Here is a 121,896-nt window from a genome sequence, read left to right on the forward strand (position 1 = left end):
AAGAGGACACTGACATGCCGGTGGTAGGCTTTAGTGAGAGTACCTTGGACATACCCTCTAGGCCCAGATGTTCCAAAACCTCCCGTAACCTGAAACGACGCTCACAGAGCGGAAGGGCACTCCTTCCGCTCGTATCGCTATCTCGGGTGTTCTGGCATTTGAGTGGAGCATATAGGACCAGAGCGTTCAACTCGCATCCTTCCACACCACCTCCACTTTCTCCCCACAAAACTGCAGCCTAAATCTTTTTTGGAAGGTTTTTGCTTCATTTTGGTGTTGAATAGGTAGCAGCCATTTATAAGTATCAGGCAGCAAACAACTGGCAACTCCCACACACAGCTATAAGGATGTCTCAATTAACAAGGTCCCGTTTCCATCACCCCATCTCACGCCTGCCTCTGCAGCAGTGCAGCATGGGAATCATAACATCCAATTCTTGTTGCTCAGACCGAGCCCTACTCCCTTTTTGTTTAGGGAGATCCTATCCTCCACAGGAAAGCACACTCAGAAAAGATTGTTTTCTTCTTCCAGCTGCATTTATTTTCTTGCAGTTTGATTTGATGAATTTCACATCACATTGTGTTTCACTTTTATCCCCATTCTCTGCTAGATGAAGACTCCATTTTAGCAATTGCTCAGTAACCTATAACCACCATGTCCAGTTCACCTCTAGTCCTGGTGGGGTAGATATGCACATCACAGAAAAAGACAGACTCACAAGATAAAAATCATATTCGTATATGGGAATCGTTACACTGCTATCAACCATGCTTTCAATGCTCTGCCAAAATTCAGAAGCCTTCAAACCAGAAGGCTACGTTACTAAGAATTAAAATTTGTTTTAAAAAAAATAGGCCACAGGGATAATGAAGGATCCATCAGAGAGCAGTTCAGACATTTATCTCTCTTTTGGTTGTGGAATTACAGCACTCAATCTACTGAATCTGAAGTGGAAGCGTGGATAATTCATGAAATTACATGCTCTGTTCATCTTAATCACTGTTCAGCTCTGAATCTCTTGAAAGGATATTTACCTGTAGAACCAGATTACCTCTTGCTGTGGTATCTGAGGGCAGCATGTATTTTGAATTAGATTTTTCAAATATTATCTCCCCTACCTGTCCCCTTTGTTACGCTTTCCAATTCAGAATTTTTCTCACAAAGTAGATTTTCAAGAGGTTGCAAACCAAAATTAATTCAATGTTAGGCCTTTTTTCACAACTCATTCAATATAAGGCCCTTCTCCTGTCATCCGTTGTGATGATAGGTACCTACTTATGACCCCCCTTCTTAATGAAAAATAAGTTTTTTTATTGAAATTGTACTGTAAAAGGAGATCATCTGTAGAGAAAAATAAAGCAGCCACCATAATTTGGAATATGTACACTACAGATACAAAATTATTCACAACCAGGCCAGCTAAAATGCCAAATATTTCTGCTGAACTGATTAGTGATCCCCTCTAAAAACACTATTTGGGGAAACCTACTCAGAAAGACTGGATTCTTTTTGATGCATAATATCTCATGTCATGCCATTTCACTGCTGTGAGGTGCTACAACATGATGAAAAAAAAACCCCAGCTCTGGAGTGGCATGTCCACCCAGCACATTCCCAAACCAAAGGCTGGATTCTCTTCCTATACTACTTGTGCACTGGCAAAACCTCCATCAGCTTCTTCTACTTGGGCCTTAAGAGAGCAAACAGACAATGAAATTTTGGGAACAAACGCATCAGGATAGTGTTTGCACGCTTCATGCGAGTAAAGCGGAGAGCTGTTGACTGGCTCAGCTTTAATTCAAGTGTGCAAGAGAATAAATGTGATTTTGTGAGATTATATTGTGTATTAAATGGCTGCCACAAGGTGTCACTCATATACCACTTAGTATCCCAGGATGCGACTGCAGAACGGGTCATACCTTCAGAGCGTGTTGATCACAAAGTTTCAAGGACGAGCAGTTTTTTAAGGAAGGGTAGTCGAGGACAGAACACGTAGGATCTTTCTTTTAGTTAATGGTGGCAACAGATACCCCCAGGGCTCCAAACTGCTCTGGCGTTAAATCCTTTAGAAGCATCAGAAGCATTTTGAAATTGGTCAAATTCCTACCAACAAAACTGAAAACAAACACTGGAAGTTTTCAATGTGGCTTACCAGTATAGCTATTGGCTGAGCAGGGGGGGAAAAAAATAATTGACCTTTTAGGAACGCGGAAACCTGAGCTTTCAGAAAAAGGCTTCTACAAAAGCTTGACACATCCACCCACCATTATTTGCATTTGTTTGCATCATAAGTATACAAGGTACGTGCCTTGTTGCATTGCTTTCTTCCAAGCAGCCTCTGCTAAAAGCCCGATTTGTTCCTCCCAAGCATGCTAGCAGGATATATCAAGAATGTGCAGCTTGCAGTAAAACTGCTGAAGTTGCCTAGCTGTTCCCCAAGAGGAAAAGCTCCCCTGATAGCTGATCTGTGCCAGTCACAAGACATCCCAAAGACCCAGAAGCTTACCAAGAAGGTATTTTTAAGTAAGGTAATTTGGGCAATCTCACAGGCAGGAAGATCTACGAAAAGAACATCTCAATTTGCTGCATGGAGAGACCTAAGACCCTTTGCTTAGGTCCAGAGCCTCCACCAGTTGGGAGCAGAGGCAGCATACGTTTGCTGCCTTTGTTGCTTCTGTACAACCACTTCCTATCACATCCTCCTCTCTACCTTAGCGCTCTCAAGACACTCTTCAGCAAAGCTAGATACGAATGCCATCAGGTAGCAGATTTTATTGAACTCTATTAAAGAACGCCTACTCCTTCCCTTGGAGACAAAGGATCCTCATGCAAGTGACACTGACTCCATTCAGCCTCCCGGGAGGTTTTGAGCAAGCGCTGCCCTGGGGATGTTTGGAGCATGAAGCCTTTGACGAGCCTCTGTCTGGGCATGTACCACAATGCCAGCTTTGTCTCACTGAACAGGCTTGCTTTCTTCCTGCATATAAATACTGCTGCAGGACTCTGCACCTCCCAGGAAAAGCAGAGGCCTCAAGGCAGAGGCCACAGGAGCAGCCTGGGGTTGCGTGGAGATCCAGAAAGGGCCCCTGTTATGCGCTGGCAGAACAACAGGGAAGGGGTGGAGCCCAAGCCACATGAACATCAAATAAAGAGCAACATCTCCTCTGCCCGCTGCATCCTGCTATGGAGATGCGGCATGCCCAGCCCTGGAAGAAGACACTGCCGAGCTAGCAAGACCGACACTCATGAGCCCACCTGGTTCCCACAACCCTAAAGGAGTAAGACTGAACTCCAAAGGAGTCAAAGTCTCTCCACACCTTGTGGGATTGAGCCCCGATATCTCCGCACTCAGCCGCATGCTTTAGTGCGTAATCCACGTTCTGCTGAATGCAAACCGGGAATCGGAGCATCTGGGGTCTAACCCAGAAGCCTTGCCCAGACAAAAAGTCTCCTGTCCTGCAAAAATGGGAAGTAGCCCACCTCCATAGCCTGATGGAGGGCACCTGGATCCTAACAAAAAGCCACACTGCATAAAATCCTCAATACCTGGCACCCTGCTTGCATGGCCCACCAGCTCCCTTCTGCAGAAAGGCAGGTTCCCACAGCAAAACATATTAAAGACAGAACTGGCTATTGGTGTCAACCTACAGCTTTCACTTTAAAACCCTGGGAACACTGGCAAGAAAGAGCACCAAAGATCTATACGTGTATAAAAATCCTAAGCGGTGAAGACTGCAATCACTAGATTCAACTTCTTGCGCACACTCCAGCCTTTGAGCACTCAGCACCGCAGCCTTCTTGCGGTTTTCATGTAACACAAAGCTAACGAGAAGATCCTTTCCTTTTCCTTACGGTAAAGGCCATTAGCACTAGAAGCTTATCAGAACCCATGCCCCTTAGACGGGCATGAACAAATGAACACGTACACTCCCTATCTCTCCCCACCCTCCCTTTTCGGCAAGTTGTGCTTAGAGCCCAGAGTCCTAGATCCGGATGGAACGTGATTTTGCTGCAACAGGACAGGTCCTGTTTCCACACTGGTCACGACCAGATCTTTGTTTACCTGTATAAACCTTGGGTTATAAAGCAAGCACTTATCTCTTCAAGTCATTATTGTTAAAGAAAATTCATTCAAGAACTGACGCAGTTACAAAGTGTTTAAAACATAAACAAGTATCTCCTGCCATCTCTTCCCTGGGATTTGGCTGTAAAACTTGTTAGAAGAGCTAAATCAGCCTGCAAACAAGAAGAGCATTCTTAGAAACAGGTCATGAGCGACAGCACTTGAGGAGGATAAGCATGAGCTTTGAGCTGTAGAGTTAGATATTATGACAGCAGAGCAGTCTTACCTCTTGAGGGGATTTAAAAAAAAAAACAAAAAAACCCCCACAAACCCAGCTTCCAGAGCTTCCAGCAAGCATTCCATTCAATTTTTCAATTTCCTCTTCCATAATAACCCTTGAAACTAAGTTTTACTTTGGAGAGGCAAAACTCTCATTCACCTTTTTGTCTTCAGAAGGTGCATTTTTAGAAAAGCATAAATATCATACAGAAGGTAAGTAAGGCATAAAGGGGACCTTGTAGCTAGCGTGAATCATGATTTGCATAAATCAGACCTGAAACAGTTTAAGAATCGCTCCAAGTCAGTTTTTGAAGGGAACGGATATCAAGATTTAAAATAAAATCTAACTTTTGGGCCACACAGACCATTTGACAGCTACCACTTTGGGAGCTTTTCTTTTTTTAAACCCGCTTCTTCCAGTACTCTGCTAAAAGGATGAGACAAGGGACTTGCTCCCCACTACTTAACTGCAGTTATCACCAAGAAAAGAATCGGTGATTTACTTCTGAAATTCCTAGGGGAGAGTGAGAGCTTTCCAAAGATCATGGTCCTGGACTTTGTGTCATCCAGCAATAAAGAGCTGTATGGTATGCTGTAAAATGGCACACCAGGATATACACCCTCTCTTCAAACAATATTTATTCGGATGCTGGTAAAAGCAAGAATAATCTGACAGGTCTCACAGATAGCGTCTGAGTCAGTGGGAACCGCATCATACGAGGAAGGGCTGGGGTGGCAATGCACAGCAGATTAAAAAGATCTTTATTAGTAGCAAAGCTGGAAAGTCAGCATCAATCTCAGTGCGCCTGCCCTTTTGGGTGTGTATACAGCAGCTAACCACGTACTACTAAGTAGCACGTTTTGCCCACAACGAATAAGTAAGGCAAAGACAACTGACAGGTTTCTAGTATAGGAAGATCAGGAGGGAGAGGAAAAGGACTTCGGAGTCTCAGGTGGAAAGCCTACCTAAGATTTTACATTTTCAGAAAGACCCTGCAATCAGTATTATTATGGCTGCAAGGCCACAGATTTATCACTCAACCAATCCTTCCTCACGTGCATTTCTTTCAGGAGGATGCATACAAGACTCCCCTGGACAATTGTAGCTGGACAATGAACATAAATACCCTGTCTCACCATGGAAAATGATGAACTTGGATTACGTGCATGTATTGTACCAATAACAAACACAGAGCTTCTTCAATCCTTGCTGAACACTCAGAAGATTAGCAGAGGAACCAGGTTATCACCGGATGCCAATAGTTAAAATCTTTCCCCAGAAGGGAAAATATAAAGGACAAGTTGTCTTCTCCCCTAGAGCTTGTCTGGTCTCCATAAAACAGACATACTCACAAGAACATTTCTCCTGTTAAAGACCAAATCCCATTTCAGTTACATAAATCCAATGGATAACTATAGAAATCCTTTCTCTGTAGGCTATACTCTAAAATACACCAAATGACACCTGTCCCAATACTACTGAGCCTGCATCTAATCCCTATACCCTTGCATCAGAGGTTAGGTCACATCTGATGAGTCTGGAGACGCTACTTAGCAGCCTGATTGCTTTATAGTATGGCTTACAAACTAATTAAAACGCGTTTCTTGTGATATAAGAGAGACGACTCTAAGTGTTACTGATAAACCTAGTTCACGTAGTTGCTGCTCTTGGCCTTTAAAATGTTCATTGCTATAAGTTAAGCGCTAAACAGTTTTGCTCTAACTTTGAACAAGGCAGGGGAAAACAGTGGTACTTTACACGCACCAAAGCGATCTACAGACCACAACACTGTAAAAAGGCTTCAGCAATTCTTCTCGCTTCCTTAGAAGCTCATGGAAACCGTTGAATACACGTTCATTTTTTATTCTTGTATATCAAATCTCCTCGGCTAAGCAGATATACAGCTACCCAGTCCCCCCATTGCAGACCTACTCATGTCAGCTCTGAAAAGCTGCGCTGAAGGCTCTCCTAAGCGAGGGGGAAGGCTTTTAACCTCTCAGACAGAGGGCAGGAAAGTCAAAACCATCACGAACTGGATGTGGGAGAGGAAAGAGCTACTGTGCATCTCAAAACAATTATGTTTCAAGCCCTGGTGGGAAATGTGCAGCTGGGGTGCAGCTCAGGAGTCCGTCGCGTGCTTAGCTGCTACCTATCGCTCTCCAAACCTCCTGCCCATTCTTCAGATCAACACCGCAGTGCGTCCTCCCAGCAGGAGCTCTCTGCGGCGGAGCAGAGCCGTCCTCTGGAGAGTCACCGAGCAGCTGCAACTCCCCCAGAAAAAGCCACCTCCCACCTGTTTGCTTTGCGGCCCAGCTCCCTGCAGAGTAGTATTTTTTTAAACTATTGTTTTCCCTCCCACCGCCTTCGCTTCTGTGGTTGGCCTAGCGCTGGTTTAAGCAAGTTTCAAAGTAGTTGCTTTATAAACAGTTCTTATTGTTCGCTCTTTCTTCACCCGTACTTTGGCGTTGCTTTGCTGTCAGAACAGTACACAGATATGTTGGAGAGGGCAAGGGACAGGGGCTCCCAAACAGAGCTCGGGAAAGGTGACACTCATACACTGAAGCTGTTCCCTTTTACTTCTCAGTCCCCGAATTCTCAAGTGGTGCTTAAATTCCTTATTTGCATTGCACTTTCTAAAACGACAGAGCTAGGAAGTCTAGATACAATATGTGTATGACACGGTATAGAGCCTATGTATTGCCCAGCCCTTTACGGGCTCTCCCTGCTCCAGAAATAGCACTGCCTTTCTGTTTTCAAGTTACTTGTTCGAGGTCAATGAAAAAAGCCTGAAGTACTTGACTTTTGCATCCCAGTCACAGTACTACCCTTCTGCTCACCTTGCATCCATACGCAGGAGAAACAATACGCTCCCATGTACTCCAGAACATTGCTCTGAGCATGGCACAGTAACTTTAACCCATGCATTGGGCTTCAGAGTTAAGAGGGAAAAGAGGGTGAAGCTTACATGCTAGACTTCCTAACCCTGGTCCAAAGACAACAACTACAACCCAAATAACATTTTCAAGATAATATTCATATCAAACAGCTAAATGATCTTCAGATTCATCAGCTGATGAAAGCTGCTATCTATTCTAAAATGAGTACAGAAAGCCTGTTGTAGTTCTCTTTATTTCCCTGTTTCCTGCCCAGCCTAAACCCTTACCCCATGCTACAATGGGCTCCTAAAATGATAAAAATTAAGTGATGAAAAAAATATATACATATGTATATTGTTGCCAGCAGATTTAAGCTGATACCGCTCAAGAGGTAACAATTAACATCTCTCCAACATTATGAAAACAGACAAAAATTGGAGAGGGTTTACAGTCAGCAACATGTGCTCTCCCGAGACTGGAGATAAGCCCTGAGCCCTTTTGCTCTGCAGTAATAGTGCTTCATAAAGCCAGGCCTACACAAAGATACCACCCAACTAGAGGCATATTTAGAGTCGAAGAAAAGCCCAACTGAAGCACCACATTCAGAAAGAGAGCCGCATCACTTGGCAGTGGTTTTCTTGAAACCACCTGTCAGCGACACATTAAAGCAGAGTATTCATCAGTTAGACAACAGGGAGAACCTAGCTCCATTCCTTTTCCCTACAAAATGGAAGTACAGTCATGAGAAACGTTATGGGAAGTGAAGCTAAACACAAGAAAACGTGGCATTTAGAACTGCTGCTATATCTTGTAGGTGGCAAAAAAAAAAAAAAAAAGCAAGGGAAATAACCCAATATTTGACATAAAAAAAACCTATATTTGTCTAGACTGATTTAGGACCATCTTTTAGAGCTCACCAAAATGAGTAGCCAGCCTCGCTTTACTTCAGTAGGATGAGCCATTAAAAACACACAGCAAGCCACAAACCAGAGCTGCCTGTCACACCTTGGGCTGTCTAGACTTCACAGCCACTCCAAAATCCTGCACTGTAGCTGCTTGCAGCTCCCACAAAAGCCAAGGGAAGGCTCCAAGCAGGCCCAGCACAGTGGGCTCAGGCCAAGCAAACGCATTCAGGCAAGCTGGAAGGCGAGCAGCAGAAGCTGAACGATTCAGCTAACCTCACAGATAAATGACCAGGCATAAAGGTGCTTTCACAACCCCTAGCAAGTTACCGACATCTCTGCTCACGTTCTTCTCTGGCTTCACGAGAATTCACCGCTCCCTGGCCTTGCAGGTGACTGCAGTGGCACAGACCAACAGGCTGAGCCACAGAGCCCAGCACCACCCTTGGAGGCCACAATCCCCTCCAGACACCAAGCGTAGTACAGAAACACAAGTCAAATGTTCTGAGCAGTTTTACCTGAGCCCTTCCATGCTCTGCTGACCCCATGCGTGCTGCCCAAGGAACCTTCTCCTGCCTGAAGCCCTCATGGGGACCAGCTACACCTGTGACATTGCCCCCATCAGGAATTACTAATGGGCCCAGCTGGGCCTCCACACCTGAAGCCCCTGCAGCACGAGCCTCCCGTTTCCCTGTGCACATACATACAGAACATTGGGCTGCAGATGTAAGGCTGATCAGGGAGCCTCTTCAGACCAAGTTGCTCATGCCCACACACCCATAAGATTGCAGCATTTATATGGCTATTTAAAGACCACTTTCAAAGGACCAATTATACTAAATACTCCAGATCTGCTTTGCTCAGTTGCAGGCTACAGAGTGGGCACAGCTCCGATCTGAGCAGCGCAGGGTTTGTAATCAGGCAGTCTTCATTGCCTCAGACAAGCAGAAGCCTTCACATACAGCACTGAACGTCACTTGGAGTCAACTAAAGCTCTACTGTATTGCCTGATAAAGCTGTATATGTGTGTAAACAGGCATGGCAAATGGAGCACTCAGGCTGCCTGACCTTGGGCCAGTGTGGGAAATTCAGCCTCCCAGCTCCCTCTCCTCTCCTCCGCTGGCCCCTCTACCAGCAGGAGCAGGTGTCCCACAGTTTGCAAGGTTCTGCTTTTGTATCCTCTGCGTGGTAATGTCCACACAGGACACTCCAAACTCTTCCAAGTCTCAGGTTAGCCTCTAGGGTAGCAATACAAAAGCCAGCACTATTTTTCCTGTCTTACTCAGGAATCTGGAAGTAGATGATCCAGAGCTTCAAAAAAAGAAAACAAACAAACAAAGAAAAAAAACCCCAAACCAACTACAAAATTCAAGGGAGTCTGATGAATTAATGTCCTGTAAATGACATTTTAAAACACCTAGGGAAAGATCAGTACTTTGCTTGTGATACCAGCCACTCGAATTAAGGAACACAGACCACACCAAGAGACTGGGTCATAACTAAAGTAAAGGTATGAGGTTTAATCTCATATTGATTACGCAGTGTGTAACACCCTATTCCATCTAGACAATTGTTTGTCTTTGTTATTATGTCAATAGAAGTATAACTATGTGGCCTGAGTAAAATCACACCCTCCCCTGCTTCAGCTGGTTCTTTAGTTAAGATATAGGCAGTAAACTATCATCAAATGAGCATCCAGTTCAGTAATATTTAACCTTCAGTAGTGTTCTTTCCATTTTGTCAGTTGTTTGACCCACTAGAATTGCAGGCTTAACCCATTCCTTCAAGAATGAAGACTTTTTTTACTTCAGCTGATGGCAGATATATATAATTTGATTGTCACAATTTGTATCAACAAATTGTGTGTGTGTGTGTGTGTCAGCACAAGCAATAGGGAAAGCTAAGTCAACATGGATGCTAAAGGCTAAGTGAGAAAGCAAACTGGCACTCAGCTTGCTTTTTCTCAGCTGTTTGGGTTCAAAGCATGACATTAAACTTTGCAGCCTTTTTGACTTCTGTTCAACATGGAGAAGGTTCCCAATGATTTAATTTCATCAGTATGTGAAGTGTTACGATATGCAGTCACAGGACCGTACACTTGTAGCTCTCATTAGACAGACGCGTACAACGGAGTATTAGCTGCTGCCAGCTCTCTGAGCCAACAGGACAGAAGCTAACACTGATTCAGAAATAGTTTACCTTCATAGCAAATAAGAACTCGTGACTCTCAGATGGATGTATTAGTATGGACACACTTGCGCACTATCAAGGCCACAAGGTTTTTGGAGAAGAGTTTCTTCAAATCCTGCTGACTTAGAAAAACGGTGGCAGCAGAGCTGCTGAAGGACTGTTTACGCCTAACTATGTAAACTTGCTCTTTGCAGATAAGATTATGCTAGAAATAATTTTGTAGTGATTCTTCAGGGCCTGAAGAATTTCCTGTCTCCTCATCCATAATTTCTGCATTGCCATGACTGATTTGTGGTTTGGTTCTAATTTTAAAGGTCACGGTCCAGCCAGCACCACTGCAGTGTGACTAACTGCCATTTTTGTCTTTTCTACATCTTTTTTCAAAGGATGATGTATGCTCAGTTTTCATACAGAAACAGAGGCAAAGCCCACCCTTAATCTGGAACGTAATAGACATGGTACAATTCTGCTGCGAAGGCAGCAGCGATGTCCTCTGACCTATCTCCTGCAAAACGTTTTCTGTTGAGATGCTTGCCACAGAAAAGACAGAGGGAGCAGAACAGGTGGATTACAAACATCTGTTTCTCCAAGTCTCTCTAATAGTGGTACTGTATTAATCCACATCAGTCCTAATATCTGGTGCAAATTTAAACATGAGTAAAAATGCTTTCCTGGAGGAGATGCATTTATTTCCAAATGAAAACTAAAAAAACTTGCTAACTAAGACCTAAAGGCAGGAGTTTAGGATTTTCATTTTCTTTAAGGTCACCAAGGAGTATGCATTATAATCAAGAATAGGCAGGATTTGCTTCCTGCTGTTGCCTACTATCGATCATAAGTCACAAAACAAACTTTATTCATCTTCTTATGCAACTGTCTAGTGCCCACTGGTTTGAGCGCTACTTTCAAGGTCTTTAGTGCAACAGCCTAAAGGTCTTTAGGCCTACGAACAGGTAAGGCATGATCGCTAGATGAGAGATAATACAAGCTGCTGTTAATGAACAGATTACAACGGAGGAAAAGTTTGTGCAGTGGAATGGAGGTTTACCGGAATTTCTGAGATCAATCAAATCCTTCCTAGCACACTTAGACCAAAGTGTTATCTGTGTTATCAAATACTTTGAAGCACCATAGAGTGTTTTATAGTAGCTATTCTATCACATTACATAGTTAGGGACATTTCACATTATATAAGAAAAGCAAGGGGAAAGGAGATAGCAGAGTCTGTATTTGCATTATTCTAAATCTTTCCTGTAAGACATTAACACACCTTCCAAGCATTTGATCTTTCTTCAAAGCAGGCAGGAGGGAGCAGATGATGCTTCAATGTTATAGATGACAGTAGGACAACAGGAAGTGAGACAGATCAGGCAGCTCACATGGATGCTTAGAACCTACTCTTTACGTGATCGCTAATATTTGCTTGCTGTATCACAGCTGGGAAAATTTCATGAGCATCATGACAAGAAAGGGGAGCAGGGTGGGATCTGATGCAGAGTAGGAATCAGAAGAGAGAAAGATTATTTAAAGGTCATGTACAGAAATCCCAGTTAGCTAGGATCTGGAGGAGAGCTTTGACTCTGTTAAATACAGAAAACAAACAAATTAAGCACTCTGGATCACCTTTTCCCAATGGTCATTCTACCTTTTGCTGGCTGCTTATCTGGCCTTTCTTGCAGCCTCAGCTTTTCTCCATTGCAACGGCCAAATGTGGAGCAAGGCAGTATCCTTTAAGAGTGAATAATCAGTGGTACTTCTGCACCTCTTTGAACAGAAGTAGTATGCCTCTTCCAGCAGAAACACATTGTTTGAAAGTAACTACGTACCCACCAATATATCCTGTATCATAGTAGTGACAGGAGAACCGGCACTTGCTGTTCTCTTTCTCTGCCAAAGAAAATTGCAGCAAAGAGGTGCTTATCTTTTCTCTGTCACCTTCACTTTTTACTCTTCTTCTGTCTTTTCCCTGCCCTATCCCAAAGAGCAGGACTAGAACTGAAGAATCATTTCAGAAAATGCAATACTCATCCTACAAGGAGCTTGGGTACAGAACAGGAGATGGTCACCTCTCCTGAGTACCAGCCCTGCTAACAGAGAACATTTGCTAATATGCATGCTAACTGCCCTTGCAAAATACTGTTTGAACGCAAAAAGCGTTATCATGCAATGTAGCCAGAATCTGGGGAAAGGAAATTCATGAAAACTCTACAGAAGCCCTAGCCCATATTTTGTAAGTGTTTCAGGAGATATTAACTCTTATTTAACCTGCTCTGATTATTAGCTATGGCACAAATTGAAGAAAACAGGATAAGAATACCTAACGCTAAAGAATTAAACCCTACCTGGTACAGCACTGAGTCAGTATATCATGGGGCTATTAGACGAAATTCTCAACTGACATAGCATTTTTACATTACGTTGGCTCCAAGACAGGAGCACTGCAAAAGACGTCATCTTTCTGTAAAGCTGACACAAAATTTTGATGGGCTTACTCCTGAGGATTTACATCAACTACTACGTGTTTACAAGCGTTATCTCATCAGTTGGCAATGTTTTCAAGATCAGAACCAGTCCTTTCCTCTGCTGCACCATTCATTTGACTACAAGTTGTGTTTCAAGCTTCAATCTCTTTCCCCTGAATGGGGCCTAGCCCAATAAAAAAAAATCGCTATATTCGTTTTGGACACATTACTTAAAATGGAGATGAGATTGTACACAACTGGTGACAAGTAACATAGTTCCTGTTCCCAAGATCATCCTAACCTAAAGATGTTCATTACCATCATCACCATCTGGCATGGATTGCTACAGTGATGCTGATGAACAAATAGGCTGTGGCTAGGAGGCTGTGAGCCTGTTCCTTACCTTCTGCTATTACCTCAGTGCCAATGGTTTCCACTGCATTCCTACTTTACACCAGCATAAGATAGGAGGACGTCAAGCCAGAAAGTTTAACACATGTTGTTTGGTCCATCACCCACGGCTGTCAACCATATTACCAAATGTCCTAGATCTGGAGGCCTGGGACACGGTCAGTTTTGCACTGGGAAACGCACTCAGGCTGGCAAACTCTTTTCACACCGAACAGTCATCAGACAGCCACAACTTGCTATCAGTAGTGGTTTGGGCTCAACAGGAACTGCTAGCAGATGCTGACAAAAAACCCTTTTTTTCCTCATCACAGTATATCTAATTACAATTGCCCTCAGCCAACTCAGGTCATGACCCTTACTATTTACAGCTCATTTCTCAACACACTGTAAACTAGCAGGTTATTATGTAATACATAAAGTAGCACACACACACAGTCTCTCTCTTCACTTACCTTATTCCCAAATTCTGTTATCTTCAGCACAATTACAGCTAAAAACATTTTCATAACTCTTTTAAGCCCTGCCAAAAATAATTTGAGTACCAACTAAAATCAGCTTCTCTATACATATTTTTTTTTAATATATATGCATTTAAAATTAACTGTTTTGCAGGTCTCCCTTTTCCTTATACCTAGTACAAGGTTCAGATTTCGTTACATAAGTCTAAGAATTCCTCATGTTATAAGGAGCACATATAAACGCGGGTGCCGTCTCCTATCCTTTACAGGTTGCATTTTGGGGGTCTGCAGCATGAACCCAGCGGAGAGGATGGGGTGAAAACGTTAGAACGAGGTTTAAGCTTAGGAGAAAAGATCACGCTCTAGGAAGGAACAGTTGGCATTTGGAGAGGAGTAACTGAAATCAAAAATTTATGGGCAAAACTTTACAGGTATTGACACCACGTTACAGTAATCCAATGAGCTGACAGCTCATATTACTGCATCCTAGATTAGCCTAAGCGCTGTAGGAACGGATGCACTCCATTCCAAAAGACTACATTCCTGTGCCAGCTGGGGTTGGGAGGCAGAAGAGAAGGAATGCTTTCCCACTCTTCTCTTTGCCCATGCATCTCAGACTTCAGCCTTTGTAACTGTAGAGGACAATGAGTGCAGCCATCATGAAACTTACTCTTCTTTCTTCCCAATTTACACTGAAACCACACACACACACACACACTTTTTCCCCACTTCTCTTTGTCTTCTTCTATTACTTTAAGGCTGAAAGCTTTAACTTATGCCCTCAGGAAGTTATAAACCTGTCCCCATAATCCTAGGTGCATTCCTAAGCAATATTTCCCAAGATGCTTTTGATGGGTGCAGGAAGGGCACAGGGAAGAGAAACAATGAAGGGGAAACAAGGGGATAGGAAGAGAAAGACACAAGAGGCAATCTCATGACAGTTTCTGTGAACTTAAAGTGAAGCCGGTGATAGAAGGTAGGACCTAAGTCATTTTGTTTGTAGAAAGCTTCATTCCTTAATCGAGCAAGCTTCTTGCAGTTTGTAGACACTGGCTACCCAGCAAGATATTTTAAGAGTATCTGTACGCAACGTCCTTTCCCTTTCTTTCTTCATACATATGGCACCAGCCTTTTGGAGAGTCTTTTAACTGGATTTCAGGTTTTACTAAAAACACATGGTTTTAAAAAATGATTGTCAGTCTTTCGTATACAATGCATTCACCTTTAGATGGTGTCATACATATATATAGGAGACAGTTCCTCTCAGGTATGCAAAATATGCTGTCTCAAATTGTTCCCTGCTGTTGTACATCCACTCACTGCTCTTCCCCAGTCACTTACTACTGATTTCACCTATTGAATTGAGTTGGGTGGCTAATGGTGAGGACACTCAGTACTTTCTCCTCCCAAAGGCTATTATATTTTGGTGTGCATGTTGGTCAGAGTCCATTTAACTGATAAATCACTTTTAAGTCTTCCTCTCTCAGCGGGATAATTTTCCAGGTCAGTTTCTCTATATACATTACACTGTCACCTCAGCTTTGGCAACAAAGTCTATTAGGCTTTTCACAGCGTATGCACAGTAGGAATTAAAGCATCTGGCTTATTCTTCTCATCAGCGTATTTCACTAAATGCAGCACATTTCTCATAGATCCGGTTACTTCAGCTAGTTCTGCGAGGGAAAAGAGTGCTTCCAAATTTAACTACCCATAGTTCATATTATATGGCTCTGCATCTCAATTTCCTTTGGCTCAGCTCTCATTATTACAGATTGTTTTGGCAACTAAAGTTAAGAACACAAGATACATTTTTGCAAATCAAAATAATAAATCCAGCAAGTGAACCAAATTCACTGGGAGGAAAGGGAGAGGAGAAGAGAACACATCTTTTTAAAGGAATTGGAGTGCAGATGGGGGAAGATACCAGAATCCCCAAATCCAAGACCATAGTCCACCCTTAAACTGATAACCAATTATTTTTATGATTATCTCAATTTCTACTATATTTGGCATTGCTTAGTAGTCTCTTCCTTTAGACTTGCAACTCTTGCTCTCTTCTTCGAATGAGCTTTAAGTAAAAATACACTGATATAAAAATTCAGTCATCTTCCAAGGCTACGGTCTCTGCTAAAGCATCACCTTGACATCACTACAGGCAAAGCCATTATGTATGGCTTTTGTCGCCATCCTTATTTACCATTACAAATGCTTGTTTACAAACATATTGCTTCAAGGTGTAAAGAGATGGTCTGCAGATGACGAGAAGTTCTGGGACCTTACAGCCTGGCTACCCTACTGTAGAACCGGGCACTGAGCAGACGCCTTTCTTTTTGAAACTTCGGTTCTGTGCTGAAACAGTGATTTGGTTTGAGTGCTAATTTCACTCCCTTCATTCTGTGCTTGAAAAGGAAACACATGCATGACCTCCACGGTGGTTAAAAAAGCTCAGAGATGTTTATTTTGGCACAATTAAAAAAAAATACACAAATACATTACATGTCAATCCCTTGTCTTAGAATTATGTTATTTAGCTCAAAGCTGAGGGCTCATTAAAGCCTTTTTTTAAATTTTTTTTTAATGTTACTATTATTTTGGAGGGGGAATCAAAACACTACATTATGTATTTAAACTGACAGTGCAAATTAACCAGAAACTGTTTAGACTAGGAGTCCACTGTGTCAGACAGCAATAATGAAAGCTGAACAGTTCCTGAAATACAATCACAACAACAACAAAAATCAATAATAAAAATATCTGCCGCATTTAAAAGAGTTTGCTGGCGGAAAGAGTGTGGGGGGAGGAAGGGGGGGAGAGAGACCTTACCATTCAGAAAAAGCTTGACTACACAGAAAAAAATAAGAGTATTAGACACTTGACATTGAACTAGGTTACAATACGCACTTGAGGATCAGACAGGGTTCAGACAGATACATACATGTAGCAGTGGCGTGGGATATTTTCAAGTCCCCAAAACAATGGCATGAATGCTCCTTCAACAATTTTTGGATTGAAAGAACAGGTTAGCAACTATGTAATTCAAGGACGTATCGCTATCACTGACAGAATCACAAGCAGAAACTCCCTGCTTTAAAAGGTGCCATTTCTTGGCATTATATTATTTGCATAGTTACTCCTTTTCCTTAAAGGTTAGGAAAATATTCAGCAACCAAATTCAGGAAAAACCTATTGCCTCCAAACAAATTTTCACATGTGGAAAATCTCAGCAGTATAGAGTTTTAAAAAGACATCGAAAAGACAGAGAAAAAAATGCCACCTCCTGAACAGGGAACATACGAATTTAAGCATATTTCATATTAAAATACAAAGTGTCTCAAAGGGCGTTATCTACTGTGCTTAGTTTTGTCCACTAGAACAAAAACTTCTTTTTCCATTGCCATAGAAAGGCAATCTTAAGTATCTTCCATATAGCAATTCAGGGGGCTCTTTGAGTCAGCAGACCTTGTCCTTTATCCCTAATCTTTGCCCTTGCTTGTTTGGATGCTACAAGAGATCTCATTCCTTGTTGGGAGAGAGATGTAAGTGATTTTAACCACACTGAAGCTTGCATAAAAATGGGTCTATTTGATAAGATAAATATATCCCCTCCCATACCACTTCTGATCCCACGCCTTTTAACAAGCTTGTAACCACCGGGAGAAGACAATCTGGATCTCTGCACTCCATATGGACATCACATCAAGACAGTTATGTTCACATTTTCTGATAGAGCAAACCAACTGTTCTAGTTTGTGATCATTATGTTCATGCCAGTGGCTGGTGATGAATAGCCACAAAGTCATTTACTTTAGAAGTACATATCCAGAATGTAAGGGCTAAACCAAAACAGGCAATAGCAACACAGGCAGAAGGGAATGCACAAGCTGCTTAGAAATAGTTTCACATGCGGTGACACTGACACTTCGACCGATTTAGCAACCTCCAAGTTTTTCACTCATTTCCCAGTCACCCACTCTCAAGCCCATACCACTGTGCCCATCGTGATAAGTATTTATGTTGCAACACAGTCAATCACACCAGGAAAAAATTTGGTTCACAGATAACCTAGCCAAAAAACATTTTACAGCTACAGCAATTTCCTGACCAAGCGCACTGCACAGCTGGCGTAAGATGGGCAAGGTCAACCATTTGAGACTAGCAGCTATTTATGCTGGCAGTGTCAACAAGGCAATACTTGTCAAGCTCTGCCACAAGGTGCTGGCCTGCAGATGTCAGGCATGTTAATGAAGAGCTTGATTAAAGAAAACTCTTATTGCATTGCCAGGAATTCATCTGATCTCTCTAGTTCTCCTCAGTACTCACTGATATGTCCAAAGGATGCACAGCTACCCTCCAGGAAGTTTGGTTTCCCTTCAGCTGCTTTTTTGAAGGAAATAGGCTAGTGGAGTCCATCTTTGCATGGCAGACATGGCAGCCTATCAATTACAAAGCCATAGCAAATGGCTTTTTAATCCAAGGACCAAGCTGAAACCATTGGAAAAATGGTTTCCCAGCAAATTCACACACTTTGGATCAGACCCATACTGACCACAGCCTTTAACAGCAGTGAGAACAACAGTATCTGCATAGTGGGTCTATATTCACAGTTAAAAACCAAGGTCACCCAGTGTCAGAGACCAAAGAAGATGCTCCAGGAGGCATCAGTTTTTGCATCAAAAGAATACTGCATTTTAAGTATTGTTATGTTCTCCTACAACACTAAAGCAGTGGCACTTAGTGTTAACATTTACAAGCGGGCCATTCAGACAAGCCCCACACCCTTGAGCAATCCCAAGGATCAGCAGCACCAAGACATTCAGCTCTGGAGAAAGAGAACATATCACAACACAGGAAGAAAAACTTGCCAAAATTGAAAGCGTACCAAAGAAAGGCAGATTCTTTATAGACTTCAACCACAGCATCTGTAGGAGACAAGTGAAATTACAGAGCTGGAATAGTGCATTTCAAGCCCACCAAAGCAGTTCACAGAACTGGATGTAGCCTCTCATCAGCATCTTTACACAAGTTCACTTCTCTGTTAATATTTGGCACAAATCCCTTGTCACAGTAATTTGGCTTGCATTTAGGTCAGCTGCTTGCGATGTTTTCCTGGCACTTCAGTGGATTTAGAAAAAGTTTCTCCGACACTGTGTACAAAGTCTTCAGTTAAGAACGAAGGCTAAACATTGCTGACCCTTGTTTCTGCAGAAGAGATCATAGCAGAAGATGCAGATGTCACTAGCGACCGTTCTCGTCTGACATATCGTGGCTTCCGAACTGAAATGGTTGGCACAGAGACACCATTAGCATCTGCTGTATAAGCATGCCTTTATCATTAATTTATAGTACAACATGCCAAGCAACAATTCCTGAGTGGCCAGAGTCATTCTGGATGATAAACAAAAACAACCCCTACACGAGGCTGAGAATTAGCAAAAAGTCTACAAATAAACTTTTTAAGTAAGCATCTAATGGCCTACTAAAGGTAGTCGCTACATACTGGCATTTCCGTAATTTTTAACTATTTACAGTATATATAGCTTTCCATTTTCAGCTCTAACAAGAATCCCTCCCCCCAAAAAATTTTTTTTAATAGCTGCATACATCAAAGTAAGGAAACCAAGGCTTTTCACAAGCAGTACTGACTATCAGTTTAACAGCCAGGCTCAGATCAAGTATGGAACACATGTAAAACAATGTTTAACAGCTGAAGACTTTATTAATAAAAATTACATTTTATTTCTACCACCTATACACACATTTAAAGAGGCCAGATATTTTGCTGAGTTACAGCCATTATTTAATGGCCATATAAAGGCCATTATTTCCCCATTTCTTAACAGATTTGATCTGTCTCACTTTGAAGACAATGTACGTACTGTCACTGTTTTCAAAGGAGACATATCAAGCTTACAGACAAGATATTTTACAGTATTACTCTGAACAAATAAATACACTTTCCTAGCCAGTCTAAATTAATTTCATGCATAAATATAAAATGAATTTTTTTTTTCCATTTGTGAAGTATATCCTGTACTACCCTTTTCTTTTTCAAACTTTGTTACCTAATCAGAAACACTTGAAGGAATGCCTTTGGATTTGCCTAGGTGTTATCTATTGCCCTTTTTAACATGTTTTAGGAGAGATGTGTTTAGATAGTTTATGCTTTATTAGGCTCTCATTTGCACATTAACAATATAAGAACAGTGCACACTGCTTCCTAAAGGTAGCACAAATTTAGAGGCACACCAAAAAAAAAGGCTTTTGCTTTTGCATTACCAAGACATGGTCTAGAACAGTGGTTTAACGTTTGTACTTCTCAGTAACATTCATATGTAGAAACTATGAAGGTCTGGGGAGGAAAATTAAGCCAAGCTGATTAAATGAATTTTTTCCAAGAAAGATTTCCCTGATTTTTTTATGCTTATTAAAATCCACCTTGCCAAAAAGAGCCAACCTACAAACAGCCCATGCACCAGATACACACAAAATGGTATATTCCAAACAGTCTGCACGTCATTTGTTTCAAGGAACTCGATATGCTTCAAATCAGTGAGCCTGAAAATGAACCAATCTGGCATCATCAAGAAGATTCCAATATTGAAAATAGGTCCCTGACTGAATAATTTATTTTTCAGTACTTATGAAAAATATTCCATCTATTTGTAAAACTTCTCTATCCCAACTGTCAAAGACGCATTTAACACAAAGTACTCAGTCAGTACTGTACGTCTACATTAATCAAAAGTAATAAATCCCATTAAGCAGATCAACTGGATAGATTTCATTGGACTTGTCCCCTCAACAGATTACACAGATTACCAGGCTTCACATGCAACTGTTTTGACTTGCTGTGTATTCTTAGCATACCCACTTTGAGATAGCTTTCCTGCTTTCAATAATAAGATGCCAAAAAGAGAATCTAACAAGGAAAGTATTTGCAGCAATATGCCCTGGAGAACAGTTCCTCACCTGAAGAAGTCGGGGGAGGTATCATGGATGCCTGCATAACAGAAGAATGATTAAGTCAAACAATGTACCTTTTGTCTTCAGCCTCTTATTTAAAAATAAAAAATAAAAAAAATACAGGAACACTTTACAGTTCCAATAATTTTCAGTGTGTAAATAGTCTTTCTTGGAGAAAGTAACTCAAGTGAATCCGTATGGTCAGTATTCATCTTTTGTGATCTTCTGAATTTGGACAAAGAGCCCAATGACATGGTTTTATTTCAGTTTCTCATGCATCAGATCAGGTAGCTCCATCCATAATTGTTAAAAGTTTAAGTTATTGTTTACTTGGCAGTTTGTACTTGCTTATTCTTATTAGAAGGACAGATTTTACTTACTGTTTCACTAGGCTGGAGAACAGATGCTAAAAGAAAGAAAGAGAGATAAAGAGACTAATCATCATTAGTTTGGAAGACTAGAACTGCTAGTTTTCTAAAAATGCGTGTGCAACAGAATAGTTCTATTGATAAAAATAGGTTTGGTCACAAAGAGAATTTATATCCCTACCAAGGTTAAGGATTGAGAGAAACAAAACACCAAACCAAATCAGCATTTTCAAAATTCCCATTAGCAGGGTACATTGTCTCTAGGATTCTGTTCAACACTAAAGATAAAGGGTTGCAAAGGTCTCCAAGAATGACTTATTTTTCCTTCTAAGGAGATAGCCACAGTACTGTCCCTTTCATATGGAGAAGCTCCAGTAGAGAAAAAAGCACCTTGAGCCAGCTACAAGAAACAAGCAGTACAAATATAAAGCGATCAAGCAGTCAAAGAGGCAACCCTTTCTATAACTTGCAAGCTGCGTTTACTGGCCACATGATAATCATGATCCAGACAGAATGAGAGCTAACACAACAATAAGCCAAAGAAATGTTTCTAACGCTTCTTCTGCGAAGAGGAATCTCAATACTTTAGCCTGCTGGGCCAAAGAGAACTAGCAGTACAAAACGAGGAAATCAGGCCGGTATCACTGAAGTCTCAGCAGAGGTCTGCTGTCCTGCCGGTTTAAAGATGTGACAGCATGATAGCTCTTGACCCACTAAAAACCTGAGGACAGTTTTGTACCAACTGAATTTACCTGAAGATACATTCAAAAGCAGCTTGGAGGTTCCAGTCTGGCAGTTATTATTAGGACACCAGCAGTTCCTGGGGCACTGAACAGTTTAAACTTTAGGTATCTACTGTTGTATACTTTTACATGAAGCGATACCACAGACACTGGAAAAATGATATGCCGTTAGGTTACTATGACTAGGTGTGACATTCCTGGCCACACATTAGAAGAGCTGTATTGCTCCTCCTACCCCAACCTTTTTTCTCTTTTAAAATCAATTTCTATTGACAGTCTAGTTTGGACTCGGACTTGCAAGGTGCATTAAAGAAAAAGAGGACAGATGTGTTTGTTTAGTAGATCTAACGAATAAACAGCTTTCTGTTCAACAGAAGGAGCTCTAACAGGGCAAATGCTATGCTAGAGGTTGTCATGGGAAGGTTTCAAAGGAACTGTGTAGGAGGGGCAACACAGGAAGTCATAGATCAGCCTCATTTTTTGCACAAAAGGTTGGGCAAAATGGAGATATCAGCTTCCACATATTTTGCTCACCACCTCCCAGGACCTGAAGACCAATAAGATGACGACACATGTAATAACTCCACTGTAACTGAGGCATTTGAAAAAGCCAGGTGGCTACATAAAGTCTTACATATTGAGCTAAGTGTGTCCTAGGTGTTTTTCCCCTAGCTTTTCTGGACTAACTTTGGCATGAAGAAGTCAACTTATTCCATTCTAGTCACGTTGATCCATTTCTCAGTTAGAAGAACGGCAGAAATAAAGAATAAATTTTATTCTAAAAAGAAAAGCTAAGGTGGATGTGCTCTAAAAAAACGTTCAGGCAGTTGCCTTCTTCAAGGCCCAGCAGTCCCTGCATATAGAGGACAAACACAGACAACTGAGTAATGTAGTAATGAGGAACCTCAAACTCCATTCCCTTTCTCCTGCTGCTGATTCATCCACGGTAAATCCACTGCCCTTTGGGTGCTATACTTTCCTTTTCTCCAAACCAAGGACAAATAACAGCTGCTTCCTGTGAGGCTTTATAAATGTCCGGCATTTTGCACATTGAAATAAACAGGTATTATTAAATTCTGTTAAAATATGTTGTATGTAAAAAGCACTGGGCTTTTTGTTTGTTTTTAAGTAAATATCTAACATGCAGTGAAGCCTGATGCCATGTATTGTAGTACAGGAGATCTTTGGAAGCTGCAAAAAAAATACTAGATGGGTAAGTGAGAGATACTATGCAATATGTACCTAAGAACACTTAGACTGAGAACAGATATCCTCTGCACTGCTGCAAAAACATGGCACAGTAAAGACACAGCAGGGGAAAATATTTCATTAGTTTGCATTGCTTTAGATGAATGGAAGATATAACAGTAGCTACATAAAGTTAGAACAGTGACCTGATGAAATTAAAAGGATTTTAAATTAGGAAACCGAGCAAAGGCTAAAACTTTACAGATGAAATAGCCAATTACTTAGAGGTATTTCACCTTTGTTTCTTCTGTAGAAAACATTAGGAAGTTTATTGGCCCGTTTGAGGTAGAAGAAAGAAGCAACAGACAGAATCAGGAATAAACTGATGAAAAATGTTCCCACTATAAGAGAGGCTGCCACTTCTGGGCCCCCTGTAAAAAAATCAGAGAAAAGACTATTATCAGTCAGAAATCTCTTCTAATAGATTGGTTAAACAGAAAATACAGACCAGCTTCCTAATCTTCATATAAGAAATAAAAAGAAGAAATTCACATTTGGTTTTACACACCAAGTCTTCACAAAGGCCTCGCCAAAACACTTGCTAAGATCTTCCCATATTCATTTAATAATATGACAACTTCCCCCTTCCCCCTAAACGTCAGCACGGTCTTAGTCTTTACTTTCCTAAAGCGAGAAAAAAAATTTTAACCTATCCTTCCCTTTTTATGTAACTTTCAAAACCAGTGCCAGCAGGCACAGAACACTAGTATTAATTGCTATTTTGCTGCTTTAGTGAAGTCCCCTAAAGACAGGGCTCATCAACAGACGTTACACCACTGGTGGAATACATAATGCTGGGTGAACTGTACAAGCGACTGATATAGAAAGGAGGCAGATGTCAGCAAGAGGTGCCCTATCCCATCTCTACATCCACTTCCCCTGCTCCAAACCCTGCATGTTTGTTCTGCTGGTTTAATATAGTCGCTTTAAGGTTATGATCACTAATAGCAAGTATTTTAAGAAACAAAAGATGTTTACAATCTTGTTACAGACAAACTGAAACAAGGGATATCTCTGAAAAGCTCTTCTGGAGAAGTCCACAGTCTGAACAGCAAGAGATACTTCAGATCAAGTAGATACATGTGGATGACAAGACAAATGTTTGCAAGGAATCAATAGCACCCATGCTTGACTTGACTGTGTAAGCTTTCCTTTTTAAGAGCACTCATGCCAAACACTTACTCTAAGCCACCTCCTTTTGCAGTCTACCTCCTGCTGAAGTATGCAATGATGCTATCCAAATATTCTCAATTGGTGTTACTTACCTGTGTCAAACAAACATTTTTAAGAGATTAAGTGGAAGTGACTGGTCAGCAGTGAAAAAAATCTATGTATAGAAAGGTAATCAAGTTTTTCAGTCATGTAGCAGGTCTCATCCCCTAAAAACCAAAACCCTTCCAGCATAAGGTTCAAAAATCAAGTCATGGGGTTCCAGAAAAAAACAGCTTGATCAGTACAAGAAAATCACTTCCAGACTGGTATAACAGGATGAAAATATCATTCAGTGAAAGAAATGCAGTTACCTCAAAAATCAACTCTAAGACTTATAAAAGATTCTTGTTGATAGCAAGGCAGAACAAGTGAAAATGACTTTAGAACAAAACTTGTGCTAAAGCAAAAAATATTTCACCAAATGCCGCATCATGAAGGAGTTGCTATTCAGGAGATGATCATGAAGCCTGCATCCGATATATATTTCTCTTTCCATTTCCATTTACTCACCTATGTTTTGTATGAAGGGAGTTACAGTGCTTATATTCATTTGGAAATTCATTCCTCTGATACCAGCTGTAATAAAAAAGACATTTTTAAAGTAAAGCCTTACCATAACTGTGTATTTGTTGAAAATATGAGAAATATGATAGCCTTTTATTAAGTAATTTGAAATTGCATAAGAATCCTGGTTTCTCCCATGAGGGAACAGCATTCTTGATATCACTTTTTGAATTTCAAAAAAGGAAGCAAAAAGACATCATCATCATTTGTCCAAAGAGAAAACTATTGACTGGCGCATTTATCAGAAACTTAGATCGAGTTTCTTACATCTTTCGCTTAAAATATTTATAAGCAAACAAATGCATCTCAGCTGTCAAATAAAAAAATCACACATACAAAATGAACGTGGCCTCCTCCATATAGATTTTTCAGGGAACTCAAGTACATGATGAGCTAGCTGTGCTCTGGAGAAGTCCCTAGCATACACCCACGCCAAATGTCTTCCCTCTAAAAGCAGCGATCAAAGCATTCAAGCAATTCAGTATTTATTATATTTGTCTGATACCTCTACCTGTCTACCCTGCAAGTATAATCATTTTGATTTTTAGGACTTTGCTTTCTTATTTTAAGAACTTTTATTCATCATCATTATGCCACTTTTTTCACGTTGCATTTGGTTTAACAGATTAGGTACTCTTAAGACATAACCAAATTTTGAATTCTTTTCTCTTCCTAGTTTCTGGAATGGTTCCACAGCACTCCGCACAGTTTCTGCCAGCTCAACTTGAAAATTTCCATAGGCTTGCTGAGTGTCTAATTCAAAACTTCCAAGGTACATTAGGACTCCAGAAAAAGGGTGAAGTTTTGCAAGGATGGGAAAAAGATTCTGACCCATTCAATTCTTTCTTGAATGTTCTTTGCTGGACTGCGCATGCAAGAAGAGATCTCAACACCAAAAGACTCCCATCAAAATAAAGGGATAGTAAATAACTTACTATTTCTGCAATCAGTCAGATTGTAAACAGTTGCAACAGGAAGGGTTTCATTTTTGCATTTAATGCAGCTACTACTACCATCTTCATTCCATCGCCTGTAACAACCTGCATAAAATTAAGATGCACAGTGATCTGAAAACAGTAAAAGCTGCACTGGAGTTATTTCCCAGTCTTCATAAAGAAGTAGAGGTGACAAAAAGTCTCTCAGTTTGGTCTACCAGTCACAAATGTCTCTTGCTTCCTATCACACTACACAAGTTCAGGTTTCATTTCACAGTGTTTATTCCAGAAAAGACGCAACCTTTTAAGAGACAAAAAAGGAGAATGTTACAAGCAAACAACACTCCCAGAAGGCACAGCTCCATTTGCCATTTCACATATTTTAGTTTTAAGAAAAATGGGAAGTTTCTGACCATCTGTAAAAACCCTCAACAATACTAAAAAAGAAGCACCATTCTGCTTTTTATCTTCAGAGGTCATACACTGTTGAAATAGAATTTAATGTCACTGTTATATATAGTATTGAAAACAGAAGTAGGCAGGGACAAAGATGCTAAGAACCAGAAAAGAGTGCACTTAGATGAAAGAAGATGCAGGTGTTCCTATAACAAATCACTTGAACGCTGGCAAACTAACAGTATGAATGCTACCATAATGCAGGCTCAGTCTCCTCTAGTACTGTACTATTTGTTTCACTTCAAGAAGAACGCAAGACTGTTTAAACTAGCCTGTGACAAACATCAAGCATTTTGTATCGGCTCCCAGGCCAGAGCAGGCTGGAAACTGATTAAATTTTCATCTTTGGCAAAGTCTTCAATGTCCAAGTCTGTCAATTTATATTTAAAAGGACATATTGCTATCTCTTCAATAAGAAAAAAAAAAAGTTATGGCATGTCTTCAATAACAACTTTATTTAATACAATAAAGCTGTGGTGGTTTCACTTCCGGCTTCTGTGTCATAAGACTCAAGACATGAAGATTAGAAAGATATTCCAACTAGACCATATTACAGTCTAAATTTTAAAGCAAAACAAAAACAAAAACTCCATCACCTTACTGTGCTGGCTAAAATCCAGTTCCTTAGAGCCTTGGCCCAAACTGGTATCAGTTATCTCATAAAGCGCACAATTAGTAAGGTGCTATTTGGAATAAACTCCGCTGTTACATTTTCCTGAGAGGAAAGCAGCATACTTGAAGCCTACAGTCATAAATCGTATCTGACGCTTAATCTAAACACAAATGGACACAATGTAAGGGCAAAGACTTTCTTCAGTAATAGGAAGGAAGCATCAAAGCACTTATCTGACACCAAAAGATTTTGGTAGACTACCATTTTACAGTATGATTTAACAAAATGCGATTTCATACCTTAGGGATAATTGTTTATACCATGTCTAAGACGTAGACCATTTGGAAGCAGAAATGAATGCAGTAATAAAGCAATAGTTAAAGAAGCTAACAAGGCACTGAAATTATACTTAAAATGCCTTTTAAGGAGGAAACTCACAAGGAAATTACTGAATCTAGAACGTGGTCCCAATTTTTAAAATCACTAATTCTGTTGTTAATGTGGGGTCTGAAGTAGTTTCCTTGCTTTTTCTATCTGACTTTAAAAAAAAAAAGTTGCATAAAAAAAGATCACCCTCTTATGCTATTCGTGGAAAATGACAAAAGAAGTTTTAAACACTATTTAGAAAAAAAACCTCTACTTCAAATGGCACAAGGAAGAATGAGGCATTCTCTGCTAACGACAGAATACTGAAGCTATTCTTATGGCTCCTTTAGGTATACTTTACTGCATTTTTCCTTTCATGCCCATTATACGCACTAGCTCTTACATAACCCAACTGCACACTAAATAAAAAGGTTAAAAAAAACGAGACACAAAAACAAGCTTAGTAATAAGAGTCTATTCTGCTTCCCAGGCAAGGACAACTTCTGTGAGTCATAATCAGCACTACCTGTGTGCATGGAGAGGAACAGAGACCTCAGCCTGCACGTGCACTAATTATATTTTTTCCCTTCCCCACACAATCGGACGCTGTGCTTTGGTGCTAGCTATCAAAACAATCTGAAACTTCAGTAAACAATGACACACTATACCTGGACTGCACTGGTTGGTTACTGGACAGGAACTGTTTGTATCCAACACATCCACACAACATTCTGTCTCTGAAACCTAAGAAAAAAATTAAAATACATTTCCCAAAGTTCTTGGCTTTACTAGAACACTTCAGTAACAATCTACAGATAATGTAGAGGAATAAGCTGTAACTGCAGCTAATACCTGCAGTAACTTTTTCCTTTTATGTTAAGCAACTTTACAAGAGGAGGACGGGCTAGATGCATCATGGAGCTAATTTCAACTTGTCAGCTGCTGCTCAAATCAAGGTTTCGATAACATATGTGCAAGAAACTATAAACTAAGGATGACTTTAGATGAAGCCTTGAAAAATTGCTTTAGAAAAACATTTGCTAAATTCTTCAGAACGAGGCACAGTTCAGAGGGGGAGTTACCCTTCCCGTGGCACCACACAAGCGCCCTAACCGCTTTGCTCAGAATTCATTCTTCACTTCAAAACTCTTTAGAATTTTTTCTTTTGTATTTAAATCTCCTTTCTCAAAACATCTTTAGAAGATTATAAAGATTTTTAAACTACAGGAGGACTTACATATAAAGAAAAAAAAAAACTCTTAACTTTAGCATGCCAGTACCAAGCAGTAGTCAAAATAATTCACACCCATCTGGGAAATTCAGAAAAAGAATGACTCAAAGGAAGGGTATTTTAGTAACAAAAAGACTGGAAAAAACAGTTGGCACTGAAGGCCTATATTGCTACCAATGATAACGTCTACATAAAGCAGAGCATCCCAGCAGAACTACAAAAGCTTCTTCCTTCAACCTTTACATAAAAAAAAAAATTTAAAATAAGCTACCTACTTTCAGGATATGTAATTTTTTGTTTGTTTATGTAAAAGATAGTTTCAAAATGATTTACAAATTACTACAAGCTGCGACATAAGCTTAGCGATCGATGGCGGTTAGGAATTCTATGCTTCTTTTGACAGATATTATTAAAAACCCTATAGGCCCTGGCATACCCACTTTCTGCACGTGTACAAGAAAAATAAGCCATATAGCTCCTATGCCCTTTTAAGTTTTGCAGGCACCTTCCCCTAAAGAAGACAGTAAATCAAGCCAGCCTTAAAAAGAGATGAAGTGTCCTCGGTCAAAAGTAACAAGATCTGACCGACATTCAACCAAATAAATAACTTTAAAATATACCTAACATGTAACAACCAGTGTTATCTGCTAGTCAGCAAAATCTATGAAATCCAGAGGTGACAAAAAGCAAAGCTATCAGGAGAAATGGTTGGGACAGTCAAAACTGCAATTATTAGGCAGACTTCATGCTGTTAGTCCTTCATGAGGAGAAAAGATAGATTACAGTAAAGAACCAAAGATCAACAGACAACATACTTAAGTCCAGTTTCTTAAAAATATTTGCTGGTCAAATTCTCCCGGAAGCAGAATTTTATATTCCGTCCTTTTTCTGTTACGTGAGACAGTACTGGCTTCAAAGCTCTTCAGTCACGTGTAAAGTTAGCTTTTTGGTAGCTGTGTTTTGGACTGTTTGTAGTTTAACTGCTGAGAAGCTTGAAAAGTGTTTTTCCATATCAAGGTATTCCCTCTCCACGATGAGGTGTTGCCAGTTGCACCCCCACTAGCCTACAGGCCCTAGGAAGGATTTCATGCTTTAATAGGCAAGCAGCCCTCATAACAAATTCTTCCTCTGTGCATGCTCCAGTTAATGACCAGCAGCAGTAAAGCAGTTCGGAGAGCACCTTCTCCCACTCTTTCCTCACACATGGGGCGAAATTTGCCTGGACTTTTGAACTAATCTTCAAAATACCACTTGAAGAAAAATGAAAACTGAATGCTGATATTTACAGGAAATACAGGCTACACTCGCTTCCCTTGAATTAGAAAGCCTTCTATAAACTGCAGTTATGAAGGGGAAAAATCTGACCCTTTGGTTTTTAGGGCACCTAGCATCACCAAGGAAGAAGTACCTACCGAACTTTCAGTAGATTTGCTGGCAACTTCTGCTACAAGTTTAGTTAGGAGAAGGACATATGGCACCTCCATGCCCAGGAATGACAGAGGTCTAAATAAGAACAGGGAAAGAAATCAGAATGTCTTATTAATGACAGAGAAGTTAGGCTTCCCCTTTGCTAAGGAACTTCTGCCAAAACATTCCTTTTATTTGAATGCAAAGGCCTTTGATTAAATATGCCAAAGGGGGATGACTTACCTTGGTTAAAGGTACAAATTTGAGACATTCAGAATTTTCCCTCCAGCTGCAGAGGGGCAGGTTTCTGGCTATGGCAGACTGTGGTTGCTAAGAAACAAGGAGCCTTATCAGTCTGTTCCAAACAGGGCAATGCAGAGACTATTCCACACCCAGGATCTAAAAATCAATGTGATCGCAATAGAACAGTTACTGCCTGGCACCAGCGCTGATAAGCCTCCCCACAGTTACAGACTCCTCTGGCTGCAGCATTGAACTGTGATGGATTTGTACCAGGACAGAGAGCACACAGCACTTTGAAAGGGCAATACTGCAATTAATTTTTCCCATAACACAGTTATGAAGCATTAATGAAGTCAGCCTGTTAATAAGCAGTATTTCGCTATTGTCTGAAGATAGTTCTTCTGGAACTGGAGCAGAATACTTTGTACAGTCTGTTAATATCTCGAGCCCTCCCCCCCGCCCCCCAAACACATATAACTGCACATATAAACCAAACAAAGCCCATATTTCTTATATTAAACTGTTTGGATATAAGTGCTACATCATTCTTGATCGGCATAGTCCAGACATTTCCTATGTCAATACTACAATATCTATCTACCTATCCCCTCGTCAATACGTTGTTGAAAGCCACATCCGCTCTCTCCAACTACTTTACGCGCAGCCTGGCAGCTTTAGAAAAACATAGTCTTTCATATCATAAATAAAACATGAAAACAGACAATACCCTTTAACTGAGGCTTAATAAGAGGAAAGTGTTGGAACGGAAGCCTGCAAATTGTATGCGAAAGCTCCTTCAGTGACTCTTTCATAAACGGAAACATTACTGGTTTCTTTTTAAATGAAAAGAAAATCCAGTGATGAGTTTTAAATTACTGTAAAATATGCATCATAATCCTTGGTAAGCTGTTTGTTTACAGAAAAACAATCAATGAACAGTTTCTACAATTAATTCTATTCAATTTTTGAAATCACTTACACATATCCTGTTGTCTCAACTTCAAAATAAAATTAGTTCAGCTTGGTAAGGAAACATATTACTGCCTTCTGCTATCAGCTGAAAGCTTTAAGACCAAGGACCAAAAATCCTAAAAACCAAACTCCAGTTTTACTGCTATAGGTAATTTCTACAGTTAATGAGGATTTGGGCAAAGCAGGAGAAGCTCACATTGTCATGATATCTTTTGGTTTAAACATAACAGCGCACGTCAAGTCTGCTGGCATCAAGTTGATCATCCACGATTTCATCAGTTCACATACGTGACTAAAGTGACACCTATGCTGAAATAAAAAGCTGGCAGTCAGTACACGGGCACTATGCACATGATGCTAGCCAGCAAAGGACAAGACAGCCTCAACAGCCTTGCTGTTGGAAATAAAGATCATAGGAACCAAGGAACATAAGCAGCAAGGAGCCCCAACATACAGAGGGATCGTCCAGAATCAGACACCAAGAGCTAGTTAGCTTTGGAAATGACACCACCACCACATCTTGAAAATGAAGCTAGGTTATGGCAGCTTACAGAACTGCTGGAAATCGATGGCCCAGCCAAAAAGGGGAGGGAAAATTTAACTTTGGGAAATTTTACAGAAGGATGGAAAGATACATTTCTAATCTACAACTGGGTTCACAAATTACTGACTAAAAAGCATTAAGATATTATTTGTCAGCAATACGTGGGGTAACAAGATACCTCAAATGCAAACATCTGTTCCAATAAAAAGGTGACAACATCTCAGCAGATGAAAGGAGATAACTTTTCTACAGCGCAGTGCATAGCCCCAGCAGCCAAGAACTCCTAGCTTATAGCTTTGATGGCACCACTTTCTTGAGCAAATTTGAGCAGAATGTTGGATGACGTTATTTTAAACGAATGCATTCACAGTTTGCCTTATTTACCTACCAGTTTTCTATACCCTATCTTCAAAAATGAGATATTGTTTCTTGGTTGAGAAAGGCTTCCTCTGGGAAAAATAGTCACAGTTGGTAAAGCCATCCGTGGATAACTTCTTCATCACTTTGGACACTATGCACAGATTTTTGTCAATACTTGATTATTATAACAACTGTAAATACCGGGAAAAGGCAGATGAAAAAGCAATGTGTTTAAGCAAGTACGTTCTTGTCATCTAGAGAAATACCTATTTTCAGGAAAAAGTCACGCTAAACAAGAAAACATTTGTGAAACTAGCCACTGTCAAAGTTCCCAATCCTCCTCTTTGTGAGATGCAAATAGCCACACACCATAAGTTCGACATCAGTTGCCTTTCCACTCCCGAAATAAATTAAGTTACCAGTCAACAAAAGCATTGCATTTGAGGACAGATATTTGTTTACAGTCACAAGAGACTGTAACAAACTAGAACGCCCTGCAGCTGTTTCAGTAGAAATAGGACACAAGATGTAACTGTCCTCCAACCATCAGAGACTTAATATTTTTTATTTCTGTGAAAGAGATGAATAACATTTTTTATTTAGTTTTATGTTTTTTGAACCAGTTTTAACTGCCGAAAAACGAAAGCAGAGATGAACAAACTGCTTAAAACTCCCAAACGTACTAGAAGGATGTTACATTTACTTAATTTACATTTACTCCAGCTCCCAGAACCACTTCATCACATTCTGCTGGATTCTCTTTCAGACAATAAAAATCAGAGGCCCATAACATAATATATAAAATAGTATCTGTCTGTCTGAGGCAGAAAGACATGAATTCGCACCATGACGGTAACACTATATATGTATTTTTTCATTTAGGGTAATGACTATGAGAGTTTCAGACAGAACAGAGCATCCAAATTCTTTATTTCTAATAATACAAAAACACATACAGCATTCCTAAAGTTTGGTTGTGCCACAGCTCAACAAAGTTGAAAAAAGCTTTTGGCTTGTAAGCCAAAGGACAAATCAAGTGCAGGACTTCCAAACAAGATGGCAGCTTCAAGCAGGGATTTGTCCTGTTGATTGGCCTCCATTTACAAAAAGGCAACTCATTTTACACTTTTCCAAGCACAAGCCAATTGTAACCTTTTTATTGTCAAACTGAACAATGTTTTCTGTCATAATCTTAACTTTAGAAAGGAAAAGCTCTAGAGCCTCCAAGACATTCAGGACGCGCTAATGAGAGGCATGCTGCAGAATAAGGTAGCTGAAGTTTGTTTTTTTTTTTTTTTCTTTTTAAATTAAGTATGTTAGTTTATCAAGATAAGATGCACATCAAAGCAATTTACAAGTTAAAAAAAAATCCTATGGCTGCCCATGGAATGTTTTATGTTTGGCCATGTTTTCTCTTTAGATTACTAAAATAATAATAATGTCAGGCACAAACCAGAGCCCAAATTAGAAAGCATTTATGTTGTAGATGCCAGCACAGTTTTGAGACTATAGATATTTTAAATTAGAAAGTATTTCACAACAGAGTTCCACATTTGAAAGAAATCTCAAGTCATTCTCAACTTTCATCTCAGGTGCTACAATACATAAGCTACATACATCAAGATTTCCCTATGTGATATTTATCATTTCTCTTCTTGCCTTAAGAAGACACCCATACAATTCATGATGAATGCTAAGCACTAGAGGATTTTCTCCCACACTCCTGAAAGCAAAAGTACTTTATTTCATCTTTTTGTCTACATTTTCCACACCTATAGTTGTGCATTTCTTGTCTCTGTTGTACTGTCAGTATCGCTCCAGCTTGAAGTGTTGCTGGAGCATTAGATGAGCAAGGTATTTTTTTCAGGTATGCATCAAAAGAAGATGGCATTGAATGGAAACGTTGCTGTGGTGGTGTTACAATTCACTTAGTACTTCAGAGTTTGAAACGGTTTCTTAGTTCTGATGTGGCCTTGGATTAATCACGACCAACAGCGATATCAGAAGAGACAAAACGCAGTTTCACAAACCACAGACTCATAAAGGCCTAAACTCTCACTTACCAGCTCCCTCAGAGGCACGCAGTAGAATATCGCGTCTTCCTTAGGTAACACTGAACGCTTACGGTATGTGGTTTACTACTAATTTCTCATTGACTCATTCTCAAGCGTTTCACAATGAATCTGCACAGTAGAAGAAGAGGTGCAGGTTATGCCGAGAACAATCCTTTATAAATTAAAGCTGAAGCAGGACTTGCTTTTCCAGCTTTCTTAACATAAACCCAAGACAAGAACTACTCCCCCTGCCCTCACAACGGAATGATCACATAAAAGCCCAGCAGCCGGCAATTAAAAAAGACACACCTGCCATTGTAGCCAATTAAGGCACCTGCCCTAAGCTAGGCTTTGCTTCAGAAGCAGCTGCGTAGCTGGAAGGGGCGCAGCGCAGAGGCTGGCCGGCGCCAGCCTGTACTCTTCCTCGCGCTACCAAAAGCCGTTGGTGGCACCTGCTACCGTTACGGCTCTCACTGCAGTCTTAGAGCGGAGAGCAGAAACGCATACCGGCGCCGTTCGGTTGCCAAAAGCCTACCATCCACTACAGGTGAAAGCGTTTTGGAAACTCAACGCAGGCACAGCCCGTTTTGGGTCCCCCTAGCAAAAGGGCAAGAAAAGCCTGTGTTAGAGTTGTGCATACTTTGAAGTTTAACCAAAACTAACCAACCAAACCTCCCCACTAAAGTTCCAGATCACCGAACTGCGACGAACTGAGTTAGTTTATTTGGGGGGGGGGGGGGGGGGGGGGAGGCGATCAAAACTTTTATTTGGCCTTGAGAAAAAGACGATTCATTCCCAAAGGTGTCTTGAGGAAAACAAACAAACTGCAGGTAACAACAGAGAGGAGAGACAAGGCGGCGAGCAGCCTCGGAAACGCGAGGAAAGAAGCCGGGGGGGGGGGGCGCGGGAGAGGGAGCGACCCCGCGCGGCCACCGGCCGCCGCCCCGGCGCCAGAGGGCTCTTCCCGGCCGTCGCGCCTCGGCCAAGCACACGCCGGAGCGCCGCTTCCTGCCGCCGCCGCCGCCGGGCAGGGGCTCGCCCTGCGCGCCGCTCGGGGCCGGCCCCACACCGCCGCGGCCCGGGCGGGGGAAGGCGGCCCGCTGCTGCGCCGCCGCCGCCGCCTCCCCTCTCACCTGCCCGGCGACACCTCCCACGGCCCGAACAGCCGGGCAGCGCCCAGGGCCTCGCCGCCCGCCGCCGCCTCCTCCTCCTCCTTACCTGAGGAAACAACGCCCGGGAGCACCCGCGGCAGGTTCCCTTTCGTACCCCCCGCCCTCCAGCGCCGCGCTGCCCGCTCTTCCCGCGTCACCCCGGGAGTTGTAGTTCCTCCCCCGGCCGCCGCCCCTCCGGCTCCGGGGAACCTTTCGGCGACCGGAACTACAAGTCCCAGCATCCCTCGCGCCGCGCCCTACCTGTGCCCCTCCTCCCGGCAGGTAAACCCCCCTCCTCAGCCAGCTCCTGGAGCCCTTTCGCCGGCATCACCCTCCTCCGCGCGATGGCTCCTGGGAAATGGAGTCCGGGACCTGAAGACAGGCCGAGGAATCGGCGCGTCCCGGCACTACAACTCCCTGCGCGCACCGCGAGGGGGCGGCCATTTTGAGCGTTGCTGGGCGACAGAGACGCCCCAGGAGGAATGGCGGGGGGCAGGAATGGCGAAAGCAGCAGCAGGTAGGCAGGAGACAGATGAGGGGCAAAGAGAATCGTTCGCTGGGTTAAAAAAAGGCCAATGACCCCATCAGGGAACGTGGGGTGCTGACATGAGAGGCAGGTGCGTGTTCACCCGTCCACAGTCGTCTATTAAAGGGTGGATATAATTTATCAGGATAGAGGATGGAAGGAGGTCACAGCGTGTCCAAACTCCTCCCAAACCTTTACATGTTATACAAGCACTTGGATAGCATTTGCTTGCCTCATCCTGATAACATGCTCCTGATAAGCCCTGGGATTTCAAAGAAATAGAGGAAGTACTGAGAAGGCTCAGGGCAATGCTCGTTTCCAGAAGAACGACACCCGGCAATAGAGTTGCTTACCGAAGCATACTCTGATATCATCATGTCTCAGCCTGATTAATCACTGCTGAAATGTAGCAGAAAGGGTAGAATCTCTTAGCATAACTAGGGCTTGAAACAAATGGCAAGATAAGTAGTAGCATTTCTGCTCTGAGATCTAAGCCTTCATGCCAAACAGTTTCCTACCTCTTGAAAACGTGAATTAAAATGTGATCCAAGAAAAATATATTACATTACCTTTTGCAACAGGTTTACACTATATATATGCAGTGTCAAGTGTCATTTAGGGAAGAAATTAATTCAATAGAATAATTTTAAATTAAAACATTCAAAGTATTTAAATTCCGTGAAAGCTGCTCTTTCCTGGACCATATATGCAGATTTTTTAAAATAAGGAACTACTTAGTTGACTGTGAGTTGAATGAAAACATTTACCAATAAAATTCATATTCAATTTTTCTGAATATTTATGTCACTTTGCAGATGAAAAACTTTACAAGCCCTTTACAAATTCCCTAACCTGGATACCTCAAGAGAACTGCAACTTGCCATGCATTTTTTTTTTTTTTAAAGTAGGTGCAATGCCTGAGAGCAGAACCAAAAATCTCAAGAGGAAGGCTTCTTTTAAATGCACTATTTGAGAATAAGGCTGAACAAAGCAAAGAAGGCTTCCACTGAACTTTTGATACAGCAGTCATAGAGCTTCTCCCACAAATTGTGAACATATGGTATAATTCAGTACACCTTGCTAAAAAGATAAGAAAATGGGAAAGTGGATGGACAGACATGTTTACTTTCTGTTCTTTACTCGTATACAAGTCCCTGTGATACAGGAAAGCAGCTTCTGATGAAGAAATATCCAGAGTAGCTGAAGTGCAGAAACTGCAAAAAAATCGTTTGTTAACCTTAGTTTCACTTGTGATTACATAGTGTTTTCAGAGATACACAGTTTACATGTTAGCAACGTGGCTAAAATAAATTCTCTAACAACTTTGGATTCTGTAAGTTATTTTATGGGAAAACACACACAAAATTATAGTGTAACTGTATTTTGACCTAAAAGCACTACTGTGCCAATATCAAAATATTCATCTTTAACTCTTCAACAATTAAGCCTCACAGCTTGCCTCATATTGGCAATTTAGATGGTCTGTTTTTGATCAAACCAGTAATAGGAAGGTTTAAGCCTTTTCTCTTTGAAATCAACATTAAAAGCCAAAAGTCCACTGGTAGATTTACACTAATATTGAGGAAAAGCGGGCTTTCTGGTTTTGAGAAGAATACACAAGTTGTTGGTAATCAGGCTCAGACAATGCATCCCAGATGGTAGATGATATTCTGTTTGACAAATGCATTTGCTCATCCTATAATTTTCCTGAGAGATTACTTGGGTGACACAGCTAGACACCCAAACAGAAAGTTATCGCACTTGAGTGGGCTTGACCAACATAATGGGAGTAAAAATATTAGTTGCATTGTCAGGAGAATCACTCTCAGGATTGTCATGATTTTGTGATCTGCTAATCCAGTGGCTATAATTCTGTACCTTAACTGGGGAAGCATCTTGATATATTCCTCGCACATACAACAACCCTTCAGAACTACATTACCAACGTAATTGGATAGAATGAGGCAGTTTTAGTTATCCTGATATTATTTAACTGTTCAGTGAGAAATATGAAGAGGATTACCTTATTTCTGTTGTATAATTTATAGGAAATGCAAAGACCTTCTGGAGCAATATCTTTCAATCAAGCCAAAGGATATTTCAATGTTAGCCATTTGAACTAAAACATATGAATCTATCTATTGCCATGTGCTATGATCCTATCAAGCAAAAGCCCTCTCTTAACGCATTCTTCTCCAAGTAAATACTTCAGTTCTTTCATTTGCTAACTTTCTGGGGCAAAAGGGGACATTTTTAGACCAGTTTTCATGGACTGTTTGAATTTAATACACTTCAACTGAAACAACTTGTTCTACTATTACTTTTAAACTGGGATTTTTAATACCACAAGGTCTAACATGCACATCACTTGATTTGTTAGCTATATTTTAATTGCAGCTTTCCTTTAAGCATTTTTTCCCCTAACAGCAGATCTAAATAGTGCTCTAGAAAGGAAATTTAAATCAGGAAGAACTGCTTTTCGTGGTGAATCCTGGAAGCTTTAAAGCAGAAGACAAATGAAAAGGAGTCACAGAGCTTGTGCATACAGGAGGTCTTTCCAAAATTTAAAAGAAAGCAACAGATAGGCATAAAATAACTGCCTAATTTACAGTAGTGTATGAGATAAGTATACATACCAGCTGAAATTCAAGTTTTATCTTGAGAAAGGCAGGTAGAAAGGACTGAATATAAAAGCACATGAAGGGGGAAAAATATTTCAAGGAAATTTGATCCAGCTTTAATAAAGATATTGCTTTGAAACCGAGATTGTTCCTGTAATAAGAACAACAGTAAGGTCAGAAGCACAACATTTATACCTGATGGTTAAACTTTTATCTGCCCAAAATATGGAAGCCAGTGCTCTATAACTATGTTTACAGTAAAGAATATTGCCTCTGTGCCACTGGCAGTCTGCTACTGTACTTACGATTTTATTGACACCAAGGAAAAGCTCGAAGCTGTTGTATGTGTACTGCTTACCAGACAGCCAACACTGGCTTTTGCCTATGTAGTTACACTACTCCTGTTGTAGTAAACAAGCAAAGAATAAAATTTTTAAAACTTTTTTACAGGACTTTTCAATCATTTCTGATTTGGATACACTATTTTTTTTTTTTCTTTTAATGGAGGCATAGGACCTTTTATGAAGATTTGCAGCTCAGGAGAAGTAACTTTGTTTTTCTTAGCTACCTATTGATAACTAAATCCCTTAGAAGTAATCTACAAATTCCCAGATACCTGCAAAGCACAGATTAGGAGCCATAGGCACAGCAAATGTATTCTGCTAGGGGCTATCATCATTATGGCTTCCCCCCCTTAATCAGTTGCTATTTTGCATCTATGAGAACTAAAAACTTCCCAAGCCATAGGGCCAACCTACTACTCCAGAAACCTTTTTTAAATATGACATTTCTAAGTCAATTACTCAGCTGTACTAGATGTTTTGCCATTAAGCAAAAGTTGCAGGTTGACTACAGAGCTGTGGTGTGCAAATTAAAGACCTTGTAGGCTTTATCTGGGAATTAGACACACTAGAAACCTATCCTGGGGCAAACTAATAACGCCCAGGACAGACATGGGGCAGTAAACATTTATGTCACATCACAAGTCTTCTGGGTAAACAGCTGCGTTCTGATCAATAGTGACTCTAGGAAGTCAACAAGAACAAGATATGTCACTTGATCAGCAGTTTGTCATTTGTGGTGATCTCCTAAAGGCACTGTAGAGCTGGCATGTTCAAGACCCACAAGATATAGTGCAGCTCATGCTCATTACTTCATCACATGGGGCACGAAGGGGCTCCAGGCTCATTTAGGGAACTCCACAGGACTTAGGAGCCGTTCATCTTTATCTTGCCTTTGCCCTGTGTTTGCAGGAGGCTAGCAGGAGCCAAGAGCTGCTACCTTGCATAGATGCGTTTGGAATCATAATCATACGCTTGTCCTCCATTCTGAGCACTGCTGGTATCCTGTAAAGTACTGCCTACTGTATGATTTTAGCAAAAAATAACCAAGCTAGGAGAAACTTAATGTCATTACAGCATGAGTTAACCAAAATCTAAGACTCAAGTCCATCCAGAACGGTCTTGGACCACTCATTTCTGAAAGTAAGAATCAAAATGTTGTTAGCTTTTCTAGACTTATGACAAAACCTTAGGTATTAAAATATATTTTAAGTAATTTTGTAAAAAATTTTCCCATACTGCCATGCAATAATCCTATGTGCTTTTTATGCCAGCTAAATGCTAACATACAACTTCAAAATCGTGACACTATATAAATGACAAGTGTAAGATGTGACTTTTAGATATGTAAAAGACCTTTCTAATAATTGAAAGTCAACACATGAGAAGTATGCAATTTGTGTTTTTCTTTAAAAAGGAGCTATAATTTCAGGTAAATATTTCATTTAAGATGATAAATATTATTCAGTTCATTCGATCTAAACACCTCTGTGTAATTGAGCCAAGAAGGCTTACAACTTCAACAGCAGATTGTCCAGTGCTAAAAAAATTAACATAACTATCCAGGTACAGAAATAGTCTATAGATCTAAGCAATTGGAGTAGATGAATACAATACTGAATGAAAAATTCTGTAGATTCCACTGTAGGTAAACAAAAATATTACTTTTTTACCCCCCCCCCCCCACTAACATATTGCATTTATGATGTCACTATTAGCTGAACTATTTTAATAGTAGAACTTATGCTCAGCAAACTGTAGTAGTGATAATACAGAGCTGTATCTTCCCTCCTTTAGTGTACTTTGTGTTATAAAATGTAGCAGTGTCTTCATATACAAAGATTTGTTAAGGTACACAAAGGTAGGAAGTGGAAAAACAAATATTTATCATTCGTAATGAAACATTTATTTCAGGGCAGGAGAGGCCACAGGAAGAGGGAGATTATTCTTTAACAGAAAAGGACACAGGCCTTTCAATATGTGGAGTGTATGTCACATACACAGGAGCAAATTCATCTTCCCTTTTACATCAGAGAGTAAATTTTCAGGCATCCCAGGCACATCTGGCAATTATCAGAGCTGCACAACTGACAAAACTTTGAGGGGAAACTTGCTCTGCTCCCCCTGAAGAAATTCATCTGCACTGAGGCAAACTACTGCATTTTCCCCCTGCCTTACGCATTGTCGCAATTCGATGCATTCCTCCTTTATCAGGAGCTTTTTCACATTTGTGTTGCGTTCACAGACAACTTCGCGAGTCACATTAAAAACAACTCACAATGCAGTACTTACAGATATCCCCGAATGAGCAGAAAGAGCATTAGAGACTCTCTGAGGGAACAAGCTTAGCTCTTAGATTTATCAGAAGGACCTAAGAGAAAAGCAAAAAATAAATCAAGAAACAACAAAAACTTAATTTCCCTCAGTCCTTTGCAACATTCAAGAGATGGATTGTTTCTGAAAAAACAAAGCAAAGGAAGCAACAAGGAAACAGATTTACGCAACAGGATTTCCTCTAAAGAGGCTTCTATTGCAGCCACTGAAACTGGGTAGTTTAATGGCTGTCCTCCTTACAGGCTTATTGAGCTTTAGGTTTCTGTCATTTATTAAGCTGTCCCTGGGGGCTTGCGTTTTCCTCTCCTGAGCAAGCAGTTAACTATTTTAAATGCCTTTCTCATATCCAGGAAAATTGCAACATTCTTCAAAAAGTATGAAGGTAGCTGCAGAAAGAATAAAGAGCCTGGCTTTTGCTTTTATTATTTCCATGAGAGTAAATGCTACTCAATTTCTTAAGAGCAGCAGCACATGACCCTCAGTCTCACATGTCTATGCTGTGGTCTACGCATTAAAGCCCAGGGCAACTTTCTTTCAGCTGTTCTCACAGCTGGGAGATTAACAGAACTTGTCTAGTAAAAGCTGTTACCTCTTCCTGTAAAACCTTGCTTTTTAGTTCTCAACCTTTCCCACAAATTCAGCTTTAAGCTATTGTCTTTAATAATAAGGGAACTCCATTACTAGCATACAAAACTTACATTTGAATTTAAATTAGTTTAGCTTGTGGTAAGAGAGACTCATAAAAATAAGCTGTTCACCAAGTTTAGCTACCCAATACCCATAATAGATAGGAAATACTTTTTTGAAGAGTTAGCCATGACAACATTGTGCTGTCTTCCAGAAAACCGTGCTCTGTGACATAGTTTCCATAAAGGGAATTTACCACTAATTTCCAGGCTGCAGTTCAGACCCTGTCAGGTAATGCGTTAACAGTCATCAAAAATATAACTACAACTCACTTTCTTCACGTTCATCTTCTCACACTCCCCATTAGTACTGCTCTCTCATCAGCTCACACAAGGTGAGAAGGAAAGAAGAAAAAAACCTTCTAAACTTCGGGCTTTCCTACTTATACACCACCCCCTCCCCCCCTCCCCACACACTCCTCACCCCCCACTCCTCCTAAATTAACACCTACTTAACAGATACATCTCCAGGAGTTTGCTCATCTGATTTCTGCTATAGAATGTTTTTAATGCATGTTGGCCTTTTAATAAGCAAAAGATACAATGATTTATCTTTTTTTCCTCCTTCTCTTTTATTTAACAGCAAATAAATCTGTCACTCCATATCTCCAGTTTTCTGGGTCCAGAGACAACTTGTCATTCCCACATGCAGCAGTACTTAAACATTGCTTTGTTGACAGTAGATACAAGTAAGTGAGTAAAATAAATAAAAAAGTTGTTCTGTGAATTTCTAAATATTCATACAAACTATACAAGGAAAAGTAATAAACTAGACCCTGGAAAGGCATAAGCAAGAATATGACAAGTCAAGGAATTCTATTTGCCAATTTATGAAAAGATATTGAGTCTGAATGCTCACCGTAGTGTAATTTTTAACGTTTTGTCTTGAGAAGTCAGCCTGGGATGAGCGATGAGGAACGTGTTCTAATCATGGTTCTGGTAAGCTCATCCGTGCCACAGCTCCGCAGTGCAGGGGTCTCACAGGCCTTGGCACTATGTGGAGTTTCTGCCGGCTGTGTGTTCCCATTACACACTGTGCCAATGCAGCTGTCATGGGTGCTGGGAATCCCAAATCCCTAAACTAACCTGCCTTTAGTTCCCTACAATGTATTCCTTCACCACCATCTGGGGGCATGGTAGAGATGAGGTAGTGTATATTTATCCAGGGTTTTAAAGCCAGCATGTTACGTACATCCCAGCAGAGACAGGAAGTGAACAGAGGAACCAGCAATTTTCCTGTCATCTACTCATGGCTGTAAAATCTACATTATATAATTTTTGTCACCAGTATATGACATTTGCAATCTCCCACTTGTTGAGGCTATCCCATTCACAATGGCACATTAAGTAGTATTAATACTAGTACTAGTACTTTAATCAGCATGAAGTCAGCAGTGTTGGTTTAAAGAGGTCTTTTGTAACATGCCACATTTTGTTGTAGACTAATAAGCTGGAAGAATGGGGTTGCTTTTTGTTTCTTGGCGGTGGGTGCTTTGCGGGGGGAAGAGTAGGGTCAAAAGCTCTGAATCAAAGTGCTCTATACAAAAAATAATTTCCAAAACAAAACATGTTTGGAGCCTATCATGTTTGATCTCTCAGATTTATACATTAAATAGCTTTTCTTTTCTTTTCTTTTCTTTTCTTTTCTTTTCTTTTCTTTTCTTTTCTTTTCTTTTCTTTTCTTTTCTTTTCTTTTCTTTTCTTTTCTTTTCTTTTCTTTTATTTCACTGTAAATGCTGCAGGACATGCCAAGGCTTTCTGTGTGTTTTATAGCTCACCACCTTTGAGCACTAAAGTTAAAAAAACAGAAACTACCACACTTTATCTCTGTTACTAATAATAAGATCAAGTAGGAAGTTCTGTCATTTAAAGAAAAACCATGGAGATGACCTGTCTCTTCTAAAAATGCTTCATCTATCCTTTCTGAAGTGACTCAGTTTGTAAGTGGCACAGCACCATCTATCCCACTGATCAGGCATCAAGATCTTATTTTTTTGACATTGCAGTCTGTTTCCAGGGCTATGATTCTCTCATCAACTGAGCACTGTGATTGTACTACGTTTAAAACATGAAGGAGTACGTACTGTTGGGTGAGGAAGGCAGGTATATGTCATTTGTATTGTTTCAAGAATATGTATAATAAACATGAATGAAGTTCGAAATAAAAAGAAGCATATAGCAAGCCAGACAGAGAGAGAGAAATCTTTCTTCACTTTTGAGAAATTAAAGCCCCATGTTTCTCCCCTCCTATCAGAAATGCCAGATCTCTCAGTATTTAACTTTCCATCCATAAAAAGAGTGTAAAGAAGCTAAAAGGACCAGTCATTCATGTGTCAGTTATGCATTTAAGTATTCATTTGAAGCAGTAGGTTTAATCTAAATTGCAACCCTGAAATTGTCTTTGTGTATTATCCACATCTTTTACAGGTCACTGAAGAAAAAGTGCAGAACCTGGTTCTAGAGTTTTTAAATTTTTGTGTTTCCTTTCTAGTTTTAGCTGTAAAAAGAAGTAGAGCAGAGCTCCTGAGGCACAGGACAGTGCTAATAAAGCAGCCCTTTAGCCTAGCCAGCATGCCCATTACTGGACCAGTACTGAAGCCATGGACCAGTCCCTTCAGCAGTAGAGCTACACTTCCCAGAAGTGTCTAACACATGGCATGGAGGACTGAGAAAGAACACCAGACTTTTTATACTCACTTTCTTCAAGCCTAATCCCATGCTACACAGCTTCTGCTTACGCTGAGGGGAAAGTAGAAAATTGGGATACTCCGCAGCTTCCAGGAGCAGACCTTTGGCTCTAAGAAAAAAGCAGCATATCATGCCCTGTCATTCAAAGGTGTGGAGAGAGCATGACAGAGAAATCGGTAGAGAGCTGAGGGACGTGCTTGATCTTGGAGATTGCTGAGAAGGTTTGTCAGTCTGATCCTTTACGTGTCTATGGACTCCTGCAGGGTGAAGGCGGCAAAAGGTGTCAACCAGGACTGCACTATTTATGGCCTGAAAAGATTAGTATTAGTAGAGAAACCAGAGATCTCAGGGTGTGAGCACTTACCACAGACACCACAGAGAAACCTGTCCCTCATCGCCATCAACAGCAGAATGCATTTTGTACTAGTCTGGTGGGAAGCAACACACTGGAATCCAGGTCTGGTGTACCAGAAAATGCCCCAGGCCAGATGCATTAGCATCCCAGCACCTTCTTCCTAGTAGGGTGTGCCCTGATGAGCGCACACAGCCCCTGCTGAGGGGTGAAACGTTGGTTCTGCTATGTAGATGCAACTCACATTGAGCACAGTTCAAACGTGGAGGGGGAGATTTAGCCAGCAGAGGGCAGGTGGCTCTCGTTATATAAGAAAAAGTCACTGGAGAAGCAAGGTGGCCCTGCAGCCATTCACTCCTCATCTCTGACATCACATCCATTTCCCAAGTTCATCATGTCACTGCACAGGGCCCGGACATGAGTAACACTTCAGGAACATGGCCTCTGTGGAACAATCATGAGAGCAATGAATAACGTGTTGGTGAGAACTTAACATTGCCCTCCCCCTTGCTTCTGTTGCTAGCTCCTCCAGTCCTGTTTCTCTCATCAGCAAGCTACTATGACTGTAGCTGCCTCTGGACTTATTCTAGGGCTTGCAACAACAATAACTATCTTGTCAGTTCATGGGAAGAGCATCTCGTCCATACTTCGAGAGGGTAATTACTTTGGTTCCCATGAACTTTACGTACACTACGTTCCACTTGAACCACTTAAAACATCAAAAGGAGCAGGTGTTGCAGTCCTTGGGCACATCTTACTACCACCAAACCAATGGTTTGTTAGATCATAGTTTGGTCGTTGGTCTAAGTCACTTACTCCTTCAGTAATAATGGGCTAGGAAAAAGACTTGAACTTATATCCAGGGAACAGCTGCTATTCCTCCTGCTTGAGAATCTAGCCATGAGAAGCTGAATCATACAGCCTCAAGCTGCTGAAGAGTAATAGTCACATGAGTTAAAGAGTATCCGTACCTTGTAATGATTATCTAATCATGGTGTTTTCCTGGTGACTACAGGAAATGAGGAACAGTGCAAAGTTAGGTTCCAGGTGGATCCAGAGTTTCAATGAGATAAACTGCAGAGGCATGTGGTTCCAGAACTTGGATTTGGCCTGGTCTATAAAGGTGGGCATCATGCATAGGACAGGAGTCACTCAAGGGCCAGAACGTGTGATTCTAACAGGAGCAGTTTCTCTCTAAATGTGTATCAAACTACCTTAGTGGACATGTATTGGTCATGCACAACTCTGATGGAGTTTCCCACTCCACCCCTTGTTTAAAGACTTCTCCCACTGCTCTGGGAAATCATGCCACTTTGCTAAGGAGCACAGCTTGTCCAGGCATCTGTCCTTGCAAAGCGGTCACAGCAGCATTTTTCAATGTTGTCTGGGCTTTCCATACTCCACAAAACTTCTCTAAATGTAAAATGAGATAACAACCTTGATAAACATGGTTATTGGAACACTCTTCATCATGCCTGTGAAATGTGTTGAGACTATGTGATAGAAAAAGTTAGAGAGGGACAAATGTAATTGTATTAAGAGTATCCCACAGTGAGTTCCCAGCTAGCTTATCTGATGACTCTCTATCCTCTTTCCTGGATATCCTCTATCCTCTATCCTCTTTCCTGCTCTTTCCTGACAGTACATAATATATGCTTCAGAATTTAAGAACTTCAGTGTAAGCCTGGTGCAGACTACTGCAACAACGATAAGACTTTACAGTGAACACCTGGTTAGGCAGCTAGTTGCACGTGAAGCCAGACAAATAAAGGAGCTCCATGAGTTAGCGTGGGTAACATCACTTAATGATGCTGTTTACCATCCTGGAGCATTAGTTGCACAGAGCATCAGGCCTCCTGACTCTGAGGAACACTGTAGGATCATAAAGTGATGTTAGCCTGAAGCCAAATAATTTTTTGCAGGAAAATTCAGTCACTACTGCATCTCTACATTTCTTTTCTGTCTGATGATTGACAAATGAAAGCAGAAGGTGGGGTGCTCAGCTACTGAGCTGGACCTGTGCCAAAATTCACTGAAGCTGAGGAGAGAGGGGGATGTTTTCACTGGCTTTCAGTAGCTTGGCAGCATGCACATGAACTTAAGGGCTAATAGAAAACATAATTGACATAATCTTCCTCATGTTGTGAACATTTAATGCTATGCAGACTTCTTATTCCATGCTGTGCAAGGGTGGTTTGGCTGAGTTAGGTTTGCTCTTGCCTAGTTAAAACAAGTTTATCTATCCTTAGTCACACCCTTCTTCTTTCCCACAAAGTAAGGTGCAGCTCCATGAACCTAGCAGAGATGTCGCTTCTAAGCAAGAATAACACACTGCACTTGGAGTTTTGTCCTGCAAAGGCTGAGTCCAAGCAGCTGGATACCTCTGCGATTCTACAGCAACTGCTTTCTCAGGTTCTCCCAACATGTTGCAGGCATTCATGCAGGGCGGGAAGCTGTATGAAGGCCCTTTCAGGCTTTACAGAGGGCCTTGGGTGGTAGCCTGACAAATCAGGAAGGAAGCTACCAACAGTAGCCAAAACATAAACAAGAGGTAGCATGCCCAGAAACTGGCTAACTTTGGATGAAAAGAGAGAGGGATCAGAGCAAGCATGTTGCTCATTGCAGTGTGTTTCTTTTCATCCATCTTTTTTTGGTGGTTTTAGTTTTATCTACTGAGGTGAGCTGCAGGAACAATGAAAAGAATTAGGCTTTGAGGGAATCAGCTAAGGAAAAAGCCTAAAGGCATAATCAGTGGTCTGGTTTTATTACTCCGTGTTATATTTGCTTATTTAAGCACTAAGGAGCCTATCTCGCAATTTATTAAATGGTCATGTCCTCAATTAGTTGGTAGCTGCTGTTCGAAATAACCTTTTTCATTATATACTTTCCTAAACCTCCTGAAAAGAATACATACCCTTTAGAAAATTTCATCACTTCACCTGCAGTCCTGGATGAGATGACAAGGGCTATTCATGCCAGTAAAATAAGGAGATGTGATGATGGGTATCCTGCAATAATTGAAAGCTTCAGTGTTTCATAGCAGGTGCTTGTTGCAGATGGGATCCTGCATAGTTAGGTCTCTCATGTGAGCCACTGTGACCAGCCCAATGCGCTAGAAAATTTCCATCCCACACAGGTTCCCATCTAAATTATCATTCCAAATTTTTAAAAATTTTGCAGACGAGGAATAGAGGCCCGTTAACTCTTTTGCCCAAGGTCACAGTATTTGTAGCAGAGAAATGTACCTCCTATGTCTCAGCCCAGTGTTCCAGCCGCATGATCTTCATCCTGCATGGCTAGTAAAAATTAATTTAGAACAAGTGTTTTCAGACTGCTGTTTGTACACCCCCACACTTGTACACAGAGCATGCCTTTGAAAAGCACCTGAGGGGTGCATGTGTACTGCAAGCTCAAGGGAATAACAGCGTTAATGAAGTAACTGTTTCTACTTAGTACCACTGCATCTTTAAGTGCAAACATGATAATTTGTGCTCTCACAACTGGCTACTCCCAATCCTCTGGGATCCAGCCAAGACCCACTGCAGCTCCTGACATGGCTCAGTGTATTCCTCTAAGCAGAAGATAAAAATAACTGTGAGACTGCCTCCCGCTCACTTCTGGAAGCAAAGCCCTGATCATCATCCCAGTATGATGATAAGTCTCAGCACACTCAGTGTCTTGCATACCTAGAGTATCCTTGCCAAGGGAAGTATGTGTGGGCATGTGTGAGACCGGCCCAGTTGCCCCCAGGCACTCAGCTTCTGGATTGAGTTCAACCAGTTCCACATGTCAGTTACATTGAGGCCAGCGGGAAAGCAAGATCAGAAAATCTGAAACTCTGAAATGGCAGTCGTGTCCAGCAGTCTGCAACAGCACTGTGGCTTGTACTGCAGTTCAATGGGCCTAGTCTTGTCAGTGGATAAAGGGTTTAAAGTGTGCATATGTCTTTTTCTTTAGAACATGAAAGAGGACAAGATTATCAAAAAGTGTATCAGTGTTGCTCCACTGACTGCATCGCAAGAGCATCTCTTAGGGGACTGGAGCATCTCTCCTATGAAGAAAGGCTGAGCGAGCTGGGCCTGTTTAGCCTGGAGAAGAGAAGACTGAGAGGCGATCTCATCAATGTATACAAGTATCTGAAGGGAGGGTGTCAAGAGGATGGGGACAGACTTTTCTCCGTGGTGCCCAGCGACAGGACAAGAGGCAACGGGCAGAAACTGAAACACAGGGAGTTCCGTCTGAACATGAGGAAAAACTTCTTTCCTGTGAGGGTGACTGAGCACTGGCACAGGTTGCCCAGAGAGGTAGTGGAGTCTCCTTCCCTGGAGACATTCAAAGCCCACCTGGACGCGATCCTGAGCAATGTGCTCTAGAGGACCCTGCTTGAGCAGGGGGGTTGGACTAGATGACTTCCAGAGGTCCCTTCCAACCTCAACCATTCTGTGATTCTGTGATCTTAGCCATACCCAAACCAAGGACTATTGTTTCTCAGTAGTAGTTATGAACTGGCTCTGTTGCTGAAACATGGTGAATTTTGAACACAATTTAACAAAGTACCTATGCAAGTGACTAAGAGAGCAGGACTGTTAAAAATGTGATTTACATCCATTCATCAAATATCTTGCTTTGTCAGCTGTAGACACCATTTGCCCCCATCCTCCTTCATATCTGAAAAGCAGTATAAATAGATGGGAGGGTATTGGATGCTCAGTGTAGTGTATGGATTGCTATTGTTCCTGTGGGGTATGTGCAGTCCATTGAGAGGGCTGTATCATTGAGATGCAGATCTGGGAAAGTTTTCTTTTAACCTGCGCTCTCCACTGATGTGTTTGTGTTCCAGAGACATTCCTGGCACTCATCTGTGTTTGCTAGAGGAACAATACTCTAGAGCAGATACTTCTAGCTGTGGAAGGATCAGCTATACCTAGTTCTAATACTAGAACTAGTTTAAAACTTTGCTAATTTCAACACACTTCTATTATTCCTAAAAGCATCCTTTTGGATTTCAGCTGTCTAAAACTGAACAGCACTACCTGAAGTAGGGGAATTCAGCAGCCAAAGCAAGATGTATCCAATTATCACTCAAGTCTATGAGATTTAGACATTTCCCTGTCCCAAGAAACTAACGTGGTTCCACACATGTTTATAGTGAAGTTTCTCAACAATTCTTTAAGGAAGGACTTCCTGATACCGCCCTGAAAAAGATCCACAGACCATCTTGTGTCTTTTTTTTGCAAAACAGAACAATGAAAGGTATTTTTATTTGCAACAAATAAGGCTAAACTTTGAATGTTTGTCCATTGCTGTTATTTTCCCACATCTATTTCCTTATCTGCATGTGAGTATATATATTTTAATTTCATTTTTGTGGACCATGGTCTGATGTCCTATGAACTGTTAGAGACTTACTTGCTGAATCATGTTTTTCTATGTCAAGTATTACCAAAAAGCTGCAAAGAATGAAATTTCTCCTCTGTGACAATCCATACAGGATTATTTTTAACAGTTCTGTAGGATCTTGAAGCAGACATACGCTTGCACAGAGTGGTTCAGTTTATTTATAAACATCTTTCATGCTTTCAACTTTTACTGGAGTTTTCTATTACAACATTTTTTTTAACCAGTCACAAGAAAGCTGACTGTCAAAATCCTGTTTCTGCTATTAATCTAAGGCATTTTCAAATTACTTGTCCCTAATGACGAAGCAGAGAAAAGTAACTGCCACTTTTAGATGTCCTGGAACATTTCAGAACATTTGCTGCCCTGTGAAAATGTGGCCAGTATATTTGCACAGAGCATTTAAAACTGGACTAGATTTTAAAGACTAATTAAAAATAGTTTAGAACTAGGAAGAGAACAGTTAGAATTTACCAGAAAGTGGAAGGCATTGCCCAGTTCTGAGAAGATGAACAAATAAACATTTCTCATCATCACGTCCATGCAGCGTACAATCCAAGCGTGTGTTTTCTGTAGTGCTGTTCCTTATCAATAGCATTCCAGCCTATCCTGTTTGTCATAGAAACTGGCCCAGAGTGGAAGTGCACTTGCAGCCAATGGAGTGATTCAGTGGCAATTGGGAAAGGCAGGTGGAGCAGGTAAGTCACCTCTAGACAGGAAGGTATAAAAGATACTCGAATTACAGTGGCAGGGCCACTTGTACACAGGGAGCTGTTAGAGGTTACTTGTCTTGCTAGACCTACTGTGCTTGGAAACAAATCAGAAAGCTACTGGAGAGCTTGAATGCTAGAAGGCGGCTTATAAATACAAAAGAACCTGAGCTTAAGACTATCCTCTGGAGAGAAGAGTCTTCAGGGGTAAAAATCAAGAGCCCAGAACATGCTTTTCTCCTTCTCAACTGCACTCTGAACAGGTATTTATAGACTTTAATCTGCTATATACCTCTTAACTTGCTGGGTATTCAGTTGCTCTGAGTTAAAGATACCATTAGGGAATCATATTACAGAACACTGTTGGCCACTGTCTTAACTGCATGTTTTCTTTGGTTTTATGGTGTGGAAAGCAACTTTCTAGAGCTTGCATGGAAGTAAAACTACTTAATATATTGTCTAGCAGCGTTAAATAAGCATGTGGTTTTGAATCTGAGTTAATGTGTCTCTCCTGAATAGTTTGTTATTTATTGATGTTCCCAAAGCTTCTGGAAAGCCCAGATTGTCAGTGAGGTAAATAAGTGCAGATTCTGTGGAAGAGCAATGAGACTATGGAGGTCTGACTGATGGAAGATATTGTTCTACATTTAAAAAAATATGTGCTCATATAGCACTAAAAAAAAAAAAAAGCCTGAACTCCCAAAACAAATAGTTCTATTCAGCTTCCAAACTGCACGTCTTCATTTGGGACTCTCTAGATTTTATAACTGGATATGATTTAGTAGTAGAGCAGCAGTGTCCAGGAGAAGTCTAGGTCCCTATGTTAACTGCGGCCCAAACCCAAAATAACTTTCTGAGCGCCAGTTGTATGGTAACACACAAAAAGGCACAAGAAGCAGGCAGAAGCTGACTTGTCAGTGTGGCAGAGTATGAGTTAGAACTGGTTTTTCCAAGTATCTGGTCTGTCCCCTGCTCTTCATATCTTCTCAGTTTTAGTCAATTAATTACCTGCATCAAATCATTCAAGTCTGATGAAGGCACCATGTAACACTAATATGTTGGTAAACATAGGCAGACTCTAAATTCATTAAAACTAACAAGCATGTAAAGTGTCATGATCATCGTTAGCAGAGAGACATATTCCAAATCAATGTAGACCAAAGCTTGTATCTTCATGGAGTAACAACTGTTGTGATGAACTTCACGTTTACAATCAAGACACTGCTGTTGCTATAGCTGTTATGTTACAAACACTAGTAAAAAAAAAAAAATCCCTACAGAACATCTTTTTTCAAGTAGGTTAGGAACTTAAAATTTGCAGAAGCAAAGGCTCTCTCTTTCTGGGGTTACCTCCTGCCGCTTGTTTTGTTGCTAGTCATTTTTGACAAGCGCTCCAAGCTGAGGGATTGCGCAGAACAGGGCATGTTCTTAGGTGAGGGAATTCTGCAAAACAACACATTTAGCAAAAAACAAAACAAAACAGGGACTTTCCCTCATATCTGTGCCAAAGTGCGCTTGGATTTGTAATTCATCATTGTCTGCCAGATTGTGCTAAAACATGCATGATGGTCTGTAGCCAGAAAAAAACACATGAAACAAATTTTACAACTTGCTGGAAAGTATAGAGAGTTTATGGATGTGACTGAAACTCCTAACTTGAGGAGAGACTTCACAAAAATTTCTCCATATATAGTAAGAGAGGAAAAAGAAGGAAGTACTTAAACCAATAGGCCAGTTCTGGTCACTTTAACTGTAGATGGCCAAGTTTTGTCTCACAAGTGCAGTCTGGGTACTTAAAGATGATTTCAATTCTGGCTGTATTAGCTCTGATGGGAGAGGGGAGAATACGTCATTCTCAAATAGTGGAGACTTTTTTGTGCAATATGGGAGCAGTATGCAGTCTTTCTGATACCTTAAATGAGCCATTTTTCCTAGGACATGAAGTCTCTAGCCAATGCTGGTGAGCCATTGCTGGATTGACTGGAGACCTATAATTACAGTAGCAATCTGAACACTTCTGGCTTGTCATTGGTAAATCTCCCAAAGCAAAAAATCAAGCCTAGCCAGTTCAGTGACACATCCTAAAGAAATGTTTCCCAGGCAGTCAGTATCTTGGCCATTGCTGGGGATTTCCTCCTGCTAAATGCTTGTTTTCAGCTGAAAATAAGCGCTCAATATCTGAGAAGCCAGGATGACTTCTATGAATGCGTACAAAGCTGCATTTCTAGCCTAAGCTAATTGGAATTCAAGGTAACACAGTGCTGCAAAGTCTGGCATAACTCAGTTGTAAATCAATTTGCTGGAACTGACATATTAGCCATTCAGCTCGCGGTTCCTGCTTGCGCACCATCACAAAGTAGAAAGCACATGGCCGCACACAGCAAGGCTTGTGCCATGCTGGCACTCTGCCAGGGCTGAGGACAGGGAAGAGTTGTGCTTCCCTAGGGAAACCAGAGCAACAGGGAAATAGTGGAGCATTCCCCTTGCTCTGGCACCCAAGGCCGTTTCCTCCAACATTGCTTTTATTGCTGTGTCACGGTGACAAGGTGGAGATGCTTCTTGTGCTGTTTGGGTGTAGAGGGACGGAGAATGGGCCAAATTTTGCAAGGTGTTAGTGCTTCCTCACTTTCCTTGTGTCCTGCTGTGTGTGGTGTGAGGAAGCTCAGATCCCACCGTGGATAGACAGCGCCACACAGCATCATTGGACAGTACCTCACTTGCCCACTAGGCAGCATACAGAACCATGATTCAATGCACAAAGCTTTGTCTTAGCACACCAGAGAGGAGAGAGGTTCGCTCCTCTGCTGCCTCCACAACTGAATAGTGTTATCTGTCTCTTAGGCCTTGCTCATGCTGCCACCATAATATCTGAGAGCCTCCCAGACTAAAAGACTGCCATAGCAAGGTCCCTACTTGACCTCATGGAGTCTTCTGCTCTTCTCCCTTCTCAGGTATTGGGAAGCACCAGCCGGGGTAGGTTTTTGTTGTGTTTTTTTCTGCCCAGAGGGAGGCATGTGTGGGGAAGACCATACCCATCTCTAACGCCAGGGTGGTTCTGGTGGAAAGGCTTTGGATGGCTGGTGGATCTCTGCTGGTTGCTTGCTCCTTTGCAGGACATTTGCCTTTGCCTTCAGCATGGAACCTCACACAGGCTGCATGTGCTATTCTCACCTCTAGCAGGGTCTCTCCCAGGCTCAGGACCCAGTGGAAGCCATGAACTTGCTCTTTAGTCCTTTTAAAGATAGGCCTGGTGATGGATGTCCTCCCATTATTTAAATCTAAAGCTGTTGTTTTCTTCTCTTCTAGAGTTTCCCAGGGCTCTGTTTATTTCCTCAGGCTCCGTCATGTCGTGCTTCACCCAGCTATGGCACTCGAACACACCGGACTCTCCCACCAGCCCAGTCCCTGCGTCTCCCAGTGAAATTCCCATCCCCATCAGCCCCATTGTTATCACCTCCCCAGGAGATGGCAAGAGGAAGGCAAGGTCCCCAACTGACAAGCCAGGCTCTCCAAACCCGACGTCTCCCAAGCCAACCTCCCCCGTTGAATGTTCCATTTGCTTTAACACCTATGACAATACCTTCAAGACGCCCAAGCTGCTCCAGTGTTCCCATGTTTTCTGCCTGGAATGCGTGGCTCGCCTGAGCACAGGGCTGCCCTCAAACCAACCAGAGGACCAGCTTCCCTGCCCCTTCTGCAGGCAGCTGACCAGCATCCCTCTGGAGGGTGCTCCAGCACTTGAGACCAGCAAGGAGCTCCTTGCCACGCTGCCCCCTGAACTCCAGCAGGAGAAGGTGCTCTGGATGGAAGGGACCAAGCTCTGCTGCCGCCAGTCCTCTGAAGACCCTGAGAATCCAGACTCGTGCATCTCCATTGATGTTGCCATGAGCAAGCCAGAAGCTCCAGAGGCCCCGCCGGCAGGGTTAGCTAGGAGGCTGTCCCGCTGCGACATGTGTGATGACTGGAAACGCATAGTCCTCCTCTCAGCATTGATCATCATCCTGTTCTGCATCATTCTGTGGCCAGTCCAGTGTGCCCTGAAGACAGGGAATCTCCGCTGCTTCACAAGAACTGTTGCAATGAGCAGGCCAGAGTACCTTCCCCCTAAACACACCACAGCAGCAGCACCTGTGACACAACTGCCTTTCCAGTTGCAGTGAGGCAGCCCCTCGCTACCCCCCAGCAGAGCTGTCAGCTCCCTCCCGGCACAGCATATCAGGAAGGCAGGAACAGGGCCTACTGCCCTGACAACATTCCTCAGTTTGCTTGCAGACCCTGTGGTCTGCTCTTCACGCTTGCTCTGTGCCTGCAGGTGAACACATACATCCGCTTCTGTGCGGCTCTGCTGAAATGCTTGTCTGCCAAACTGCCTTCAGCCCAGTAACGCTCCAAGGGGCTGCCTCAGTTTCCTGTTGTCTAACTCTCCATGGAAACCAGAGCCTTGAAAACCAATGCAATGGGCAACAGATACGTTTCTAGGACTGTTTGCTAAGAGTAGCACACAGCCTCATGCTATCTTGGCTGGATGCCAAATGACAGTGGGTATAGTTCCTGCCAACTCCTTCAGGGAACAAAGGGCTATTTTTGCGAACTGAAGGATCTACATGATTATTCCTGAGAAGCTGGGTTTGGGAGGGTAAATACATACCAAAGTTGTATAAATAGATGAAAACCTGTCTTATTCCACATACTTGAAACATTTCAATTGTGTTATTCAATATCAGCAGTGTTGAACGCTACCTTCTGCTGTTGAAAGGCAGATCTGTTATTGCTACCCACCTTCCGAGCTGTGTCATGTGCCTGATAGCTAAGGCACTACTGAAATTCTGAACAGGAGAGGGTAGCCACGCTGCTGGTTTCTTCCTAAGACAACACTTAAAACCACTCACCCCTTACCTGGAAAGAAGTGAATTCTTTTTAACATGGAGGGTGAGCTCTTACAGGCACACTCTGACATAGCAGTATAAACCTCCCCCTCAAGTTTCAGTGTTACTTAATCAGTGAACTTCACACTTCTCATAGAAAAACTGTTGCTAAAGTGATGCACGTTCCATCTTTTGACAGCTTTACCCTCCTGACCTTGAAGGGTGTCAGTATTAAGACACAGGCCAGTTGCTTACACTATATTTTTATTTAATGCAGTGACCTTCTGGCAGTGATTAGACAAAGGTCTTCATGAACAAGAAGGCTTACAATTATTATATCTTGTTTATTCGAACACATGGATGTAAGACAGTATTGTATGCAAGTACTATACCTGTATTTATTAAATTACACTTTATATAATGCAAGGTGTCAATTTGTAGCAATTACTTCCCCTTTCCACTCTTATTTGCTGTTGGAGGCATTCACTTAACAGTCCCGAATCCAGCTGCATTCCTGCATCATAGTAACTACAGTAGATGGCACGTTCTGTACTCCAGCCTTGCACATCAACTGTCCCACTACTGTATAAGCCTTCACAAGTGGAGAGCTTTGTCCTTTCAGTTCATACTTACTATCACCTAGGCTATGTGGTCCCAGGTGCAACTTTCCCCTGTGTTTACCTGATTTGACCCAAAAAAAGACTGCTCATTTTTGCTTCTTCTGAGCTGGTTGAAAAATGCTTCCTGTCACTCTCACTTCCCAGCAAATCTGTGGCTATGCAAAACTTTTGTGGAAAGCTGCTGCATGTGCTGTATCTACAATATCTTTGATATTCAGCTGCAGGCAGGTTAATACCTGCCTGCCACATGTCTGCAGAAGCTACTCCGGCCACTGTAACAACTTCTGCCAAGGTCACTGGCCTTGACAGTGATTCTCACTCTTATCCTTTCCATTCCCAAGTGCTTGCTACTACACAGAGTATCTTCACAGCACCAATTGAAGTGTGTTCTTGGCATAAGTGACTCACCGAGGCTTAAGGCAGAGAAGGCACTTCCATTTTACACTAGGTGCATTCGAGACCAAGTCCAGCAAATTAACACTAGTAGAGCTGAAGCGCTTTGTCATACACATCTTGGTTACCCCTTCAACTCCCACTGGTGAGACTTAAGGGCAGGAGAGAGAGAAATAAGTTTCTCTACATCTTCAGTGCAACAGCTTCATTAAAAACTAATGCATATGGTGACAATTAGGGGCCACAGAAGTGTTATCACCATTCCAGCTGTTCCTAGTAGTCTGTCAAAGCATCCTCATGGGAGGTTGTCCCTCTGCACTCCCCCTTCTTGCTCTGTGTACTTGGAAACAAAGGTTAAGGGTTTAGCTGTCCGGCAGCTGAACCTCTCACTTCTGCATAATCAAAAGGCAGATTCAAAGTAAAGGCAGGCAGGGTCTTGAACAGTCACATTTGGGGAGGGGAGACATTCAGAATGCCCCATTATTCACATCAGCTGTCAGTCAGTCATTTTCCCAAAGAGCAAACTACTTGAAAAGAAAGGAAAAAGCCTTGAGAATACTCAACATTTATTAAAAGTGCAATAAAAATAAACAGTTTTCTGTCCCTGTGACAAATGACTGGGAATGCCAGCCAGGAAATACAGCCAAGGTACGTAATTGTGTTTTTTGTTCTACCCCTTCTGCTCAGCACTCTGGGAGCTGGCACTCTGGGCACTAACGCCCCTGACCATGCAGAGAGGCAGCAAGTCCATTCACTTCCAGAGACCCAGAATGACTTTAACATGAGCCCCCACATGCTCTGGAGGTACGGACACCAGCACTCAGACCCAAGGCTCCCTGCAGAGAGCGCTTTCAGAAAGCAATGAATCCTGCAGAAAGGGGGTTCTTTGGCAGAGTTATTTGCAGGCCTGAAGGCTGGAAAAGCAGGAAGCACTGGTAGTCAGAAGTCAAGAATTATCAACAGAGCTTGAATAATCCGTTCAGCAACACACTCATCTTCACGGCACTGGTCAAATTGTAAGTGCTCTTACAGCACCCCTACTCACCAGATCCAGTACTTGCCTTGGCATACAGTTGCAGGGGGAAAGGGTCATGCAGCAAGGCAATAATAAAGCTGTATCAAACTCAGAGGGGCCCGGCTCAAAAACTTCAGCTCAGTCTAATATCCTAGGGTATATTACTTGCTGGAGGTGGCTAAGCACAGCACATAGTTGAAGCTGCTTTCCTGCTCTTCAGGCATCTACCAGCTAAGTGGGATTTCAGACCCACCTAAACATTCAGACCCAGGTCTGCTCACCTCTCTCTCCCAATTCTGCCATGAAACCAACGCGCAGAGCGGCTAGCAGTCTCTCAGGCACACGCAGATTCATCTGCTATGCTACAGCAGCAGGGATTGCTTGTGTGCTTTGGAAAAGTTGCATAGAACAGCCAAAAGAAAGGGTGAGGAGGAGAAAAATCAGAGGTGCAAATACCTGGGTCCAGGCAATGCTTTCTATTTCTCACTTTCACCGGCAGCAAAGTTACTCTAGGATTTAGTCTAAAAATACTTCTAGCTTAGAAATGATTGACCTAAAGTGTATTAACACTTTACTAATGCCCTAAGCGGGCAACCCTGGGAACACTCCTAAGCAAATAGTCATTTCCACTCCTTTTAACAATTTGTGTGTAAAAAATAAGAATCTTAAATTAAAAAAAAATTAAAATTGAGTCTTGATGCCCTATGAACGTCCAGAGGCACTTCCACATAAATATCAACCTACTAATACAGGGGAGAACAGGATAAGTTCCTTCTCATGAATAAGTTGGAGCGAGGCGTGTTCTTAAGGCGTAGGTTCTGCTTCGTTCAGAGGCGGTCAGCTTCTTACTTCCTCGCTGAATCCAAGGTGCTTGGAGAAGGCAAGATGGGGCAAGAAAAAAAAAAAAAATTGTCCACAGTGGCAGAACTTGGAAAGGGTGGACGTAAACACTGTAAATCCTGCGTTCCAAGACAAGAAGAAAGAGGGAGAGCATGGTTTATAACTGGGAGAAGTGCACAGACGCGGCTCAGAGCTGAGACGCTCCCAGCGTGTGGAGCCTCTCCTCCTTGTTTGTATATGTAGTACATGTCTCATTCTCAGAGTCTGACAGCTTGCTGGCATAGTGCTCCAAAAAGCAGATCTCTCCCCGAGAACTAGGAGCATTTTAAAAATGAATATTTTCCTAATGAGACCTCATTAGGCCATTTCCCACTTTTCTCCCATCAGCAGCTGACCACAGCCATGCCTTTGGGCTCTGCCAAATTTCAAAGCATAAGCTCCCTTCCATGACGCAGGCAGAGCCTCCAAGAGCTGCCTGCACTGAGCTGAAGAGGAGCCGGGTAAAATGCAATGTAAACAGACTGCGGTGACACTCTCAGTTAATCAAGGGAAGCATTCCTACCTGTACAGCCTGCACGCGGCTCACCTCCGGCTCCTTTATCGCCCCGTGTTACTCATCCCTGAAACCTTTGGGCTTTTGATGTTCACGTTCTCGTACACGGAAGCTGACTCATCATCAACCCTGTCAAGAAACAAAGCCTTGTTATTAACATCCTCGCTCCTCTGGATCTTTTCCCAGAGGCAGGGCCAGGGTAATGGGCCAGCCATGCTCCCTATCTACAAGGCTGGGGAGGAAAAAAGGAAGACACAGAATTACCCACACTGTTCTGTATTCTTATTTTCTCTCCCTGCACCTGGGCTGCCCCCCCTGGGTTTAAATACAGCTTGGGGATGAAGCCCAGAACCTTCCGCCACATGTCAGCCTGTCAAGGATGCAACGTTTCTGCAGGATCAGTGGATACACTTCATGTATTTCCTGTTCCTATTTCTATTTCTCTGCCTGCCCAATTTCCCTGTACTTTCCCAAATCCAATGGAAAGGGAGAGGTTTGCTCTGTTTCAGATAGGCCTTATTTAGAAAGGACAGCTCCAAAGGCCAGATGCAAGCACCCCGAAAAGGATTTGACATCCAACCCTGAGCGGACAGTTTTATGGAGTGGGCAATTTTCAGCCATTCAGGGCTCATCTTGTTTGGCTCAGTCCCACGCAGACCTCCCTGCCCTCGTTTATACAGCGATCCAGTTTCAACCGAAGCTGAGCGATTTAAACAGGACAGAAGAGTTCCTGAAGTCTAAGGGGGGAAGATCCCATCTGGTTAGATCCAGCTGGAGCTGGCGAGTGCACATCGCCAGCGAAGGACCCAGGTTCAGCCTGCGTTGCATAAGAGCAAGGTCTGTGCGGTCCCCGAGACGCTGCGGGAACCGGAGCGGCTCTGCCCGCGTCGCGGGAGCGGAGCGGCACCTTTCCTGTCTCCTGCTGCCCTCTCCCGGCCCCGTGGGCGGCAGCGTCCCGAGCTTCCCGGAGCCGGGCTCCGGCTACAGGCTTCGCCCCTGCTCTTCAGCTACAAATCCCCTGGCGATTATTTCAGGCTGCTGCATAGGCTAGGGCAGCTCTGGGCACCCCAGGCACTGCCACGCACGAGGAGAACGGCGCCAGCCTTCCTAGCAGGTACCACCCAGGGAGGAACCTGCTGCCTCCCCCCCCCCCCCCCCCCCTTTTCCCCTTGGATTTTCCACTCTGAGCCCCTGCGTGAGCCCAGAGACAGCGCTGCTGTCTCCACTTAACCGCCCGCTCCTCTGCTCCTGCCTCGCTTCGCCATTCCTTATTTCAAATCCACCGTAATTCAAGGTGCCCAAAAGCTCGGATATTATATAAGTGACATAAGTTCCCAACCCACTCACCTTCAACTTGTAACCCCCTCCCCGTCACTCACTGCTATCCCAATACTTGGGGCAAGAGGGAAAAGTAGAATTTGGGGTATTTTAGCCCTGCTTATGTAAGAAACTCATACTGTTTAGCACATGCTCCCTTTCCACAAGGGATACAAGCCGATAAAGCTCCCTCTAGTCTCTTCTTTTGTATTTTGCTGCATAACTCCTTCAGTGGAGGAAACCTGATTTCACTTTCTAGCAGCTCACACGCTCCCCGAGGCAAAGGAAGAGGGGCACTAGCCACTGAAGGCGAGGATCTATTTCCTCCTCTCCCCTGCAAAAGCAGCTGCAAAAATCTAACACGCAAACAAGATGGGCTGTTACCACCTTTGACAGCATGGTGGGATCATCTGTTTATTTTTAGCCATTCTCATCTGACAACCAGAAGGTGTTCAGGCTTCAGGGATGAGAGGCAGGCTGAAAAAAGGTAAAAACTTGCAACTAAGCGCGTGCTATTCTCTCTCCTGCCACAGAAATTCTTCGCTCTGGTAGAGAGGCGTTCAGCTTACACAGACTGGGCCCTTGGTGAAGGCGGCTGCCCTTTGGCTCTGCCTTTTTCCATAGGAGAGCATCCAATATTCAAGTAATCTCGCTCCTTCCTTTTATTCCTCTGAAAGAGAAAGCAAAGGCAATGAAAAGCCACCCAAAGCAGATACAGAAGAAAACCCTAATGGATCCCATATGCCGGCTGGGGAGGAGTAGGTGTGGATTTACTTCCATGCGTTCAGGGCAATTGTTGAGTTCTCATGAGAAAGCCGGAGGGGAAGTGGGTGGCGGTGTTTGGCGCAGGTCAAGTTCTGCTGCTGGTTTTTCAGCCAAGCTGAACAGGCCTCACCTGTTCTTCTTCCAGTCGCTTCTGCTCAGCCTCAATGTACTGCTGAACAGCCATGTAAACAAACTTGTACTGTGCCTCTGTCTGCACCATGCCCGAACGCTGCCTGCGTACCATCTGGATAGTTTTGGGGATGTCGATGTCGCAGTCCAAACCTGCTCAAGAGAGAGAACGTGAGATTTTTGGAAGTAGGAACGAGGCTGAGAAAAACTCTTTTTGTTAAGTTAGCTTTGACCTTTCAGTATCTTACTGAACACAATATCAGCGAAGCACTGGAATATCGTGACAAAGGACTTGGTGCACCTCTTTGCCTCTCCCCCCTGCCCTGAGCATATTGGACTAAGAATGGCTGAGACAGCGCTGACCTCCCTGGAGTGGGGGCACAGGATGGAAACTAGGTCTGTTCTAACCCTACTTCCTACAGATTCAGACCTTACCACCCTTGGACAGCTTGAAAAAAATGGATACAACCACTGCAGAAGAGGGACCACGTGCTTACAGGCTCCTGGACCAGCCCCATAAACCACCACGGAGAGTTCTGCGGTAACTCTGGCGTATCAGGTAAGGGTCACAGCCCTTCTGTACAGAAGGTTTTAGGGAAATCAATTCCAAAATGGCTACTGAGGTTTCACCCTTTCTGAATATGTTCCTTCCTGTCCCACTCCAGCCAAATAAAAGAGGATCTTCAAGGAGACCTTGAAATCCTGGCCCCACTGATGCCAATAGGAAGACCCTCCTCAGCTGTGTCACAGGGAGCATCTCCCTTGCTAAAGGGCTATCCACACGCACACCCATTCGGTGAGAGATTCGTATTTCGTTAATGGAGAGAAAGAGCTCCTGTTCTCAGACCACAGCCAAGTAGGCTGGGCACAATACAACAGCTCCCCACTCACCCATTCGGCCAAGCCTATGCCTGCTAAAACCACTGCTTAGAGCTTTTTAATTCAGTGCACAAGAGCAAGGTTACAGCATACTGCTGTTGTGTATAATCACTTAGAGTAAGGCAAAGAGTGAAAGCTACGAAATAGGGAGCCATACCTTGCCTATGAATAATATCCACCAGAATATCTATCACTATGATGGTGCCTGTGCGTCCTATTCCAGCACTGGAGAGAGAAGAGGAAAAAATCATTACAGGAGGAGACTTCCCTCAGAGCAGGTCAGCTCAGCTCTCACACTCAGCTGCATGCCTGGTCCATCCCAGGCAGGCTTGGAATGGCTGCTGTAAGATGAACGGAGCCAAAGGCAGAGCCCTTGGGAGATCAGAGTCCAGTGGGCTTGATCACGGCCAGCAACCTCAGATCAGGCCTGCTCTTCCCTGGTTTCTCACCAGCGAGGCTCTGGAGGAGGGTTACGTTTTTCATACATGCATACTTATACCACCTTTGTTTCTCAGCTACATCAGCTGGGTCATCAGATCGTGTGATGACCCAGCTGTAGATGTAAGGAAAAGGAGGAGACACACATTTTTTTTTATCACCCACCCCATTGCCCCATCCCCCTGCTGACAGCCCGCTGGTTCATACCTGCAGTGCACTATGATCGGCCCTGTGTCTGGAATGCTTCGCTGTGCCCGATTCACTTGGTCCAGAAAGCTCAAAACCCCTCCTGGTTCATTGGGCACCCCATGGTCTGGCCAGCTAAAATACTGATAGTGCTTCACCAGTCTGGGACGCTCATCCTGCAGGAAGCAGAGGCCCATTGCTTGGTCAGAAAACCACTCCTACTACCGGCAGGCTTCTCCTTCCTTTCTAGTTAACAAAGCTGGTGTAAAACGACCCAGAACCTAAGCGATAAGACCATTAAATAAAAAAATAGAAGCCACAGCTCCCTCCCCTGGGGATCCCAGCACCAGTCCTTTCTCAGTATGGTGGACAGAGCAGCAGCAGAGTACTCACCCTGTCTGTCCGCAAGATCTCCAGCTCCCGAAGGTAGTAGCCCTGGGCCTCACGCTCACTCACGTTTCGCACACAGATGCACCCGTACTCCTTGGTGCTGCTCTTGTCTGGCCAGTAACGGAAACATTTGTTCTGCAGTGACACAGTAGAGCTGCTCATTAGTTGAGACAAGGAAGCTGCGGCATTCGAGGGCTGCCTAGCCCCCAAAGTAAAGATTTAAAGGAGGGCTGGAAACAGAGCATTTCCTTTGCTCTGGGGCTGTCCTGGAACAGGCTATTCTAATATGAAGGAAGTGACCCTTAGAGAAAACACCTGCCCCTGCTAGCCCCAGCCTCAGGTAGGCATTGGTCTGGTCATTCCTTAACTCCTGAGCAAAATATCCATCCTGAGGGTCTACACGGTCTGCCAATATCCCTCTTGCCCTCCAGTCCACGGAGGCTATGGTGGCTTTAACAATACAAAAGAAGGCCTGTGAGTAGAGCTACGCCGGTGTGTCTGGACGAGGTTCTTGAGCTCATCTTTGCACCAGGCTGTTTGAGAACATAACCACTTCCCTCATTGCTAAACAAAACTGCTAGTGCCGATCATAATGATCTCTTCTCCTCATCGGGGATGGCACTTCTGGTAAAGGGCTCTGGCTGGTATTTCACCGTGTTCCCTCGCCCCTCGCAACCCACTCGTATTGAAATGTATGCAGGTTGTGTAATTATATTCCTCCTTTGTGCAGTCGGTTTGCAGCCTCCTCCCCTGCTTGCCAGCTTGGCTCTAAGAAGGATGCTTCCTCACTCTCTTCTGCTACCTGCCATTCTCCAGTGCCTTGAAGTCAGTCAGATGAGGGGCTCCCCATTAATATTTATGAGGCTGGGAGAACAGCATGTTTCTTTCATGAAGAACAGCTAAAGCAACATTGCAAGACAGAGAAGAAGTGACATGAAAACTAGCTAGAGGACAGCTTAACTAAACATCATTTGTGCTAGGAACTTCCTCTAAGGGTTGTACTTTGTCAAGGGCAAAGCAAAGTTAGGCCTTCTAAATCTAGAAAAACTTCTCGAGCATTCCAGTCCTCTCCAAGTGGCTCCTTTGTGGAAGAGGACACTGGTTTGCAATAATGTCCATCCTGAAAGGGGAATTTTCACTTGGGTCCTCTGTCACTAGGGGCAAGGACATGCAAATGTCCAGGCAGGATAATATACTTCGGTTGACCAGCCAGGATTAATTTCATCACTGATTCAGTTTCACGTTTTAATAATATAAGCCTTTAGTAACTACCCAGTTTGGTGTATGTAGCAGTTGCTGCATCAGCCTTTCAGTTTTGAAGTCCTGACTTCAGAACTAGTTCTGGTATCCAGCCTAAGAGGTCAGTGCAAGAAACAGGTAACGTTCAGGCTCGGGGACTGTGCCTGACAAGCGCTCACCCTGCCCCGCTCCACTTCCTTGGTTGTCATGACAATGACGTGACTGTTCTCTTGATACACCATGGCCCAGAAGTCATTCACTGTTGTCTGCAGGCAGCCCTGGGTGGCTATATAGATCTTGCAGTGCTCCGAGTTCCTGCCATCTTCAGGGATGCTCTGAGGAACAGAAGCGAGAGAAAAAAAAAGCCAACAATCCAAGAGAGAGGAATTGAGAACTCCCTTAGCACAGCTTTGAGCAGCAAAGTTAGTGCACCTTGCCTTGCAGGATTTCTGAGCTAGCTTATTTTCTTCTAAGCATCAGACCCGTGGACAGAAACCACTCTCATCACCAGCTTCAGAGCCACTGACAAAATTATCTTCCTGCCTCCAGATACCTTCATAATGAGCTGTGCTATACATTACTGAGCAGACTCCAGCCAGCAGGCAGCTGCAGAAGTTGCGTGTCAACATGGCTGGAATGAAGCGACCCTGAAGGTTTCCCAAAGGGAGGCGCTTAAACATTGGAGCAGCATTGCTAGAAATTCAGCTTCAAGCTGCTCTTAGCTTACAGATGACAATTATAATTCGACCTCAGAGTTAATGGTCAATAACAGAGAGCCTGGGTCAGTCCACTAGGACTGCCTGAACTGGTAAAGAAAGGAGGGAACAGATAAACTCTTAGATCAAGGACAAACAGGACATAGTGCAATGATGAAGTTCCTTGAGATACTTGATTTTTCTACTGTATTTGGTCTGGACCCAAAGAAACATATTGGTTCCTGACAGGCTGATCCCTTCAGACTTGCACCGTCTCTGCATGCACCCACAGAAACACTGCAGTGGGCTGAAGGTAACCCCCAGTCCCCAGACATCGTCTTCCCCTTCCCAAGTACCTTGATATAGTTGGCATTGATGTAGTCTGACCCAGGCACGCTCTCATCTACGTCTCGGAGTGCCACCCGCGTGGTATCAACTGAATGAGAACAGAGTCCACAGTGAACACGGGGCACAGTTGTACACAGAAGCATGAACGGGGTTTGCTGAGGGCATAGCAGGGCATCCGTGGTGGCTCCTAGCACAAGGCTCTTATTGTGCCATCACACGGGTAACTATCGCAAAAGAGGGAATGCAACGCTCTCGCAATGACACTTAGCAGTGCTTAAACACTGGAGAACTGCCTGGCTCACAGCTATGCTGCCAGTCTGGTAACTTGGATGGAAATTATAGTGATATATAGTATCCCAGACCAACCTGAGCTTAAGTTCTCGAGTGTTTTTTTTTTTTTGGAAGCTCTAGCTCTGGCTCCATATGATTTTTTAACTAAGCCTGAGCTCTGAAGCATATCTGGACTAACAGCACAAAGAGGAGAGCAATTTACTGGTTTCCTATGCAAAAGGGAAGGACCAGGATAGAAAGTGGATGGAAAAGGCCATGAATTAACTGCACCACTCCAACAGGACAGTGCCAACATCCTTCCAAATCAGCTAAGAGCAGAAAGCTCTGCAGGGTTAACTAGGCCCCAAGGAAGCTGCAGGAAATGCAGGCGAGGAAAACAAAAACAACAACAAAAAAAGCAGTTTCTCCTTACAGGGAAGGATGTTCTTGTAGCGATTCTTTGCCTTGTTCTCTGGCCGCTGTCCCTCCTTCCTGGGGTAGAGGAGCTTGCACTCTTGCTGCTGGAGCATCTGTGGAGCAGAGCACATCTGAACAAATGGTTCTGGACAGACAAGGAAACTCAGAGGCAAAGGCAGAGGCTTTTCCAGCTAACTGCTTGGCTTTGTAATGCAGAGAAGACTGCATAAAAGAAGCTAGGAAGCAGCTTGCTGAGAAAATTAATGGGAGACAGAAGGCATAGGTTACTGTAGGGAATAAAAAGCACACAGTACTAGGATTAGGAAGGAGAAACTGCCTCGGACAGGAGAAAAAGCAATGAAAGAAAGGAGTGGGAAATAACTCAGTTGAACAGAAAAAATAAGGAAAGCAAGAACAGTGTAGAGAGGAGGCTGACAGGCCAGAAAACCATGATACTCCCATGAAGATATGAAGAGCATCTCTCATAGGCAGAAGTGGGACAGGGCACAGCAGCATCCTGTACCTCAAACTCTTCCCAGAACCCTTGCTTGGCCTTCTCGCTGTGATCTGCCATTTTGTTCAGCTCCTTCACTCTGTTCTCAATATTGGCTGCATTAATGCGTGTGGCATTGAACGGCTGAAAGACAGATGAAGACAGAAGTCACTTTCAATAATGAAAAGAGGACTTTTCCTTTGAAAAAAAAAACAATTCTTGAATCCCCGGGGGTGTTGGCAGAAGTTGCGTCCATCCCTGAGCCCTTGAATTTAGGGCCAGGGACTTTTCTTCCAATTGTGAAGTTGGACAAGCCCAGCAAATGCCAATGAGAGGATCTGGGGGCAGGGATTTCCCAAAGAGCAGGGGCAGATCTGTGGGCTCCTGCAGGAGTGTGGGAAAGTCCAAAACCCACAGCTGTGTGCTACAGCAGCTATTACCTGCTTCAGGTGAACCACAGCTCCAGATTTCTCCACCATTGGGTTTTTCTTGTAGTGCTCCACCAGGTCTGTGAGTGTGTCAAACCTCTCTCCTCCCCCCACATCATACTTCCCATCTGGCTGCAGGAAAGAATGACAGAAACATAGTGAGAATCAAATGTGCATTTCCCAGCTGGGGCACCCACCTAGCTCATGTCACCAAAGAGCAGGGACAGCACGTTTCCCACCTGGTAGTGGATCATCACATGGGTCACATGTGGCTTCCGGTCCCCAGTCTCCAACTTGTCCTCATTTGTCAACACAGACAATACAAAGTCTCCTGGTTTGCTCTGACTCTCCCGCACCAGAAAGCTACCTGGTTTCCCCTTCTCTGTCAGGAGCTTCTCTGCCTCCTTGCCAGTGAGATGCCCATGGTACCACCTGGAGAGCAGAGATGGAGAGCAAGGTCAGCTCAGAAACGCACAGAGCACGACCTTTAGAGAAAAGCTGCACTTTCTACTTGGCACGGCGTTCATGGGAAACCCATTTCTAGGCTGCCATTCTGACTGCGCTTCCCACCAGCGCAACACCTTGGGTTATTTTAGAAACAATCCCTAGTGACTTTCCTCCAACACTTTGCGATATCACATCAATACTTCAGCCTGAGGCTGGAAGTGTCAAGACTTCGCTCAATTCTCCAGCCACTTGTGAAACAGCATCAGTATATTAAACTGCAGTGTGATCTGTGGCCAGTCCATCGAGGGACATGGTCCTGATGAAGTTCTAAAGACATAATTCTAGCAGATCTTACTAGAAGGTGGCTATGTTTTCCTTTATTCTTTTAAATATTAAAGAAAAGAAGAATACTTGGAGCCAGCAGGCCATGGCCAGAAAATATCATATGCAGAGCAGGGACAATGCTGACCAGGAACAAGATGCTTTGACATGGGTTGGGAACCGTTTTCCCCAGAAGATTGCTCCTAGCTGTAGTTAGTGCTGTTCACCTCCCAGGTCACTACCCTCAGCTCAGGGTCTGACTCGCAGAAAGCACCAAGGGGGCTTCCTTCTGTTTCTGCTAGCTGACTGAAAGCTGAAAAACCCTGTCTATTCACTTTGAGTTGCGAAACCAGATTCTCTGCTGCATGCAGGGTGCCTCCCCACCACTCCAGTCCTGCCTATAAGCTGCAAGTCTGGCAGATGGAGATGATAACACGCTTCGCACAGAGCCAGGCAGGCTGTGCTGAGAAAGGCGTCACCCCAAAGGGCCCTTCGCTGTAAAGCCCTCCCCCCACCACCGCCTAGAGCTGACCCAGCTGCAAGGCTGAGAGCAGAGCGGATCCCACTGCCTTCCTACTTGGAAGCCCACCATTCTGCTCAGGGACAGCCCTGTGTTCCTGGAGGTCCTGTGGCCCAAAGGCAGTGGGCAGCAGCAGGAAGGTATTGAAGAGGAGTGATGGTCCAGGACCACAAACTGGGAGCAGGGTGAGCAGAGCTTTGCGCTCTGTTCTTCCAGGGTCTCACTGTGTGGGAGCAAGTCACTCCACCTTTTGGTCTGTGTACATCCTGCATGCACATGCCTCTGTTTTCCATCTAATCTCTCCATCTTTTCTCTTCGTCTGCTAACATACTTACGCTGCAGTCCCAGCAAAACACAAGCTACCTGTGAGCCGGCTTGGTCATAAGCTTGTAGCGTTGAGCGCGCAATAACCTGCCTCTTCTTGGGCATACCCTCTGTAGCTCAAACTGCAGCACTGCTGTGCTAGCACTGTACTCAAGCTAGGCAGTTCACCTGGCCTTTACTGCACAGAAGCTCTCCAAAGCAGCATGCATCCCCTCTATCTGCACAGCAGGTACCTGGGGCAGGAATGCCTCATGGTCTAACACATTGCAACAGCCTTCCATAGATATAAATAATAGTCTGAAGTGAAGCAGGGGGGTTTTTTGTTGGGTTTTTTTTTTTTTTTTGCCTCAGAGCTTTCAATCTCCACACTCCAACACTCAACAATGCTCTGGGCAGATGCCACAGGGTCCCAGTTTGAAGATGCTGGTTCCTGGCTTGCCAGCCAAGCTGACAGGAATTCGGAGAGGCTCGAAATAGTATTCCAGAGACGATATAATGGCAGCATATCATGTCTCTGCAACCTTGTCACAGAGGAAAAAGTTTGCAGAACAGCAGTCAGTGATGCTGGGCCTTTCAAATCCCCAGACCAGCATGTTGCAAAGGCAGCTGCTTCAAGCCTGACCGAGAAGACCTCTAAAGGTCTTCCTTGCTCTGAAGAGCAAACTCACTTCCTGCAGGCTTGAGAAGGTGTTAGAATCACAGCTCTGTGAGTTTTACTGCTGCAGAGAGCAGGACAGACCAACTCTGGTGAGGCACCTTAGAACCTGCTAACAAAACAGCTGCTCTTCAGGCCCAGATCTTGGAAACACTGCTATTCTGACGCATCCTGCTATATTCGGACACCACCGTCATTTCATATCTTTAGAGGACTTGGACCCTTTTTTTCCCCTCCCTTCTCCCTGATGCCGCTAGATGTGTGGTCTGGAAAATAAATCTTTAGGGAGCTTACTTGCCAAACCAGACTTTCCTTGGCGGGAGAAAAGGGGGAAACCCAGCTGACGGGGGTTTCCACTTTTCCAGAGCTTCTGCTGATGTTAGCGGCTGCCTGTCCACTTTTCACACTGCAATCTAGAATGAGCAAAGAAACCTTCCTGGCAACAAGGGAGCGCATGAGCTGGAGGGACTTCCCAGCCCCTTGGCCCCGCCGGCTCACATGATAGCGTGAAAGGGAGCGCCTCTGTTCCATTTCAGGAAGCGAGACTGCAGCTTTGACTTATCCTGGCTGCTAAAGTTAGAGTAATTAGGGTCCTTCCATGGCACTGCCGCTCGCCTGCCATTTCTGCTTCCAACCCACCATGCCAGCCGCAGCATATGACGCTGGGGAAACCGAGGGGGAAGAAAGGGAAAGAAGGTGTCATTAGTGTGCCACGAGCGAAGGAGGGAAAAGAAGGTCACTAATGGGCTGGGGGAAACGTCCTGAAGCAACTAGAGGCGAGTCAGAGAGATATCTCTGTCCCTATAAGACAATACGGTGTCACCACCAGTATGAACAGTGGTTATACACTGAGATGGGACGGAGATTTTTTTTCCTGCCTTCCACAGGCAGGCAAAAGTCACTTGTATGTGTTTAGTTTCTTTTAAAACCAAAGCCGTATACCTAAGGGACTACTCATACAGGACTGTTTGCTGGCATGCAGACTCGTGCTGCTTATGTTCCAAGCTGCCTGGGAGCTACAGCAAGCTTATCAGCGCATGCTGACACTGCGCAAATACCAGCTGCTTGGCCTCACTAATGTTTCCTAGCCAGCTTCTGGTCATCTCTGAGTGCAGAGCGGTTATGGAAAAACATCCCAGAGACATGCAGCTTTTGGGTTACAAAAGCTACATCACACAAGAACACACTCTGTTTCAGGCTCCTTTCCAAACCCGGGCTGGGTGCAGCAGCAGGTTCCGAGCAGCAGCTCGGAAGACAACATCACCCTGTGGGAACCATCAGGAGAGGCTGCTGGAGCCATGTAAGCTTACCTCTCTGAGGTGGGGTCCTGGCAGTTCAGAGGGTATTTCAGCTCGATGACATTGCTGTTCTTCTCCCTCAGCAGCCCCTGCTGCTCTGTGTAGTACTGCACCAGCTCTGCAAGGGTGGCAAACTTCTCCCCTCCGTACAGGTCATAGTAATCCCCTGTGTTCTGGATCTTAATGTGTGTCACCTCATCGTTTCTCCTGAGGAAGGCAGGCAAACACAACAGCGTAAGCATGAGAGAGCGGAAACCAGGAGAAATGTAACACCAGCCTTCAGAGTCCAGCTGCATCCAGAAAAATACCTGCCTCTAAACTACACCACACAGATGCTACTCACTCAGATGCTGCTCATGCTAACCACACTTTCACAGGTAGGGAAACTCCTCGGCCAAGGTTATTCAGCCAAGAGGCAAGAATTGACTCTACTCCTCTGAAGCTCCCACGCCACTCTGCCTCAGAGACAACCTCACACAGAGAAGGTGAATAATTCATTCTTTGCCATCCCCACCACTTCCTAAACCACTTGTCCTCTTGGCCTGATGAGGCTGTGACCTCACTCCGGCTTACAGTGAACACTTTTCTACACATAGGAGCACTTACTATCGTCTTACCATCAGCTTAAAAAAACAAGTCACCCAAATCAGTATGTTCCCTAGCATTCACAAGCCTGTTTTTTTCCCCCTCTATCAGCAGTATAGAACGTGTTAATGCTTTCTCTTCTCCTGCAGTTCCCCTCCAAGCCAGAAGGTACATGGGTGGGACATTTATCACCCTTCTCCAACAGCCCCCTTGCTCCCGTAAAGCCCAGCCTCCTTCCTCAGAAGGCCACGCTAACCTTTCCAAGAGTCAGGTTAATGGCATTTTAAATGCACTTAGCAGCAGCCCCCCTGAGCCTGGGAGACATGGATGGAAGCTCATTGCTTGATGAATGAGCTGGGTCAGGGATAGATTTATAAATCTGGCAAAAAAAAGGGAGAAATTTGCCCATGCTGAGCTGCTCACAGCCTCTCTCAATCTGTTGCCAAAGCAACCATGACAGTGAGAAGCAGGAGACTCAAGGTGGTACTGGCAGCACATCAGGTCAGACAGAGGAACCATTTTGTAAAGGGTGAAATTAGAAAGGCTACAGTGGTCTGTGCACAAGGTTAAACAGAAGGAAGAGCTAGATCCAAAAGTAGAGCCTCTGGGGCTCTCAGTAGCAGTACTATCCCCCATTTTACTATCTTTCTGCGGCAGAGTACCCCCCCTCATGATAAGACAGACAAAGCAGTAAACGACTAGATTCCTGGATGGTACTGGGTATCTAGTCCCAGCTCCACAAAACCATCTATTGTTTCATTCCCTTTGAAATTCCCTTTGTTTCATTCCTCTTTGACCGGAGGCACCACCTCCCTTGGAGTCTGGACCCTACTTCTTGATTTCAGAGAGAGGTTAAAATCTGGCCCTCAAATGCAAGTGCTGGCATAAGGCTCCGTGTCTTAAGGGATGCTGGCACAGCTGCAGGAACACAGCCTGGGCGTGGATGCGCAGGACAGACTGTGCGCTAGCATCATTTCAGCCTGCTAGCATCATTTCAGCCTGCTTGTTACTTGATAAGTTTCCTGGTGTCATGCTCAGTCTCCACAGGGTTTACGGTGGTGCCGTTGTATTTAGATACCTTGTGCAAATTCCTCTAGTCTAGACAAGCAGTTGGGGCAACGCTAGGGCAGCTGAATTCTCCTCTGCCAGAGAAGACTCAGCTGCTTCTGTCCAGGCTGCCTTGCACACATGGGACAGGTTCAGCTCGCTCCTCAGCTAAGGAGGGAAACGATTTGTAGTTCTCAGGACTTCCTCCATAGCACCTCCCCTTAAAGACTACGCTGAGCTATGCAATGCAATGGCTATTGAAAGTTTACCTGAGAGGACTCTGCTGACTTTGCAAGAGCTCCCTCTCCTGCAAGGCCCACTGTGCTGCCTAGGAGCAGGAACATCAGGTTCAGTGAAGCCAGGGCTGTATATCTGTAGCACTGCGCGATGACTGGTGAAGGGCGCAGGGAGCACAGAGAGACACAGCAGCCAGGGTCACTACCGTCCCTGGGATGCCCTCATGTCATCCAGAAGTCTGGCTGCCTTTACATAACTGCTGCCATGGATTTTGCAATTTCTGCATATCTTTGGGTGTTTAGTAGTCGTGACTTTTGGCATCTGAGGGATCTGTCATGTGAACAGGCAGATTAAACGATGGCTGTCCAATAAGATGCGCTAGAGTAAGCTTATCAGTTCACAGCAAGAGCAGTTCAGCGACAACATGAGGCCAGGCTGGGACTGCGCAATGAGACCTCTCTGTGCTGAGCCTCCAGTAGCCCACGGAAACATTAACAGAAGTGTCCTAACACAGGAATTGCGTGCCACTCCTTCAGGCCTGCCTTCCCTAGAGACAGGACTTAGAATTATGACTGCAACACTCTTGGCCACGTTCAAGCCACAGTCACTCTATGCCACACGGCTCTTCCTAAAACACTATGCTGACAGGTGGCATTATTCCCGTTTACTCCATCCCAGTTGCTTAAGAGGGCCTTGCCAATGCAGAATCAGTAATTCCAGGTTGAACTGGAACTGCATGCTTTGCCTGGCTTGGGTGGGGCATCGAGGTGATTTCAAATTAGTACTAGTTCAGCAGAACCCACCAGAGTGCAAACAGCCTGACAGTATCCATAGTGTTACCGTGGCCATGCATTAGTAACCTACAAAACCAGAAGCAGAGTGACAAACGGGTATCTTGAATAGTCACTCTACACTGACAAAAAGGTCTCAGAAACAGAACCCAACCATACGCAACAGGGGAAACTCTGATGAGTGGCACTCCTGTGTATTTAGTGAGACATAGGTAACTTTTCCTGCCACATGTGTCAAGTCTGGCTCAGATCTGGCCTGCCATGTCAACTCCAGCTGTCTTATGAGCAGAGCCTTCAAAGTTTGGCAGCATCTGCATCTAGGGTACGCGCAGGACGCACTAGAAGGAAACTGGCTGTGACATTCCGGTCCCAGTCAGGGCTCTGATGACAATGCCTCCTCTCCAAGAGGAGCTGGCAGATGAAGAGCTCTGGCCATTCATGCCAGCAGCTGGACATGAAGAGTCTTTGTGCAGCACAGAAGGCACCAGACACACTCTGTGTTTTTGCCATTTGGCCAGAGGCTCAAAAGTTCCCTTCTTTCCAGAGCTCCCCCCACATCCCAACCCCATTAAAGACCTACAAAGGCTCAGTTCACAGAACTTCTCCCCCTAGAAAGCCCTTTTAGCACTTCAGGAATGAAAAGCAAAGAGAAAAATCAGGGTCATTTATCCCATGAGCCCTCAAGGTCATGCTAAGCACAAAGGCCATTGATCGATTTCCATTTCCCCTCTATTTCTTCTCCTAAAGCTGGTGTCAACTCTACAGCTCCAAGCTGGGCAGCAGAACTGGATTCCACAGTAACAGCATCCACAAAGTTGTGTCCTCAGTGCACTGCCTGAGGAAAGAAAGCACAAGGGAGATGCCCAAAGTACTCAGCTGCTTCGTGCCCGAAGGCACGGCTACCCTCTGACTAACAGACACACAGCTCTTGTACATGGATGCAGCACTGTGTGCTGGCAGAAACTGTCGTCTTCGGCAGCTTCAGAATCCGTCAGACAAGCGATGGCTGCCTCCATTCTCAGCTCAACTTCTTTTCACCATCAGACTTGATTGCAATCATCTACAGACTTTCAACAGAGATCGTGGTGGCTCTCTGTCCGTGCTACAGGAGCAGAGAAAGCCCTTGCTCTGCAAAGCAGATTGTACAGACAGGACTGAGCAATTAAAAAGAGGGAAGTAGGGCTTGCGTTTTTACTCTCATTATGCAGATGGACAACTCCAGCCCAGAGAGACAAAGGGGATCTCACAAGGTACCCCCAAGATAAGAGAAAAAGCCAAAACCTGAAACTAACTTGCTGGAGTCCCCCACTTCAGTCCCACTCTTTCCACAAAACCATCCTTGCTTGCCCCAACACACACACCTGGCACTCCTTCAGCCTAGGAAAAGTCCTGCCATGCTGGAAAAGTCCTGCCAAAGACTATCCTATGGCTTTTTCAATACACAGGAGCATAAGTGAATGTAAAATTACTCCTGAACGTTACACCGCATTCAGGATAATTTGGAAAAAACTAATTTACCACCACCCAACACCATTCGCTATAAAATGAATTGTGTTTCCCAAGCCCCTCCACTGCACACATTAAACACAAAATGAGAACATTTGTTGAATTTTTTTTCTTTAAATTTGCAATAGTTATGGGAGTGGTTATTCCTTTCACAGTATAAATAAGCCTAGTCTCACAGTACAAATAAGCCTAGTCTTTTGCAATCAGCACAGCTCCCTTGCTGGATATCCAGGAGGCTTTCTAGATCCAAAATGTTCCAGTTGGTGAATCTGAATCTAATGTTTTCAGTCCATATCGCATTGTCCAACAGTAGAGATGCAGACTGCTGTTCTTTGCAACTCACAAAATAATCCAGACCCCTTTTTTTGTTACTGAAGGCAGAACTGCTTTAAATGTCAGAAATACATTTGTCTGTTGCATCCCAAAAAGTTTTTTAGTCATATGTTTTTTTCCGCCTGCATCACACAGAAAACCTAGAACCTCACAGCATGCATGAGTGACACCTTCTGACAAGCTGCAAAAACCAACCCCCAAAACCCCAAATGTTCTCTATGCAAAACAGGAAGAGCCTCCCACAGGTTTTAGAAGCTTGGCTGAATATTTAGTTTCAATTAAATGATTGTCTGGGCTAACACAGAAAACTTATTATCCACCAATACAAAAAGACAAAATCAATTGACATTTGCATGCGTTTTCAGAGGCATGGCCAAACGAATTCCACAGATCAAGTATGAGTTTCAAACACTTCATACAGTGGGCTATGGCTAGATGTCAACTGAAATTCCTGACTGGCGGCAGGAAGCAAGTCAGCTCACTGCCTGAGCCCTGCTGCTCACCTAAGGTGTCCAAAACAGAGCAGCTATTTCAGCTGCAAGTCCAAGGGTTGAATGGATCCAGTACCCACGCCACCAGATGTTTTTTCCTTTTGGGGGTAGAAGAACACTGCTGGCTCAGTGCTGCTGCATCACTCATGCGTTTACCTAGGCGCACATTCAGGCTAGGATCTCTCTCTAGAGCCAAGTTTATCTGGGATGGGAGAGCACTAGCTCCCAACCACGCAGAGAGAACCACCACCAATGTGGCAGTCAGTGCTGTGAGAGAAGCTCAGCACTGAAGGGATATAGTTAAAGAGCCCACCACTAATCCAAGTTGGGGAAGGGGCACTTGCAATATCTCTAGTTGACCTTCGGTTTGCCAGGCCCTGAGACAACAGCTGTGTTCTGGTACATGGATGTAACATGCTCAACATGCAACAGCAGCACATGGCTTTCGGCTCGCCATGGTAACTTGGACAAGCATCTCCCAATTTAGGCACAAGTAGGCTATCCATTAGACAAACATCAGAAGGCCTGAGTCAGCCTGAGCCAGCTAAAAGGGGACATAACGGAGGGTGGGGGAGTTAAGGACTAGCCAGCCATCGCCTCCTCTCAGGTCTTTCATCTCAGAGAGGCTAGGGCATCCCTTCCCACCTCACACTTCCCAAATGCTGCACGTGACAACAGCAGACATCAGCACACTCTACTTCCTGCTGCAGGGAGCAGGACACAGCCAAACTCTCAGATGCGTCACACAGGCTCCTGGGAAGGCTCCGAGCGTTCCTCCGTCACACGTGCCCCAGCCCAAAGGCCCACAGAAACTGCTGAAGTGCCTCAGTAACGCATTAGGAGGTGATGCACTTGCACACAGGCTGGTCAGGAGCCCTGGAAGGGGCATAGAGGCAAAGGATATCCCAGTACTCAGTGAAGTCATACATTGGCACTGTTTCCCTACAGAGCATTTATGCTTTTTGCATTCCTGCTTCCTGCCCTAGGCAAAGAGACCCAGCCTTCTGCCAGTGTCTCCTGAAGCGAAGCCCCTTTTGCCCTGGAAATGGGTGTGAAGCACAGACCATTTGCCAGTCATTTACCATCACAAGGAGGCTTTCAGAGTCCCCCCACCCCGCCATGCCAAACGCGTAAATAACAACAAATGTAAGTGCAAGAAAGACAGGGGTATCTGTTAGCAATATATCTCAGGCCAAACTATGTACTTCCAAATATATTCAAGCCATTTCAAGACAAAAGAAAGACTTAGTCATCAGAGGAGAACATGCTTTCTTAAGGGAAGGAAAGTCTTGCGATGAAAGCACTTGGTCAAGATTAGATGATCTGACTGCTGTTCAGAGCCTTCTCTGAGACTCCCAAGGCAAGTACCGAGTCTTCATTTGTTTCCTAGCTGTAACATGAAGTCAGTATTTCCTTAGCTGGCTGGCCTAGCTTGGAAAAGGCAGCATCAGGGTCTGTCTCTCATTAAGTATTTGTACCACATTATAGGGCCTTAACAGGGCTGGTACAAGTGCTATTATGATGAGACACAAGGAGAATCGCTTTTGAAAAGAGCCTCTTTCAAGACCTCCTCAATTCTTTTCCAGACCCAACTTTCTTCCTTCGTCCCATCTGTGTTGTCTGCAGGCAGCAACTCAACCTCTGCAACGTATTTAGAGCATTGATTTACTGCTTTTGGTAGGGTACGTATTTTATAGGACATAAAATCCTCCTCAATTACATGTCTCACCCTGCACCCAGAGAGTACTTGTGCAGCCTTTTGCAAAAAAATAAAAATTAAAACAAAAAATCCAGTGAAGAATAGGGAAACCACTCTGGGAGAGATTGCAGTTCTCTAACAAGATTTTGTTACCCAGAAGCACTTTGTGTTGCAGCCCATGAACCAAGATAAGATCTGTTCCCATAAATCGTGACCAACTTACCAAGCACACGGGGTCTCCAATAGATAGTTCTCAACTGTCTTGGCACTTGCGTTACTGCTGTGGCAACAGGCCAAGAACCACTTAGGCAAACTTTCAACATGTCTTTTCCTTTTGTTCAAACTATTTACCCCAACCTGGCCAAACCTGTAAGAAGCTACTCACTTTCTTCATAAGCAATTCTAAATATTTGGTCTTTGGAGAACATTCTCTGGCAGATCCAGGCATGCACCGGAGGCCTGACACATGGGGCATTCCCTATCCGGCCTCCCACATTTCTCTCCCAACCTTCACTTTGAAAAGGAGGTTTGTTCTCCTCAGAATCAGGTTTAAAATTTGGAAGACTGAGTATCAAAAGCAAACCCAGTACCAGGCCCTTCTGGAAAAGGGGATGTGACGTCACACAGAAGAAAGACAAGGCAGCTTTTGTGATAGCCTCCTATCAGGACTGCAACATGCAAACAAACTCTGCTTGCACCCACCAAAAATTCCCTGACCAACAGGCTCTGCTCCCAGCTTCCAGACCAGCTTCCATAGCAATCCTGCAAGCCCAGTTCCAGCTTACAGCCCCTTGCAGGTTGAGAAGCTAAGGCGTTCCTGGCCTCATTCATAAACAGCCCCCTTCAGTGCTGGGTTTGTGAGCCACTTTACAGAAAGCATTGAGCGTTGAAGTGTTGTCAGTTCTTCGGGCAGCCACCACTTCTCATAACATACAGAAGCCAACCCCTGCAATGAGGAACATCACCCACATTAATTGACCCAGTGATGCAGAGCTATCTTTTATTATCTGAGTTGTGGCAACACTGAAATACCTCCAAAAGAGAGCAGTGCTGCAGCAACTGCATAGAACCAAAATGAGACAGGTCACATTTAGGCACAGTGGATATTACTTCTGTCTCGCTCCATCATCATTACACTTCAGCTGAAGCTGCCAGACCATTTTCCTTCCTGTGCCCCTATGGATGTGCTCCACATGTTTGCTAAAGTGCCCAGAGAATGAGGTAAGACCAGCCAACAAATCCAATTTAAGTAGCTAGTATTGATACACCACCACCACACCAAACACAGACTTCTCAGAAACACGGCCCTCTTGGCACTGGACTAGGGGAGGTGTATCTGACCTTCTGGGTGGAATGAGCTATCGTATCCATCTGCAGAGATGCTCCATGAAGAATCACATTTCAGAAGAAAGACTGATGAAAGGAACCAGGAGAATCTGGAGATGGCCAATTACAAACTGCCAGCAGTTTGGACTCCAAGCTGAGGATTTTTCCAAGAGCTTTTTCCTATCATTTTAAGGTCAGGACAAACATCATTCATTCCTTAACCATATCATGTCCTCTCCGTGCAGCTTGCCTCTTCCTAAGGGCTGAAAAAACAAAGCCCTGTGAAGGCTGGTTGCTGCAATAGTAAAAGCTAATAAAGATACACAAAGGGGAAGAAACAAAGGGAAAACAGACACAGACTTTTGTGGAAACCTTCTCATAACTTCTGCAATATTAGTTCTTAGCTCCTCCTCAGGGACACATATCTGAATGAGCACCAGCACACAGGTCACTTGGTGTGTGGTCTGGTAAGCCAAAACTCCATCTCCGGCTTTCTTTTCAGCCCACATCCTCTCTGCAATTAAATGGAGCTGCCTTTTCCCTCACTGGCTTTCAGACATCCTTGAAGAAGCTGAAAGGAGTTTGGGAGGAGGAGGAAGAAGCTTTGGCTGTTCTCCTAAAGATGCTTTCTTCCACAGACACCTCCATTTTGGGTGCTTTTTAAAATATATTTGTATTGTTTGCTTTGAAAGCCTTTTATTTCCGGAAAAGGATACATACATATATACATAACTCTATGTATATATACACACACACACACACATACACACACACACATATACACACACACACACATACATATAGCCCTATCCAGGGCAGAGAAAAAAAAAGGGCTTTTTTGTTAGGATAATACGTTGTTCCATCTGCATGTGTGTGTAATGTAATGGAAAAAGGGGAGAACACAGGAGGAGAACAACCACCCCGGTTTTCAGCTTTCACAGCACAAAGCTACTCGTTCGGTACTCTGCTGCATGTTGCAGCTCTAACTGCCGAAAGCATTTTTGCACATTTTTGGGGCCATCAGTATCAGTGGGGCAAGAGCACACTGCTCAGATGAAGCATGGGCAAAACTGCTCTACCTAACCAGAGACTATTTCCAAGCAAAGTGTCCGTACCCAAGCTTATAGGACAACCCTGGCCTCAAGTCATGGAGCTGAGAGATGTGACAAGCCAGGAAGCAGCAAGGACTTGCATGTAAAAGTAGCCTATGCGGGGGTGGGGAGGGGGCAGCTTTTTCCTTGTGTTCTGTTCATGATGCCTTAAAACTCAACATTTGGTCTCTAACCTCGTGCGCTGTTTAGCGTGCTTTCCTGGAAACATGGCATGTGTCACAGCTTTGGCTTACTTCGAACTTATCACCCTTTGTCTGCGAGAGTCGGTCAAACTTTCCACTGGACTAAAATGTGCCGGTGGTGGTGGGGGGATCGTTTAATGCTAGGATATTAAGGTAGACTGTATGACTCTGCTCGTAACCGGCATCTCCACTGCAGGGCGCTACCCCTGCATTCGGGGCATTGATCAGCTTGAGCTTATGATGAAAACAATATTGTTATCAAATATTTACTGCAATACAAAAGTGTCCCTAGAGTAGGAAGCAGTCCAGGATGCCCTCTGATAATCTGACACTCCCTTCCCCTGCTCTCTCTTTCTGCCACAGAGAAAGGGGTAAAGAAATAATAGCAATAAAAAAAACACGCTTTGGGACTCCTTGGCCAGCAGTAACCGTTTTACAGGAGGCCAAGTTTTTATCCACTCAGTCTTAACGCGTTCCAGTTGCGGCGCCGGGGAGGCCACGGACCTGGACAGATGGAAGGTGACAACTGCAACAGCAGAAACGCGCGTGGACCGTGACCAAGGCACAGGGCCGGGGCAGAAAACTACGCCGAGTTGCGGGATGACTCCGCAGCACAAGGCACGAGGGCAGTAACGCAGGCGTGGGAGCCGGCTTTCCCTGCAGAGCGAGTTAGCCGGCTGTTTCAGGGTGATCGCGCTGCCAGTCGGGTAGCTTTCCACGCCATGACGCTGTTGGGCAGAGACAACCTGCACGCGGGCTCGCGCACTGCCTGGCTGCGCAGGTGCTGCCAGCGCTTCGCGTTGCGATCAGACAACTCCCTGACTCGCACAATGACATGAGAAGAGACACCAAGCTCGCAGGCGGACAACCCCATCTTACACGCAGTACCTCGCTGGCGCAACTTGCTCAAAGCACCTCTGCGTGACTAAGTATTTTCCATTCTAATTAGACAGTATTTCCTGTCTCTCTCATTAACTCTCAGCCGCTTCTGACGGCAAGGTTACGAGTGAGCTAACGAAGCCAGACCCAAACGCTCCCCACCTTGCCACCGCACGGGAAAAGCTGGACCTTTTTCTTCCCCCCCGCTGTCTCGCCCCACAGCGGGAGGAGCTTCGGTCAGCCCGCGCTGCCCGGCAGGCAAGGGGCCTGCCTGCTGCCTTGTACCCCCCAGCGCAAAAGGCAGCACACAATAAATGAGGTGCCGAATCCTCCCTCTCGCCAGAGCCGAGAATCAGCCGCGCTTTGCACACAGGGCGGAGGGGAACGCACGTTTCGAGTCCAGAGGCAAACGCAAGAGGGAAGAGATAAAGCCGAGAAGCCTTTCATCTGAGTGGTTAAAGACAGCAACGGGAGAGTAAAGTCTTACTGACACACAGCTCTGACCCGCAAGCAGCTCCCACACAACGTGGCCGGGGGGGAAGAGGAGCACGGGGAGGGACCGAGGCTCAGACACTGCCGAGCGTTGCTCACATCCTGTTAGATGTTACACCCTGCCAGGTGGAAACGCTCTATCCAGTCTGTTGTTTGCACAAAGCTTCTCTAAACACAGTGTAGGTAAGAGGATGTATAAACTCGACGGAGTTTCCTAAACAAAATGAGGTGGGGAGGCAGAGATTTGTGTTACAAGCGCCCAGGGAAACCGTTGCTGAGCTACTTCCCTCCAGGGCACCAGATGGATGGCTCTTACCGAAGGAGGTCAATCCTCGACCCCGCAACCTCCCCCTTTTTATCTCAGGGGCTCAGTAGTCAAAGCTGCTCTGCCTCTTCCCTTTAGTTCACCTTCAGCGAGTTGTCCCCTGTGCATCTGCTCCACTGTATCCTAAGGGGCCGCATTCACAAAATTGCAACCCTTCTTTCTACAACCGCCTTGGTCCCGAAGGACACAAGAACGCTGTAAAGATGATGCACGTGATGCTGTTCGGAAACCTGTCTTCAGCAGGCTGGTCAGTAAGCTCTCTTTCTTACAGAGATGTTTCCGGGATCCTTCACAGACACAAGAAGCAAGTCTCTCTGACATGCAGCTACATCAAGTTCCTTTGAAACTGGAAAGGGATGATTAATTACCCCTGGGACGGAACCCGCTCTCCCCATAAACCTAAGCGTGCGTGTTATCTCCCCTCCGCTTGTGCCAACGGCTCCAAAAAGACATTCCCCAAGCCCGCAGCCAAGCCTGGCAGGACGGGCACATGGGCTTCCCAGAGGGATGAGCAAGCCAGGGAAAACGTAGCATGCGACTCTCAGCATGGACTCTGCAGTGATGGGGAAAGTCCATTGACTCTAAAGGCAAGTGCTACTACAAACATCACCTCTGTGCACCCTCCCCTGGTACATATACTAATTGGAGCAGAGCGTGCTGGAAAGTTCAAGACAGCCCCGTCATCCAACTCTTGTCTGCTGCTGTTTGCTTACCTGACAGAGAGAGTGAAGTCTCCCGGGTTGCTCTTACTGGGGCGAGCCAGAAAGCTGCCATGGACCCCCCTGGTCAGGAGCAGCTTCTCTGCCTCAATTCCACTGATGTTCGGATGAAACCACCTGTGAAGTACAAATGTCACATGTGAAAAAGCGGTACGGCCTGAGCCTGCCCCTTAACCACCTTCCCCACTACCTGGGAGGCAGACGCTGTCTTCCTGCGAGACAGCAGAGCGCCCAGTCCTGCCTAGCAGCATTTTGACCTTCCACCCCTCCACATCACAGTAACAGTTTTCACTCAAAATTCATCTATTAGAGCGAAGAAAGTCTTCTCAGATATCTATCAAGAGGATGGATGGGACTCTTTCCCAAACTACCTTGGTATCTGCCTGAGCTGAGAGAGGAAGGCACAGCACTGCAAGCTTTCGGTAGTGTAGACAGGTGACTCCCTCCCCTCTTTGGAGGGACCACCTGCTTGGGAAAATAGTTCTGACCCTTCTGGGTCCAGATGAAATCCTGGCTGGCTACCTCCCACTCAGCACCTACCAGGAGCAAATCCTCCCTGGCACCATGCTGCCGGCAAATGAACTGGCACCATGCTGCCGGCAAATGAACTAGATCCAAGAAAAGGCCTGCATCTCTGAAGGAACCTGGGACGTTTCTTTAAGGGCTTCTCTGTGCGTTTCATGACAGAGGAACAGCAAAAAAGCTCCACAGCCCGCAGCAAGAAGTCAAGCTCCAGTCCTTCAGCCTCTCCCATTTAAAGTCTGTTACGAAAAGGGGGGTACACAGACATGAGGGACAAAAGGCCTTTCTCTGGGGCTCTGTCAGAGCAGAGAAAAGGCATGCTCTGGTCTCCAGTATACTGAGACAGCCACAAACCCTTATGCTAGAAGATTTCTTAAGCATCAGTGCAAACACAATAGCGACTGCATGTTCCAGGATCTCCCTCTTCACCCAGTCCACAGATACCAAGCCCGTTCCATCCCTAGCTGAGGCAGCTTTGACTCTTCATCTCAAGATGAAGCAGCTGCTTTTTAAACTCTAACTAGCTTTAGCTCAAGCCATCGTGCCACAGCCAGCCCTCCATGAGCGCAGAGGAAAATGAACCAAACCATGCTGGTTACTGAGTCTAAAGCAAAATTCTCAGCATGGGACCAGAGCATAACCAGGGAAAGCAGCAGCAAAGGAAACGTTGCTTTGCATACTGTTGGAAAGCAACAGTGCTATTAGCATACACACATAACAGGACATACTAGAAAAGGGAAGAAGAGACAGCTCACCCTTAGGGGAAAAATGTTTCATCATACTGTAGGCTACTTCAATGTAATCTTCATGTTTTAAGTGTCAAACCATCCACTGACCTCATTTCTGATGCTATCAGTTTTGATCAAGCTCTCTTGATGGAATCACAAGAACTGGTTTTTCCACAAGCTTTAATGTGTGCCAAGTATGCATACTAGGCCAACGATTTCCCAAGTGGCACCAGTTTTATGGCTTGATTTTTCAGAAACCATTGATTTTCTTTTTTCCCCCCTCCTAAGGCTCTTTTAAGTAGTTAAGTCACACAAAGAGCACTCCAAACTAACAGTCACTCAGTTCTGAAGATATTCTTCAGTTTTAGCTCATGCTCCAGCACATTTCTGCATGGGACAGCTGCAATATTTTTCCATGAGCAGCACAGAGGAAAAGACAAGCCACAACTAATTCTGTTACGATAACAAACCTAGCCTATTGAGCGTTTTCTGGGCAGCGCTGACTGCAAGAGAATAAGCTGCGCTGGCTCCGAACTCTGCCTCCGAGCAGAGGACAGTCTCGTGAATGTTTCTGCCTGGCCGGAGGTCTGCCTTGCCACTCTGAAGCAAACAACTAAAATGCAACCCTTCATTTGCCACGCAAAGTGAAACGTGCGTTCTCCAGAGGAGCGTAGCTGGAAATATTTAGTAAGTTAGTCCCTGGTATACAGCTGTCTTGTAGATCAAGCTAGCTAATTCACCGTCCTCACAAGGGGGTTGCAAGTTTATCTTGATTGCTGCAGAGAAACGCATAACCTAGCATCTTGCTGCGTGCCTGTGTTAGGAAACGCACCCAAAGATTAAATCTACAAACATATGTTCACGCACACTCATTAAAGTGTTGTTTACCTCCACGATACACATAGAAAAGGTCAAGAAATGTATAATCTCCTCCAGAATTTAGGATTTCCTCTCTCCCACCACAAGCCAAACAGTTTTGCTTAAAGATCCTTAGATATTGGAGGAAGAGCCCTACTAGGAAAGGGCCATGGAAACAGATGGTAAACAGGAATTCCAGCATTTCCAAGCCTTGTATTCCTGACCTCACAAGAGTGACACCCTGCACCACCATGTGCAGGGCCAGCACTTAAGTGTTCTATAAAACTGCTACTGCCGGAGGATTGAACGCCTCTAATGGAGCTTAATGAAGCTCAGGGACAAGGCAAAGTTGCCAAAGGCCATGCATAACGTTTTCACCAAATGCCTAATGGCAATAAAAAACAGGGCAATATTGCTTAATAGAACGCAGTAGGAAAAACCTAAGGAAACATCTGTTACAACAGTGGGATAAGAGCCCTCATACATGCATACCCCCCCCCATAGCCACAAGCACATCCTTGTCACCTTGACAGCAGCGTCCTCTGAAGGGTGTACACTCCTCAAAGGCTACTGTGACAGTAGAACCACATATGTTTTCCCTCATCATCTTATCACTCAATCTAAACACTCGTTGTCTTGCAATGCAGGATCTTGGCTGAAGCAAGATTTTTTCATGCTGAAAAATGACAACTTTTTGCAAGCTGTCAGTGTCAGGAAGAAGATGGAGGTACTGGGGTTGTAAATCTTCCAGAACCTGAAGCACCAGGCTCCCACGAGAAAGAACGCAACAGGGAAAAGGGACCTCATGTCCATCATCTCTCCAAATGAAAGGATGGGTGTTTGGAAAAGTAGGAAAATTACCTATAGCCCTCTTCCTTTTCCATCTCAGCAGCTTTGACCAGAGCTACAGATACCACTAGCTTCAGTCCATTTTAGCATCCTTCTCTCTGTAAAAACGCTCCAAGGGTATAGGAGGGCACTCGCAAACTTAAGAGTGGCACAGTACTGTCTACCAAGAGGCAGGGGAGGAGTATATCAGGGTAAAATTTGAGGGTCTGTCAACTTCCACGATGTCTTTGTGCCACTAAAACAGAAACCTAAATGCTAAACGTCCTTTCCCTCAATCATTCCCATGGCTTGGAAAGGAACCAATTCATACAAGCATACACAGGTGTCTTGTTATATAGCTTGCAAGAAATAAATGAGCTGAGGAGAAAACCTCTGCAGCCCGCACTAACAGAGGAGAGTGAAAAGGCTAATTTCCAAATTCAGCAACAAAGAAAAAGTGAAGAAGGCCTCTACAAACTCAAGCACCTCTCCCATGGATTTCCAGAACAAAAAAAGCCTCCCTGCATAGCTCATCTTCTGAGGGCTGTGCGCTGATGGGAACACATTGCTTGGCACTGCCTCGCACGGGGCACCTTCTTGAGCCAGGGAACACGCTACAGCCCTATGGCACGAAAGGGACAGTTTTAAATTCAAGGTCGTCTCCATTTGAGAATTCCAGTTCTGAAATGGAGCATCTTCCCCACAGAGGCTTTTCTACCTGGACTACACGGGAATCAAAAAAACCCAAAAAACTCTGAAGTGTGTTTCAGTGCCACGACACCTTGCACAGCTCAGACAACTACAGGTGACTTAAAATCTACCTCTCCCACTCAGTATATTCTGGCAAACCTACTCCCAGGTCTCAGCTCACCTCCTGTTCCTGTCAACAGTGGACTTAAAAACAAGAGTGACAAGACAGCTAAAAGAGGATTCAAGGCTCTTTCCCTGTGAAGGCTGCCACATCCTACCAACGCAATATACACAGAGAGCTCTCCTGCTCTAGAGCACTCTGCTGCTTCATCCCACGAGCAGAGTCGTAACTGCCACTGCCGTTGCATATCCTTTTTTCAATATCGCTTTTATCAATATAGCTTCTTTTGTTCCTGGCCTGGAGTAAACTGTACTTGCACAAAGCATCTTTAGAGCGGTTTTTCATTATAGGTTTTTACTGAAGTACATTTGTTGGTAAGCAAAACCAACCCACAACATAGCAGATGAGAAGAAAGCACCAGCCCACACATCCCCCTCTAAGTAAAGATACTAAAACCTGCAAAAAGCCTTAGAGAGCCCCACCAGTTCCAGCTTGCACGCTTCGGCCATGCATCAGAGGAGCAAGCACCACTCGCGTGCAGTTGAACCTAGGGCTTTGATTCAGACCTTTGAACACATGGATTGTTTATAGGTAGATCTGCAATACTCTGAGAAGGAAAGCAGAATAAAAGGGAACCAATTGCCTAGAAAAATAAAAAAATTAACATCATGCCATTTTTTTCAATGGCAGTAAGCAGCAAGTGTTATTGTGCAGTAGGTCGTTCAGGCAACCATTCAACTCGTACTGCTTTTTGTAGATCTGAGTCACCCCTAAAAAATTGCTTTAAATAAATAAGAGCGGGGAGCTAACAACTTTTCATGTCTACTTCTACAAGTAAATATACGTGGTCTACTTCAGGCAATACTGCTTTCCTGCGGAGAAATGAATTTCCCCTACATGGTTCAAACCAAACAAAAATAAAATTAAAAAAACAAAACAAAACGTCATCTTCAAGTGCCTTTCAGGAACTAAAGGCACACAAACCTCCACAAAGAAATGTATTTAAAAAAATAGATAAAATACTAAGACTTGCGTGCAGCATGTCTCCAATACAGACTAAAAGAAAGATACTGCTTGGGCCCTGCACGGCGGGGAAAAAGAATATGATTCAGTCAGGACGGGAATCGACACAGCATGACAGGAGAGGGCTCCGTTTAGATTTCACATCGGGCTGACTAATGCACCAGAGGCACGCACGTTCAACAGTGAAAAGAAAGGTCCGATAACCACAACACTGCCTGAAAGCCCTTTCTGAGAAACCTGGAATGACTAAGGGTATTGTGGAAGCGAGAACCACCGACATGGTGTTCACTCAACCCACTTCCATTGCAGGCAACCCCACAAAATATCATCCCCAGCTCTTAAGTCTGCATCAGCTCTTCCACTCTCCGCGCTCACATCCACAAACAGCCCTTGCTGACTGGCTTCCCACCAACAGGAAGACCTCGTGCACACCTAGAAACGGACCCATTTCAGCGCTCAGGGACCAACACGAGCAGGTCTAGGCACAGGTCAGACAAAGGCAGATCAGTTTCTCCAGTGGGGATTTACCCTCTTGCACGAGAGGGCAAATCTTAGACAGATGCCAGTCCCAGGACTTCCCCCACCCATGCACTGTCATAAAGGTCAGCCAATGCAATGGCTACAAACCCTTCCTGATCCTGTGGGCATTGAGCTAAACAACGGTGAAGACGCAGCTCCCAGACCCAGGCAAGTCAGATACAAGGAAGTCTGGTTTCAGAATAGTCCCTTGGCAGGGGTAACATTCCAGCCACAGCTCGGAAAAGGAGACCTTCCTCCATGTTAAAAGTTATCAAATAATTTCTCTTAATAAAAGAATCCTCTCTTCCATACAGTGTTACTCATTTCCTCCCTAAAATGAGCAGAAAATGCTTTTTTCTGCTGAAATCCATCCTTGCACCCCTGTCTTAAGATACAACTCAACAGATAGCTGAACACCACTGTTACACCCTCAGAAATCTATAAAATAAGGCATTTTTAAAAGTCTAGCTGTGGATATCGGTATTCTGAACAGCTCTAGAAAATAACTAAAGGATAAAAAGCACCTAACCTGAAATGAATACTTAAGAGACCGCTGTGGAGGCGGGGTGCCAGCATCTTGCTCCCTCAGCGGATGAGTTCTTGAGCAAGACTATATTTGAGGTATCACAGAGGGATACAGCTCCCACCTACCACTTTGCAGTGCTGCTGGCTCCTAAGATCCTCTAGCCTCCAAGTAAACAATAAAGTAAGTTCCTAAAAGGAGATGGAAGCAAGTTATTCTGGATCGCTGCCTTTTCTTTTTCCATTACCCTTATCTCAGACTGCTCAAAGAAGGAGCAACTTCCATCTTGTGCACAAAAAAAAACAAAAACAAAAACCAGAAAACTGCCAACTGAATACATTGGCTGCTGAGACTCGCAGACTGGCAGCCCTCCCCAAGCTATACACAGGATGTCTGTCCCAGAATACGTACATATGGAAAGCCACGGTCAGCACCAGAGACTTGGAAATAATTGTCAAAGCTCTTGGGAACAGCATGCACTCTGGCTTTCCCCGTACTTACTTTGCATTGTCCTTACAGAAGGAAGACAGGACAAGGGGACTGCCTACTGTGGCCCCCCTAGAGCCTGGGTAGGAACGCTCGCAAGAAGCCTTATGTGCAGAGACTGACTGAGCCCCACATGAGCAAGAGAGTTAAGAGCATTTGAAATGGCAAAACTTCTCTTTTTTGGTTAGGCGTGGAGAGGATCAAAGCACATCTGGCCCAAGAGACATGACACCTACGCATTTCATGTGCGGTTAGTACTGTTTGGTTCTACACAAACACTAACCCAGCAAGCTGAGGTGGCTGAAGGAACTGCAAAACGGGGAGGAGGGGACCAACTGTCAGCCCTCTCCTTTGCTAGGCTGAAGCCTCGTGACACTCTCCAGGAGTCAGCGTTCACAGTAGATGCTGTCAATATAGAGCAAACAGACCCACGGGTTCCCCAGCCACAGACACCCCTCCTCCCACCACAGCAAAAGGAAGGACAGGATACGGACCCTGCCCTTAAAGGCTACCAGATACAGAGCTGACGTTTCTTCCAGCAGAGAAATGAGGACTGTGAGAGCAGGAGCAATCCAGTCCTTTGCAAAACTAAGTTTCCTATTTAGCAAATAGGAAGAAATCTTTAAGGGCTACTCCAGATACCTATCACCAATTGCAAGGGAACGTAAAGGCCCATGCACACAACTCGGTGACACTCCTTTCAGCATCAGAAGTCAGCAGAAGGGTACGTACCACGAGTTCTCAAAACGGAGTTTAAGCAGGTGCTAAGCTGGACCACAGTAACAGAAGCAATTCACCCTCTGTAAGGGTATTAATCCTTAGAATGGGACTCAAAGGTGTTAGCAAACTCTTCTGGGCTGAGTGGACACCACTGTCCCATGCCTATAAGAAGCCTCTGGGATGCAGGAAGAGTTATACCCACAGATTAGGGTGCTGGCTTGAAGAACAGAAGCTGTTCTTTTCCTGAGGGAGGGACTCAGTTAGGCCCTGCTGCTTCTGAGGACAGCTAGGCTCAAGACAGCGTGGTTTGCTTTCTACAACTCGCCTGCCGTTCCAGTAATGCCAACTTCAAGCATTTAAAAGGTCATTTAGACCTGGAGCGTGGGACTGACTTATAAAAAAGGACAGTAAAAAACAAGGCTGCGTTCTTCTTGTTAGAAGGCGCTCAGGGTCACCTTGTCCCAGCTCTTCTCTGGGTCCATTCAGGCTGAAAGTTTCCTCTGCCCGAAACACAGAAGCACCAATACTTCCTTGAGAAAAGCAGTAGAGACTCAAAGGTAGATGCTCAGTTTTGCAGAAGGTCCAGCAACACTGTAGCACACAGTGACACTGACACTGTCCCATCTTGGGAGGGGGTCACTAAGCAAGGTGCTAAAACACTGACCATCAGCAAAAAGCTTCAGCAAGGTGCCTGCAAGCCATAGCATGGTATTTCGCAGACCTGCAAAAAGAGACTTTCCTGGAGAGATGGAAATAAGCAGTTCCATCTTAGTTGAGAAGTCATACTCATCCTCCTACATCAAGACTTAATTTAGCAGAGCGCGCACTCATTGTACAGCAAGGCTACTATTGGCTTCAAGATGTTTCCATATTGAATTATTAGCGTTCACTTCTGCACTGAAAGCTGTTCTACACAGGCATGCCTGCATATTAAGCATTTCTCAAGCCTGACAGAGTTGCAACAGCCTCCTTTGTTGTCTCTAGTCTGGTTCAACTGAAATCCCATCAGAAGACTCATTATACCAAGCATATCCTCAAGGGAATGTGTTAAATAAATATATCCTGCAAATCTATTCAGTTCTAGATACAGGTAAATATTTTCATTTTCCTAAAGCAATTAGCATCACGACAGCTAACTGTGCCAATACAAAACATCTAATATTCCCCAAGACTTCTGTAAACAACTTTAAAACAGAACAACAACAAAAAAAATCTTATTATGTTTTTAAGCCAGCATATCCATTTCCATAGCAGATATACAAGTCTATGTTGCATTCTCTGGGGTGCGAGTCACTTCTGTAGTAACCTGCTAGCTTCCTTTCTGGTATATTTTACAGAGCACTTTCCTAATCGACCTCACACTCAGGTGAGAATGGTTAGTTACTCTCTCCGAGAAGGTACACGCTCAATTTTCGCCAATTTCCAGTATGACCTGGATGCCTAACATCCTGTCACCCCTTTAAAGGAGTCCTGCATTTGTGCAAACCAAGATCTCATCGCTAGCACAAACAGAGCCAGCTCAAAGCAAACAGGGTGTTTACACAGACAGTCTGGCCTGTTTCCATAAGCATTGCTGTTTACTCTAACATTTAGAGACAAGAAACAGCAGCAGCAATAGTGAAGAGAAGAAAAACTGCCTGCTGAGGCTCTGATCCTGCACAGAGGTTGGTGGGATTGCTCTCAACAAGCAGATTCAGTTTTCACCCACTCAGAAGGGGATCTTTTCAAACTGTCTCAAAGGGGAGGATGGTGCCTCCAGCCTTCCCATAGACGTCCCCTGATCACTCAACATGGGTAGGACATAGCACTTTCAAGTTGTTTCATGCCCCTTTGCCAGCTGGTTTCAATGACACCCCAAAGAAAGACCTCAGTGATAAGTCTGGATAGAGCCAGATAGTGCATGGCACAAACGCGTGAGTCAGGCAGCACGACACATACTTCATGCACTAGTGTCAAGGTCCCCTGGTTCTTGAAGAACCCATTAACAGAAGTAACAGAGGTACTGCTGGGACTCACAGTAACTGTACAAGAGCAGGTAAGTAGGATAAAACCCTGCAAGGCCTTTGACGTGGGTAGCCAGCCCCCGCAAATAGCTGAGCCACTAGTGGTTGCAAAGAAGAGAAATATTAAACTGCAAGGATATTTAAAAAAAAAAAAAAAACACTTCACTGAAAAAAGGCAGAGACCTTCCTCTGCTGCAAGGCAGAAATCAAGCTCTCATTTCAGAGGAGGGACAGGTCGGTAATTTTTGTGGGCAAGCTCTGTGGGGTTGTGTGGACTTCTTTCTTAAGCAGCTGATCTGCTCCCACTGGATTTAGGTACCACATAAAAGAGCAAATGCTAGCAACCCCTTTGTGTGCAGTGGCCAGCCAAGGTTGAGGGTGCATGCTTGTTTCCGACCACCAGCCCCAGCTGCTTGAGAAGGGCCACGTCTCCATTGATGCCTTGTGAAGAGCTGGCTTTTTATTCAGCAATTTTTTTCCATTCGGTTTCAAGGCATATGGTTACTGAAAGCGTGTGCACAGAGGAACTTCCTCTGAGAAAACAGTTAAGCAGAGTCACTCCCAAACCAGATGCTTCTGCCTTGGAATCCAAACTAACCTTCTCCACTCTGTACTGTCAAGAAAGGTCCAGTTAAGTCTTTTTCTGCTGCCAAATTCTCAGCACACTGCTTAATCAATGTGGTTTCTAAAAAGGCAGCCATCCAGTTTTATGGGATCAGCATCATCTTAAAAAAGCCAATTAACCAACATCACTGATGTTCAGGAGGCTGGAGTCTTGGTTTATTTCCATTTCTTTATTAAGAGCTACCAAGTCCACTCAGTCTGTATTTAATCAGTAACAGCACTCTACGCCTCTCTTTGAGCACTACGCATCAGCTGATCTGACAGTACACTACAGATAAGACACGTGGGTTGTCCAGCCTCACCCAGCAGAGTGAGGCAGGAAATAAGCTGTCTTAAAAGAAAGGGCTTTTGCACCAAATTCTCTCCCAACCCAGTGGGGTTCTCCCAAGCAACTATGTCGCTTGGGGAAGACTGTGGACTTCTGTACCCTGTGAATAGAGTGCCTCGGTTTCAGAGAGCAGAACAAGCCAGGCCTGGGTGTTCACTAGTTTTACAGACTTCTCTTTGTCTGCTAATGTAAGACACCCATGTTAGTGGTGTGCAGCAGCGCACCAAGCTATGACAAGCAGCGCACCAAGCTATGACAAGCTATCAGGATGTAATAACCCCAGTTAGTTTGACCGCAGCACCTTATACATATTACCGGCTAGCATGTGTCACCATCATCTCTCCAGGGGAAAAAAAACACGGCATGCTCCCTCCAGTCCCTACAGTGCTCTTAACACCCAGGGAGACGAGGAGAAATAAGGAGCTGAGATACCAAACTCTTCAGATGATCTGGCTTTGGAGTCAGTTATAATGTTCCAAACATATGCAGTGAAGAGCACCTTTGCCTGAGGACTTCCTACCTCCATACACATCACACTTAACAACCCCAGGCAGCACTATATCAGAGAGAAGAGCTGAGAAGAGCAATTTTCTAGCATAAAGTCTCAGTGACCCAACAGCAGTGGGCACAGACAACTCTGCCGCTTTAAGGAAGGGGTGCTGATCAGCCCAACCATGTTCATTACACGTGGCCAGACCCTGCAGAACTCTTCCACCGGGCTCAGGCCAGAGGGTCTCGCCAAAATGCACGCAAACAGCAGAAGGGTCAGACAAAGGAAACTCGAAGCCATAGTTGCGCACACCAGAGTCCTGGTTTCTATCCCACAAGCAAGCTCTGAAGAAGCTATTGGTACTATTTTCAACAGCAAACCAATGCTGCTGTGAAGGGTGACCAGCATTGCTCGGTCTTTGTGCCTTGTTGCATTACTGAAACTGTGTTGTAAGAACCACTCACACCCCCACTGCAACTTAGCTATTGAGCCCTAACCAACAATGGAAACCCTCCCTCCACACCTCTGCTGAGCCGGCCCAGTGGGACTTCCTTCCTAGCACCTGCCGGTACACCTATCAAAGATGCCTTCTCTGAAACTTTTGAGGATAACATTTCAGGGTTTAATCCCAAGGCAAGAGCAGTCTCTGGACTGGACCTGCCCATCACGAGAACATCCCCAGCCTGCTTGCCTTCTGCAGGATATGCCATTAATGCTTGCGCTGAGTGGGCACGAAACCACCTTGGCCTGCAGGAAACCTCAACCTATATCTCTATTAGCTAATGACCTCATCAAAAGGCAGAGCAGAGCTGCTTTGAGCTGCAGAGCATCTAGCACATCTCCATGCCACATTCAAAGACTTTTGGAGCGGGGAGGGGGAGGGAGGGAGGGAGGTGGGACAGGATATGTGTACGCACACGTGCATATTCACCACCCACACTTTGGTTTGAAACTCAAATACTACAGCCAGTATAGTTTCACATACAGCTCTTCAAAAGAGCTTTTCCATAAATGCCCCTTGCAAGACAGTGCATTAGGCAGAGCAGTTTCAATTAAAGAAACTGTTTTTCCCTAGAGATTATGAGTAGTCTCAGACTACATGGGTAAGATCAGTTTTATTACTTTGTCATTTAATTGTGATTTCAGTCCTGTCCCTAGAGATCTAGAGAGCGGCTGGACACAGACCCCCAGCTGCCATCCTGGGGGAGGGGATGGCTTCTGTTGGTCTGAAACAGGAAGAGGAGAGTACACGTACAAAACCAAGAAAGAGCAGTAAGAGTGCCCTATGAGCTCTTTCCTGCATGTCCTATAAAGGTAGGAGCAGTTATCTCCCTTCTGGCAGGGAGCTGGTGCAGAGAGTTTTCATTTACTGGCTCTGGAACCTCAGCTGGCATTAATTTTTAATTAATATAAATTCACATCTCTCCTAGCTCCCTGTCACATGAAAAGGTTTGCATCATCTACTCCCTCTAATTTGATCCCTTCATCTCAATTCTAATCTATGCTTGCCATTGGCACATCTTTCTCTTTTCAGGCACTGTCCATTCTTTTTCCTTCTGATCCATCCACCCCATCTCCCCAAAACACACTTATGACCTGTCTCTTAGCCAAGGATTTCAAGTTGGGTAGGTGTTTAAAGAACTAATTTTGCCTAAGAAACTAGGAAGCTTGTTAGATCTAGCTGACATCAGAACAGAGAGAAATCACTTGAAGGACAAATACCACGAAGAATTCCAGCAACCAGTTAATGCTGTGCACCAGTACCTGTCTGGGATGGATGCACAAGCAAGCACCTCATCCAGAGCACTAGGCATGTCTCTGTGGGTCCCAAACTCTGCTTTTTGAAGTCTGCAAGGGTTCACTTCCCTTCTCTGCTTTAATGTGAAAGCAACCGTCAGAATTCACATTTTCAAAGGCGATCTCTCTGCTTCAGAGATACACCCCACTCTTTTCATATCTCACTAGTATGAACCAAAGTACACAGCTTCAGCACACCTTTATTCATCCCTGGAGCCAACTAGTGCCTTTTAACCACAGAGCTGTATCAGCTACACTATCCAAAGAAAGCATTACTCCAGTTGCGCTCAATAACAACATCCTCTTTCACAAACACGTAACCAAGACACAACTTGGACACAACCTGGACTCATAAAGGTATAGCCAAGTCCTCTGAGTTGATTTCAGGTTCAAAGCCTGCAGTGACAAGGACATGCACAGAGGCCCTTTTATTCAAGCCGGCTGACACATTAAGGTACTTCTTTTTCTACATCTTAACTCACTTTAGAGCACGGTCACGCTGAGGAGCAAAACCCCACTGTGACAGACATTGCATACAGATCACAAAGGGGGTCTCTGAAAGAAGATCTCAGCTTGAAGTCCAGGAAGAAGAGTAGGGAAGAGGATCAGAGGTAGTGTGGCATGCTCAAGTTTGCCCAGTAACATCAGGACTAGGACCCATGCTTTCCACTTTCCAGATCATGCCTCTATTACATGCACTTTCCAAGCTGGACCTAACTTCAATTTAAGACTGACCAGCCTGGAAGGCAGAACATGGTTCAGAAGAAGACAACCCGAAAAGAACTCAGAACTTGCCAGCTGAGATTCTGACTGCCAGTGGCCTATAACAGCGATCTTCACGCTTCACAACAGCTCTGTCAACTTGGTCTCCATCTCTGATTGCCTGCTCTGTGAAAACGCCTCTGCTCTACACAGAACATGAGCGATGAGGGAAAGAAAAGTCTGTGTGCCTAAGTTCACTTCTCTAAAAAGGCTATGATCTAAGATGCAAAGAAGCAAAATCCAATCACGTGTTCACCTATTATCTCTCTGGGGAAACCCAAGACTATTAATCAGGTCATCAGCTCAAAAATAGCAACCATCAGAAGAAAAGCCAGAAGACTATGAAGAAGCTGCAAATGCAGACCTTCCCTTTGTGGAGAATACTTCTATTGACAGAGAGCTGAACATGATTTTCACTCTGTACGTTACGAGACCTTTGTGAGCTTTACAGACAAAAGGTCTTACGCTTCTCACTAGACACCCAGTATGACAGTTTTGTTATGGGGAAAATAAGACATGAAAGAAAGTCACATTCATATTCTTCCTTCTGACCTAAACAAGCACTTATTAGGCAGGAGGCTATGATATAAAGCACCTCAACTGAGTATCCTTCTATTGCTGGCACCCACACGCCTGCCCCAGCCATCATAGGACAGCCACGTATGCAAACACCCACAGCCAGGAGCTCATCTGCTGGGGGCAGAACAAGCCTATCAGCACCGCTCTTCTGTATTTACATGCCGCTACTGAAGGAAAAGCTAAGACGATTTCCTGCTGCCACTGCAGCAAAGCCCTTTGGCACACAAGCTACCCCATTTCTGACATTGGCTTAGTCACATGCCTGTTTCACTCTCATTTCTATCTGGATCTTTCCACTCTAGTTTCAGAGGCACCGCTCACCCTGGCTTCAAGCAAGATGGAAAAAGATCAGCATATCTGAAAGGGAGGACATCTCAGAAGTGCTGATTTCACAGCTATCACTGATCTTCCCCACAGTCAAGGCGAGTGTAGACTGTATTCAAAGCTGAAGTGGCTGAAAACAGTCCAACCAGCAGTCGGGACTCAGTCCCTGCCACCCCGAGCCTGCACACACACTAAACAAGAGAGCTCTGCCTATCATGGGGACTTCCTCACAGTCCATCCCACATTGCTGATATGGAAAACCTCTTTCACCATCGTGTCTTGTTCTCCCCAGATAAAAGGCCTTATAGCGACAAGGAAAGGAAGCAACTTATGAAACTAAGACCCAGAGCACAACTACATTTCTTGAGACAAAAGTGACAGTCTGCTCCACAGGACCAGAACAAACAGTTAAGGCACTAGGGCATGAACGCGTGACTTGGCCTTCAAATGCAGCAAGAAGCTGAACTCCGTTATACGTTTGCATGGGTGCATGAAGGATGTGAAAGAGACCGGCACTTATCTGCTGTATTGCTGTCTCCTTGCTTCATGTCAGCGAGCAGCTGCTACTGGCATTGCTGCACCTGCCATTTCATCCCCACCTAGGTCTCCTTCAGCCCTCCCAGGAGACTGCAGTAGACAAGGGGCTCTACACCATGTAGAAGAAGTTAGAGGGGTGATGCACGTGTCATTTTGAAAGTCTGCCATCATCCGTGATCCAAAGTGTTGCAAACACTTGACCTAGCAACTCTGGTCCTCAGAACAGCAGCTTGTAAAGACTTGAGCACAGGTATTGCTCATGCTCTCCCCTTGCCGGAGGCAGAGTTCCTCTAACAACATCCTAATAGCCAGCGTGCTTCACTTCCACTTAAGCTGGTTGCAGCTGCAGAAGCAGCAGCTCTGGGTTGCCAGCTGGCCAAGAAACGCAGCCAGGACAGTCTATCCAAAGGCTGTACAGTAAGCTTTAGGACACAGTGGTGATGCAGGAGATAGCAACCACACATCTCAGAAAAGTCTGACTGCTCATTCCACCGTGTTCTAGAAAGAAATCCCAGATCCAGCAGGGCAGGCACAAAATGAAGTGTGCCTGTTTTCCTACGTGTCAGAGTGTTCTTGCACCTACATTCCCCATGCCTAATTATAGCCAAGGAAAGCTGCTGTCAAATACGGGGCTCCAGTTGGTCCTTGCTAGCCACAGGAAGAGATGCCTTGAGCTAAATAGTGAAGGAAGGAAGGAAGGAAGGAAGGAAGGAAGGGTCATCAGAGAGCCTGACCTCCCACTACAAGTGCTAACTTACATTTTCACTTCCAAAATAAATTGTTACATACACTTGCTCGGATGCAAGAGTTTCCTCTTTAGAATAATAAAGTTATCTATCCTGCAAGAGCCTATCCCCACTAATTAACACATGTTATCAAAAGGCCCCCGTTAGAGTGTTCCAAGGATGGATTCACATTAGAAACAAGACTGTAGAAACATTGGCATATGAGAGGTAAGGGAGGAAGAAAATAGTGGCCAATTCTGACTAACTGCTGCCAAAACAGAGACACTACCATAAGCTCAGCTAGTCCCAGGTAGCAGCCAAGCACACACAGTGTACTCAGTTTCCCCCCACCCCAAAACAGCAGAGCCCTCCTAGCCCAGGCTTTTAGCCATCAACACTACCAGGTAAATCTTTGTGGAAAATGAGCTCTGAGTGTGCTTCAGAGACGTGGGTTTTCAGCCCTCACTTTTGTATCTCAGTTTCCTTTATTTTTGTTTTGAGGTGGGGGATATGTAGCATCTTATAAGCTTTTCCTCTTGGTCCATGTAGCATGGTCTCTCTCCAGTTGCACCTCAAGTCAGGCATCGGAAAGCAACATGGCAAGTAACCCACAAATATTTGGCTCAAAATGGAGACTATGAGAAAATAAGCCTTTATTCCACCTCACGGCATTAGGTCACAAGGGAAAGCCCTACCACCATGCTTCAGTGTGGCATTAAATCACATCCCCCGTGCTTCCCCTCATGGGCTATGTTAATTCATAAGCTGTCTACAGCCAAGCCTCTGAGCATCTTGGGACACAGCAAATCTAGCAAGTTAACAGTCGCCTCGACACGTAAATCTGTCAGTGAAGTTTCCTCTTCTAAAGCAGTGGAAATACTAAGTTTGTTTTCAGTGCTTATCACATTTGAAACAAACAAATGGCCACCTCAAAAGTTGGTCTGCCTGCTCAGGAAGCCAACTGAGCACACAAATACCACCTCTCCTTACTACCAGGAGCACATGTCAGGCTGGCAGGCCTCCCATGTGATTTGGACAGAGGGGAGTTATGCAGACTTTAAATTAATTCAAATCCTATGACTAGGATCAGAAGGTCTGAGGCAGAGACTGCTGAGTAAGCCATCTGTCCGCATTTCCTCAGAGGATAGTCCTTGATAAAGGGTAAAACCTAAACCTGCCACCATCTCCTTTGAACCATTTATACCAGCAAAGGATTTGGCTCTCAGCCTGCCACTAAGATTTATAGCTGGTAAAACCCAGGTCTAAAATAGCTGGGAAGGAACGAGCATTGACTAGCACCTCTCTTGGTCATCTGCAGAGAAGAACCAACGGGACATGGAGAAAAGACCACAAGAGACTGGAACAGGCATCAGCTCAGAAAGTCACGCGTATTGCTGTGGGAAGCAGAGGACTTCAGACACTGGATGCCTTTACACCATCTTTGCCTGCCACTTCATAGCTCAGCAGAAGGCTGCTCCAAGGGGGCAGCAGTACATAGCAAGTGAGGAACTGTTAGACTTGGTAACGCTCCCCAGGTTATTTACTTACCGCAGGTATCCCAAACCCCAGACTGCCTGCACAGAACTAGGAGAATTCGGATATCCAACAGGTGCTTTCAGGAGCAAAACTTATTCCTCCCCAGTATCCAGCTGGTACAAGTACCATCACCTCTGATCTTGCCGTGGGACTGCCCTAATACCCCAAGGGCAGAGTCTCTTGCTGAGACAGTTTTGGTTTGTTTCTAAAGAAGGCAGAAACATCCTTCACAGAATACGTGCAGGGTTAATTTCCCCATTTGGATTCCAAGTATTTGCTCACTTCAGAAATAACAGTAACACTTAGCACATCAATTCCTCTCTGAAACGTGCTCTGCTTCTCCGCGGCCCTTCATGCTCCCCTCTCCCCTGCGCTCTGCAACCCAGCCATCACTTGTCCGCAGCAACGGACAGCCCAGCCAGCGGAGCGCACCTCTGGGCTTTGCAAGATGTGAACTCCATCTCTCCTGTCACAAGCTCCCTGTTTGCCAGGGGGCAAATCATTTAGTTATTCGCTGCTTCCATTAGCAGCAAGAGCTGTCTCACCCCTCCGGGCACAGCGCAACGTTCAGTAGCGCAGCACAAGCTGTCAGCCCAGGCAGGTAGGTATTTAATTGGAAGGCAATCTGCATACATGTTTAGAGGCTTTCTGCGGTAGCAAAAGGCCTCTGGCTTTGCAATAAATACACTCCGACATTTTATTCTTGCTGATGTAAATTCTGGCCTTGCCGCTCAATACATTTGGACAAGTTTCTTCCAAGGATTTCCATGCCCTGCACAGGGTCATGCTGGAACCCACTTTCACCTTGCACAGCGAGACCTTAGAGAGCGTTGCAACAGGCAAGAAGTCGGTTACTAGTTTAGTGGGTGGGTTTCGTGTATACCACACTAACACTGGGGAGAGGAAGCATAACACAAGACCGAAACTACTGGGAAAAGAATACAAATTTTGCCTGAATATTCTGTTTCTGCAGAATGGGAGAGGCAGATCTAGTTTTATCTGGCCCATGTGCATTTCAACACCCAATTATACTCACCTGCACTAGCAGGAAACTGACAGCTGAGGTTTTTCCAAGTTGCCCAGGGGATTTACACCCATGTCCTCTTAATTAAGAGAGGTGTAGATAAGTCCCTCCAGATGCTTTGAGCATATCAGCCCAAAAAATTTGTGAGGGCAAAGGATCCAAACAGGTTATTTTCAGCTGCCGTTTCCAAATTTTCTGAAATATTTTCCAAATTAAATTTAAATTTGAATTAGCTTTTTCTGCTCAAAGAATATTCCACTGCTAGGAGCACAAAGCAACCACCTCGAACACTGAACTACACTTTAACCTCAGCCAGAGATGGCATTGCCTACTAGCCTCAAAAGGCCTAACAGGAGGAGAAATCTCTTTTAAGCTCCCTCCAGTCTAGGAAGTTTACTGGTCTGTATATTACAGATGTTCTTGTTCTCGCCAAGCAAGCTATAATTACAATGCAGACCCACCTGCCAGACAGTTGGGGCATTAAAAATATATTGCCAGCCAATTCTGAAACTAGCCCAGCTGTTGTCTGAGCGACAAGCCTCCTCCTGGAGCAGAACAGTATTCGCTTAGCTGCCTTCCTATGATCCGATGAAGCAGAACATACCAAGGAAGAGGCCAGACACCAGTGACTTCTGCAACACGCGAGACAAGTTAGTTAAAAAGGTTTGGGATGCTCTTGAGGTACAACACAGTGTAAGTTACCAACAGGCTGCAGCAACTCGCATCAACCGAATCCCTGCATAGTGCTGAAGACCAGCCCACGCCCTCTGCATGCCCATGGAAGGAAGGAAGGAAAGAGGAAGGAAGGAAAACCCAAGGCATGCTCTGCTTTACACTCCATGGCAAAGAGCCAGCCACTCGCACAACGATCCCGTTGCATTTAGCCGCCTCAAACATGGCTTCAGACACAGCCCAGTTCTTGCCCAGGATCTGCCCACTGAGTTTCTAGTGAAGAGGACTGCTTTCTTCAGACACACGCTCGTCTGTTGTGCCTCCTGGCCTGGCAAAGGGATCGTTTCACACTGCATTCCCCTGCTCCAGCAGACCCCTTTCACGCACTGCTGCTGTTATGGTTCATGCCCATTATAACCATCACTGCGTTCCAAATTGCACTTCTGGTAACTAAATTTTGTCATTTCACACGTTTTGAGTTTCTACTAAATTCCATTAGGGTTGCTCAGCCCTTTTGAAATTACAGCGCTCCAATATAGGCGAGCTGGGTTATCAGGACATAAAAGCACGCTCAACTAGAGATAGGGCAAAGCAAATGAAGAGATACACGAGTAACTATTAATACAGCATCACTAACAAAGTAGCACAAGATACAAATCTAGTAACACCACATATATGACACGCTGCTCACAGTAGGAATAACCTCTCCCAGGCTGCAGCCAGCACCAACAGCTTCTTCAGTAATCATGTTAATAGTAACCGTAACAATCGCACTAATGAAATGGCCACCACGCTCTTCCCCAGTGCTAAAGCCAGCCACAAGCGGACCCGGGCGCTGCAGAGGCATACGAATGGCCGTTTCCACTGGAGAATCTTACACTTCTGGAAAGAATTTGCTACTTGATGGCTAACAAGCACTGTTAATGACTATTCATACCCTCTTAGGACCCACACCTTCAAGTGCTCTCTGACCGCTATTAGCTCATATCTTCCTATAGTGCAAGTGGAACCTTTCTAGGGGATTTAAGCTACACAACTGCTGTCTATACCTTCTCCTCTTTGCTTTGATCCCACTCAGAAATATCTTTGTTAAAAATAGAAGCTAGACATACACAGAACAGACATCCTACCTCACCATAACCGGTCAAGACTCCTGACCCAGCAGGATATGCAGGGTGATTCGTTAGTCCACAGAAACCACAGCGCAGCTCAAAAAGCGGCAAGATTCGTAGGATACGGGAGGTGGGGAGAGCTTGGTCTAGGATATGGAAGGCAGTTTGCTGCCCGATAAGAACGTTCCAGCCTCCAGCATCCTTCAGGAGGGTTGGCCAAGGTGGTGGAGCCTGGAAAGTTTCAAGTGAAGAAGTGACAGCTAGCGTTATTTACCAAAAAACACAGCCCAGCTTATTCTGGAAGGGAGTGGGGGTGGAGAGAAGAAAAGGAAGTCATCTCATTCTCTTATCAGTGCAAAGCCAGCAGCTGTGAATTGAGTGTTTAGAAGGGGGCTGGGGAGGGTAACCACCATGCACACATGGTATATGACGACATCTGTCTGTCAACTTATGGGCAGCCAAAAAAAAAAAACTTTAAAAAAAAAAAAAAAGGCTTTTGGGCAAAGTTATGTTCCATGGAGTTCCTGTATCTCAACAGCACTTCCTATTAAATCTTCCTCCTCCATGCAGAGCAGTGAGAGATTCCTTCTCCAGCCCTTCAGCGCTGACTGACATCCTTCAAACAGCAGCCATTGCCCTCAGCACGGCTGGGAGCAAGGGGACAGCAAGGCAGCACCGTGTGTGGTTAACGCACAGCTCTCAGATACAGGGTCTGCTCCTGCCAGCAACAGGACTCCCACGCTCCTTGGGAAGAATTTTTCAAGATATTTAGATACCCAAAAACATCTTGGCAGCCCTGCTTGCTTTTTAGAATTTCTAATTTATCCTTAAAAAAATAGTCTCTTCATTTCACTCTGACTCAGCTTCTCTGTCCTGTAAAGCAGGGTTCATAACTCTTCTTTTGGGCACTTTACCTTTGTGAACTGTGAGCTCTTTCGGGAAGATACTGCCCCATTCTCCGTGTTAAAATAACATGTACCACCAGGCCCCCAGAGGCAGCCGTACCTCAGAGAGAAGCATTTCTACACAGCATTTCTGGGCTAACTATCTCTGGAGAGTAGACATGGGCACGCAGAGCACTTAAGTGTAAGGCACCCTGGTTAGAGTCCGGTCTCCAGTATTTAGTCATGGAGAAATAGGCTCTTTCAGAGAGTGATGCAGAACAGAACCTAATTCTCTCCCCTGACTACACAGGGACACCCAGTTCAGCCACTCAAAACAAGTGCCTAAAGTTAGACAGGCCAAGTATCCCAACATGTCCAGGTCCTAGGTCTAATTTGAGAGATAGCAAGGTTTGCAGGGAGAGACAACAATTTTTATTACATCAGCTCATACAAATGGAAAAAGCAGACAAGCTTTCAGGCACACAGACCTTTTCTCAGGTCATGCCAGGGCAGGAATAATTTGTGTTCTTCGTTCTGCAGGAAGCCAGAGGCTGTGGCCATGGAAGACAACTCCACTCTTCCCAACAGGTCCTAGAACAGTACAACCACATATTTCCCCCTCTTGGCTCAGCAAGCCAAGGAGGAAGACCACAACACCCAGGTCTACCCTAGCAGTCCCAACAAGTGGCACTCTGGATCCAGAGCTACCAAGAGCAAACTTGGGATCATTATAGCCCTGCAATCTGGACACCTGGCTAAATACCTCAGTCCTCTGTGGTTCTTTCACATACTTGCCTCACCAGCTATATACAGCAGGAGAAATGAGACCTCAGAAGGCCATCCTCCTGTGGGCTGGCAAACAATTAAATATACATCAATCAAGATATTAAATAGCTGGGAATGTGGCTGCCTCTGCAATCCTGAGTATTTAGCCCATTATCCCCACAGCCACTTAGCACAATTATAGTTGCTTTGTGGCTAGCCTTTAGTGTGCCAACAGAGCAGCTGAGGCACAGAGGAGATTAGAGATCAGCAAAAGTCCCAACCACAGAGCAAAGCTGAGTGCTCTGGAAGACCTCTGCCTAGGCAGCAGTGAGCCAGGAAACACTGGGCTGGACCAGGTACTGCACACACTGCTGGCCCTGCAGAGGAAGAGCAGAAGGTGGACAGCACAGAATTTGGTTTGCTTTTAAGGTTTGACCCTGCTTATGTGGCTTGTAGAAAAAGAGCTGGGCTTCTCTTCCTGCTAAAGGAGGAAGAGTAAGTAGCTCTTACGCTCAAAACGATGCTAGCTTCCAAGTCAGTAGGGAAAAGCTGACAACTCCAGAGAGACCATCAGAGGAGCTCAGGGCTGTAAATCCTGCTAATGGAGAAGCTCCTAATAGCCCTCCAGCAGTGCCAGACTCCTCCATTTGCTCCCCAGATGTCCAGTGCAGCTGGTGGGAGCAGCCCTTAGAATAATGCTTCCCTCATGGGCCCCTGGGACTTTGAAGTGCTAAGAACGAAACGTCTTGCCGCAGGATATGCGATGGGCCAGTGTCAGGGGAAGGGCAGCCCCCCCATCGTCCCTTCACTCACTCAGGTCAGCTCACTCTGTCTCTGCCACATCTGTTCTGATGGCCAAAACAGAATCGTCCCAACGAGAGGCAGAGCTTTGATGTTTTCCAGGTTAACTGCCATAAGATATCTGTTCAGTCAGAACCTGTCCTCTTTCCTCTCTTATGCTAGCATTGTAATATCCGTGACAATGCCACTGTCCCAAACATGAGCCATCCTATACAGTAGCCGCTAAAGAACACCCAAAACGAGCAACGTTCCTGCTGCAGTTTGCAGAGGATTTGGTGAGATTCCAGCGTTCAGTAACAACCACTTTTTCCCTGTCTTGGGCTGAACACAGGCATCACACCCTGCAAAGGAGTTTATTGCATGAGACCATTTTACTAGAACTGGGCCAGCTGTTTGCAAGAGATCCCACACTGTTTTCCACACACTCTTTCCCCTACACTTTAGCGTACATCACTGCTCCTGTACGGATTCTCCACATGGTTCAGAGCCCATCTCAGCTTTCTCATGTAGTCACCAGCTAACAGTACTGCACTTGCCACAGCTTTTTAGCCATCCCTTCACATGGAGACCTGTTAAGCATCCGCCCCTCCCCAAAACGCTTGCCAGAACCCTCTGCCACGGGCCAAATAGACCTGCAGCAACTGAGGCAAGAGCCTCAGGGGTAAATACTGAAGCCAAGAAGAGAGAAGAAAGGGCTGCCCACTTTATGCTAGACAGAATCATGGCTCAAGCCCAAACACCAGTGCATGAAGTGCAAGCAACAAGGGGGAGAAGACAGCCCTGGCTAATGCTGTAGCCCCTGCTGCAGGAGCTGATTGTTTGTGGAACGGTTCATCACAGAATACGGACTGTTTGGAAACAACCTGCGCTACCATTTAGCCTGAAGGCACAAGCCAGTGGCTTTGAGAGACTCCCCTAAAAACCAACCACGGGAAATTCAAGCCCGCTTTCACTTGCATGAGTCTGAAGACTGTGTATATGATCACTATTCAAATCTTTTCAGTGGAAAAGAGGAGATAGAAGACAGGGGAGAAGTGTGAAGAGCTGCTGCTGCTGCTGCACAAATTGCACACAGAGGGGAGCTGTCTTAGCTCGCACCCCACCTTTCCCCTCTCAAAGGCTGAACTTGCCAGAAATCCAGAAGCCAGAAGTACAAATGCACAAAGCGGATATTGCAGCCAAGGAGAGCATGCTCCATCTCCATGGGTCCACATGTTTCTCTGTCGTGTCCCACCTACTCCCTAAAACAGCAAGGAATAAAAAGGCTGAAAGGGGGTGAGAAAAAAGCAGAAGAGCTGATCCAACCACATCACAACCTGCATCCCTGCTCTGCAGTGGCTGAAATCCAACACAACAGGCCTAACCACACTGCAGCTCAGTGCTTGGACATGGAAGGAAAGGGAATTCAGACCCTTAATTTTCTGGCTTTTGCCCAGCTCTGCTGAGGACCAAATTGGAGGTTTAAGGTTTGGAAAAGCCCATTCATCTCCCAGATGCATTGCATCCCTCTTCCTCCGTCAGTCAGGAGCGACTCCAAAGCCTGCCATTTTTAACCTAGTCAGACACTTGAAAACCATGCCTCCCTCAAACTACAGTTCTCCAAGTATGCCAGTTCCTATTATCTTTGACCATTAAGATGACAGCACTGAAAGTTTCTCCTGCTTTTAGCTGCAGTAGCAACAAATACTGGCCCTCCAGTGCCCACAGTAAGGAGACTGAAAGCCTAGTCCAAGACACAGATAAGAGTAGGTGGGTTGGTTCAGCTCAGTCAGCAAGACGGCACTGCTGTTGCAGCACAACCTCTTGCACAGGTCAGAGCACGTCCTGGCCAAAGACACACCAGGGAGTGGGAACTGCAATCTGTACATCAGGTTGCAACCAAAGGGCAAGGAACAGGCTTGCAACACACAAGCCAGCTGCACCTGCGTGTCGTCTTGCCAAGACTACAGGCCTTGCTAGGGGAGGTTAGAGAGAAAGAAGTCAACATAAAGCCTGGTCAAGGCACTGGTACAGCAGCCACCCACACGGCTCAGACTCTCCAAGTAGTGGTTACACTTCACTGTCCAAGGGCAGCCCCTGGCCAAAGTGTCAGCAATGGTGGTTTTAAGTTCCTTTGCTCCATCTGCTGGTTAGAAAGCTTTTTTAAAAGCTTTGCAGAGCCACCTTGCACTGCTCCCTTGCATGGCCTGCTCACACTCAGGGCTATCTATCCAGAGAGGTTAAAGATAGCCATTTTGGTAAGCGCAGGACTGCGAAGAAAGCTCTCTTTGGAAGGGCAGAAGGCGTTTGAACGCTCACATGAGGAGATCATCCCCACACTGGAAGAACAGGGTAGCTGAGTACAGTAACCAGAAGAGTCACAGCTAGGCCCTCCCCATGCAAACCACAAGCATGACTACTTTCTACAGCAGCAGTCCTCAGACAGTCAGGAGATATTTTTCAAGCCCGAGTAAAGCAGTACCAGTAAAGCCAAAGGCACTGCACAGTCCAGCACCTCACAGCATCAGACAGAGGAAATCATTTGGCTTCCACCCCTCTTGTTGGATGACGGGAGTAGGATGATGCTTTTCCAAGCATAGGTGCTCAGAACTGGGCTAGGGAAAGACAAGTGAGGTCCATTCAGGGCAGTAAAAAGAATAAAAAGATTCATTTATTAGAACGATGCCAAGGGAAGAAAAACCCGGATCCATTCTCCCAGGAGCAGAGGAAAACCAAACCAGCCCCAAGGCAACACAGAGCCGAGGAGCCCAGAAGTCTCCACTATTAACCAGGCCCTTTCTTTGCTTATGAGGTTCCTCTCTAAGTCTAGAAGAAGAAGAAAAAAAAAAAAGAGAGAGAAAAAAAAGCACTTAAGGAAGAAAGTAAGAGCAGAGCCTAGGGTGAGAGGGACTGGATGGATGGCCTTATGCTACAGCATATTGGCTTGCCCCAAGCTCCCTCTTGCTCAGCACCAGGGCCAGCGGGAGGAGAGGAGATTCCTGCTATGCTCTTCCTACCCTGACACATCACCTTTGCCTGCCACAATATGCCTGAGCCCACAGCGTCACGTGTGTTCCTGCTGGGCCCAGAAATCCTCAGCTTTCAGGATTATATAACCTGATGAGCTAATTAAAAATGAGGAGGTTTATTTTGGACCTGGGCAGGGTGACAAGACAAAAATATAGCCCATAGCAGGCCCATGTCCCCTTTGAAGAGTAGCCAGAGCTATTTTTTACTTAGATACATCATGAAGAATTGGAGAGAAAAAAAAAATATCACAGCTATATTTAGAATTTAATCAGTGGCAGAGCTTGTAACACTTCTTAGAGAGGAGACTGATGGAAATATTTCAGGAGAGTGGCAGGGGGAGGAGGAAGGAAAAAAAAAAAAGAGAGAGAGAAGAAAAAGAAAACCAAGGACAAAAATAGCCCTGGTAACTACCTCACATGGAAGGGATGCTGCTCAAGGGTGTGAAGAAGAATCTTTGTTGTTGTTGTTTTGAAATTAAATATTCCACATCGGCACAACGGCCGATGATATTGCTAATTGCTTATTCTCATGTCACCATGAGTAGGGTGAAGCCCCAGAGGGTGAAGAAGAAAGAACAGGGACAGGAAAGAACAGGACAGTTAGGGATAAAGACCCTAACTGGAACAGCTGTGTCAATCTGCTGCCTATCAATGGGAAAGAAAGGGAACCATCTCCTTGGTGGTGCTGAGAAGCCCACCTTCGGTCCAATTCTCTCCCCCTTGGCTGGCTAAAAGACCCTCAAGAAGAGGGGGAGTAGAGGGAGGAGAAAAGAAGAAAAGAATTCCTTTTCAAATTAACTGGAACATTCACTTTGGCACCGCAGATTTGAACTGCGTTGTTTTTCTCCGTTTTGACACCAAAAGGAAGCAGCTAGGAAGCAGCATAGTGCTAGAAACACACTGCAGTCCAGTCGGATGGGTGGAGGGCATGGCCAGGTAGAGAAAGTCTCTCTGGCCCGGCAGACTCTCCCCACACAGGCGGGGGGGACAGCCTCTCTCATCCCATGGACTCCAGTCTGCTGGTCTGACCCTTAAACAGCTCTCCACTCCCATACAGAGAGGCGGATTTCTTGTTGAGCATCTGTTAGCACAGCCGCCAGAAGGGAGTTTTTTCCTACTTCACTGCTCTGGTGTGGGCTATTGCCAGCCTGAAATTTATTTAAGTGAAGAATTTCTGTAAAGCCCACAACAGATTAGCAGGCAGCTAAACAGAGTCATGACACAGTCCAGATTCACTAGATATATAATAACTGTAGGTTGGGAATGGGAGTCATTTCCAGACATTATCATCATCAGGTCACAGTAGGTTCTTGCTCAGCTGGAGAGAAAAAAAGGAAAGAATGCAGTTGCATGAAAAGCTTTTGTGCATCCAACACCACAGATACCTTCTACCCCAGCTATTACAGAACGCGACAGCAAGGCATGGAGACGGTCTGGATTGTAAGAGAAAACTGAGAAATCAGCCCGTCTCAGCACAGCAGTGGAGGTTATTGCCAGAGGTCCTGTGAACCTGCAGAGCAGCCCCATCTCTGTGCATGAGATGGACCAGGAGGAAGTGCACACTGAGGCTGCCTGCATTTGGTATTTGTGCTCCTTGCTGCTGCAGTTGATGCCTTCTCTCGTAGGCCAGCAAGCAGCTTGTGTTTTTCCTTGGGAAGATCGAGGGACACAGCAAGCGCAGTCTGGGAACCACCCCAGCCATCTTTCTGCACAAGAAACCTTAAGCAGATGCTTGCTAAGAGACAGGCTCCTCACCTGATAACATAATCAGGGCAGTTGCAGCCATCATCAGTCCAGCTAGAAAACCTAGCTCACCCTTTCTTCCCCCACCATTTCTCTCAACGCTAAGAGGCTGCAACGAGCAAGATAAACTTAATCACTCCTTGCCATGACAGGCTTCCCTGGCCCCAAACCCTCACAGGGAAGGAAGGCTGTAGGGAACAGTGCTGTGATTCACCCTGAGCACACATGCTCCTGCCAGCAGCCACAGCCCTGGACTTCAGCTGAGAAAAGAGCACAGGCACCTGCAGCAAGACCCAGACCACCTGGCAGAGGCTTCAGCTGCAGCTGGATCACAGTAACAGCCTTTCCATTCCATGTGGGACTTATGTGGGACATCTGTGACAGCCACAGTGTCTACAACAGGAGAGCTGCAGCTCAGGAAGAACAGGAGGAGATGCTGAAATGCACATCTCTTCCACACGTCCCTCAGCTGCTGCGAGATCTTTGGAGAGAACCACTGACACAAGCAGCACCGTGAGCTATTTGCAGAGAAAGCACATATACAGGAAGTGCCCAGTTCCTGATTTCCAGTTTGGTTTAATATGAAGAATTTCCTTCTTCCCTTTAGACTCACGCAGGAAGCCTGCAAACAGACCAGCCCCGTAATCTGATTAGGCCTCATCCTACATACATTTCCTGGAACACACAATTGGACTGCGGGAGCCACTTTCCATCCCTCCCCACCACCCATCTCAAAGGTAGCAAGTGCAGCCCTGGTCGGGGCTCTCTTTCAATCAAGGCAGCGAAAAAAAGCAACTGAATAAGCCAATTTTTACTGCAGAAAAAGGACTTATTGATGCTTAAAGATCTGCAACCTTACTAACACTTTTTCTACACACCTCAGAGGGTGTGGAACTATTTTTAGATCGTAAATAGGTATTAACTCTGTTGCTCCCTCAGGGCAGGGATGGAACCCAAATGCCAGCATTCGGGAAATAAGTTTTTAGTGAGGCATGTAGAAGTCAAAGGGTATCTACACTGCATGGGGGCAGGGTGAGCAACACAGACACCCTGGAGATGAGTGATGAGTGGGTACTAACCAGTGACCCAGCTGGGATCAAAGAGGAGCTCTGGGCATATTTCTCCTCCTTTTCCCCACAGCATCCTCTTTAAGAGGGACCAGGCTGTAGGTTTGCTCACAGCGTGGCAAAGATCAGCACCAGGGACGACAGAGCCTTGTCCCAACTCTTCAAATCAAGGTGCAAGTCCAAGCCTCTGTTAGAGGACACACGCTTTCTGTCCAAGTGCCTTAGATGGAGTAATCGGAGGAGATCCAGTATGCTGTGGTCAATAGGAAAAGTCGGCCTCTGGGAAAAGCTTCACGAGAGCAGGGTTTGCTTTGCTGAGCAGAGAGGGAAAGGCCAATGTCCATCATTTTGCAAATCAAGCAGCAGCAGCTCCAGCCAGGCCTTGCGGCTGACACGTCAGACAGCGCCACTAGCACAACCACAGAAACCCTGAGCTCCATTCCCCTTCCCCGGGAGCAGCCAGCCTCCCGGCCCCTGAACCACACAGACTTCTGCTGGGCCGAGACCGCAGGGTCCCATCGCATGCCTGGGCCAGCAGAAGGGAGCTCTGAGCTACTTGGAGGATAAAGCTCCATCTCAGGACAGCGCTTGCTGCTGGGGCAGCTCAGGGCAGCCTTCACTTTTCCTGCTGGCTTGCTGACAGCTCGCAGGGACCAGGGCGGCCAGGGCCTCTATCAGCCCAGGCCACCTACTGTCATACAGCTTAATGCAGAGCAAGACCTGTGTGTGGACACCTGGGACACCAGCGGGCCGCTGCTGCTCTGTTGGCTGCTTTGCTAGAGCACTACGCACCAATTCATTCAGGCTCCTAAGAGGCTCCTAAGAAGAATCACCTCCTAGAAACTTATTTAATTTAAATCTTGCTGGAGGAAGCAGCAAGCAGCTCCAGTACCACCCAGCCACAAAGGAAACTTGTCCTCCATATCAGTTTGGCAGTATGAGCTGGAAGACTAACTTCCTCTTTGGTGTGCTTTGAGTTAAGTTGCTGGTGCAGATGGTGAGGAATTCTCCTTGGCAGCCTGCAGAGGAGAGACAGCTACAGAGAGAAATGTGTTCCAGGGCCAAGAGCACTTCATTTATCTCAGGACTGTGGTAAGAGCACCTCACTTAGACTTGGGGAAACCATAGGATCTTGGTAAATCACTGATGGCCTGATCCAAAAACCTCTCCTAGGCAAGGCAAGTTTTCCCCTGACTTTGAGCTAGGCCATTAACCACTCTTAATCCCTCAATGAAAGACGGGAGAGAATACTGTATTTATGGATTTCATGACCTGCAGTAATAGACTCACCCTATCTGGGAATAAGCAGTAGATTAGGGCCTTTTAATTGAAGCCTAATTTAAGTTGCTACCAATGTCCTCACCCTCATTTACCATAGTAAAGTCTAGTGTAAAAAGCATGTCTGCTACACGTGCAAATACAGCGTTTCCCATCTCCCACTTGTCCACTCAGAGCTCATATAGGCAGGCTTAACACGCGCTTGCACGTTCCCCTGCACAAAAGCCTTTGAGCTCCACTGAAGTATCTCTGTGCTATCAAGAGCATCCTCCCGCGCTACTGCTGACAGAGCCTGTGCACAAACACACCTTCATACAGCCTGCCCAGAGAGACAAAGAAAACCAGCAAAAGCCTAAGCAGAGATTCAAGCGCAGCAGCAGTAAAGGAGGGAAGCGAAAGGTCTCAGCTGCCTTGCTGGGAAGGTCCTGCAAGGCCTGCTTATGCAAGGAAGCCACTGCAAAGGAAGCCAGGGTGTGAATTCAAACTGCTGCTGCAGCTCTCCTCCAGCTGCCCAGACTGACCTTCCTAAGTGCTGGAGTTGAGCTCATCAGCTCCAGAGCCAAGTGCTGAAGCACTGCCTGACGAGAGGGAAGCAAGCTTACCATGCTAGACATCTGCTTTGAGACCAGCACTTCAGAGAGACAGCAGCCATGGACCTGAGCACTCCCCCGCCAGCGAGATATGCCGCGTAGTTCTGGCTCCTGCCACCGCTGCCTTAAGCTCTGCCCACAATGTATTGTTAATGAATATCCAAGAAGCCAAAACATTGAACTGTTTTTGCTTCCCAGACCAGAAGTTGCCACCTCCCCCATAGCCACCCCAGCTGCCAAAGTAAGCAGCTATTGCAAATACTTAAGGTTAATATTTACATTCAGATTCAGTGCAGGAAGCACGCTTTTTTTCACTGGTAAGGGGAGTGGGACAACTTGAACTAAAGGCTACTCAGGTGGTCAGGGACTGGCATCATATTTCCTGTCATTGCAGCAGATGATCAAGGCTGGACAGCAAACAAGGTTTCTAGATACAACAGAAGGCACTGATGCCTCTGACGTGCAGCAGCACGGCCTCCACAAGCGTAGCAAACACACTGCACCATCGTGGAGAGAGCACATGCAGGACCCAGGCCAATCCTGACTTATCAGCCATGCCAGAGCAGCCACTGCTTCCCACTCTGGTGGGTGCAGCAGCCCTGCTTGTGCCAGTAACTGCAAGTGGCTTGAGACCTCAAAGGGAACCACTCACAATGTGCTACAACGTTAATGCAGAAAAAGTAGATCAGGTAAGCAGTAAACCAAATGAACCCTTTCTAAAATCTGAACACGTAGCAAAAGATATTAAAAGACAGGCAATCCAGCCCTGGATTTTGTATACCATTCAATAGTTCTTTGTCAAATCTGTTAGAGAAATCAAAGCATTTCACCAAAAATACCAGCCCCTCCCAACACCATTAGTCTGCCCATTCACTGCTACCCAAACTGAAAGCTTAGCCTGTTCAGTCTCATTATTTTTGTTTTAGGGATGGTTTCACCTTTACGGTGCTGTAAGGCACCTTCCAAACTAGCTGTGTAACTCTACAGGTCAGGAAGTGTGCAAAACCAGCTCAGATGCTAGAAGCTGCAAGGCAGCATCTCCCCAGGCTGCTTGGAGTGCAAGGCGATTAGTAGTCAAAGAGGATTTTGTGCAATCACTGCTGCTGGCTAACACACGCAGACTCGTTATAGCCCTGGAGCCGACAGTACAGTTTTAGCACTACTGTGGCCTTGGAGCCAAGAAGGAAGGCTTCTCCCTCCTACATGCACAGGCAGGAAAGAAGAGTAACCCTGTACTGCACACTGGGAGCTGCTTCGCCAGAGGTAGCAATACTCAAAACACCCGAACGACAGTACAAAGAGCAGCAAGGACAAGGGGCTCCATAGTCTCTCACACAAAGGCACCAACTCAGCGACAGCCCCAGTCAGCGCTCACCTCTGCGAAACTGGGGCAACCCGCACTTTGGGGACAATCAGACTCCAGAAGCTCACATTTATTCATTTCCTCCAGACTTTTCCTTCCTCCCAGTCATACCACCCCAGGAAACCTGGCTGTAAAGAAAAAGCCTGCCCTGAGGACAAGGGTAATGCACAAGCCAGCCATGTACCATATGCTCCAGACACTGCGCAACTCTTTTCTAGGAAGGAAACACAGGGCTTTTGGGGTCTGCAAGCAAACTGTAAGCAATGGGGATGTTAAGTTCATCCATCTCTGTCACAGACAAAGACCTCTAATCACACCCAAGTGGACGTAAGCACAGAATCAGAAGAGGGGCAGTGGTTATTCTTAGATTCTCAGGCTCTGGGCTGTTCCAGAAAAGCTGTGATTTCTCTGTCCTTGCAGGGAAGAGGGTGCGTTTCTGACCTCCAAACCTTTTCTGTAGTTCAGAGATCACATGCCAGTGACTCTTGGAGAGAGAGAAAGAAACGGTCCTTCTTTCATCAAGCTTTTTTTTAAAACAGGTAACGCAATCAGGCCCTAGCAGGGGCTTGGAGCTCAGTATTTGCAACAGTTTTGTGGTTTAGGCTGATGGCAACAAGCTTGTTTTCTTTCTACAGCAGGGCTTGATCCTTCCTTGTGTCACACACGAACGTACACACCCACATTAACATATCACCGGCTGCTCGGCTGCTCTCCAGGCCGGCCCGGCACTCGCTGCTGTGGCCTTTCAGAAGGCCACAAGCAGCGTGACCAGCATCCGTCAGGCCCTGGTACCTCTCCCCAGTGCACAGCATGGCCACAGCATGGAGGAGAGCTTCAGCAAACACCGGTCATATACCCAGAAAGAGGTTTATTTCCCCTTTCCTGTGCTTTCCTCAAAAAGAGTGTGGCACACACATTTTCCCGGAGTAAGGCTGTTCCTCTTGGGTAGAGAGACCCTCACTCCCATCCCCTCCACAGATACACTCCGGTGCAGGGAGGAAGAGAGAGAGGACAGAGTGCTCAACACCCTCTATCAGCAACACTGTGCCCTGTGCTCATACAAGCCTGTGCTTCCCATGAGCATCTCTTAGAGGGCATCAGCTGTTACGGGACATCTGCTTACCCAAACGGCTCCCAAATACAACATTGAGCCCTTGCGCGATCAGACACATCACTGTTTCACTACAAGCCTGTTGTCCACCCCACCTGTTCCTGAAGCCATCTCCTTGATTCAGGTGTCTGTATTACCTTGCTCCAGCTCCTCAGCTAGGTTGGAGCTCCTGAAAAGTCGCTCCACCACAGAACGCCCTGCTTCACAGCACCACCTTTCAGCACAACAGGCCAACCATGCACTGGTTTTAAGCAGTTCCATACCATCAGCTTTTGTAAGCCAGCCCATAAGCCTATTAATGCCAAAGCACTCCTAATTCCAAGGGCTCTCATGTAAGCCTGAATGACCTGCAAGAAAGGCAGCAGGTGCAATACTGAAAGCATGCAAGGGATCAACCGCCTTGTGCTTCAGCTGGGCCTTGCAGCCCCCCATCCTTGAGATGGGCTCTCTGAGCCTCTCAACGCTGCCGGCACAGGTCACGATCTCGGTAGGTCCACTGGGTCTGAACCAGGACACACTGGGCCAGAGAGAGAATGGTCTCAACTTGCCAGGGATCAGGAAGAGGAAAAGGGTATTGCATAAATCTGGTAAGTAACTTGCATGTTACTAGGCAAGAGAAGAAAGGCTGGGGCCAAGTCATTCTTGCCACAACATGGGGAGACAGGATCTGAGCAGGATACAGAATGAGGAGCAGCAAACCCAGCACTCCAGTGCCAGAGTGGGAAGAGCGGGGGGACAACTGATGCTGGGAGCAATCAATCCTCAGTGCAGAGGCCAGTCCACACTGCTCTGACCCCTTCTCAGCAGCAACATTACTGGCCAGCCAGGTTTTTCAGGACTCTTGCAAGGGCTGAGCTGGCAGCAGCATTACAACCATTTTACTGTCTCTAGCAGCCTGCTGCCCTAAGTAACTGCCCTATAGGGTGGAGTTAGCAAGGTATAGGCAGTGTAGACAAATATTGACTTGCCTGTGGGCACAGGGAGCACAACCAGAGCTGGGAATGAAATCCAGGGGCCCTGAGTTCCAGCCCCCTCCTTTATACTCCATCACCCATCAGCAATCACGTTGCATAACTTAACACATCACTGCCTAGATGAACACTATCCCGTCTTAAACTTCTCCTGCACACTTTGAATCACAGACATCCACGCAACACTGCTCAGCATCTGTTCCACAGGGGGGACAGCCAGCGCTGGATGGCAAAACCTTTCCATTAAAAAAAAGAGGCATATGCCCCAGAAAAACAAACTAATCAAAACCCTGAATCATGGTGTTGCAGGAACGTGCATGAGGAGAATCTGGAGTTACTACACATTCAAGCAATGGTTCTGGAAGCCCCACTCACTCTTGACCTACCCATGTTTGGTACTGTACCAACACCAAACAGTCCTGTAACTGATCCTATTTCTCAGCTTAAAACGACCATGAACTCAGCGTTCATGACCAGCCTCCTCAGGGTTCTTCAAAACACGCTTGGCTTCTAATAGCAACAAAAGCTCTTCTCAGGTTCTCTGTTAAAGGACAGACAAGAACGAACCCAACCTCCAAACCAGCCATTAAGAAACCTCTGCACTGTAGCACAGAGCACTTGTGCACATGCCCTGGTGCTCTGAACTGTCCTGGTAAACAAGCACCACAAGAGGCAATTCCTTGGATAGTTGTTTACCTGTTTTGAAGCTGCAGCAGAGAGAAACCAAGAAGGGAAGATGTCCCCAAGCCACACTGGCTCCTGCTGCCACCAAGGAAAAGGGACTGAAGCTTTGAAACAGCTTCTCTGGAAGAAGTTGGCAGGGAGGGGCACACCAAAATATCTTAAGTTCACAGAGATAGTCAAGCAAGTTTTAAAGCATGGCCCGCTTTGGGGTCCTCTGTTCAGCAGTTCTAGCATGTTGGACTAGCATCTAGCAATACAAGATGCTTTAAGACAACAGGCTTCTCCTGCAGGTACAGAGAGCTCTGCAAAGAAGATGAGGGGTTTCGACACGAAACAGCGAGCAGGACAGGAGCCTAAGGCTGCAAAAAAGGCTCGTAACAGGTTTTTGACAGGCACAGGTTTCAACTTCAGCGCGCGCACTTAGTGCTTGAACTCCGCTTACACGGCAAATCGCAGCCAGCGCTTCGCCGACGGCGCCCCGACCCACGCCGCTAACGCAGCCCAGCGCGGAAAGCACAGGCGGAAACGCACGTGCCCAGGCACGCACGGACCCCAGCGGGGTTCTCCCGCTCCCCGCACAACTTCCAGCCTTCTCTCCGAAAATTTAACCCCACCCTACCGAGGGGGCACGGCCGGCTGGGGAAAGAGGAGAGGTCCGAGGCCGGGGTGGGGGGCGGCCGGGCTCGGAGAGCGGCGGCGCGCAGAAGCCCCCCCGCACGCCGGGGAGCGGCAGCACCGCGCTCCGTCCTTACCTGCGGGAGGTCATGGCCGGGAGCGGAGCGGGGAGCGCAGCGGCACCGGCGGCAGCAGCACCGGCAGCGGCACCGACTGCCCCCGCCGCCGCCGCCGCCGCCGCAGCGCGGCCACGCCCCCCTCCCCTCCCAGCTGGGCGCCGCGGCCACGTGCCCGCCGGGGAAACCCCTCCCAGTGACGCGGGGGGAATCCCCGCCCTCCGCCGCGCAGCCCTGCGGCGAGCCGGCCGGCGCCTCTCCCGGGAAGCGCAGCGCTGCCGGGAGCCCTTGGACCCCCCGGCGGAGGGGCTCTGGCGTCCTCGCCGCTGAGCGCGGGCGTTGCCGACACCAGCCCGCGCCCCTGCCGCGGGGAGCACGCCCGGCAGCGGGTCTGCCCCACTGCTCCTGCTGCCTTTACCCCTCCGAAACGTAGCAGCGCTTGGCATGCCTTTTCAGCAAGCAGTAGCTAGCTGACCTGCTTCCCAAATATCGATTACTGCTGAGCGCTCACCTACCCACGGGAGGCAATCCTCTCTCCCTGGCTTTCTGTAGTTCTCATTACTGTTGCTGCGCTCTGCTGGCCTAGGCTTCCCATTCGCCCTGGGGCGCAAAGCCCTTGGGTCAGCTCCTCTCCCCTCACCCTGGGGTGCACCGTGGGAAGGAGACTTAGTGCGCCTGCTCCCCTTTGCCCTCTCTCTGATAGCACCACTTGACTGAGAGGTGAGCAGCACCATTTGGCTGCTCTCTTGCTCTGTTCCCTCTCATCGGGTTTAGCTGCCCAGTGTGGAAGTGAACGTGAGCTTTGCTTCTTTTAACAAAACGCAACACAAAATGACTACATGTAAGAGCAAACATTTAAATTACCTAATTAGCTATGACTGGAGGCTGTTGGTTTGGGTTTGCATGGCCATATATCACAATAATTCAGTCCACCGTGGTGGCAGTGCAGACAATGTCCTCCTGGATAATGAGTGGGGGGGGGTGAGGCTGCCCGCAGTGCTGGGCTCCTTCCCGTCTGGGAGCAGAGACCCACCAGCCCTGCCAGTTCAAACACAGGGGTATGATGCACAGCCGGAGACATGGCAGTGAACACCAAGCAAGCAATGCACGCTGCATGTCCCATCACAGCGGGTGCACAGGATTAGGCCACAGCCAGCCCCACTCCTCTCTTCTCCAGAGCCACAGCCATGTTCCCTTCCTGGTGCCAGAGCCCCTTCACCTTCCGGGTTGGCCAGCATGTTCTCCGCTCACGCCGGGGGTGACGGTACGTTCAGTCCTCCAGCCAGGCAGCTCCACCATACAGATTCTTGACAGCATGTGAGATTTCACACCAGCAGTAGATAGCAGGTGGGGTGCGATACCTAGATACTATTGAAGGGCTAGATCTTGCTGTTGAATTCGCAAAGATCTGGCCACACCAACAGTCGTGCCACTCAGAGAACCCAGCAGGTCTCCAGAAAAGGCGCTGAGCCCCCTAAGCCTGGCAAGTCCCAGCCCCATTTGCCATTACCCTAAGTGCCTCCTGCTCGGGGCTGCTTTGGGCGCAGTGTCTCCAGAGTGGGTTCCCTGCTCTCATCCCAACATCGAAGGTGAGGAAGAGATGTTGATGCCCAGATCTTCCACAGGGTAAGCTGGGGTCAGGTGTGCTGTGTGTTTTATACAAATATGGCACATTTTGCCATTTCTGAGATGTAAATTCAGAAGCCTTTGACAGACTCATGTCAAATACGTGTTGCTTCACATAAAAAGCAGAATTTAACTTGGAGAAATGTCCTGAATCTGGCACCTTTCATGAACGCTGGGTGAGAAAACAAAGCCAGCTGTCGAGGAGAGAGAAAAAGCAGGACCCAGCCAGCCAGCACCCCTTCACCCCGCCCCAGCCACTGCCTACCCATGGTGGCAAAAATAGCAGTTTTATAACTATAATAAGACTCAGCGAATTCCACGTCTATTTGGGGAATACCCGGAGAGCTGGCAGCAGGAGCCAGCTCATTTCTCAGCGAGGAAGACTGGAGGGTTGCATAGCTCGCCTGCATGCTGTTGGATTGCTCACGGGACAACAAGGACCAGAGAGGCCAAATAGCAACCCTGATAGCAATGACGCCGCCGCTCTCCTTCCTTGTTTTCCCCACTGTCCTGGCTCCTAGTTACTTGACCTTCTTTCACTGCACTGCGAATTCATCATGAGACACCAAGCTATAACTTCTCCATGTGCCTCTCTCACAGGGCTGGTGGGAACAAGACCCCTTCTCAGGGGCAATGCATGCAGTCAGGGAGGGACTGCTGTCTAGCTTCCTAGTTAAAAACAGGTCAAAGGGAAACCTCTGGAACAGATCTCCTCCTTTCTTATATGGTACTTGTCACCAGGTTACGGTGGCCTTGGGCAGCATGGGCTCTGCCGTGTGCCCCAGGCATGAGGGAGCAGCCAGGCTCCTGTGTGCCGGGCATAGCTGGCCCAGAGAGCAGGAGGAAGTGGGTTTCGGCACCCTGCTCAGGTGCTGTGGAATCTGGCATTTCTGCCCCAGCCTGGAGGCATTTCCTGCTGCGGAGGCAGAGGACAGCATATATTTAGCTCTAATCCATGCGTTCTTCTGGGATTTGCTATAGGGGAAGTGGAGAAGCAGCTGGAAATGCCACATGCTAACAGCCAGGGCAATGCAGGCAGCATGGCAAGGAGGAAGAACAGTGAGAACGCTCCTGGGGAAGCACATTTGTCTGGCAACTACAGAGCATGTGCCTAGACTGGGAAACCCCCAGGAGACAGACCAGAAGGGCCTCAGTGAGAACAGGATTGGTCCACCACCAAAATGCAGGCCCCAGTGGAGAGGGAGAGGAGGCAGGCCCACAGGACAGGAGAAGCAGGAGAAAGCTCAGGGGGAGCCTTCCTGTTCAGGCTGATCTCTGGGTTAAGAGACCAGATTCTGCAGTGACTGTTTCGGAAGATGCTAGAGGAAGTCCAGGGAACAAAACTCCCAGGTGCCTTTAGCATGTGCAGTAAGGACAGCTACAAAGCTCCCATTTCAGCGGCGTCATCCAGAGAAGCCCTCAGGGCTACTCTCAAAGTCATTTATAATTTATTTCTGCACTGTCCGTTGATATAAGCACAGATACACACACTTGTTCTTTCATTTGCAGTCTGGAAAGGGACAGCTGAGTACCAACACACGACCACACTGCACAGCTCTCCAACAGAGAGAGCAGAGGAAGGGACTGGGATTCCAGCCTGACAGACAGCAATTCCCCCAGGTGCACTTTGGCCAGACACTGTAAACTAGCCCCCATCTCCCCCCCAAGTCTGCGTGAGGCCAGAAGGTATTTGCTGACAAACGGTCAAGAGCTCCGTGTTACATCCACCTCAGAGATGGCAGCTCGGGTAGCCACGGCTCGTGCTCGCCTTTGGGAAGAGGTTTGCACCCCTAGCATCATTCATAACAGCACCATAAGCCCAAAATTCGGGGCATCGCAATAAGCCTGAGCGGTAGCCGCTGCGACAGGCTCCTTCGCTGGAGGGTGGGGGACTGCTGCAGAGACTGCGAGTGTGTGGGCCGCGTTATCGCTCTGCAAACCCTGCAGCCCTTTTCTCTCCGAACCACCACACTTCTCCAGCCAGCGATATAGAGGCACGGTGCAGAGCGGTGTGACGGATCGTTATCTTGCTCCGGCAGGCGGGAGAGCGGCGCGCAGGAAGCGGCAGTGACCAGCCAGGGGCGCAGGCTGAGTCAGCGGCAGAGCAGGGCGTTAAACCCGCAGCGGCTGCTCCTGACCAATACGCTCTGATAAACGAGGTCACGCAGCTACTGAGCCGAGGAGTCCAGGTCTAGTAACAGCCACTACCTCAGGCTAGAGAGGAAGGGGAAATGGGCCACAGATTGCACACAGCGGGGACCTAGTCTGCCACAGTTCTCCGCGAGACCAGCTCCCCACCAGGCTGCCAAGCAGCAGCACCATCAGGAGCAAGCAGGGTGACCGCAGTCTCTCACATCACAAGACCCAGCTGAGCACCCAGAAACGGGACAACTGTAAAACGTATACTCAAGTGGGGGGGGGGGGGAACCCATGAAACAGATCTGTGAGACCTTTCACACTGATCCCAAGATCATCAAAACAACATGCGCACTTTACTCCTCTTCCCCCAACTCCCCATAAGCCTCCCCACCCATCCCCTGGAGCCTCAGCTCAGTGGTTTAAGAAAGCTGGAGTGAGCTGCGTTTAATCCCGAACGGCAGGTCCACGGAACGGGAGAGGCTCACAACAGGCTGTCTGGCTTAGCAGTACCCAGAGACCGTGGATGCCAGAGCAAGCGGAGGAAGCTAAGACCATCCAACCCCAACTGCCCTCTTCTCCATGAAGGTATTGCCTGATTTCCTTTGCTGGGAGAGAGCAGACCTGAGCAGGCAGGCTTGATCTGCACATGCTGTACCTCTGCACTGAGCAGGCTGCTCTCAAAGCAAGGGCTGCCAGAAAGCATGGCCAGGCCATTCCCCTGAGTCATGCTTGCTGCCTGTCCAAGCATGCCCCCAGCGTAGCTCTTCTCCTTTCCTTCCTCCTTCCCCTCACAATGGGTTTTTCCAAACTGTAGTAAAAAAAAAAAAAAAAAAAAAAAAAAGCTGTCAGAGCTCAACTTTTCATTCTGGCCAAGACAATGATAGCTTTTCTCCTACCACTTTGCAGCAACCTGGCAAAAAGCCTGTGACAGAGGTACTGACTTTGCAAGTCTCTGCCTGCTCTAGTATAATAAGGTCATTGTCAAGAAAACCCTGTACCAGGAGGCTGATCTTGAGCAAAACATGGGCCCAGTGGCGAGTTGTGCAACCCCTGAAGCTGTTCGAACACTGGCCTCATTGTTTCCCATTGTGAGTCTTTGGCGTCTCATTGTCCATTGAAAAGCCGGTTCCTACTGAGCTGCTGCAGACGTGCAGACGCTAATCAAATGTGCATCAGTACTGGGTATCAAAATGACTTGGTTTGCTGATTTAGCTGCCTCCCAAATGACAGGACACCCACGTTCTTTCCTCCCTCCATGCCACTTGAATGAGCAGGAGCTCTCGACTGAACAAAAATTCTCCACCTGCC

General features: G+C 45.5%; 3 protein-coding genes across 27 annotated transcripts; 1 reads left to right on the forward strand and 2 right to left on the reverse strand.

Annotated features, from left to right (window-relative positions):
- Positions 1 to 16,063: 16,063 nt before the first annotated feature.
- C21H1orf159 (chromosome 21 C1orf159 homolog) lies at positions 16,064 to 42,697 on the reverse strand. Of its 17 annotated transcripts, XM_009671496.2 has the most exons (13): positions 42,440 to 42,697; positions 40,853 to 40,931; positions 38,235 to 38,370; positions 33,931 to 34,050; positions 29,992 to 30,147; positions 29,754 to 29,844; positions 27,779 to 27,854; positions 25,676 to 25,780; positions 24,687 to 24,752; positions 23,201 to 23,335; positions 20,986 to 21,011; positions 20,612 to 20,642; positions 16,072 to 18,916 (listed from the first exon to the last, which is right to left on the reverse strand). In XM_009671496.2, the coding sequence occupies exons 6-13, from the start codon at positions 29,823 to 29,825 to the stop codon at positions 18,819 to 18,821; spliced, it is 609 nt and encodes a 202-aa protein (XP_009669791.1). In that variant the 5' UTR covers positions 29,826 to 29,844; positions 29,992 to 30,147; positions 33,931 to 34,050; positions 38,235 to 38,370; positions 40,853 to 40,931; positions 42,440 to 42,697; the 3' UTR covers positions 16,072 to 18,818. The 17 variants fall into 17 exon arrangements, with proteins under 17 accessions (XP_068772513.1, XP_068772525.1, XP_068772522.1 ...); XM_068916418.1 differs by lacking the exons at positions 38,235 to 38,370; positions 40,853 to 40,931; positions 42,440 to 42,697 and adding exons at positions 34,457 to 34,518; positions 35,140 to 35,214; XM_068916416.1 differs by lacking the exons at positions 38,235 to 38,370; positions 40,853 to 40,931; positions 42,440 to 42,697 and adding exons at positions 34,231 to 34,518; positions 35,140 to 35,214.
- Positions 35,344 to 56,013, forward strand: RNF223 (ring finger protein 223). 7 transcript variants are annotated; one of them, XM_068916407.1, is made up of 3 exons: positions 35,545 to 35,589; positions 42,164 to 42,269; positions 54,034 to 56,013. In XM_068916407.1, exons 2-3 carry the CDS (start codon positions 42,227 to 42,229, stop codon positions 54,885 to 54,887), a joined length of 897 nt encoding a protein of 298 aa, XP_068772508.1. In that variant the 5' UTR covers positions 35,545 to 35,589; positions 42,164 to 42,226; the 3' UTR covers positions 54,888 to 56,013. The 7 variants fall into 7 exon arrangements, with proteins under 7 accessions (XP_068772511.1, XP_068772508.1, XP_068772510.1 ...); XM_068916406.1 differs by lacking the exons at positions 35,545 to 35,589; positions 42,164 to 42,269 and adding exons at positions 50,686 to 50,990; positions 53,569 to 53,700; XM_068916408.1 differs by lacking the exons at positions 35,545 to 35,589; positions 42,164 to 42,269 and adding exons at positions 50,773 to 50,990; positions 53,569 to 53,678.
- A 1,141-nt stretch (positions 56,014 to 57,154) lies between these two features.
- On the reverse strand, positions 57,155 to 116,977 carry LOC104141899 (tyrosine-protein phosphatase non-receptor type 11). Of its 3 annotated transcripts, none has more exons than XM_068916405.1 (16): positions 116,845 to 116,977; positions 82,291 to 82,413; positions 70,585 to 70,779; positions 67,247 to 67,439; positions 67,020 to 67,139; positions 66,610 to 66,723; positions 66,103 to 66,199; positions 65,408 to 65,487; positions 64,536 to 64,691; positions 63,121 to 63,252; positions 62,749 to 62,903; positions 62,261 to 62,328; positions 61,226 to 61,377; positions 60,900 to 61,000; positions 59,023 to 59,142; positions 57,155 to 58,579 (listed from the first exon to the last, which is right to left on the reverse strand). In XM_068916405.1, exons 1-15 carry the CDS (start codon positions 116,856 to 116,858, stop codon positions 59,058 to 59,060), a joined length of 1,785 nt encoding a protein of 594 aa, XP_068772506.1. In that variant the 5' UTR covers positions 116,859 to 116,977; the 3' UTR covers positions 57,155 to 58,579; positions 59,023 to 59,057. The 3 variants fall into 3 exon arrangements, with proteins under 3 accessions (XP_068772506.1, XP_009669786.2, XP_009669787.1); XM_009671491.2 differs by lacking the exon at positions 116,845 to 116,977 and adding an exon at positions 111,976 to 112,097; XM_009671492.2 differs by lacking the exon at positions 116,845 to 116,977 and adding an exon at positions 101,846 to 102,136.
- Between the last annotated feature and the right edge of the window lie 4,919 nt (positions 116,978 to 121,896).

Source organism: Struthio camelus, chromosome 21 (assembly GCF_040807025.1).
Source record: "Struthio camelus isolate bStrCam1 chromosome 21, bStrCam1.hap1, whole genome shotgun sequence".
In the NCBI taxonomy this organism is placed as follows: Eukaryota; Metazoa; Chordata; class Aves; order Struthioniformes; family Struthionidae; genus Struthio; species Struthio camelus.

Excerpts from the sequence above, each read along its gene's own strand:
- LOC104141899 (XM_009671491.2), bottom strand. The coding sequence starts at position 112,025 with ATGGCTGCTGTCTCTCTGAAGTGCTGGTCTCAAAGCAGATGTCTAGCA. Across the intron at positions 62,904-63,120 it reads AGATCTTGCGGACAGACAGG|GATGAGCGTCCCAGACTGGT; the intron begins GTGAGTACTCTG and ends TGCTTCCTGCAG. Across the intron at positions 59,143-60,899 it reads TCACCAAGGGCCCAGTCTGT|GGTTGATGATGAGTCAGCTT; the intron begins GTAAGCTGAACG and ends GTTTCTTGACAG.
- RNF223 (XM_068916406.1), top strand. The coding sequence starts at position 53,649 with ATGGAGTCTTCTGCTCTTCTCCCTTCTCAGGTATTGGGAAGCACCAGC. Across the intron at positions 53,701-54,033 it reads ATTGGGAAGCACCAGCCGGG|AGTTTCCCAGGGCTCTGTTT; the intron begins GTAGGTTTTTGT and ends CTTCTCTTCTAG.
- C21H1orf159 (XM_068916412.1), bottom strand. The coding sequence starts at position 29,825 with ATGGAGGTGCCATATGTCCTTCTCCTAACTAAACTTGTAGCAGAAGTT. Across the intron at positions 24,753-25,675 it reads TCTGACTGATTGCAGAAATA|CTGGTATCAGAGGAATGAAT; the intron begins GTAAGTTATTTA and ends TTTTTATTACAG. Across the intron at positions 21,012-23,200 it reads TTTCTACAGAAGAAACAAAG|CATCTGTTCTCCAGCCTAGT; the intron begins GTGAAATACCTC and ends TCTTTCTTTTAG.